The sequence below is a fragment of the Protopterus annectens genome, chromosome 1.part2, assembly GCF_019279795.1.
Source record: "Protopterus annectens isolate FY-2018-M chromosome 1.part2, PAN1.0, whole genome shotgun sequence".
Classification (NCBI taxonomy): domain Eukaryota; kingdom Metazoa; phylum Chordata; order Ceratodontiformes; family Protopteridae; genus Protopterus; species Protopterus annectens.
Genome location: NC_056727.1, coordinates 579,608,307 through 579,752,485, shown reverse-complemented (window position 1 = coordinate 579,752,485; position 144,179 = coordinate 579,608,307).

The following is a 144,179-nucleotide window of genomic DNA, read 5'->3' as shown; positions in this document are numbered from 1 at the left end:
TACATATGTACACATACAGACTACTGCATCTACTGCCCTTTTATACACATTGGCATAGGCCATCTCATTGGTGGTAAGGACTTCCTTAAGTTACTCCAGAATGAGAAAAGACAGCATTTATCTAAAGTTATTTGTAAGCAATTCTATGCACTCTAACATAGGTGCTATGATATATTTCTGTGATACATGAAACTCATCATGCATGATTTGTACAGCCATAATCAACAGCATTCTTGCCAGGATTGTGGAATACACTGGTCTGCACACTCTGTACTGTAGCATTTTACCTGTTAATATGACCTCACCCACGGCTTTCTTTAGCTAGCATTGTAAGTCCACTAAATACTAAACATTAAAGAAAAGGGTGTTGTCACAGACAACACAGCAACTGCCTTCCTGTTTATTTATTTATTTTTCCAAGACTTCACTGTATAATTATTATTATTACTTTGTTTGATTGTTTTGTTTAAAAATAAACTCCAGAAGATAATTATTGTTAATTTTAAATATAGTTTCATAGGTAGTTACTAGGCTTGCAGTTCAGGCGACAGTTGATGAGCCTAGCCCAAATTCCCAGTTGTCTCCAAGCACTGTCTAGTTAAATGCCTTGATCAGTGTCACACAGCAAGCAAATATGGGCTGAGTGAATCAAAGCCTGTACCAGAAGAATGACAGCTGAAAGCCTTAACCCCCTGGACCAGCTGCCAGACATTATATTGGTATTAGAACAGTCGTAGATAATATATGGTCTGCTTAGGTACTGCAGTCTACAAAATTTGTTCCCCTGAATGAAGGTCAGACAAACTTTTATTGACAAATGTCCCATTTGTGAATAGGCCTTTGCTGTCATAAGATTGCTTTAGCAGAAGAAAATACTAGACAATGACTGTTTTTTTTTCTTTTACATGAACAGAAACATGTGTGGTTTGCAGAAGTTATGTTGACTTATAGCATGGACTGGAAATATTTATTTATTTAACATTTGTTGACTGGAAACGTCTGACTAGGACAGGGCCTATTTGCAGTAGAGGGCCAGGGAGAAACACTCCAGATGCATGTCTTTGGAATGTGGGAGGAAACCCATATAAACCCAGGGAGAACACGCAGACTCCACACAAAAGGAACCCCAGGTGAGAATGGAACAGGAGAACCTCTTGATATGAGGTGACAATGTTAACCACTCTACTACTGTGCCACCCAATGGTTTTAGTGACAGAAGATGTGGTTGATACACAGTAAGATATCAAATACTAAACATGTTACTTTAGGTTTTCATTTACAGTTAAGAAGAAAAAAATTAAATGTCTCAACTTTTTGACTGACTTGGTTCCAAGACATGGAGTTGTCCCCCCTCCCATTATACAGCTAACCATCCATGTATTAGAGCATTGTGGCACTGGTCAATCTGAGATTGGCAAGCACTTGACAAGTCAGACAAGTGTGAGTAATTTATTGCTGAACATTAGAATCTGGTAGCAAATGCATATGGTAAATACACTGAGCCAACAATGATAGGTTCATAGGTTCATAGGTTCATAGGTTTATACTAGGCTATCTGCCCTAAGGCATTTATAAGCCTAGCCCAAATTATTGTGGCTTACGCCACCCCTTATATGAAAAAATACTGTGCCCATTAGTTTGTTGTGCCTCTGTCCAGCAGTGACCCAGAGATGATTCCCGGGGTAAACCTAAGATCTCCCATCCACAGGTCTAGATTTCTCTTGAACAGAGTCAGCGAGGTGCTCTGCCTCACATGGACCGGGATTTTATTCCACAGCATAGGGAGTCTCTGAGTGATAAATCTATCCCTCCAGCACGTCCTATTTATATCCGTGCTAAGGTTTAAGTCACTTGCTCTAGTGGTTTTGGTGGATTTGGATCTTCTGAGGTGGAGCATGTCCATTAATTCCGGGTTGGACATGGCCTTGTATGTCAGGCACATGTCACCTCTGAGCAGACGGTATGCGACTGAATAGAGCTGGAGTTTCTTCAATCTGGCAGCATATGACAGATTTTGGAGTCCCTTTATCCTTTGGTGAGGAACTTTTGGGGTCTCTCCAATTGCTGCAGATGTCGGGTGAGATACATCCCGAATGGGGCATTGTACTCGATCATTGGTCTGATAAGTGAAGAGTACAGGGAACAATGACCTCACTAGATCTGGATGTGAATCCCTTCATGATCAGGTGGGCAATGTAGAAGGTCTTTCTAACCACTTTAGCAATGTGAGTGTCAAAAGAAAGGCCACTGTCAACCTGGGTCCCCAGGTCCCTGATAACCTGTTCTGTGCTTAGTGGATTGCCACCTATATGGTAGCTTGGGGTTACCTTGTTTTTCCCGAAGGGTATGACTATACATTTTTGGCGTTTAACTTCAGGCCATGGCTCTGGCACCAGCTATCTGTTTCCGTGAGTCCCTTCTGAAGGATATCAGTGTCCGATGCACTTTCCACTATGGCCCAGTTTGCAGTCATCTGCAAACTTTGTCAGCCAAAGTCCTCCCATGTTGGCCTGTACTTCTGAGAAGTAGATGCCAAACAATAGGGGCCAAGGACCGAGCCCTGTGGGACACCACTTGTGACCGGCTTGGAGTCTGACACAGCGCCAGCAACTCTAACCCTGTGGGTTCTGTCCTTAAGCCAGTTTGCAACCCATCTTGTGACATATGGGTTTACATTTAAGCTGGTAAGTTTTTCTACAATACCCGAGTGGGGTATTGTGTCAAAAGCCTTTGCAAGGTCAAGGTAGGCTGTATGGACTGCCTTTCCCTCATCAATGGCCTTGGTGACTATTTCTAAGAAGTCGACCAAGTTCAAAAGGCATGATCTTCCCTTGACAAAGCCAAACTGGGTCGGGTCCAATGTCTGCAAGTCTCCTATATCTTTGTTTACGAGCTCCATTATGATCCTCTCCATAGCTTTGCAGACTAGACTTGTTAAGCTTATGGGGCGGTAATTACCAGGGTCCGAGAGCGCCACCTTTGTGGAGTGGGACCACAGTTGCCGTACGCCACTCCTTGGGCACGTATCCTGTGGTAAGGCTGAGATTAAACAGCTGCCTTATGTGCGGGTTTAATTCCTCATTTAGCTCGTGTAGCACACAGCCGGGGACACCATCCGGTCCCATTGATGCTGTGTTTTTAGCTTTAGAGAGAGCAGCTTTCACCTGCGCATTTGAGATGTCCGGGAGGCTACACTCGGCTGGGATAGTTATCTCTCCTTTAGGGGTGAGAGGGTGAAGTTTGCACTGAACCTGTCTGCCAGTATGTTGGCAATGTCTGTGGGTTCAGTGATTTTTGTATCATTTTGGACTAATTCTGAGCATATCTGTGAGTTTCCACCCAGGTTCCTAACATAGCTGAAAAAGGCCTTATGATTGTCCTTTGAATCCATGGCAATTTTTCTCTCAAAATTGGCCTTAGTTGATTTTATGAGTGCTCGTATTTTTTACTAATAATAATCAGGGTGACTTCCCTTTTATGGATTTTGTTCTATCATGTAATAGCTTTCTCCTCTTATTGTAAAGTTTGTTAATGGCTGGGGTCCACCAGACTGGACGTTTGCCCTTTGTGGAAAGAGTCTTGGTTTTATTTGGGATTGCCTGATCCATGCAGTCCTGGAGGTGTTCATAGAAGGCATTTGTAAGGGCTTCCGCAGCTTGGGTTGTGGTTTCCTCTGACTCAGGGGCCTTGAAGGATACCACACCAGTCTTGAGTAGTGTGAAGTTTGCTTTAGAGAAGTTCTTCACTATGGTCTTTTTGTTTGGGGTGGGGCGGGATGTGGATTTCCAGTGAGATTAGTTTATGATCAGATCTCACCAATGAGGGATATACTTCGGTGTGGAGCATTTTGTCCCCATGTTTGTGACAATGAGATCTAGTATATTTTCTCCTCTCGTGGGAACAGTGACTAGCTGTTCCATGGCATTTGAATTTATGAACTCCAGGAACCGTTGGGCTAGAAAGTTAGGGCTTGAGTAATGTTCCCAGTCTATATTCGGGTAGTTGAAGTCACCCAATATGATGGTGTTTGGAGATACATTTATACCCTCCAGTGTCTTCAGGAAGGCTGTGTGGGGTTCCTGAGTTTGAGAGGGTGGCCTGTAGCATGCTACAATTTGTAGAGCAGTTTTGCCTATTGTTAGTTGCACCTGGATGGTTTCAAGCTTCATGCGTTGCCACCAACCTGGAGGTGTGAGTATCCTTTATGAATATGGATACACCCTCCTTTTGTGGAGTGGTCCGGGTTTTGGGGCCGGAACGCATGATATGAGGTAAAACCTAATAGTGCCGGGTGCTCTCAGGAGCCTTGAACCAGGTTTCAGTTACAGCACAGACATCGATGTTCTCCATACTGAGAAGGGCCTCGAGTGCGTGCATTTTGAGATTTAGACTTCTGGCATTGAGCAGCATTACCCTCAATTTCTTCCCATTTTTGTTTTCTAGGGTGGTAGGTTTAGAATTTGAGCCTTGCCTAAAAAGGCACTATGGGGTGGCAAGAGCCTTAGCCAATATCCGAATCCCAGGGTGACAGGTGCAAGCCGTCCCTTGAAGCAGCGTGGCTTGTCAAGCATGTCATCCCAGGCAGACAGACACTGGATCCCCTTTGAATGACACCAGACATTAAGCCAATTGTTAAAGCTGATCATCTTGTCTCTATATTGTGGCATCATTCTTGGTGAAGGAAGGATACTGCTCAGGGTTAGGGTCATACCTGCCTGGGCTACATAATCAGAGAGCTCCTCTATGTCTCTTTTCATGCAGTCCAGGGAGGTACGTCTCAGGTCGCTCACACCAGCATGGACAATGACTGTGTCATATTTGTACTTGCTGTGGAGTGACCCGAGTGCTTGTGTTATGTGGCGGATTCTAGCGCCCGATAGGCAGCTTACTGTGACCCTCTCCTTGTTCAGCCTGGTGAGTGGGACGTCAGTGTGTCTGACTATGGAGTCACCTATGACAAGTATGTTTGGTGTTGTATTTGGCCTTAAGGGCTGTGACTGCTTTGCACACTGCTTTTGTGGTTTATGTGTTGCTTGTGGGGTGTCTTGAGGTAGCAGTTGTTTGGGTGTCTGCTTTGGAGGCCTCTGCTGTTTAGGTAAATTTTTACTCAGAGCCTCCGAGTATGTCTTTGTGTGTTTATGTGTTTGATTCAGTGGAGTGGTAGCATTATGTGAGGCTGGTTTTGTGGTGTGTGTAGTTGCCTTCTCCTCCTATAGTGATAGTGAGGATTAAGTGTAAGTCTTATAAAATAAGTATTGCCTGAATGTAATTATTTTGTTTATGAACTATGTTGCACCTTATGCATATCACTTTAAATAATTAATGTGCCCATTTGCATTATCCATTTTTAAGTCTAAACCATATCACCGAAGCTGTGCAGTTACAGACAATGTGGTTAATTAATTTGCTATCACTGGAGAGTTATATATTCTCTTATGAGGTGCCTATAAACTTAAACAACACAGCTGTTTTCTTTAATCTGTGCTAAACAGTAGTTTCACTGTACATTTCTTATAGAATCCCTGCACTCACTGCAGGAGTAATTTAATTAATGTCAATCCTGTTTGATAAAAAAATAATAGATAATATTCTACTTCAGTTTTCTCACTGCAACTGGAACAGGAACAATGCTTTCAAAAATCAGTAAAAATGGCAAACAGACTATGCTGGAAAGATCATTAAAAAAACACTCTAGAAGCCGTCTTTACAGTCATATTAATTAATTAAGTAAATGTACTTTAACATGTAGTTTATAATCCAAGCCAAAGTATATCACAGGAATGATTCCAAGTCACTAAATTAAGAGGCACAGCATTTACTCAAAACATGGGTTTTTGGGCTGCTTTTATCACAAGCTAAGTAGCACAACTGCTGCCAACCATAATGTGGTTCACTGAATGTAGTTTACTTAAAACTGCTGAATGCCTTGTAGAGCACTGCTGTTAGGGATGAGTCTCTTCTTAAGGATACAATGTACTCAGAACTGTCAAATCAAATGGAAGACTGTAGGTGATACAGCCCTCCGCTTGGGGAGTCTGAAACACCTTTTCTCCACTCCCTCACCCCAGGAAAGTACTTCCTCTGTGGACTGAATGAAAGCAGCTTTGCTACTTACCAAGGTTGCTTTTTTTTAAAGAATTGTATTGCTTTACATTTCATGAGCACATGTTCAGCACCATAATGTTCAAGGATGTTACTGCTGTCATTCTGATATGCAATTTAAATTAACAGATAAATAAATTATATGGAAGATTGATTTACTTGCTTCAGCTTTATAGATTTTAAATGCTGGAGGTGCAAGACATTTCTGAATTTAAATCGAAATTTCTCCTCAAGAAAAATCTCAGAAATTATTAGAATTTTGCAGCAAGCACATCATTCATAAAATTAGGATTTTATATGTCCTGCAAAGATATGAAACAAAAATAGTAACTTATTTCTATCAACCATTGTTAACTACCACAATCCTTTCAGTTTTATGTAAGGAAATATATTTTTGCATGCAATTTTACAGAATCAGAAGCAACTGACAGAGTTCAGAAAAAACTAGAAATGCTGAACAGCCCCATTTTGTAAGAAAATATCTCACATTTTCAATCCAGAAAGTGAAATGGCTTTTGGAAAAAGCATTCATCTTGCTTAGCTAGAATATGGTAAGTCAATAATTTAAATGCATTTATGCACATGTTTGTGAGTGTGTGTGTATGTGTGCATTAAAGCTTGTAAGTGCAGACATGGATGAGCACGTCAGGTCTGAAGCAGGATGAACTAATTTACTGCAGATAGAATTCATAATTCTTTTACCTGACTGCAGTTACATAGTGGAGGCATATCTATTAGACACAATGTCCTTAACCTGCTAAGGAAGGGAGATATCCATTTTTAAAACTGCCAGCCTACTGTCAGTAGATCACAATTAAGTAATTATGGAATGGACTGTCATGGGCAGTGACAGTGTATGTGTGTGTGTGTGTGTGTGTGTGTGTGTGTGTGTGTGTGTGTGTGTGTGTGTGTGTGTGTGTGTATCTGTGTAAAATAGCTGAACGGACATACCACACTGATTATATATGTAGATGCATAAGCGATGTGCCTGCTTTCAGTCTCAGCTGGCTCATATATCTGGAATTTATTGCAAAGCTCTGTTTGGTCCTACACAAGCAGCACTTGCATATTCCTCACCCATTCTCAGTGGATATGGAATGTAACAACTCCACACAAATATCAGGAAATGTAACTTATATGTAGATTTAAGAATCCTTCACTACTGTCCCCAAAAGCAACATAGCAAATGCTAGCATCTAGCCATCCCTTCTAATCCATTCTTATAGTAATAAGTTAAATGCTTGCAGCAAGGGTTGTCCACCTTCCACTGCACTTTTAATGACAAACTGAACAAAGGTATCAAGTATGCAGGAAATATTTCCCAAAACCAAGTTGTTTATAGTTGTGAAATTGAATGATAATGTTTATCTCCTCTCCCACTCCCTCTTGTTACAACAAATTGAATGCAAGGGTCTTCCCTTTCCATTCCTCCTTGTAGTAATAAAATAAATAATAGTATCAACTTTGTTCTTTGTTTTCTTACCCACTTGGAATAATAGAGTGAATCCTGGTACCACAGTTCCATGCTAGTGCCACCATTTGTATAACACATCAAAAGCTCCTCCTACTCCCCTTGTACTAATAAAGCAAACACTCGCATTAAGGGTTAGTCTCCTTTCATGCTGCTTTGTTTACAAAAGTTAATTCTGGAATACTGATCCAAGCAGTATGTCAGTATGTATGTATATGTGTATGTATGTATGTATTTATTTATTAGTATTTCTTTACTAGGATTATCCTTCTGAACAGAAGTTGCATCTTTCAACAGAGGCCCAGGGAGAAAAACTCCAATTATAATACATGTGCAAAAGGTACAAACACAGAAAAGCAAAAATAATTACTTTAAGCAGTTTACTAGAATAAATGTAAATGTAAGGCATAGTAAAAGAGAGTTTTATAAAAACAACAATCAATAAAAAGATTTGTAAGGCATGATACCTGAGTACTACAATGGTCCAAAATGAAGAAACTGGAAAGAAAGAAAGAAGAAAGTCATTTGTGAGAGCATGCTTTTAAAAAGCCAGGTTTAATTAAAACACTATTTAAGTAGCATGTCAGTTGGAGTCATAGTTATACAGCAATGTGCTGGAGGAATAAAGTGAAAAGACAAGCTTAAGTGGTAACCCCAGGGAATCAGGTAGAGATGTCATCACAGAAAGTGGTTGGATCATGCACTGGACATGGCAGAGGTTGAAATAGATGATCAGTAGATCAGCAGAATGACAGGAAGTTTGGGTAATGTTAAATAAAAAGATGAGCCCCAGGATTCAGTAAACTCCATTTAGGGTTACTGTAAAGCCTAGATGGAGTGTTAGCATGTACAGGAAGTAGTGCCCATGGTGTCGGTCTGCAATCAGTAACAATGAAGCTCTGCATGCTTAAGCAAGGTTTCACCAGTGCATCTGGCTGCGAAACCCCTTTGTGAATGAGGATAGCACTTCTGCATACCTCAGCTGTACACACTTTCCCAGAATGTTCAGATGTCCACCTCATATTTTTGGTCTGTTACTGATAAAATTGTGGTTTACTGGCAAATCATTCCAATTCTTTGGGAAATTAAGTCAGAAAATAATGACAGACATTTGAGATTCAGACACTTTGGAAAATTTATGCTATTGCTAATACAAAACATGTTATTCTATCAATTTTCTAAGTTTGTAAGAGCTATATTTCAAAATTGTCCCTATTTTTGGGCCTTTGACCACCCATTATGTAAGGCTTTGTGTAACTGTTTAATTGTCTCTCCATTTTTATTTTGTAGTTTTTCTTTTGTTCCAAGGTTTGTGTGATGTGCTGTTTGCTGCAAATGGCTTTGGCTATGCTTACCTTGTTTGCATGACTGGACCGCCCTGTATCAAACATGATCCAGACATCCAAAAATAGAAACCAGATCCATTCAATTAATAATGCTGGGAATCGTGCAATCCCGGTAAGTGAGGCTGAGCTGTGCTAATACTGTGAAGTTAGCAGTGAATACCAGTATAGAGGCCCTTGTCTAACTAATCCTGTGGTGAGAGGTGTGAAGTCTAGGACTGGAGTGCAGATGGTCCTGGGTTCTAGTACAGAGTATGCAAGCTTTTCTTATACTGGTGTGGCATTGTATTTTATACAAATAAAGTGCTACATAGAGAAGTGTTGCCTCAACCTTCTTGTGGCAAGAGCTGGAAGTTTAGGACTACTGTACAGATGGTCCTGGGTTCGAATACTGTGTATTCCATGCATATTTTACTTTAATTACTTTTTTCCCACATTATATTATGTTTACTCTGACAGTTGAATTGAATAACAGAGTTGTACAAGTGACTGTATCTGAAATAACCTTGAGAATGCCCACTGACTAGTTTATGATACATTTGAAAAACCTTTGTTGTGCTTACCACTGTGCAAACAAATGCAGTTGGCTTACCATGTTTACGCAATGGTAAGCAGAGTATAGCTTTTTCAAATGTATTGAAATGCAGACAGTGCACATTCTTAGTAAGAGCAGCACATGCAATTGACTGGAAAACATAATATTTAAAGTGGAATTGGTGGGAAATACACATTAGACATTGAGCCTGATCTTTTGTAGGCATGGCTGGTGTCATTGGAAAGGGTGTGCACTTCTGAGTGCAGTGCTAGGGTATTCAGTAGTCCAAGGTCTTCATTCTGCTCCTGGTTAAGGAACATAACAATCACCTCTTGCAGGGTGACTATACAGGCTCTCAGTACAAGTCCAAGGTCTGGAATAGTGTGGCTAGGATTTTGTCCAGTGTGACAGGTATCCCACACACTACAGAACAATGCTATCATCACTATGACAATGTCCAAAGGAAAAAATGGGATACGCTTGATCTTTGGATCAGGGAATGTCAGTTGGGGAACATCCCACAGATGTGCATGTATAAATTGCATTGAGTAATTGTTAATATTAAAGCTGAATATAGTCAAGACTGGTATTCATGATGGCATTCTTTTCTTTTTCTTTATTTTTCCACAGCTGCAGAAGACAGGGCCCATAATGTGAGGACCCACGCATTGAGACTGACAAGAATGAGAGAAGCATGTTGTATGTCGGTATATATATATATATAGAGAGAGAGAGAGAGAGAGTACTGTTATTGTAGCCTTAAAAGTTAAAGACAGATTAGTTGTTATATCATACAGTTGTATAAGACTGAGCATGCATATCTCAACTGGAAAATCAAGTATGTATGTGTTAGACTGTGGCATAGCTATGACCTGCCCATATTTTCACTGAATATCCAGAGTTTTGACTCACTGATTTGGTCCGTTCTTCATAACATTTATGGTTTTCTGGCAAATAACTGCACTTGAAGTCAGTAAATAGTAGTAAGTGTCAAAATGTAGGTTAACACAAGTCCTTTGCAACTTTCCATGTTAGTAAGAGCAATATTTAAAATCTGTCCCTACTTTTGGGACATTGTATCCCCATTATTTTACGATCTGTCTAGATATCTTGCACTGACAGTTTGACAGGTATGGTCTGTGGCAATCTGATCCATACTATAGTGTGTATGTGTTAGGAACAGGCTAAAATTCAAAGTAATAAAGACATTTCTTAGGAGTTGGTTGTGTTAAAAGTAAAATTTAACAGATCAGAGTACAAATTAATTGTAGAAAGCTTTGTATATTAACTTTGAAGTTACTAATGTTCTCCTATTTGTCTCTCACCATGACCCTTCTCTTCATTTGTTTTTGTATGGTTAATTTTCTTATTTTTTGTGTAACATTTTATTACTTTGTTACATATTTTTTCATATGTTATTATTTATCATTGTGTTTGGTATTAAATTATTTATTATTTTTATAATAACATACTATTTTTTTAAATTTATTATTTCCATTTATTTTGGTTTATGGTTTATTTCAATACTGTATTTTAATTTTTGTTATGTTATTACTATAGCACAGCAGGGTATGACAGTTCCCTTTGATCCACCTACACTTACTCCACCAGCTACAGCACTGAGGCCCAGCACTTCTGGGCTGCAGCCTGGTAGCACTCACTTGCTCTACTTGGATCCACAGGTAATTCTGCACCAGAGGCTAGCCCTGTGGACCCTCTAGTAGCAGAGTTAGAGTGGGTGTATACATCACCTGAGCTGAGTTGCCAGGTATGGTGTGTATGCGTGTGCACCAGACAGTGGGCAAACGCCTATACCAGATGGAGAGCCTGCTTTCCATCCTGGTACAGAATACTCACCATAGGTGAAGACAGCCACTGCAGCCAGCGGTGCAATCATAGAACAGTGGTGACAGATGACAGTCCACTGGGTGAGGACTGGATTCACACTGTTACTGTCCTTGATGTCTGTGGACCTTGATCTCCCCACCCCCACCCCAACTAAGGTGTCCACCCCCCTCTTGTATCCTTCACCAACCCTGTCTCTTGTCTCGTATGTCTTGTCTGTCAGTAAATGCTTCCTCACCTTCCCAACTTGCCTGCCCCAGACATGACTATGTCCTTTCCCCAACATTCCTCTTTATCCTTAAACAAGGGCAACTGTCCCAAAAAAATATATTGTCTTGGCAGTCAGTTCTATGACTCTATTCTGCTCATACCTTTCCACCTTGTAGTGTTAGAAATCTAGACAGACCCCTGACAAAATGCCCAGTTTTTACTGTTACTGTTGAAGAAGTGGATAGCTAGGGTTCTTTCCTACATCCTTCCTGCACATTCCTGCCTTTCCTTCACTTTGTCTTTCCCCTTGCTTGCTCCCAATTTCACCATTTTCCTACCTTTCCCATTTCTTTTCTTTAAAGGATTATTGAGTGATAGTGCACCATCACTAAGCAATGGTAAGTGGCAGTAGTATCAGTGAATGTATGTAAAAGTATCATAGACACTTGTGAAAATTATGCCGACACCCTGATTTGAACCCAGTACCATCTGACTTTATTGACAATGCATTAACCCGTCCATCCACAGAGTCAGCTAATTAGCAGATATATTTTAAAGAATCAATACTAATTGTCACATTTTCTCAATAAAGCATGCAATGCTACACATTGCACAGCATCACTCAGCAAGGCTGATAAAACATTAATTAAATAATACGGACATACCTGTCAACTTGGTAGTCCAATACATCTGGAGAAAGCCATACACAATGGGGAGACAAAGGATCATCACTATAGTGACATGTTATAAATATTTCTCTTACAAACTTAGAAACATAACAGAATAACAGGTGTTTCATTATTATTAATTGATTTACTTAAGTAGCACGTGTATGCAACAGCACTTCATTGTGCAATTATCTCTATAATGTGTAACATATACCTGCTACTCAACTGACTATGTAGCACTATCTTTTAAATGCATTGATAGTATTTTGTTTTGGTTCAGATGGTACTGGGTTCAAATACAGGTGTATCTATGATTTCAAATACTTGTATGTGTACATCATGATTATAACTTGTGATATTTATGAATATGTGTCATTAGCTAGGTATGCAATCAATGCAGAAATGATGAAATGTCTGCTGCTTGATGATGCTGGTACCCAATAAAAGTTAATAAGCTCCTTTTTACCATTGCTGTACAATGCTGTGTATCTTGCACCATTGGGCAATGATTCTTTAAAGAAAAGGAATGGGGGGAATAGGAAAGTGGTGAAATGGGGAGCAAGCAGGGGAAAAAGAAAGTGAATGGAAGGCAGGAATGTGCAGGAAATGTGCAGATAAGAACCATGGTTATCCATTTCTTCAACAGTGAGAACTGAGCACATGTACATGTTATTAGCTGAATTTAGACTGTCACCTCCAATGAGAGAAGAGACAACAACATAATTCTATTGAAGAAACTGTTGCAGAAAAGAGGAAAATCCCAGGATGCAGAAACTCCCTTACCAGCCTCAGTAAAAAGCTGAGATCCTCTCATAAAATCCTCCAAAGCTAGTCATGAAAATCAAATTGCCAAAGATTCCAAAGACAACCACAAGGCATTCTATAGCTATGTCAAGAATCTAAATGGCAATGCTTAGATCTACACTGAGCTACAACAGAATGGCATTAAATATACTGATCCCAAGGATATTGCCAATATTCTGGCAGATCGATTCAGTGCCAACTTCACCCCCTCTCACCCCCTAAAGGGCTGATCTTAATACCAAAAGATTGCCAAATTCCAATAATAATAGCCAGACAGGTAAAAACTGCACTCTCCAAAGCTAAGAATACAGCATCCATGGGACCAGACAACATCCCGGGCTGTGTACTACACAAACTACAAAATGAACTGGCACCTTACCTAAGTGTCATGTTTAATCATAGTCTCACCTTAGGCTTAGTGCCCACTGAGTGGCACACAGCTACAGTAATCCCACTCCACAAGGGGGAATCCACCTTGGATCCTGGGAACTACCACCCCATCAGTCTGACAAGCCTGGTCTGCAAGGCCATGGAACGTATTATCATGGAACTTATAAACAAAGACAATGGCAACCTTCAAATACAGGACCCCACCCAGTTTGGGTTCATGAAGGGCTGATCTTGTCTTCTGAACCTGATTGACTTCTTCAAATCAGTCACCAGAGCTGTGGACGAGGGTAACACAGTCCACACAGCCTATCTGGACCTCGCCAAGGCCTTCAACACCATCCCCCACTCTGGAATCATAGATAACTTACTAAGCTGGGCATTAATCCCTACGTCACTTGATGGGTTGCCAACTGACTTACTGATAGAACCCACACTGTAAAAGTAGCTGACTCCAAAGACACTCCAGACAAGTGACAAGTGGATTACTTCAGTGTTTAGTCCTGGGACCACTTTTGTTTGGCATCTACTTCTCTGAAGTACAGGACAACACTAAGGGACTCTAGCTAACAAAGTTTGCAGATGATGGCAAACTGAGAGCCATTATTGAATCCCAAAATGATGTGGATATTCTACAAAAGGGCCTTACAGAAACAGTTGCTTGGTGCCAGAGGCATGCGCTCAAGCTCGATGCCAAGAAATGTATAGTTATCCCCATTGGGAAAAACATGTACCCGTGAATTACCTCATAGGTGGCAGTACACTAAACACCGAAAGTGTGATAAGAGGCTTAGGGACACAGGTGGACATTGGTCTCACCTTCAATAACCACATCGCCACAACAGTCAGGAAATCCTTCTATGTGGCACACCTCATCACTAAGGGCTTTTCATCCAGAAAAAAGGAGGTCATTGTCCCACTGTACTCATCCCTCATTGACCCATTATAGAATACAATGCCCCATTTGGTATATACCTCTCAAGACATCTGCAACAAATGGAAAGGCCGCAGAAATACCTCACTAAAAGAATCACAGGCCTAAAGCAGATGCCCTATGCTGACCATCTAAAACAATTCCAGCTATACTCTGTCGCATATCGTCTACTCAGAGGTGATCTCTGCTTAAAATACAAGGCCATGTCAAACCCAGAGCTGTTGGACGTGCTACACTTAAAGAAATCCCAATCTCTCAGAGCCACACACTCCAGGGATCAAACCTTGTCATCACAAAGAACAAAACATGCTGGAGGGATAGGTTCCTGACCCAGATACTCCCCAGTCTCTGGTATAGACTGCCCATACATGTCAAGCAGAGCGCCTCTTTGGCCCTCTTCAAAAGGAACCTTGACAATTGGATGGGAGATAGGAAATTCACCCCAGGGATCACATCAGTCACCCTGCTAGACAGGGGTCCAGGGAAGTAAATATTGTGGGAAGAAATAGTCAGGGAATTGCTATGGCTAGTCTTTTATAGGCCCTAGGGCCAGAAGCATAGTACTAACCTATGAACCTATGAACCTATGATGCCAATTTGACAAATTTAAGTGTGTCAAGTGGACACGTGTGAAATGGAGAGCTATGTATGGGATGCAATTTTTTTTTGGGGGGGGGGCAGCTGCTTTTTTTTTCTAAGGAGAGAGCGGAATGTTGGGAAAGGGACATAGGCAAGTCTGAGGTAGGCAAGTTGGGAAGGTGAGGAGGCATTTATAGACAGACAAAACATACAAGACAAGAGACAGCGTTGATGAAGGACACAAGAAAGGGTGAAGACTTTGGTTGGGGTGGGGCTGGGTAGATCACGAACCTATGGACATTACATTTGGTGGCAGTGAGAATCGAGTCCTCACCCACTGGACTGTCATCACTGTTGTCTCATTGCACCAATGGCTGCAATATCTGATGTGTGTCCTTGTGTTATTTAGGATGATGATGGGAGGAGTGCCTCCACTTGGCATAGGTATGCACCAATTGTGTGACATACAATACTACTTACCAAACCTGGAAGTTCAGCTTGGGTAAGAAAATCACCCCTTCTGCCTCTGCTACCAGAGGGAACCACAGGCCTATCCTCTGGGGCAGAACTACCTGATGAGAGGGAGGGAGGGGCTGCCACCAGGCTGCACCCAAGAAGTGCTGGGCCATGGCACTGTAGCCAATGGAGGGAGTGTAATCGGACCACAGGGAACCAGCCTACCCTGGTGTTGTAGTAATAACATAAATACAATTAAAATACCATAATGAAATAAAACATAACACAGAGTAATGGAAAGAATAACATTAAATAAAATGTAAACATATAATAAATTCATATAAAAATAATAAATAATTACAAACACAATGAAAAATAATAAAAAATGAAAATGTATTTAACAGAAAAACAATTGAGAATTATGTATAATAAACAAACAAACCCAGGCAATAAAAATAATTATGATAATAAAAAATATGAGCATATACATAATATAATAACAATATAAATAATAAAAAAATAAGAATTACATAAAACAAATGAAGAGAAGGGGTGGGGTGAGAGAAAAAAAAGAAATAACATTAGTAACCACACAGATAATATACAAAACTTTCTACAAATAATTTACTATGCTCTGTTACATTTTACTTTCAACAATACCAAATGCTAATAAATTCCTTTATTACTTTGAATACTACCCTGTTGCTAACACAGATATAGTGTAGTTCAAAATATATCACATCCAACAATCATTCATGGGGACATTTATTGCACATATGCATGTTCCATGTATACTGATTACATTTGACAGCAGGCAATAAGAGCCACAGATGCAGAGGTTTGCACTTCTAATGCTATCATTATGAATACGTAATACTACTGTACTGTCATTAATGACAACCTAAAATAGTATTCTAAAGAGCTTATTTTAAATATGTGTGTGTGGTTTTCGATCTCACAAGCAGTGATTAATGTACTACTGTACCTTTCCTTTGGAATGCAGCATAATGAGCCACCCTTGACTTTTGCACTTGATAGATACAGGTTCAGTGTTATAATGGCAATTATATATGGCAACAATCTGCAGCATTCTGTTGCTGTCCCTGGTTTATAGGTCATACTTTACATTGCAATATTTATGTCAACTTAAACAATACTTTATACTTTGGACATGTGGTTTTCTAAATTACAACCCCTGTCTACTCTGTAATACTGGACGGTTGTTTTAACTAACATACTAATGCATGCATGGTTTTGCTTTATAATGGACAAATGCATACTCAGTGTGATACAAGTGCTTACCACAATAAGCTGTATTTACTCCTCATGCTAAAATAACAGTACTCTTTGGAAGCCTACATACCATTTGTGTCTTGCATCTTTCTCATTCTTTCCTCATAGTTTCACACATTCAGTGATCAGTCCACCTTTGCTGTCAGAAAAACAGAACACAACATAATACCATTAAGAAAACGAGTAATGAACATATGTAGCTGCTACCTCCTACAAGCAGTGCCTGTAAGTGATATTACACATCTGTGGAGTGCCATCAGTACTGCATTCCTCAATCCAGTGGTCGAGGGTATCCCTTTTCCTCATCCTGAGGCCTTGGTAGTTATTCCTACATTGTGCTCCAGTGCTGGCAGTAAATTCAGGGCCAAACTATTCCCTGCATCTGATTTGTAATCTGAACCATGATAGTGCTCTTGCAACAACCTGGAGCCATATTCATTCACCAGGAGTCCAACAAACACTTTGGAGTCCTGCACATCCCACCTTTGAGACCAAAATCTCATATCCTTTCCCTGAACACCAAACATGTCTAATACAGACGACAACCAATGTATAATGGCTTTTCCCACCAATTTCAGTTATGACAGATATTGCGAATGCACAGAATTGGACTTTGCCACATTTGAAAATGGTGTGCGCTGCTTAGCATCATGCAAACACGTTGCCCGTGTCTGCACAGTGAGAAACAATAAAGTGAAGCTCACTAATAAAGATATTATCATATTATTACATAACTGACAATATTACTGTGTCATCCATCAGAGAAATACTTAGAATAAAGAAATACTAGGTCAACTGCTGTAACTGAGGGTGACAATAATGTGAAGCGGGACACCATTGAAAAAAGACAGATGTCTGCTGTATTAGAACCCTTTACCTTATCCATGGTAGTCCTACACTCACAGGTGTTGCCAGTAGAAGGATTAAAGAATACATGTGTGTGTTTAATTACATTACTATGTAGTGCGAGGACTCATTAGTAAAATACAAGTTGCAATCCTTGTATCAGAATCCATGACTATGTGAACTTCAGGCCAACACTTAACATCTGCAGCCACTGAGGAAGTTACATGAAAATCTACTACATTAATATTGATCCTGAGGTTCTCACTGTTACACACAGAGCAACAGTGCTTAGTGGGTTTGCGCTAAGCAGACTGACATTAAGAGAATGCATCCCAAGTGTATTTTAGATATCTGGGTCCCATCTGCTACCCAGGTAGTCCGATTCTATAGTTTGCACACTGCTTATGTGCGTGCAAACCAGCTGCACTTAGCTGACACTATTTGTGCTATTCACAGGAATGCACAGCAACATGCAAACAGTGGCTCCAAATATTGAAATAAAGACAAGTGATAATAGGCAGAATATAAAATCAATGCATCACCTACAGTATGAGACTATGTTACTACACAGGAAATATCCCCACAGAGTTCTACAGTCCAATTCACCAGCCAATGCAAATGCCAAACAAAGGATGTGTGCCTCAACCCTGTCTTTTAAACATTCACTTTTGCAGCAAGAAGCAACAAGCATCCAGCACCATACCTCTCAACCTTTTAGAGCAAGGAACCTAGACAAAGGCACAAATAATGGGGGTGGGCAAAGGCCTAAAATAGGGACACTTTTTAAATATTGCTCTTGCATACTTATGAAGTGGATAGCATAACTGTTCATGCATTAGCATGACTTTTCTGAAGGATATGAAATCTGAAACTCAAATGTTTGCCATTATTTCCTGACTTCAGTCCTCAATGATTTGCCAGTGGTTTGTCTGAAAACCACAAATGTATAAGAAACAGACCAAATATGAGTCCAACATCTGGACATTCTGCAAGAATCTGTAGAGTTGAGAGGGATGTGCAGCACACAATCAAACTGAAAGTAATGTACAACTGTAATAAAATATTACGCTACCCGTACATTTAGTGAAATGTTTCTATTTTACAATATTGAACTTAGTGATTACACACCCTGTTATGACGTTGGCTTACAAATGTACAGCACTATTTTACATGCCTGTGTTTCTTGGTCATTCATCAGTTATCTGTCCAGTAGTCTGGCACATGCAGTTTGTACACCCTTCAATATCACTGCATTTACAATGTCAAAGGATACTAACTGGGAATAATATGATATGTGGCTGCCAGGGGTGGGGATCAAAGATATGTGCCTGCAATGGCAAGACTGTGTTGGTCTAGTTACCCTACATGTCTGGCATCCTCCCTGTCATATGATTTAGTTATGGTTGAGAATTGTTATCTCTAATGCACCCCTAGTACAGATGCATAGTGATGTTCGAGGATGGTTTTAGACTCCTAGGTGTGGAGTCAGTGTGCTATTGCTTGTCTCATATCCATGCTATGGCTTTCTCATAGCCAATGCAAGGACTTACTGATGAAGACTATGTCTGCCTACAACCACACCTGCTGCTGATTCCACCTCTGAGTCATCATTGGCCTATGGCAGTGGTGACCTTGACATTGTTGGTAGGATATGTTATCCATACCCTTGATGATCCTGCTGCAGCTGTTTTCACTATATTAGTGCTGCAGTAGCATTGTCGCCTCACAGTTAGACGCTATCCGATTCGATTCTCAGCTAGGGCATCTTCTGCGTGGAGACATGCATGAATGGGCGTATCTTCGTTGAAGGTTGTGCGTCAGGGCTGGTAACTCGGCACGTAAAAATCAACTACCAATCATTAGCAGACCGGAGTTCCGCTGTGGCGACCCCTAACCGGGAAAAGCCGAAAGACACAACAACTTTGGTAGCATAGTACATACTATGAACATTGAGGGTCATGTCAGTGGATTTTAATGGTACCCTTGGCCAGGGGTATGTAGGGACTGGCACTGAGTGCAGTAGCTGAAAAACATGATCTGTGGCATTGCAGGTTAGACTGTGTGTCTCATTACAATGTTCTTGTATGTGTGTGTGTGTGTGTGTGTGTGTGTGTGTGTGTGTGTGTGTGTGTGTGTGTGTGTGTGTGTGTGTTTATCTCCTATGGGTTTCCTCAGCCATGACTCCAGTGCATAGCATGCATCCACACCTAAGTATGCCTTGGAGATATCCCCCATACACACATCTGATACAGTTGGGGAATGTGGCAGCATATGGAAGCCATGCTAACTGCACAGGTTGCCAACACACATGTTCCACGTGATTCTATGACATTATACATGACTTGGCAGCTGTTTGAGTGGTAGACCTTACGGTTAATGTAGACCCTACCCTGTTCTCCAGGTGTTGTTCTCTTCTGGACATGATTGTGATGTATGACATGTATTACTTGAGAGTAGTGCACTATATGTTACAATTGTAGCATACCTGTGATCCTTTTCTAAGAACTTATGTTAAAATATATGTGTTCTCTGTTGTAGCATAGCATGCACAAATGTTCTGAACATATTGAATTTTGATGCCTATGACACACCAAGCATGTCCCTTGGTAGTCTATTAAGGGTACCTGTGGCTAACATACTAACTTCAACACATACCTTATATTCCACTGGGATGAGTTCCCTGCATTTGGCGCTGTATCTCACTCAAAGCTGCCAGAGATCTCACAGTTCCTCTACTGTGCTTTTGGCCTGCAAAGTCTTCAGCCTCTGTCTATGGCTATTGGCAGTAGCAGCAGCAGCAGCAGCAGCTTCAGCCTATAGCACACAGAAATGTATGTAGGATGTCACTGCTACTAACAATCTGTCAGTGCTTATGTTGTATCTGTACTCCTCTATTTCCTCACTGCATATATAACAAAGGGCATGGTGTCTACAATGATGCCTTATATCTTGTTGAGTAGCTCCACGGAATTGGTTGATTAGTATGCAATGGAGCAGTGCATACTGCAGTTAGCATCTCTGAAGCACAAACTAGGTCAGATGCAATCAATTACTAATGTGCACCATTATAAAAAGGCAGATGTGTATCTAGATAAACCAATGTGGATGACAGTTGTTTCAGAATTCATACTCAGTTACACATTTATTTTGGAACAGTATATTTCGACAGAGTATTGTACTCCATAAGGTATCTATCCATTTTGTTACCTAAATAATGCATATGTTGGAATGTACTTGGGAATGACATGAAGAAAATCAGTAAACATTTGTTAGAACTGTACTTATGACACTGCCTTATTTTCCAGCTTTTTGAGAGGTACCGAGGATGAAGAGTAGGCCGAAGGTCTAATGCTGTGTGATAACTATGCACACATATTTTATGGATAGGTCCTTTGGGAGCACTTTTAACATTACACTGTTGTTTGGTTAGTACATTTGTCCCTTAGCCTATTATATTGTTTGTTTGTTTTTTTTTTTGGGGGGGGTGAGTTCCTGCTATGGCACAAACTAGAATGGACTGTTGTGTTGGGTGTGTGAGTATAAGTGAATATCAGTTATTGCACAAACAAGGATATGTACTGCATGCTACTCTCCTTTCTTGTAGCCCCTGTGTTATTTGTTGACCACTGTTGAATCTTTAAATTGTAATCAAGTGGTGAATACCGAGAGCCTTCCTATACTGCTTTATCTGTACACAGTTTATTTGTACTTCTGTGATCCTTATATGTGTTATTTTGTCTTTCAGTAAACAATATGCTCACCTGCCGTAGGCCCCAGTTTTTTGAGGCAAAGAATGACCTTATAATTGAAGCATTATGCCAACATCATGCAGTCCTGATGTCCAAAGGTCAGGCCAATATGTCAGAACGTGCACTCCTGTGAGACAAATTAGTCCAAAATGTCAATGCAATTGGGCAACACAATTGCTGCTATGAGCAGGGGCAACACAGAGCCACTGACATGATTCATGTTGCAAGTAGGCATGCTGCTGAAGTAGCACGTGATCATCAGGTCACCGGTGGTGGGCCTGCACAAGAACAACCTCTCACCCCCACCGAGGAATTACTGGCAAACATTGTCACACAGAACAGCTCCCAGCAGTCCATTAGCCAGTATGTTCTGGATGTGGGTGCCAGTTCTGCATCTCAGGAGGAGCTTCCCGGTAGGCTTTGTTAGATCACCAGTAGAATACTGTTGCATTCATTGTGTAATAGTATATATAATTTATATGTATGTCAGTTTGTTTGTTTGGTAGGGGTATTTAAGATAGCTGCAATTTTAAGGTCATTTAGAGGTTGCCAGCCACATTCTTGTTAATTGCAGTTGCTGTAGATATAGATTATTGAAAGTATTACCCCGTTAAACTATTAAATGTGGTGCTGTTGTCATTGCCTCTCCCTTTACCTTTTTCAGGACCATCAAAAATTCATAGATGAAGGTGTCCTGCAGTTGGTAAGCAAAATACATTTATGTCAGTAATGTAGAAATATTCCAACATATCTGCTAATTTGTCATCTCAGGATTGCTGTATGGATTGCTGTACTGTCTGCATGCTTATCAACTATAGAGATATTTGCAGAATGTCCAGATGTGTGACTCATACCTCTGGCCCGTATTTAACATCACACTGATTAAATAGCAAACTATTGACAGGTCAATAAAGATTGGAGACATAAAATAATGATGGGGATCTCACATTCAGACTGCACACCCATCATAAATGTCATGGTGAAGCAATACCTGTTATTCTATCACCTTTATAGGTTTGTAAGTGCAATATGTCTCAGTGGTACCATATTTCACCGAAAATAAGACCGGGTCTTATACTCTTTCCCCAACCAAATATGCAGTAGGGCTTATTATCAAGGGATGCCTTATTTACCCACACAGTACAACAATCTACCTTTATTCATTTATTCATGTACAAAAATCGACATTTATTCATGTACACAAACTGACATTTATTTTGTACTTTTTTGTTATTGGACAACAGTTCTAAGTAACACATTAACAATTGTGTGAGAAATCTACATAAACAGTGCAACAACCATTTCAACTTCAGAATATCTGCACCTTGGCTTTCACAGTTATTCAAATACAGTCATGACATCTTCTTCTGGAACATTGTCATGTGTCCAACCCCAGACTTTCAGCCTGAATTTCTTGCGACTCTATTTCCTGTTGAAACATTGGCCCCAATCTGTCATTCCTAGCAGTAGAGCTCTCCTTAAATGAGCACTGCTTGTCCAAGTAGCCTGCTCATAGTGTATTGGCAATACAGCTGTCAGTGATTTTATCCCATGAATTTTTTAACCAAGTCACGACCTGTTGCAGGCTAAGCTTCACAAAATTTCCATGCTAATTTCTCTCTGTTCTATTTTCAGTGTAGTCATTGAGTTCCATTCGCAAATGATCCTTGAATGGCTTGTTTGTTGCAATATCAAGAGTCTGGAAATAGGCAGTCATTCCTGCTGGAATCATTATTTGATCTATTCTTCTCTATGCAGGGAATTTCTTCATTTCTTTAGTGCGGTGAGTGCTGACTGAATCCCAGACTAACAGTCCTCTTTTGCCACCTTGCAAAACAAGTGGCAGCATTACATCGACCCACTTCCTTATAGCTGCGTGTGTGCACCAGGCTTTTTCAGTTTCAAGAATGTAAATGCATGAAACATGTTCAGTCTTATCTTTCTTGCCCTTACTAATGATTAGAGGTGGGGTATTCTTTCCATCTAGATGAATTGCCAAAATACAGGTAACACATGCACTCTCGTAACCAGTGGAGGGAATGTAGATTGACAATGCACCCCTCTGATCAATTGTTTGAGATTCTTGGCCCATAAACACTGCAGTTTCATCCATAGCAATCATGTTGGAGAGTTGGTATTTAGAAAAGTCAATGCCATCAGCAAAGGACTTGAATGCAAGTGCACATTTAATAACTTCAGTATCTTCCAGCTTGAACAGTGTTGTTGATCTTCTTAGAGACAGTTCATACTGCTGAAGGAAGACATCCAGTCAATGTTGTGATGCTTTGAATTCCTCTGGGGATATTTCTAACTGTGGTGCCATTGCAAGGGCAAATGCTTGAATATCAGCCCTGCGCACAATCAAAGCCTTTGCTCTCCTGTTAGCAATCTACTCACAGATGATGTCTTCCTGCTCAGGAAATAATGTTTGCTGACCTGATCCACACTTGAACTTCTTTCAATTTCCCTCATTGGCCTGTTGACTGAGGTTATCATACGCTGCACGCCATTTTCAGACCATTCTGAGATCTAACTTCTCTTTGCAGAAAGCTGTCAGGTTCTTTCCCCGGGAGTCTTCCATGATTCCCTTCTTGTACTCGACGGAATAACTCTTTCTTTTTGCACTCATCTTGTCTGGAGGGGGGGGGTTAAATGAAGACTTATGAGACTGGAGTGGCAACACAAAATGGCTCAGGTTAAGAAGATAAGGCACAACCACAGCCGTTTGTTATCAAATGCACACGCTTTACACACGTTGTCTGTACTTTGACTGATCAAAGTACACCTGCCAGTGTTTATGGGCCAAGGATCTCAAACATCAAGTGTGAGTGATGATTAGGGTTACAGTAAGAATCATAGAGGACTCCTAGGGAAAGAATATTATGACTTTCTGCAAAAAGAAGAAGTTGGGTGTCTGAGTGGTCCGAAAATGGTGAGCAGAGTACGATAACCTCAGTCAACGGGTGTCAATAATATTATTTTATAATTCAACATATCCGTCATGTGCTGTTGACGATCTTAACTGTGGCTTATTTTTGGGGAAGGGCTTATATCATGATCACCTTGGAAAACCATGCTAGGCTTTATTCTCTGGTTAGGTCTTATTTACAAAGAAATACGGTATGTAACCCAGGAAAAGGGCTCTCTCGCCTGGGTAGAAGTGGGAGCCATGAGAGGGTCCCTCCCGATGGAAGTCCTTAAAATGGCTTCCCCGAAATATTACAAAGTCCCAGGAGGTGCTCTGGATGGGAGAGCAGGGGCACACAGAAGTCTTGATGAGGGTCTGGCTGAGGCCTCATGGCCTAGCAGAGTTCCACAAGGCTGGGAATGATCAGTGGGAAGATCCCCTGAGGGACACTGAGGGCAGGGTTGACACATTATGAATTGGCAGCCTCCAGGAGTTATGTAACCTGGGAAAAGATCTCTCCCACCTCTGTAGAAGTGGAAGTCATGAGGGGGTCCCTCCCAGTGAAAGTCCTTAAGGGAGGGAGAGCCAGAAAATGGCCAGGCTGGGAGAGCAGCCAGCTGGGTGGGGGGGGGGACCATGCCCCCCTCTGTGATGGAAGTCCGGAAGGGCGAGAGAGGTGAAAAGTGGACAGGTATAGAGCGGAAGGTCCAGATCGTCCCCCCAGTGGGATGGAAGTCCACAAGAGAGCATCTGGTGGAAGGCTGCAGGGCCAGGAGTGCTCCTGCCATGCAGGGGGATGGCATCTGACCTCACCCGTACCTGAAGGCATCCCTAAAATGTCACAAAGTCCCCAGAATGGCTCTGGGCAGGAAAGGAGGTGGGGTTCAGAAGCTCTGATGAGAGCGAGCCTGCTCCTCGGTGGCCGAGGGGAGTTTTGCGAGGGTGGCCTGGATCGGAGGGATGCCCCCTGAGAAGCTCAGAGGGCTCGGGATTACAGCATGGCCTGGCAGCCTGCAGGGGATATGTGGGAGTCGAGGACTGTGGTGCTCTGGACCGGAAAGGAGGGGGATCTGGAAGTCCAGATGAGAGTGTTCCTGCCCCACAATGGCCAAGGGAAGCTCCACAAGGGTGGCCTGGATCAAAGGAAGGTCCCCCCTTTGAGGCTACTAGGGCAAGGGGACACAGCACAGCTTGGCAGCCTGCAGGGGATATGGAGGTGGCGGGGTCCCCTGAGGCGAGCCTTGGGCTGAGGCTAGGTAAAGAGGTCTCTCTGCAGGGTCAAAGGGGAGGGCTGCCATGGCAGGCCCTTATGGAAGTCCTTAAGGGAGCTTTGTGTGGAGGCCTGCATGCCCGGAGAGCTCCTGGCTAGGCAGAGGCATCCAACCCCACCCCGTTCTCAAAGACGTTCTCAAAAAATCGCAAATTCCCCAGATTAGCCTGCAGATTCTCTTGGATCTGAAAGGAGGTGGACTTGGAAGTCTGTATGACAGCATACCTGCCCCTCCATGGCCGAGGGGATTTCCGCAAGGATGTTCGCACCCTGCAGGTTCGCTCCCCCGATCGCCCGGCAGGCACACATAATCTGTCATGATTTGACAGCCTCCAGGAGTTACGGGATGATGGGGTGTCTCATCAGAGTCCAAATCCAGGTCCCAGCCCAGGGAGAGAACTTTCTGCTAGGTGTCTGCATGGGATCGAGGCACCCTCTCAGGCCTCTTCCTCCCGGCTGGAAGTCCGTATGAGAGTAGATCTGCCCCTCAGTGGCTGAGGGGAGTTTCGCGGGGCTGGTCGTACCTTGCAGGCTTGCTCCCCTGATCACCTGGTGGGCATGCGTGATCTGGTATGATTTGGCAACCACCAGGAGTTAAAGGCCGATGGGTTGTCTCATCAGAGTGCAAGGCCAGGTCCCAGCCCTGGGGGAGAACGTCTTGCCAGGTGTCTGCGGGGTCAAGGCACCCTCATGGGCCTCTTTCTCCCAGCTGGAAGTCCATATGAGAGCAGATCTGCCACTCAGCAGCTGATGGGAGTTCCATGGGGTCAGTCGCACCCTGCAGGTATGTCCCCTGGTAGGGCTGGTGGGCATACGTGATCTGGCACAATTTGGCAGCCTTTGGGAGCTGAAGGAAAACAGGGCATCCTGTCAAAATGCATGAGTCCAAGTGCCCCAGTCTGGGTCCCAGCCTAGAGAGAGAGGGAAGATAGGGTGTCCTGTCAGAGTCTGTGTCCCCGCCCCGGGTGATGACCCACCAGGTTTTGGCATGGGATCAAGGTGCCCTTACCCACTGTCCATCAATCTATTGGGCCAACCGTCTCCCACTGGTGGAGGGGCCCAGCAGTGTGGCTCTGTGGATCACGGCCTGTGGGTTGAGCTTCTCCACCCTGGGAATGAGGTGCGGGTGGGGATGCGGAGCGCTCAATGCCCCTCAGGGCCAAAGTCTAGGTGAGACTGATGAGCCCAGGCCAAGGCAAATGAGTCCTGTGACACAGCTGCTGTCCTCCGGCATCCATGTGTGGCCAAAGCTTGGGGGGGCTCTCTCACACATTTCTCTGGCTATGAGCAATAACATGCACTGTGCTGGCCCGCGGCCCTACGGGGTCATGGTTGCCGGTCCACGACCAGCACCTGGGGCGCCCCCTCCATGGGGAGAGGGACCCCTCCTGTTGGTGTAGGTTTAAGATCCGGCCCCTCCTCTCCTTCCGCCCAACAAGGTGCTCCTATCTGGTTGATCCTGCCAGTACCATTTGCTTGTCTCAAAGATTAAGCCATCCAAGTCTCGGTGCACACGGATGCTACAGTGAAACTGCAAATGGCTCATTAAATCAGTTATGGTTCCTTTGATCGCTCCACCATTACTTGGGTAACTGTGGTAATTCTAGAGCTAATACATGCTGATGAGTGCTGACCTGTGGGGATGCGTGCATTTATCAGACCAAAACCAATCCAGGTCTTGGCCCGGCAGCTTTGGTGACTCTAGATAAACTCGGGCCGATCACATGCCCTCATGGTAGCGACGCGACATTCAAATATCTGCCCTATCAACTTTCAATGGTACTATCTGTGCCTACTATGATGACCATGGATAATGGGGAATCAGGGTTCGATTCCAGAAAGGGAGCCTGAGAAATGGCTACCACATCCAAGGAAGGCAGCAGGCTCGCAAATTCCCCACTCCTGACTCGGGGAGGTAGTGACAAAAAATAACAATACAGGACTCTTTTGAGGCCCTGTAATTGGAATGAGTACACTTTAAATCCTTTAACGAGGCTCTATTGGTGGGCAAGTCTGGTGCCAGCAGCTGCGGTAATTCCATCTCCAATAGCGTATATTAAAGTTGCTGCAGTTAAAAAGCTCATACTTGGATCTTGGGATCAGGCTGGTAGTCCACCACGAGGTGACCTACCACCTGTCCCAGCCCCTGCCTCTCAACACTACCTCGATGCTATTAACTGAGTGTCCCAGGGGTCCTAAGCATTTACTTTGAAAAAATTAGTGTTCAAAGCAGGCCGGTCGCCTGAATACCTCAGCTAGGAATAATGGAATAGGACTCCGGTTCTATTTTGTTGGTTTTCAGAACTGGGGCCATGATTAAGAGGGACAGCCGGGGGCATTCATATTGTGCTGCTAGAGCTGAAATTCTTGGACTGGCACAAGACGAATGAAAGTGAAAGCATTTGCCAAGAATGTTTTCAGTAATCAAAAACAAAAGTTGGAGGTTTGAAGATGATCAGATACAGTCGTAGTTCCGACCATAAACAATGCCAACTAGCGATCCAGTGGCGCTATTCCTATGGCCTGCTGGGGAGCATCCGGGAAACCAAAGTCTTTGGGTTCTGAGGGAGTATGGTTGCAAAGCTGAACCTTAAAGGAATTGACAGAAGGGCACCACCAGGAGTGGAGCTTGCAGCTTAATTTGACTCAACACAGAAAACTTCACCCGGCCCAGACACAGAAAGGACTGACAGATTGATAGCTCTTTCTCAATTCTGTGGGTTGTGGTGCATGGCCATTCTTAGTTGGGGGAGCGATTTGTCTGGTTAATTCTGATAACGAATGAGACTCTGCCATGCTAACTAATTATGAGGCCCAGTGCGGTTGGTTCCAACTTCTTAGAGGGATAAGTGGCATTCACCCACACAAGATTGAGGAATAACAGGTCTGTGATGCCCTTAGATGCCCTGGGCTGCATGCGTGCTACACTGAATGGATCAGTGTGTGTCTACCCTTGACTGAAAGGTCTGGGTAATCTGCTGAACCCCATTTGTGATAGGGACTGGAGATTGCAATTATTCCCCACCAAGGAGGAATTCCCAGTAAGTGGCGGACATAAGCTTGCGTTGATTAAGTCCCTGCCCTTCGTACACACTGCCCATGGCTACTACTGATTGGATGGTTAAGTGAGGTCCTCGGATCGGCCCCACTGGAGTCAGTCACGGCCCTGGCGGTCCGCCAAGAAGATGATCAAACTTGACTATCCAGAGGAAGTAAAAGTCATTACAAGGTTTCCGTAGATGAACCTGCGGAAGGATCATTAATGCGGAGGGTCTGCGGAAGGATCATTAATGCCCAGGGTCCTGGGATGGCACTGTCCCCGGGTACCATGGCCTCTCCATGCTCCACTGCCCTCACCCTCTATGTCTCTCTCTGTGTCTCTCTCTCTCTGACTCCTAACTCTCCGTGTGCCCTGGTGGAGGTCAGTGGGTCTGAGCCTGTGGCTCCCAGGGGGAAAGATGGAGGGAAGGGAGAGGGAAGGGAGTGAGATGAGGGGTGGTGCCTGTCCCCCTTGCCTCCTGGCAGAGTGGGAGGGAGGGGTCTGTCTGTGCAGTGGGAGGTGTGGATGCTCCTCTGCTGCCATGAGGGGATGGTGGTGGAGAGGGCGCCTGACCCAGTGGTGCAGACAGTTGCGCACCCTGGAGGTGGCCGGCTCCCCATGCAGTGGGGGGAGGGTGCCATCCCGGCAGGGGTTGGTGGCCTCCATTCTGGCTGTGCAGGGCCACCCACCAGGGTGGCACACCGGAGTCCTCTCCCCTCGATGTCGGTCATGGGTACCTGTGGAGGATGCCCCGCTCCACTCAGAGCATCAGTTCAAAGATGCGGAAGGTCAGCGGTGTGGCTGCATGCCAGCCATCATGGGACTCCCTGATGTCCTGCTGCGTGGGGCTAGTAACCCCGGTCTGGGCACCCACGATGATGCCCGTGAAACCTCACGTGCTCAACTTGAGGTCCGATGCTGTGCGGGCAGTGGTGCCCCCAGCAAACAAGAACTATACGACTCTGAGGAGTGGATCACTCGGCTCATACAGAGATGAAGAACACAGCTAGCTGCAAGAACTAATGTGAATTGCAAGACACATTGATCACTGACACACTGATGCACTTTGCGGACCCGGGTTACTCCCGGGGCTGCACCTATCTGAGGGTCGTCATGCCTTCCATCACCACCGGGAGTGTCTGGCCCCCATCAAGGGCATGGCTGGGGTGTCGAGGGAGCCCGCTGTGGACCCATCTGTCCCCCCAGGGAGAGATGCTGATGGAGTAGAAGAGTACCATGCCGCCCTGAGCCAGGAAGCCCATCCAAGGATGGGAGGGGTCAGGTGCACATCTGGCCTGCCCCCTCAGAGGCTGTTGATTGTACCACCACAGGGCTGCCCTCATGGGGTGGAGTCGGATGCCCACCTGCTTCCTGTGTGCTGGGGCCATGTCACCTTTCCTCCTCCATCGCCTGAAGTTCGGCAGTGGGGAGTGGGTGCATTGGGGCCAGGGGAGGACGGGTAGCCTGTCCACACTGAGGTCCCTGCTGTATCCCCTGAGACCACCCTCGGAACGGGACCTCAGATCAGATGTGGCAACCCACTGAATGTAAGCATATTACTAAGCAGAGGAAAAGAAACTAACCAAGATTCCCTCAGTAATGGTGAGTGAAGAGGGAAAAGCCCAGAGCTGAATCCCTGCCTGGGTGATGGGCACAGGGAAATGTGACATACGGAAGTCTGTTTTCCCGGCGCTGCCCAGGGGGCCCAAGTACTTGTGATCGAGGCTCTGCCCGTGGATGGTGTGAGACCGTTGGCAGCCCCAGGTGCATCAAGATCAGGTCTTTCCAGAGTTGGGTTGTTTATGAATGCAGCCCATAGTGGGTGGCAAACTCCATCTAAGGCTACATAAGGCACAAGACCTATAGAGGACAAGTGCCATAAGGGAAAGATAAAAAGAACTTTGAAGAGAGAGTTCAAGAGGGCATGAAACTGCTCAGAGGTAAATGGGTGGGGTCCACATGGCCCGCCCGGAGGATTCAACCCGGAGGCCGCACCAGCCATTTCAGGTGAGGCGGATCCCCCTCTGGAAGGGAGGGGGAACTGTCCCCGGGTGCGGCGTCTGCCATCGGGCACTCTTCCTCTGCGGCGGTGCAACACGAAATGGCTCCGGGTCAGCCGGGATGGCCGTGTGGAAGGTAGCTCCCCTCTCTGGAGGGGAGTATTACTGCCCACAGCATCAGCCCTCTTCGTGCCCTTGGGTCATGGGAGACAATGGCTGCCACACCTACCCCTGGCTCCCGGCAGGACTGTCAACTGGGCTGGACTGCCCTCAATGCAGCCTAACCGTGTCCCACTGCTGAGCCAGTGGGCTCACCTCAGGTGCCCTGCATCTGTGGCGACATTGCTGACCCACCTGTCCCATCTTGAAACATGGACCAAGGTGTCTAACAGATGCACGAGTCCAAGGGTGGGCAAGAGACCCTATGGCGCAATGAAAGTGAGGGCCGGCGCATGCTGGCTGAGGCGGGATCCCCCTGCCCTGCTCGGGGGGGTGCACCATTGGCCCGTCTCACCCGTCCCGTTGGGGAGGTGAAACATGAGTGCACCTGGTGGGACCTGAAAGAGGGTGAACTATGCCTGGGCAGGACGAAGCCAGAAAAAACTCTGGTGGAGGTGCATAGCAGTCATGAAATGCAAGTTGGTCATCCAACCTGGGTATAGGGGCGAAAGACTAATCAAACCATCTAGTAGCTGGTTCCCTCCGAAGTTTCCCTCAGGTTAGCTGGCATTTGGCGGAAACAGTTTTATCTGGTAAAGCAAATGATTAGAGGTCATGGGGCTGAAACGATCTCAACCTATTCTCAAACTTTAAATGGGTAAGAAGCCCGATTCGCTGACTTGAAGCCGGGCGTGGAATGTGAGCACCAAGTGGACCACTTTTGGTAAGCAGAACTGGTGCTGTGTGATGAATCAAATTTTTATTATTTTTATTTATTTATTTATTTTATTTTACATTTGTTGACCGGGGTAGTCTTACTGGACATATATCCGTTTTCAGTAGAGGCCCGGGGAGAAAAGCTCCAAATACACGAAATAATACAATTGTTACAAAAAACCAAAATAAACATAATACAAAAGTACCAGTGTAGACTTATATAGCAATTTACGAAAAACTAACACTGACAAGAGTATGTCAATAGAGAAAAAGTCAGATAAAAGTAAAATACGTGATATAGAATATTCTGAAGTTAGATTAAATAAAAGATAGATAAGCAGTACACAGGTCGGAAAAACATATGTGACAATAAACTAGAATGCTAAGGTAGAGTCAGTATCAAGGATAAAACAGTCAATAATTAAACCTATTATTCGAGGACCCGCAACCGGAGAGGGGAGAACTTGGGAAATAATGAAATCATTTCAGTCAGGGTTAGCACAAGGGCATAACCACTGGGATTTTAGATATTCTTTGATGTGTCTTTTGAAGTGGGATGTAGAGTCAAGGTTAGTTATTTCATAAGGGAGTTGATTCCAGAATTTCCCAACAGAGTTAGAGAATAATGCATCCCCAGCTTTATTATATGATTTATTTAAGGCCACAAGGAGTTTATTAGCAGAGCGTAGTGTGGATAGGTTTTTATATGGTGAAATTAGTTTTTTGAGGCTAGGGGTAGCATCAGGGTAGTAAAGAGACTTATGAGTGATAAGTAGCTGTTGATAGAGTATATGGTTATTTAGCTCTAATCAGTCTAGTTGCTTGAGGTTGTGACAGTGATGAGTTCTGAAGGGGTTAGCAGTAATGAATCTAGTTATACTATTGTAACAGGTGGATAGTTTGGTAAGGTTGGATTTAGATAAGTTTGTATATATAGCAGAGGCATAGAAAAGGGAAGAGATCAGATGGGTCTGGGCCAAGGTTTTTCTGTCTGCAGGGGTAAGAAAGGGTTTAATTCTGTAGAGAAAACCTATCTTTTTGTTAACTGATTTAATGGTATTATTAATATGGTCATCAAAATTAAGATGGTTGTCAATAGTAACACCTAACAGGCGAGTGGTCATATCTGGGTTAATACAGGTTACATTATTTGAGGAGATAGTGAAGAAAGGAGTTGGAGATTTGTGTGTAGGAGTAAAGAGAAGAAGTTTTGTTTTTTTGGCATTGAGAAGGAGGGAGTGTTCCATAAACCATCTCTACGTTATGGAAGACTGCTTGGGTAAGGGACTGGAGGAGGAAACATTATTAGTAGCGCAGATTAGAGTTGAGTCATCAGCATATTGAATACAGATGGCTTGGGGATGTTCAAGTGCAGGTCATTGATAAATAAAGAAAAAGAAGGGGACCTAAGATTGAGCCTTGTGGAACCCCAATGTTTACTGGGAGTAAGGAAGAAAGGTTGTTATCCCATAGCACTGCTTGTTGCCTGTTTTGGAGATAACTCCTAAACCATTGAAGAGCTTGTGAACCAAGAGAATAGTGATGTAGCTTGTCAAGGATAATATTATGATTAACCATATCAAAGGCTTTTGACAGGTCTAGGAATAGTGCTGATGAGAAAAGATTTTTGTTCCTATTATTATTTATAGCGTCAGAGAAGGAAAGAAGGGCAGTTGTGGTGCTGTGAGAAGGTCTAAAGCCATGTTGACAATTAGCTAGAAGATTGTTTTGCAGTAGGTAGTTAAGAAGTTGTTTGTGTATACATCTTTCCATAATCTTAGCTAATGGGGAGAGTAAGGCAATAGGGCGAAAGTTTGAGAGTTCAGTAGAGGAGCCCCCTTTGTGTAGAGGAATTATATGAGATATTTTCCATATGGAAGGAATTTTTCCTTCAGAGATAGTTCTGTTAATAAGTATGGATATGGGATAATCTATGGCTTCAGCGGCAATTTGTAGGTATTCTGATGGAAGTTGGTCAGCAGATGGGGTGCAAGGTTTAAGTTTTTGAGAAGCTTATAAATAAGAGATGTAGCAACAGGTTGAATGTGAAAGGTATCAGTTAAGGCTCTGGAGGTATTAGGGCAGCTAGTAGTAGATGTGGGTAATGAATTCGCTAGGGCTTGAATGGTTTCTGTAAAATACTTGTTAAAGGAATCTGGGATCTGGGAGGAATTGTCGAGGTCAAAGCCAGATGGGGTAGGAGTAGTAGAATGTCCTGGTTTAAGAAGTTTGTTAATACCTGACCAGAATTTTTGAGGGGTGTGTTGACTTGTTTGTTGAAGGTGGAGATAATATTCCTTTTTGTCTTTAAGAGTCTCTTTTTTAGTAGCATTTCTTAACTGTTTGAAGAGTAGGCAAATGCCATGTTAAGGCACCCGATGCTGAATCTCTTCAGACCCCAGAAAAGGTGTTGATTGATATAGACAGCAAGATGGTGGCCATGGAAGTTGGAATCTGCTAAGGAGTGGGCAACAACTCACCTGCCAAATCAACTAGTCCTGAAAAATGGATAGCGCTGGAGCATCGGGCCCATAGTCAGCCATCACCGGTGCTGGGAGCCAAGGGAGCTATGCAGCGTTGAGTAGGAGGGCTGCTACGGTAGCACTGAAGCCCAGGGTGAGGGCCCTGGTGGAGCTTCTGCAGGTGCAGATCTTGGTGCTAGTAGCAAATATTCAAACAAGAGTTTTGAAGGCCAAAGTGCAGAAGGGTTCCATGTGAACAGCAGTTGAACATGGGTCAGTCGGTTCTGAGAGATAGGCAAGTGCCGTTCTGAAGGGACAGGAGATGGCCTCCATCTCCCACAGCCAATCAAAAGGAAGTCAGGTTCAGATCCCCGAATCTGGAGTGGTGGAGACGAGCATCTTGTGGTGTCCAGTGCGGTGATGCAAATGATCTCGGAAAAGCCAGTTGGGGCCACTGGGAGAGTTCTCTTTTCTTTGTAAAGGGCAGGGTGCCCTGGAATGGGTTTGCCCCGAGAGAGGGGCTCACACCCTGGAAAGAGTTGCGGTTCTGGTGGCATCAGGTGAGCTCTTGCAGGCCCTTGAAAATCTGGGGAAGACAGTGTAAGTCTCGCTCCAGGCCGTGCCCATATCTGGAGCAGGTCTCCAAGGTGAACAGCCTCTGGCATGTTAGAACAATGTAGGTAAGGGAAGTCGGCAAGCCAGATCTGTAACTTTGGGATAATGATTGGCTCTAAGGGCTGGATTGGTCGGGCTCGAGCATGAAGCAGAGCTGTGCGCGTGCCTCAGCTGGATGAGGTATCACCCCCTTGCCATGCTCTCCTTTGATGTGGTGGCCGGGAGATGGCAGTGCCGACTCTGGATGCACGACGGGCCCTTCCTGTGGATCACCCCGGCTGTGGCAGGCACCAGTCCTGACCGGCATCCTGTATCATCCAGCAGCCAGCAGATGACTTAGAGTTGATGTGGACCGGGGGAATCCTACTGTTTAATTAAAACAAATTATCGTGAAGGCGCTAGATGGGTGTTGACGCAATGTGATTTCTGCCCAGTGCTCTGAATGTCAAAGTGAAGGAATTCAATGAAGCGTGAGTAAACGGCGGGAGTAACTATGCCTGTAGGGGATATGCCAAAGATGGGGACTGTGGTGCCCTGGCCCAGAAAAGAGGGGGGATCAACAGTCCCGATGAGAGTGTGGCTGCCCCTCGGTGGCCGAGGGGAGTTCCATGAGGGAAGCTGGGATCGGAGGGACGTCCACCTGAGAGGCTCCATGGGCACAGGGACATGGCATGGCTTGGCAGCCTGCAGGGGATATGCGGAAGACAGGGACTGTGGTGCCCTGGACCGGAAAGGAGGGGGGCTCAGAAGTCATGATGTGAGCGTGCCTGCCCCTCGGCGGCCGAGGGGAGTTCCGCGAGGGTGGCCAGGATTAGAGGGAGGTCCCCTTGAGAGCCTCTGAGGGCATGGGAATTCGGCACGGCTTGGCAGCTTGCAGGGGATATCTGGGAGATGGGGACTGTGGTGGCCTGGACCGGAAAAGAGGGGAGCTCAGAAGTCCAGATGAGAGCGTGCCTGCCCCTAGGCAGCTGAGGGCAGTTCTGCAAAGGCTGCCAGGATAGGAGAGAGGTCCCCCTGAGAGGCTTCAAGGGCACAGAGACACAGCATGGTTAGGCAGCCTGCAAGGGATATGCAGGAGACATGGCTGCGGTGCCCTGGACCAGAAAGAAGGGGGACATGTAAGTCCCGATGAGAGCATGCCTACCCCTCAGTGGTGGAGGGGAGTTCCACGAGGGTGGCCGGGATCAGAGGGAGGCCTCCCTGTGAGGTTTCGAGGGCACAGGAACACGGCACAGTTTGGCAGCCTGCAGGGGATATTTGGGAGACGGGGACTATGGTGCCCCAGACCGGAAAGGATGGGGGCTTGGAAGTCATGATGAGTGTTCCTGCCCCTCAGCGGCTGAGGGGAGTTCTGTGAGCATGCCTGGGATCTGAGGGAGTTCCCCATGACAGGCTCTGAGGGCATGGGGTCAAGGCATGGCTGGGCAGCCTGCAGGGGATATGTGGGAGATGGGGACTGTGGTGCCCTGGACCGGAAAGGAGGGTGGCTTGGAAGTCCCAATGAAAGCATGCCTGCCCCACGGTGGCCAAGGGAAGTTTCATGAGGGTCCCTGGGATCAGAGGGAGGTCCCCCTGACAGGCTTTGAGGGCATGGGGACAAGGCAAGGCTTGGCAGCCTCCAGGAGTTAAAGGATGATGAGGTCTCCCATCTGAGTCTGAGTCCCAGCCCCAGGTGATGTCCTGCCGCTCATACCATATTTCCACAAAAATAAAGCCGGGTCTTATACTCTTACCCCTGCTGAAATATGTATTAGGGCTTATTATCAGGGGATGCCTTATTTACCTGCACCATAAATAATCTACCTTTTTTCATTTATTCATGTACAAAAATCAGCATTTATTAATGAACACAAATAGATATTTATTCATGTACAAAAATCGGGATTTATTCATGTACACAAATTGACATTTATTTTGTACTTTTCTGTTATTCGACAACAGTTCTAAGTAATGTGTTAACAGTTGTGTGAGAATTCTACTAAAACAGTGCAAGAAACATCTCAACTTCAGAATATCTGCACCTTGGCTTTCAATTATTCAAATACAGTCATGTTATCTTCTTCTGGAACATTGTCATAAGTGTCCAACACCAGAATTTTGTACTGAATTTCTTGCAACTCCATTTTCTGTAGAACCATTGGCCCCAATCTGTCAAGCCTTGCAATAGAGTTCTCCTTAAATAAGCACTGCTTATCCAAGTAGCCTGTTCATAGTGCACTGGCAACACAGCTGTCAGTGATTTTATCCCATGAAGTTTTTAACTAAGTCACGACCTCTTGCAGGCTAGGCTTCACAAAGTTTCCATGCTGATTGCTCTCCATTCTATTTTCAATGTAGTCATTGAGTTCCATGAGCAAATGGTCCTTGAATGGCTTGTTTATTGCAATATCAAGAGTCTGGAGATAGGCAGTCATTCCTGTGGGAATCATTATTTGATCTATTTTTCTCTGTGCAAGGAATTTCTTCATTTCTTTAGCTCGGTGAGTGCTGGCTGAATCCCAGACTAGCAGACCTCTTTCACCACATTGCAAAACAAGTGGCAGCATTACATCGACTCACTTCCTTATAGCTGCTTGTGTGCACCAGGCTTTTTCAGTTTCAAGAATGTAAATGCCTGAAACACATTCAATCTTATCTTTCTTGCCTTTACTAATGATTAGCACAGGGGTTTTCTTTCCATTTAGATGAATTGCCAAAATATAGGTAACACGTGCACTCTCGTAACCAGTGGAGGGAATGTAGATTGACAAGGCACCCCTCTGATCAATCGTTGTTTGAGATCCTTGGCCCAGAAACACTGCAGTTTCATCCATAACAATCATGTTGGAGAGTTGGTATTTAGAAAAGTCAATGCCATCAACAAAGGATTGAATGCAAGTGCACATTTAATAACTTCAGTATCTTCTAGCTTGAACAGTGTTGTTGATCTTCTTAGACAGTTCATATTGCTGAAGGAAGCATCCAGCCAATGTTGTGATGCTTTGAATTCTTCGGGGGATATTTCTAACTGTGGTGCCATTGCAAGGGCAAATGCTTGAATTTCAGTCCTGTGCACAACCAGAGCCTTTGCTGTCCTGTTAGCAATCCACTCACAGATGATGTCTTCCAGCTCAGAAAATAATGGTTGCCAACCTGATCCACACTTGCACTTCTTAGCATTTCCCTCGTCGGCCTGTTGACTGAGGTTATCGTACACTGCACTCCATTTTAAGACCATTCAGAGATCTAGCTCTCTCTGTTTTCAGGAAGCCGTCAGATTCTTTCCCTGGGAGTCTTCCATGATTCCTTTCTTGTACTCGATGAAATAGCTCTTTCTTTTTGAACTCATCTTGCCTGGGGGGGGTGGGGTTAATTGAAGACTTATGAGACTGAAGTGGCAACACAAAATGGCACCAGTTAAGAAGAGAAGGCACAACCACAGCCGTTCATTATCAAGTGCACGTGCTTTACACATGTTATCTGTACTTTGACTGACCAAAGTACACCTGACAGTGTTTATGGGCCAAGGATCTCAACCGTCAAGTGTAAGTGATGATTAGTGTTACAGTAAGAATCGTAGAGGATTCCCAGGGAAAGAATCTTATGACATTCTGCAAAGAGAAGAAGATGGGTGTCTTAATGGTCCAAAAATGATGAGCAGAGTACAATAACCTCAGTCAACGGGTGTCAATAATATTATTTTATAATTCAACACGTCTGTCATGTGTTGTTGACGATCTTAACTGGGGCTTATTTTTGGGGAAGGTCCTATATCATGACCACCTGGAAAACCATGCTAGGCCTTATTCTCTGGTTAGGTCTTATTTACAAAGAAATATGGTACCTATTCTCGGGCCTTTGTTTACCCATTATTCATAGGTTCATAGGTTCATACTAGGCTATCTGCCCTAGGGCATTTACAAGCCTAGCCAGAGTGTGTTTGGTTGTTGCCACCCTTTGAATTGAGTTTACTGTGCCCTTTTTTTGGGTTAGTTTACTGTGCCTCTGTCTAGTAATGACACAGAAGTAATCCCCAGGGTAAACCTATGATCTCCCATCCACTCGTCAAGATTCCTCTTGAAGAGAAACAATGAGGGGCTCTGCTTAACATGGACTGGGATTCTATTCCAGAGCGAAGGGAGCCTCTGGGTTATGAATCTGTCCCTCCAGCATGTCCTATTTATTTCTGTGCTGAGGTTCAAGTCCTTTAAGCACGTAGCTCTAAGGGATTTGGATTTTCTGAGGTGGAGCATGTCCATTAAGTTCTGGTTTGAAATAGTGTTATACATCAGGCATAGATCGCCTCTAAGTAGGTGGTATGTTACTGAGTAGAGTTGGAGTTTCTTTAACCGAGCAGCATATGGCATCTGTTTGAGTCCCTTGATCCTCTTTGTGAGGTACTTTTGGGGTCTTTCTAGTTGCTGCAGGTGTCGGGTAAGGTACATCCCAAATGGGGCATTGTATTCTATTATGGGCCTTATGAGGGATGAATAAAGGGGCACTATAACCTCCCTTGATCTAGATGTGAATCCTTTCATGATAAGGTGGGCTATATAGAAGGTTTTTCTAACCACTTTGGCAATGTGGTTGTCAAAGGAGAGGCTATTATCAACTTGGGTCCCCAGGTCCCTAATTACTTCTTCTGTACTTAATGGATTACCACCTATGTGGTAATTTGTGGGCACTTTGTTTTTGCCAAAGGGTATGACTATACACTTTTTGGCGTTTAGCTTTAGGCCATGGCTCTGGCACCAGTTATCTGTCTCTGTGAGACCCTTTTGGAGGATGCTTGTGTCAGCTGGAGAGTCCATTATGGAACCCAATTTGTAGTCGTCCGTGAACTTGGTCAGCCACAGTCCTCCCATGTTAGCCTGTACCTCAGAAAAATATATACCGAACAAGAGATGTCCCAGGACTGAGTCTTGTGGGACACCACTTGTAACTGGTTTTGAGTCTGACATGGCTCCAGCAATTCTTACCATGTGGGTTCTGTCTTTGAGCCAGTTTGCAACCCATCTTATGACATAGGGGTTTATATTTAAGCTGGAGAGCTTATCTATGATGCCCAAGTGAGGTATTGTGTCGAAGGCTTTTGCGAGGTCCAGGTAGGCTGTGTGGACTACCTTCCCTTCATCGATGGCCTTGGTGACTGTTTTAAAGAAGTCGACCAGGTTCAAGAGGCAGGATCTGCCCTTAACAAAGCCGAATTGGGTAGGATCCAGTGTCTGTAGGTCCCCAATGTCTTTGTTTATGAGTTCCATGATGATCGTCTCCATAGCTTTGCAGACCAGGCTAGTCAGGCTTATGGGGCGATAGTTTCCAGGGTCCATAGAGGCACCACCTTTGTGGAGTGGGACCACTGTCTCTGTACACCATTCTTTGGGTACATTTCCTTTGGTAAGGCTGAGATTGAACAGCAGCTTTACGTGAGGGTTTAGCTCTTCTTGGAGTTCATGTAGGACACAACTCGGGACACCGTCAGGTCCCATTGATGCTGTGTTTTTTGCTTTGGAGAGGGCGGCTTTCACCTGAGCATCTGAGATGTTAGGGAGGCTGCACTCTGCTGGGATAGTTATTTGCTCTTTGGGGGGGGGGGTTTGCACTGAATCTGTCTGCCAGGATGTTGGCAATGTCTGTGGGTTCAGTGTATTTTTTGTCATTTTGGATCAACTCTGAGCATATCTGGGAGTTGCCACCCAGGTTCCTAACATAACTAAAAAAAGCCTTGTGATTTTCTTTAGAGTCCTATGCAGTTTTTCTCTCAATGCTGGCCTTGGTGGATTTTATGAGGGATCATAGTTGTTTGCTAGTACTGATCAGAGATGCCTTCCCTTTTAGGGATTATCATGTAGTAGCGTCCTCCTTCTGTTGTACAGCTCATTTATGGCTAGGGTCCACCAGACTGGACGCCTGCCTTTGGACGATTGGGTCTTGGTTTTGTTTGGGATAGCATGATCCATGCATTCCTGGAGGTGTCCATAGAATGCATTTATAAAGGATTCTGAAGTTTGGGCCGTAGTTTCCACTGGCTCGGGGGCCTTGAAGGATTCCACCTCGGTTTTGAGGACTGTGAAGTTCGCTTTTGTGAAGTTTTTCACTGTGGTTTTCTGGGCTGGGGGTGGGGTCGGGATGTGGATATCCAGTGTGATTAATTTATGGTCCGATCTTACCAATGAGGGGTATACCTCTGGTATGGAGCATAGAGTCCCCATGTTGGTGATGACCAGGTCCAGTATGTTTTCCCCTCTTGTGGGAGTGGTCACTAGTTGTTCCATAGCATTTGAGTTTATAAATTCTAGGAACCTTTGGGCTAGGGTGCTGGGGCTTGAGTAGTGTTCCCAGTCTATGTTTGGGTAGTTGAAGTCACCCAGTATAATGGTGTTTGGAGAGATCTTCATATTCTCCAGTGATCTCAGGAAAGCCGAGTGGGATTCCTGTTTTTGAGAGGGTGGTCTGTAACATGCTATAAACTGAAAGGCAGTTTTGCCCACTGTTAGTTGCACATGGATGGTCTCTGATGCCTTGTGCAATGCCACTAACCTGGAGGTGTGGGTATCTTTGATGAATATGGATACTCCCCCTCCTTTTATGGTTCGGTCCGAGTTTTGGGGCCGAAAAGCATGATATGAGGTATAACCTGGTAGTGCTGGGATGCTCTCTGGAGCCTTGAACCAGGTTTCTATCACTGCACAGATATTGATGCTCTCCATACTGAGGAGGGCTTCGAGTGCATGCATCTTGAGGTTTAGACTTCTGGGGTTGTGCAGCATTACAATTAGTTTCTTATTCATTGTGTTGTCTATGGAGGTGGGTTTGTCTTTTGAGCCTTGCCTAAAAAAGGCACTATGGGGGTGGCAAGAGCCTTTGCCAATATCCGAAAGCCCAGGGGTGACAGGTGCAAGCCGTCCCTAGTGAAGCAACATGGCTTGTCGAGCATGTCTTCCCAGGCTGACAGACACTGGATCCCCTTTGAATGACACCAAAATTTTAGCCAATTGTTAAAATTGATCATTTTGTTTTGATACTGTGGCATCATTCTGGGTGAGGGTAAGATGCTGCTTAAACTCAGGGTCATACTGGCCTGGGCTACAAGATCAGAGAGCTCCTCTATGTCTCTTTTCATGTAGTCCAGGGAGGTACATCTCAGGTCATTCACACCAGCATGGACTATGACTGAGTCATATTTGTACTTGCTTTGGAGTGACCTGAGTGTTTGTGTTATGTGACGGATCCTAGCGCCTGACATGCAGCTCACTGTGACCTTCTCTTTGTTCAGCCTGGTGAGCGGGACGTCAGTGTGTCTGACTATAGAGTCACCTATTACAAGTGTATCAGGTGTGTTATTTAGCCTTAAGGTCTGTGACTGTTTGGCACACTGACTTTGTGAGCTATGTGTTGCATGTGTTTTGTTTTGGGGTAGCGTTTGCTTGGATGTCTGCTTTGGAGGGCTCTGCTGTTTAGGCAGATTTTTATTTAGAGCCTCCGAGTATGTTTTGTGTGTTTATGTGTTTGGTTTGCTGTTGTGGTAGGACTATGTGAGACTGGATTTGTGGTCTGTGGAGGTTACCTTCTCCTCCTGACTGGGTGCACCATTTCTGAGTTGAGAGAGCTCAGTCTCCAGTTTGGCTATATGGTTGCATCTCTCACATATATTTGAATTTGTTGGGAGGAGGAGAGGGTTGTCTGTGTACATGAAGCAGTTGTAACATTGCCTCAAGATTCCCATATTCACCAACTGGACTGGAGAGGAAGCCATTAACTGACCTTTGGACATGCTAGAATAGTATAGGGAACTCCTTTATCACTGAATCAAAAGGACCAGTAGGGGACAAGGTACTAGAAGGGAGTATATGAGGATGTAGTGTTTTTAGTTTACTAGTGCTAACTTGTAAAATTGCTTATACGAGCAAGTGCAGAGCCTTAGATTGAGAATAGGGTGTTTAGTTTGAGAGATAGAGCAGTTCTAAGGGAAAAAGTAAGAGTAGACGTTATGGAGCCGGGAATGGTTTAAACCTGATTAAGCAGTGCTGCCCGATGCTGCACTATGCGCACAGTCACGCAAAGCCGCGCTAAAGCAGGTTTTTATACAGGGGACTAGAAAGAGCTAGAAATTAGCCCAAAACAGCCAATAAACTACCAGATTCTGTGCTGAGATCACTCCTCCAGGGACAGATAGGCTGCTCAAAGCTCCCCACTCCCACTGGTGAACAAAGAAGCTTCCTTCTATCCAAGTAAGGAAATGGGCAGCACAGGAACTATACTAAAGTCTGGAATACAGCAACGCCTGTATTAGGGACTATTCTAGGTAAGGAAAGGCGGGAAACAAGGATATTTTTTTGTTTTTTTGTTTTTTTAAGAAACAAACAGCAGAAAATTCACAGTAATAGCTTAACACAGGCTAGCGCACTTGAGTGAGCAGCCTCAACAGATAAAATACAACAAAAGACAAATTTTAAAGTGCAATTTAAAAAATAACAGTAAAACAAGCTTAAACAAGTAAAACAGCAGATATAACTCATTTTTCGGCGAGAAAGGACGGTCGCAAAGGTAGTAGCAATAAATTATACTTAAATCAGTTTAGCAGTCACTCTTTTTCACCTCTCTGCTGCTAGCACCCCTCTGCAGGACCACGAGGAGCTTTTGCTGAGTAGGAACAAGCAAAAAACCAAGCCAAAGCGGGTTTTTATACAGGGGACTAGAAAGAGCTCCAAATTAGCCCAAAATGGCCAATAAACTACCAGATTCTGTGCTGAGATCACTCCTCCAGGGACAGATAGGCAGACCACAGCTCCCCACTCCCACTGGTGAAGAAAGAAGCTTCCTTCTATCCAAGTAAGGAAATGGGCAACACAGAAACTATACTAGGGTCTATATTATATCATCGAATGCTTAAAAAAGTGAACGCTGCTTGATCGACCTAATTTAAGCAAAAGCTTACAATCTCGAATTGTCACATCAGCGATTTTTTTCCCATGGAAAAAATTTGCTGATCCAAAACACATACACACAACACAAGCACACCAAACAAACAGAAATCCACACACATACACCTAAAATCTGATACCTAACCCTACACTAAACAATGCACACACCACTAACTACCCACTTACCTTAACCCAAACCCTAACCCTAAGGTCCATCACTATCGCACACTCACCTCACTCGCTCCCTAACCCTAACTCACTTAAATCCACCCTAACCCTCATGTCCACTCAATCGCACACACACCTAACCCGAGCCCTAACATTAACTCACCTAAATCACCCTAACACTCATATCCACACAATCGCACTCTTACCTGAATCCGACCAGTAACTTTCCACCATAACACTGAAAATACCTAAGGAACAGAAACGGACAACCAAATTCTTTCCCTAGGAAAAAAATTGAGTTTCTGCTGCTTCGATATTTTGCAGTTTCGTGAAAATAAGTTCGATCAATCACTGTTCGCTTTTGTAAGCGTTCGAGGATATAATATAGACCCCTATACTAAAGTCCAGAATACAGCAATGCCTGTATTAGGAACTATTCTAGGTAAGGAACAACGGGAAACAAGGATTTTTTTTGTTTTTTTGTTTTTTTAAGAAACAAACAGCAGAAAATTCACATTAATAGCTTAACACAGGCTAGCACATTTGAATGAGCAGCCTCAACAGATAAAATACAACAAAAGACAAACTTTAAAGTGCAATTTAAAAAATAACAGTAAAACAAGCTTAAACAGGTAAAACAGCAGATATAACTCACTTTTCGGCGAGAAAGGATGGTTAGTAGCAATAAATTATACTTAAATCAGTTTAGCAGTTGCTCTTTTTTGCCTCTCTGCTGCTAGCACCACTCTGCAGGACCACGAGAAGCTTTTGCTGAGTAGGAACAAGCAAAAAAATGTGCCAAAGTGGGTTTTTATACAGGGGACTAGAAAGAGCTAGAAATTAGCCCAAAATGGACAATAAACTACCAGATTCTGTGCTGAGATCACTCCTCCAGGGACAGATAGGCTGCTCAAAGCTCCCCACTCCCAATGGTGAACAAAGAAGCTTCCTTCTATCCAAGTAATAAATGGGCAACACAGGAGCTAGACTAAAGTCCAGAATACAGCAATGCCTGTATTAGGGACTATTCTAGGTAAGGAAAGGCAGGAAACAAGGATTTTTTTTGTTTTTTTGTTTTTTCTTTAAGAAACAAACAGCAGAAAATTCACAGTAATAGCTTAACACAGGCTAGCACACTTGAATGAGCAGCCTCAACAGATAAAATACAACAAAAGAGAAAGTTTAAAGTGCAATTTAAAAAATAACAGTAAAACAAGCTTAAACAGGTAAAAGCAGATATAACTCGCTTTTTGGTGAGAAAGGACGGTTGCAAAGGTAGTAGCCATAAATTATACTTAAATCAGTTTAGCAGTCACTCATTTTCGCCTCTCTGATGCTAGCACCACTCTGCAGGACCACGAGGAGCTTTGCCTGAGTAGGAACAAGCAAAAAACCAAGCCAAAGTGGGTTTTCATGAAGGGGACAAGAAAGAGCTAGAAATTAGCCCAAAACGGCCAATAAACTACCAGATTCTGTGCTGAGATCACTCCTCCAGGGACAGATAGGCTGCTCAAAACTCCCCACTCTCACTGGTGAACAAAGAAGCTTCCTTTTATCCAAGTAAGGAAACGGGCAACACAGGAACTATACTAAAGTCCGGAATACAGCAATGCCTGTATTAGGGACTCTTCTAGGTAAGGAAAGGCGGGAAACAAGGATTTTTTTGTTTTTTTTTTAAGAAACAAAGAGCATAAAATTCACAGTAATAGCTTAACACAGGCTAGCGCACTTGAGTGAGCAGCCTCAAGAGATAAAATACAACAAAAGACAAACTTTAAAGTGCAATTTAAAAAATAACAGTAAAGCAAGCTTAAACAGGTAAAACAGCAGATATAATTCGCTTTTCGGCAAGAAAGGACAGTCACAAAGGCAGTAGCAATAAATTATACTTAAATCAGTTTAGCAGTTGCTCTTTTTCACCTCTCTGCTGCTAGCACCACTCTGCAGGACCACGCTCATGGCTTTGTTCACATTCCTTGCTTTAAGCGGTTGAGTGGTATGAATGTCTGTAATATTGATAGCAGTGTACATTGCTTAACATATATTGCAGCATAGTAGTGCAGGTATTAATGTATTCCTGTTTTCCTTCCTTTTATCACAGGGGAATATGGAAGTGGTTCTCTGTCCCCTATACCACCTGATGTCAGTGTCTCATTTGACTCTAATGATGATGGTGGTCAAAGTGAAGCACAGCTAGGGGTTGCAGAGGCTGATTCTGACACAGAGGTTGACATGCAGAGAACCCCACCCCACCCATTATCACCAGACACAGCCAGTATGCCTATACATACCCAGTCCACTGAGGCCATAGATATTGGACAGTTAGATGGTGAGGACATTAAGCAGGGAAGTGTGGCTACTACTGCAGCTTCAATGACTGTTGACACTGGCCATAGCCAAACTGTTGATGAGGTGTCACACAGGAGGATTGATAGGGGTGCTCAGAGGAGGCATGCTGTCCCTCCCCAGCCTGTTACAGGTGTCTGATTACATGTCACCTTTATTTTTAGGGCCATCATGGAGGCACAGGAATGTTTAGAAAGGAACTCCAGGAGAATTCTCAGGGTTATAGATGCAGCATAGTCTGACATCCATGACTGCCTCCACTATTTTGGTTGATTCCCTGGATCGGTTGAATGACACATTGGAATGGGATGTGATTGTGAGGGAGTGTAGTATATCTGTCATGTAAGATACATTGTCTATGATGGAACATCTGTCAGGAGGGGAACATCAGCCTCATGGACGTAGGTCAGCAACTACATCTTCTGAAAGTGAATGTGGCCATGCTTGATCATTTTCTCATAGTGGCAGTACATCCACTAATCCAGCAGGGATTATGCTGTCCACAACACAATGTAGCATGTCATGGGGTCATGGTCCTGACTTTCCTGTAAAGGCAGCACATCCAGCAGACATCAGTCACCTTCACGTAGTAGCACAGCATCTGACCTTGGGTGTGGAGATGCCAGGGCAACTCCTGGCAGAGCCGGTTCTCGTGTTTGGTGATGGAGATGTTGAACTGTCAGCTATACCATGCATGACGCACAGCTGTCCCACATAGAGACACATAAGGCTAGCACTGAGCTTGGCTGTGTTCATGTAGACACTCACACACCAATGTCAGATTGAGGGCATCTACAAGACACACACACAACATTTACATGGTCCATCTTGCCTGCTTCCCTTGCTTTCTCACACACACATAAACACACACACACACACACACACACACACACACACACACACACACACACACACACACACACACACACACACACACACACACCAACCTTTTCTGTCAACCTAGGCCTCCAGCACTCCCACACAACACCCTGTGCAAGTGATGATAACCGTGCCACATCCCTGTTGTCTATTTTTTAGATTCAGGGATACTAAAGCTTTGTGGCTGAAGCACAGGGTGACTATCTGTATTACTATGACTTTATTACCTCCATTTGTGCTGTTGAAATGATAATTGTACCTGTAATTTAGATTGTACATAGCCATTTAGAAGTTTTACTGGAAAGCCTCACCCAGACTGTGCCACAGCTTGTTGTGAGGGAAAGGTTAGTTTGCTTTCTTGTTTCTTGTATTATGCATTACTTTATTGCCTTTTTCTATTTTATATACTGGGATTTGTTTTCTTTATACTGTGTTTTACTTGTATTCTGCTTTTAACTGTGTATTAAATCTTAAAAAGAGATGACAGCTCTGTCTCTTGTGTGTCAGACAGAAATTAGAACAGGTCAATTAAGGAGTCATGCATAAGTTAGAAAAGGTCAGTTAAGGTTAATCATCTGTGAACTGAGGGGGGGTGGAGCTAGGAACTAAACTTTCTATTTAAGGGATAAAATAAAACATTTCAGAGCTTTACAGGAAAGCCTCACCCAGACTCTGCCACAGCTTGCTGTGAGGGAAATGTCCATTTGCTTTTTACTTCTTGCATTTTGTATTACCTTACTGTGTTTTTCTATTTTTGTATACTGTGTTTGTTTATTTATAGCATAGCCTGTTTCCTTATCTACTTCTTCCCTGTAACTCTTCTTTCAACCTACTCTCCCCCCACCTGCTACCTCCTACCTCTCCTGTCATTTTCTTATTCAACCTTCTCTCTACCTTTTCTCACCTCTCTATATTCTACTTTACCTTCCAACTCTAGCTATTTCCAGTCCTTTAATGCTTGAATATCTACACTCACCTTGCTGCTGTTTTTCTAACTCATTTTTTATTATTATTTATTTCAATCACTCCACCTTCTCTACTACTTATTCAGGACTTCTCTACTCACCTGAATACTGTGCAGTGAGAAACAGTCCAGCCACAGCCTAAGAAATACCTACTTTCTCCTGGAACACCCACACTGCGCTTAAGTTACCTGTGCTTCAATGAACGTTGCTTGCAGTGCAATTTAAATCATAGTTTTTACATTTTTATTTTATGTCATTTGTCTACAAAGATAATCATTTTGAAATTATCTTAAACTTGTAGTGGAGTGCACACCTCTGGAATCCCATCAAAGGGCTCCTCCCCCCATTTTTAAGGCTAGTGTCATTGCAACCTTTTATAAGCATCCTCTTAACTCTAATTATTTCCCAAGGAGTAACCAAGCGATATTTTATTTCAATTCTAATACCTAGCAAAAGATATTGCTGACCTTTTTTTATTGTACTATCCCTGAAATTAAGTATTTTCAAGCCTCGCCTAGCTCGTAAGCCAGTCTAATTTTTGTAGTGACCTGCTTAACCTCCTGGCTGATTGTTTTCTTAGACGCCTCCTGTCACCAAGTCCAAACCACTCCATTTACCCTTCCTACACTCAGGCCATCTCCATTCCCCTACCCTACCCCAATTACCACACCCCCCCACTTTCTTTACTCTTATACTCTAGCCAACACACCCCTTCCTAAATTGTGCAATCAACAACCACTTCTTACCTTTACCACTTCCCACACATACACACACACACACACACACACACACACACACACACACACACACACACACACACACACATACACACACACACACAACTATAATTATCCAACACCCCTCCTTTTTTCCCCTATTTCACTCTATCCTCTTTTATACTAAGCTCTTCACACATCACAATGCTCCAGTTCTACAAAATCATCTCATGGCTCATACTTCTCATCCTTCTCACTGCCTCAACCTCTGACCACACTGAACTCTCTCACTCAACTTCATCCCCTACCAGTGCTATCACCAATACTAATAATAACACCATTCACTGATACACAATCTCCCCATCTCTGTATAACCTTAACAACATTTAACTTCACAAGTATAAACTACTTCAGAATACCACTCTCTCCTGCAAACCAAAGATAAAACAGTACATCTATTTCCCAACCATACACCTCTTACTACCCCCACTATTAATTTACTTCTTGCTGGGGACATCCATCCCAACACTGGCTCCTCTTCCCCATCTCCCAACACCAAACTCACTACACCATTCTTCAGTTTCTCCCTCCTTTCTCCAACCCCCCCAAACCTCCCAACCCTACCAACCTTTTGTGTCAACCTAGGCATCCAGCACTCCCACACAACACCCTGGCAAGTGATGATAACTGTGCCACATCCCTGTTGTCTATTTTTTAGATTCAGAGATACTAAAGCTTTGTGTCTGAAGCACAGGGTGACTATCTGTATTAATATGACTTTATTACCTCCATTTGTGCTGTTGAAATGATAATTGTACCTGTAATTTAGATTGTACATAGCCATTTAGAAGTTTTACTGGAAAGCCTCACCCAGACTGTGCCACAGCTTGTTGTGACGGAAAGGTTAGTTTGCTTTTTATTTCTTGTATTATGCATTACTTTATTGCCTTTTTCTATTTTATATACTGTAATTTGTTTTCTTTATACTGTGTTTTACTTGTATTCTGCTTTTAACAGTGTATTAAATCTTAAAAAGAGATGACAGCTCTGTCTCTTGTGTGTCAGACAGAAATTAGAACAGGTCAGTTAAGTAGTCATGCATAAGTTAGAACAGGTCAGTTAAGGTTAATCATCTGTGAACTGAGGGGATGGAGCTAGAAACAAAACTTTCTATTTAAGGGATAAAATAAAACATGTCAGAGCTTTACTGGAAAGCCTCACCCAGACTCTGCCACAGCTTGTTGTGAGGGAAATGTCCATTTGCTTTTTATTTCTTGCATTTTGTATTACCTTACTGCTTTTTTCTATTTTTGTATACTGTGTTTGTTACTTTATAGCATAGCCTGTTTCCTTATCTACTTCTTCCCTCTAACTCTTCTTTCAACCTACTCTCCCCCCACCGGCTACCTCCTACCTCTCCTGTCATTTTCTTATTAAACCTTCTCTCTACCTTTTCTCACCTCTCTATATTCTACTTTACCTTCCAACTCTAGCTATTTCCAGTCCTTTAGTGCTTGAATATCTACACTCACCTTGCTGCTGTTTTTCTAACTCGTTTTTTTATTATTATTAATTATTTCAATCACTCCACCTTCTCTACTACTTATTCAGAAGTTCTCTACTCACCTGAATACTGTGCAGTGAGAAACAGTCCAGCCACAGCCTAAGAAATAACTACTTTCTCCTGGAACACCCACACTGCACTTAAGTTACATGTGCTTCAATGAACATTGCCTGCAGTGCAATTTAACTCTTAGTTTTTACATTTTTATTTTATGTCATTTGTCTACAAAGATAATCATTTTGAAATTATTTTAAACTTGTAGTGGAGTGCACACCCCTGGAATCAATTTAAAGGGCTCCTCCTCCATTTTCCAGGCTAGTGTCATTGCAACCTTTTATAAGCATCCTCTTAACTCTAATTATTTCCCAAGGAGTAACCAAGTGATATTTTATTTCAATTCTAATACCTAGCCAAAGATATTGTTGACCTTTTTATTATTGTACTATCACTGAAATTAAGTCTTTTCAGGCCTCACCTAGCTCTTAAGCCAGTCTATTTTTTGTAGTGACCTGCTTAACCTCCTGGCTGATTGTTTTCTTAGACGCCTCCGGTCACCAGGTCCAATCCACTCTGTTCACCCTTGCTACACTCAGGCTAACTCCGTTCCCCTACCCTACCCCAATTACCACCCACCCCCACTTTCTTTACTCTTATACTCTAGCCACCACACCCCTTCCTAAATTGTGCAATCAACAACCACTTCTTACCTTTACCACTTCCCACTCATACACACACACACACACACACACACACACACACACACACACACACACACACACACACACACACACACACACACACACACACACACACACACACCTATACTTATTCCATACCCCTCCCATTTTTTCCCTACTTCACTCTATCCTTTTTTATACTAAGCTTTTCACACATCACAATGCTCCAGTTCTACAAAATCATCTCATGTCTCATACTTCTCACCCTTCTCACTGCCTCAATCTCTCATTACACTGAACTCTCTCACTCAACTTCATCCCCTACCAGTGCTATCACCAATACTAATAATAACACCATTCACTCATACACAATCTCCCCATCTCTGTATAACCTTGACAACATTTGCCTTCACAAGTATAAAGTACTTCAGAATAACTCTCTTTCCTGCAGACCAAAGATAAAACAGTACATCTATTTCCCAACCATACACCTCTTACTATCCCCACTTTTACTTTACTTCTTGCTGGGGACATCCATCCCAAGCCTGGCCCCTCTTCCCCATCTCCCAACACCAAACTCATTGCATCATTCTTCATTTTCTCCCGCCTTTCCCCAACCCCCCAAACCTTCCAACCCTACCACTTCTTCCCCAAGTCCCTAACTATCTACTCTCTGAACATCCAAACCCTTGTTAATAAATCCACTGAACTCCACACTTGGATAGCCCACACCTCCCCACACATTCTTACCATATCTGAAACTTGGCTAAAACCTCATATCACAAATAATGAAATCTTACCACCTGGTTATAACATCTACCTCTCCGACAGAATCTGAAAAAAAAGTGGAGGTGTTGCCATTCTTTACTCAGATAAAATTAACCTCTCACCTCTGACCATTCCCAATCCTAGTTTCCATCATGTTGAAATACTTATTCTTAACTGCTACTTTAACTCACACAAAAAATTCACCATAGCCTCCATATACATCCCTCCAGGCCACAATATTCCCACCCTTGAGCATATTCTGCCCTGGGTCTCCCACAATATACCCTACAAAATGCTCATCCTTGGAAACATTAATATTGACTAATCCAAATTAATATCTGACTCCCCAAAACTCAGTATTAACCTACATGGATTCCACCAACTTATTACATATCCACACACATGCACATAACCTCTTCTAACAATCCAATCCTAGATTGGATCCTCCCCAAATAATCCCAAACTTTTTCACAACCCAGGTCCATTACCTGACACCTTGAGTGGTCATCTTACCATACACATAAATATACTCTCTTCAACCAACTAAAACACACCTATACAGATACTGCCATAAACTGACAAACTTTAAAGTCAATATATTTAAAGCTACACTATCAAATACCAACTGCTACTTCCTCTGCCATCTCCGCTCAATGAATCTGTACAAAAATTTAACCAAATATTCCTTGATATTGTTAATTCCTATGCCCCCTCTAGGAGAATAAGAGTTACATCAAATTATGCCCCCTGTATCTCCAAAGAAACCTGCTTCTTCATGCACAAAAGAGATAGTATTTGAATAGCTTGCGTTAAAACCAAATCACCACTGCTCCAAAACTACAGAGAACTCAGGAACTTTTCAAAAAACAAATTAACAAAGATAAGAAAAACTCTTAAATATTACCCCAATTCAACAGAAAATCCAACCCAGAAAAATTCTGGTCTACCATGAGCAAAATTCTGGACCCTGGATATCCTTCTACACCCACTTCTTTCCCAAATAATACCCCACTCTAAACTGCAACCCTTCTTAACAATTACTTCATAGAAACTATCCAAAAACGTACTCACACCACCCACAACCTAGACCCCCCCTCCCACCTCCTCTAAGCCACACAACAGAAATTCTTTCTCCTTCAAACCAGTCCCCACCTCTTACCTCAAGTCACTCCTGGTCAAACTTAAACCATGTACTCCCTCTGATGACAAACTTCGTCCCATCTTCCTCAAACTAGCTATTGTCTTATATCTCTGTTAATCAATAGATCCATTCAAGAAGCCACAGTCCCACACATTTGGTGATCCATTTACACTGTTCCACTGCATAAGGATGAGAATTCTGCTTACCCTTCTAATTATAGACACATAGTCATACTTTACCCTTTCTCAAAAATTCTGGAGAAATGCATCCATACTCAGCTACTAAATCACCTTCTGAAAGAAAACCTGCTAATTCCCACCCACCATGGCTTCTGGCCAAACCACAACACTGCCACTGCTCTGTTATATTTTACTCACATTGAAGCTGAGGCCAGAGACAATAACCAACTTGTATCCTGCCTTTTTATTGACATCTCCAAAGCCTTTGATACCATTTCACACTACCTACTGCTATCTAAACTATCTGATCTCAATCTCTCTGGCCTTCTCTCACTTGGTTTCCCAGTTAACTCTACAATATGCAACAATCAGTCAAACGGCACATTTCCTTTTCCTCCTTCCTACCCATCAAATCTGGAGTCCCCCAGGGCCCATCCTTGGCCCCCCTTCTGTTCAATATCTTTACCAGTAACCTCCAGACTTCTTGCAGTCACTCCTCCCTTATTCAATATGCTTATGATTCGACGCTCATCCCCATCTCCAACAATATCTCATCTCCACTCACTCACTCACTCACTCACTCACTCACTCACTCACTCACTCACTCACTCACTCACTCACTCACTCACTCACTCACTCACTCACTCACTCACTCACTCACCCAAGCCTGTTTCCTGTCCATGAAAGTGGCTTTCTGATAATCAGCTCAACTTAAATCCAAAAACAAAAGCTAACCTTCTGGTTTTCCTCCCTCAACCTCTATCTCATCATAAACCAACCTTTGTCATTACATCCCTTGACAAGACCAACATTAAAGGAAAACCCCACACAGAGCTTTTTGGTACCATTATTGATGATGGTTTAAAATTTAATCTGCATATCCAGCAAAGCATTAAAAACCTGCCAAAAATTTGGTCTATTGTACAGAAATAAGAAATATCTCACTTCAGATGCTAAGCTTTCCTTGGCTATGGGTTTACTCCTTCCCTCCTTTCTCTATACAGCTCCAATCTTTACTAACATCCAATCTACTCTTTTATCTAAATTAGAACAAGCCTACCACAAAATACCTAGATTTGCTACTAACTCACCTCACAGCTCTCACCGTTGCCAAGCACTCAACACACTTTAATGGCTTAAACTCCCCCAACAACAGCGGCTGTCACAGTTCCAAATCACATATACCATTCTATACAAACCCACTTCCTGCCCCCCCTTTCCTCCCTTGTATCCTACTAAACCCCTAGTTGTCCTCTCCATTCCTCCACTCAACAGATCCTCAAAATCTACAACCCTCACGAAAACACTGGAAAGCTACTAAAACAATACACTATAGCCCACACCTGGAATAAACTCCCCTCCTTCATAAAAGCCATCTCCCACATTAATCACTTCAAAAAATAACTAAAACAACTTCTACTTAATACAAGGTTCTGTCTCTGTCATGACCATACCTAATCCTCCAATCACCCTTTTTCCTGCATTTTATACACAAATAATACACTCCTCTACTTCTCGATGCTAAACATACTGCTTGCTTTTCTTTTTCCAAGTCAAAGAATAAGACTACAATGAATTCCTGTAAATCTCTATGTACTTAGCTCTACTGTAATATCTTCTCTTATAACATGTAGTATATTAACACAACGTTTTCCTCACTTAATTTCACTATTTACCTACCTAATTACCACCATACATTTTTTGGTAAAACAACTACCATACGTTTTTCAATTTTTTTTTTTATGTACACTTTATGGTTCATTTTCATGTATATACTTTTTGTTTAGTCTGTACAACTCTATAGATTTTCTCTTTGGGTCTCCACTGAAAATGGGCTTCTGGCTAGTTGGACCAAGCCAGTTACCAAATGTCAAATAAAATAAATAAAGCCAAAACTGAGTGCAGACACGCTAACCTTCAAAGAGATTCTCCTACTGTACACTCCTTCCAGAAGTATACAGATGGGGTTTCTCCAAACACAGATGTCATCATCTTCTTCCTATTCTTTTGAATAGTACCATTAGGGCTCACCACAGCAGATCATCTGCTTCCATTTCTACCCATCTTCTGCATCTTGCTCTGTTATGCCAAGCACCTGCATGGCCTCTGTCACCATATCATCCATAAACCTTATATTAGGCCTTCCTATTTTCCTCTTACATGGCAGCTCTGTCCTTAGCATCCCTCTCCCAATATACTCAGCATCACTCCTCAGCAGATGTCCAAACCAACAATATACCAACACTCTCTTTGTCTCTAAATCATACAACTTGAGCTGCCACTCTAATATATGGCTAATACTCCTATCCATCCTAAGGACACACAGTGCAAATTGTAACATCTGGGACTCTGTCAACACCTGTTATAAGTCCTGTCATTTTGTCAGTGGCACCATCTGCAAACCAATATGACATAGCTGGTCTTACTACCATCTTGCAGACATTTCCTTTCATTCGTATTGGTATCCATATGTCAAAAATCACTCCTGACACCCTTCTCCACCATGCATGCTCTCTCTCCCTCACCTGTCTTCCACACTCACCATTACTCTGACTGTTGATCCAAGGTATTTCATATCATATGCCTATGCTAACTGTACTCCCTGCATCTTAACCATTCCTCTACCCTCCCTCTTATTCACACACAAATATTCTGTCTTAGTCCTGCTGACTTTCATTCCTCTCATCTGTAGAGCATATCTCCACCTCCCCAGGGTCTCATAAGCCTGTTCCCCACTCTCAATACAGATCAAAATATCATTCACAAAATCATAGCTCATAAGGACTTCTACTACATCTAATGTGTCAACCTGTCTGTCACCATTGTAAATAGATGTCATGATGTTTGTGCATACAATAACAGGAATGTCACTGTTGTCTGCCTTATATAGGGTGACGTGGCATATTCTCATCTATCAGGCCAGTGTGTGACCATGGCCTGTTGTGATGTATACATATCCAATAATCTGATATTGCTGATGACATCAGCAGTGTCCACTGAAGACAACAGGACAGTGTCACTTAGGCTGTTGTACAATGCTGTGTGTAACATCCAACAACAGTTGACTGCACTGAAACTAGAACCTTCTCTATGTAAGTTTATGAATTACAGATCATAGCACTTAATGCACACATCGCAGCATAAATCTGATTTTAACAGGACTGCAGGTGATCTTATAGTAGATGACATCAACAGGCCATGTGGGGGACAAGAATTTGGAGGCGTGCCTCAACTGGATGTTTGTGCAACCACCAAAACAATGGAAAACCATGCCATTTGTGGAGCCAGATTGGAATACTCACACACACACACACACACACACACACACACACACACACACTTGACTGCAGGGAGATTAGAACGCCTCTCTGTATAAGTTTACAGACTACAGATCACAGTATTTAACACACATGCCACAGCACGTCTTATTTAGTTACGACTGTAGGTGAACTTCTACTAGACGACATACCCAAGCCATATCTTGAACAACAGTTCGGGAAGCCTGCATAGTCACATTGCTTTGTAATGTCATCTGATGGTAGTAGTCTAGCATTTGAATACTGTTTAGTAGCCTAGCTGTGTAACAACAATAACCTTACTGAGCATATTGCAGGAGAAAAGTCTTCAGTAATCCACCACGGCAGTAACCACTGTTAAAACAATTTTATTAAGAGACAAACTAAATGAAGATGGTAGAAAAATAAATAAAAATCAGTCCACTCAATGTCCGATAAGCGCTTTCAGCTATTTAGCCTTCTTTAGATCGTATACCATGGACTGCTTCTTCCATATTTTAAAAAGAGTAAATAACCAATCCAAACAAGCTTTTTATTAATTTGACCAATCTCAAGTTGTTTTAGCCTCTACAATGGGATTTCCACTTTTTATCAGGTAGTTCAGATGCCGGTAATACCTTCGCTTGAACCAATGGCTGTCACTAAAAAGGTGGAAGGCTCTCTTCTTGAACCAGTAATGTTCCTTTTAGCCTTATAGGCGAACCAATGGCAAATATATTCAACCTCTAGAGCGAAGTTTCTGCACTTTTTGTCAGATAGTTCAAACCCAGGTGACGCCTTCATTTTTGAACCAATCACTATCACTATAATGTACCAAGCCTTTTATTTGTACCAGTAATATTCCTTTTAGCCTTAGTATGCATTCTCGCTATTGAGTTCTGAGAACCAATTATCTCATATACCTTAGACTATTTCTTATGTGAAAAATCAAAGACAAATCCTTTCTTAAAAATGCTTTCTTAAAAATACCTTGGTGCTTTTTACTTGTGCCCAATGGTACTCCTTCTTGCCTTTAGTATAGGTTTTAGTGGAACTAAACTATTGAGTCCTGGAGGCCGATTAGCTCTCATGTTCATAATCTAACTAATTTCACGTAATTCCATACGACTGTGAACATCTCCTTCCCTTAGAGTTTGCGGGACAACTTCAACTACTTTAAATACAAAATGATGCAAGGGGTTACAGGCTATAAGCGCTGCCAGTGCATTATTCATATCCTTTTGGTGTATATCCCTCAAGTGCCATAGGATACGATCTTTCATTCGTTGGTCTGTTTTCCCAATATAGAAGGCACTGCACTGGCAGCAGGTAGCTACTTAAATAATATGAGTAATAGTGCAATCTGCATAAACATTAAACATAAATACTTAAAAAATACTGGGATGCAAAAATGTGTTCGAGCTATCGACTAAATCACAAGTCTTGCATCTTCTGCACTTAAAGGTACCTTTCCTATCAGAGACTAGCGCACTTTGTGCAAACCCATCCCTGTTGCACAAAAGTCTTTTTATATTTTTCTTCTTTTTAAAAAGAACCTTCGGAGTGTCCCTTATGACCTTTCTTATTTTATCATCCATAGTTAAGATTGGCCAAAATGTCCTTAAAACATCACATACGTGTATATTATCAGAACTGTATGTTAAGGCACATTTAAGCTGTGATGACCTATTTATGGTATCCAAATTTTCCTGCTGTCTTGAAATGGCGTTACTGGAGTAATAAAGACATCCTTTTCCTTTTCTTATTTCTTGCTGCCCTTCTCTAGGGATAAGGTTTCTGTCTTTATAAGCTCTCTCCTTCAAATTCTGCTGTAACTTCTGTTGTTCTTCAACAAATTCCTCATCTTTCATGCAAAGTCTCGAGACCCTCAGGACTTGATTCTCGAATATGTTAAAAATATATCTTGTATGCATACTCTGTCTATGTAAAAATGGTTTCTCCAAGTTGTTTTCCTTTGAACACCTGTACTTATGCCTTCATTTGGATGCAAGTGAATCTTCACATCCAAGAAGTCTACTACTTCTCTAGAGTAATTAGCTTTAAATTCCAGAAAGTGAGTATTTCCATTGATGTAATCAATAAAGAGATTAAGTTGATCTAAATTCTATTTCCACAAAATGAAGATATCATCCACAAAATGACCATAGTACACCAAGTGTTCTTTCCATACACTATTGCCACTAAAGATTTCCACATGTTCCCATTCAGCCAATACCAAATTAGAGTAACTATTCGCACATGGGGTGCCCATAGCTACACCCCGTGTTTGCAAATAGAAGATGTCATCATAGATAAAGATATTGTTCTCTAGAAAAAGTTCCACAAAGGAGCAAATTGGCTCTGGTTCAAAGTCATTCCTTCGTAAGAAAAACCTAATGGCTTGTAAGCCATATTCATTGGGAATCACTGTAAATAAACTGGTGATATCCATGGTTACAAATACGATATCTTCAAATGTAGTTAAATGACATGTTTCCACATGTAAATCTCTTAAAAAACTGCCTGTGTCCTTCAGGACCATATGTGCAAATGGTAAGGCTTTCTTCAATTCATTTTCTATATAGATGGATAAAGATTCGGAGATTCACTCCCTTCCAGCTACGATAGGATGCAGGGGTGGATCATAAAAGTCTTTATGAATTTTAGGCAGGCCACTAATACTAGGAAACATAGGGAGAGGAGACTCAAAGAAATCATGCAACTCCTTGGTTATTTATTTTTCTATAAATAGATCATATGAAAAACTGCGGAAGCATCCTATTCTTGTGGAAACATTTTTCTTACTCAGTTTCTTACATGTTTTTAGTCTTCCAACATGGTTTTCATTTTACTTCTATACCACTCTGCATCCATAGCTACTATACAACCGCATTTGTCTGCTGGTTTAATTACCAAATTATCCATTTGCCTCAGTTGTTTTAGTGCTTCATTCTCCTTAGCTGTAATGTTATGAAAACAACCTTTTCTGTTGCCTGAATGATTTCTTATTTTTAATACTTCATCCTCACATAACCTGGAAAACAGTTCCACGACAGGGGGATATAGACATTTAAAAGTACTTAATTTCCTATATTGATATTGTTGGTGTACATTTTCCTGACTAAAAATACATTTTAGAAATATATTCCTACAGAATAGCCTAATATATGTCATAAATTCATTCTGAAATGATGGTAAAGCTGGAATAAAGCTTAGGCCTTTACTTAATAAGGAAATTGCTTCTGAACTTAGCACTGTCCATGGTATACTGACCACAAGGTTGGAATGATCGTTAAATATATCATAGGTTTCTTTCATTTCAGTTCCTGACTCTGAGTTCTCAGAGCCCTGTGGATATTCTGCTTCACAAAAAATGGCAAAGGCTAATTTACTGGAGTATGCACTACTCCTTCTTTAGGTCTAGTTACTGTAGTTAAATTGGTTTGTGACTCCCATTCATGGAGATCCTGATTAACTATGGCAGTACTTGTACTCGCTTCCATTAGATCAATGTTAGAGATCGCCATACTTGAGGCCAAGTTCTGTTTATCTGTTACTATCTGTTGTATCTTAGAGGGAGAGGTATGGAGCTCATTATTTATTTTACCAGCACCACATTCATTAGATCCATTAACCGAATCTCTATTCTTCTTTGAAGGCAGTCTATTCCATCCTCTATTGCCAGTCTCTTCCCTAGGCCATTCGAAACTATGACCATTATAGAAGTCCTGATGGTCACAAGCCATCTACTTAGTCTTTTGTTTTTAGTTTGTTGTCATATACATTTAAATTATACTGCAACTGTTCTAATTTATTTAAGTGCTCATCTTGTAAGTTCATATGCTCTAGCTCCTTTTGTTTCATTGAGATAACCGTGGTTAAATTCTCTTCTTCCGGTTTAAAAATTCAGTCAATAACTTCATATATTTCTAACTGGTTTCCAAGTTAATTACTTGCCATTTGGCAAATAATTCAGGATAAGTATTCCCATACGAGAGTAAACACTTAACCCATATCCCTCTAAGTACTATTTGGTGGTGTAGGCACACTTCTAAATGAAAGCATTGCCACTGCAGTCTTTTAAGATGATAAGCAGCATTCTCCACTTCTCAATAGATATTAAGAAAGTCAGTTTCATCTGTTGACAAATCATTATAGTGCGGGTCTTCACTATTCAGATTTAACTGTAATAAAGGGTTCAGCAATTCACTTGCCAACCCTGTCCGACTATATGTTTTCACCTTTTCTTTGGTTTTCAAATGAATATCAGCAATGTGCAGTGTAAGATAGAACACAGATCAGTAAAAAATGAAAACTCTTCTAACACTGTTAAGGATACCGACTGAAACAAGAAAAGCAGTAGAAAAGTCTTCGGTAATCCACCATGCCAGTAGGCACTGTTAAAGCAATTTTATTAAGAGACAAGTTAAAACAAAGATGGTAGAGAAATAAATAAAAATCAGTCCACTCAATGTCCGATAAGTGCTTTTGGCTATTTAGCCTTCTTCAGATCATATACCATGGACTGTCGCTTCCATATTTTAAAAGCATAAATAACCAGGCTAAATAAGCTTTTTATTAATTAGACCAATCTCAGGTAGTTTTAGCCTCTACAATGGGATTTCCACTTTTTATCAGGTAATTCAGATGCTGGTAATACCTTCGCTTGAACTAATGGCTGTCACTAAAAATATGGGGAAGGCTCTCTTCTTGTAGCAATAATGTTCCATTTATCCTTATAGCTGAACCAATCGTGGATATATTCAACCTCTAGAACAAAATTTCAGCTCTTTTTGTCAGATAGTTCAGAACCAGGTGATGCCTTCATTTTTAAACCAATCACTATCGCTATAATGTACCAAACCTTTTATTTGTACCAATAATATTCATTTTAGCCTTTGTATGCATTCTCGCTATTGAGCTCTGAGAACCTATTATCTCATATACCTTAGACTATTTCTTATGTGAAAAATCAAAGACTAATCCTATCTTAAAAATACCTTGGTGCTTTTTACTTGTGCCCAATGGTATTCCTTCTTGCCTTTAGTATAGGTTTTAGCAGAACTAAACTATTGAGTCCTGGAGGCCGTTTAGCTCGCATGTTCGTAATCCAACTAATTTCATGTAATTCCATATGATTGTGAACATCTCCTTCCCTTAGAGTTTGAGGGACAACTTCAACTACTTTAAATACAAAATGATCTAAGGGGTTATTGGCGACATGTGCTGCCAGTGCATTATTCATATCCTTTTGGCATATATCCCTCAAGTGCCGTAGGATATGATCTTTTCTTTGTTGGTCTGTCTTCCCAATATAGAAGGCACTGCACTGGCAGCAGGTAGCTAAGTAAATAATATGAGTAATAGTACAATCTGCATAAACATTAAACATAGTTTATCCATACTGGGATGCAAAAATGTGTTTGAGCTATCGACAAAATCACAAGCCTTGCATCTTCTGCACTTAAAGGTACCTTTCCTATCAGAGACTAGCACACTTCATGCAAACCCATCCTTGTTGCACAAAAGTCTTTTTATATTTTTCTTGTTTTTAAAAAGAATCTTCAGAGTGTCCACTATGACCTTTTTTATTTTATCATCCATAGTTAAGATTGGCCAAAATGCCCTTATGACATTACATACTTGTCTATTATCAGAACTGTATGTTAAGGCACATTTAAGCTGTGATGACCTATTTATGGTATCCAAATTTTTCTGTAGTCTTGAAATAACGTTACTGGAGTTATAAGGACATCCTTTCCTTTTCTTCTTTCTTGCTGCCTTCTCTAGGGATAAGGTTTCTGTGTTTATAAGCTCTCTCTTTCATATTCTGCTGTAACTTCTGTTGTTCTTCTGCAAATTCCTTATCTTTCATGCAAAGTCTCAAGACCCTCAGGACTTGATTCTCGAATATGTTATTAAAAATATTTCCTGGGTGCATACTCTGTCTATGTAAAAAATTGTTTCTCCAAGTTGTTTTCCTGGGAACTCCTGTACTTATGCCTTCATTTGGATGCAAGTGAATCTTCACATCCAAGAAGTCTACTACTTCTCTAGAGTAATTAGCTTTAAATTCCAGAAAGTGAGTATTTCCATTGATGTAATCAATGAAGAGATTAAGTTGATCTAAATTCTATTTCCACAAAATGAAGATATCATCCACAAAATGACCATAATGCACTAAGTGTTGTTTCCATACACTATTGACACTAAAGATTTTCACATGATCCCATTCAGCCAATACCAAATTAGAGTAACTATTCGCACATGGGGTGCCCATAGCTATACCCCATGTTTGCAAATAGAAGGTGGCACCATAGATAAAGATATTGTTCTTTAAAACAAGTTCCAATAAGGAGCAAGTTGGCTCTGGTTCATGTCATTCCTTCGTAAGAAACACTTAATGGCTTGTAAGCCATATTAATTCGGAATCACACTGAGCTAATCGGAGGAAGTCGGAGGAAGGGCCCTGAGCTAATGAATCTGAGATATATAACATTAAGTATCATGTTTTTTGCTTATTTCTGAGTTATTTATAGCACTTTTATTTTACTCACTGAGTGTGAGGCATTAAGTAGAATTTTCTACAATTGTTAAGCATCTGGTTGGGTTTGTTTGTTCTGATTTCCTGCTAGGATTGTATCATATAACTTGTTTGCATTTAAAAGCATTCTCTAGAGTCTCATTCATCCTTTATCTGTTTAAACATTTCTGCAGTTTTCTTCTACCTAAGTAGTGTTGATAGTGTAACATTGTCCATACACAGGCTTGTGTTTTGGGCCTGGTTGCTTGTTAGTAGAGGTTGTGTCTGATCACATCTCCCAGGTCATCATAGCTTAGCCAAAGCCAGTATAGCATTTCAGTGAGAGTGAATTGTTTGTGGTCATTGGTTGACTGGGGTTGCCTGGACTACTCGTTGGAATAAGCACCTCATTGGTTTTCTCAAGCTTTTTTTAAACTTGTTTCAGGTTTTAGCTTTGTTACTTAAGAAGTTAACTTGTGACTGTTTCTGCCATTTCACACTGAGCTAATCAGAGGAAGTCAGAGGAAGGGCTCTGAGCTAACGAATCTGAGACATATAACATTAAGTATACTTTTTTTTTGCTTATTTCTGAGTTATTTATAGCACTTTTATTTTACTCACTGTGTGTGAGGTATTAAGTAGAATTTTCTACAATTGTTATGCATCTGGTTGGGTTTGTTTGTTCTGATTTTTGTTTCCCACTCTCCCTCCCTCTTGGTATCCTGTTTTTATACTTGCTGGCTTTGCAGTTGCCTGCCCCAACTGTAAATTTGATCTGGGACACTCCTCCCAGTCTAGTGTCATTACCTCATTCTACCTATTCCAAGGAGAACATTTGAGGCCAACCCAGTTAGCTTCTGCTCCTCTTTTCACCTTTCCACTTTACAAAAAAAAAAAAAAAAAAAAACATGTAAGCTTGTTTCCTGCCTTTCCTGTAAGTTGTCTAGTCCACATACAGATTTGCTGTATCCAGGACTCTTTGTAAGCTTCTTAGCCCCCAAGCCTTTCTGTGTTGGAGGGAAGCCTTCTAGCTTAATTTTGTTTCTTAGAACTAGCCATTTTTCCTAGTTTCAGCACTCAAATCTGTTTCTTTGAGCTTAGCAGTTGTTCAGAACTCATTGTAGGCACTAAATAAGCTACAAATTACTAAAACATTCAACTTTCCTCATTTGTCTAGAGGAAAAAAGTTTTTAGTACTTAATAAATAAGCACCTATCCGGGCATGTCTAAGGGTCAGCTCCCGATGTTTTCTCCTGCCTACCTGAAGAATCTGGGCATCTTGGGGCAATGCAGCAATTGCCTCATGTACACAGACAACCCTCTCCTCCTACCACCCAACACTGCAACCTGTGAGAGATGCACTCATATAACTAAGCTGGAAGCAAAGCACTCTTCTCCCAAGACTGGACTAGACAGTCAAGAAGAGTAGGTAAACAATTGCACCACACCATACTCATCATATAGTCCCTCAAAACCTACACTACCAAAACACACACATAGAAACACAAAACAGACACCTACATTTGTGGAGGCTCTCAAAAAAATCTACCCAAGCAACAGGGACCTCCAAAGCAGAAACGTTAGCAACCTCCACCCCCCCCCAACACAACCCAAATGACACATAGCCCACAAGCTCAGTGTGCCACTAAACCACAGCCCATAAGGCATAATAACATACCTAACACTCTAGTCATAGGTGACTCTATAGTCAGGCACACTGATGTTCCACTCACCAGGATAAACAAGGAGAAAGTCACTGTCAGCTGCCTGTCAGGTGCCAGGATCCACCACATAACGCATGCACTCAGGTCACTCCACAGCAAGTACAACTATGACTCTGCCATTGTCCATGTTGGTGTGAATGACCTGAGACATACCTCCCTGTACTACATGACAACAGACATGGAGGAGCTTTCTGATCTTGTAGCCCAGGCAGGTATGACCCTAGCCCTAAGTAGAATCCTGCCATCACCCAGAATTATACCACAGTACAAGGACAAAATGATTGACTTCAACAACTGGCTAAGCTTCTGGTGTAATTTTAAGGAGATCCAGTATCTGTCTGCCTGGGATGACATGATCGACAGACTACGATGCTTTGCCAGAGATGGCTTGCACCTGTCGCCCTTGGGATTCCAAATACTGGCATAAGGCTCTTGCCACCCCTATAGTGCCTTTTTTAGGCTAGATTCAAATGGCAAATTCACCACCGTAACAGGTACAAGCAAGCAAAATCTGAGGGTAATGCTACTCAATGCTAGAAGTCTAAACCTCAAAATGCACTCACTGGAGGCACTCCTTAAAATGAAGAACATCGACATCTGTGCAGTGACAGAGACCTGGTTCAAGGCTCCAGAGAGCACCCCTGCATTACCAGGCTATAATTCATGCCACACTTTTCAGCCACGTAACTTGAACCGAAGCAGTAAAGGTGGAGGCATGTCTATATTCATTAAGGATATATACACCTCCAGGCTAGTTGCAAAGCATAATGCATCTGAGATTATCCAAGTGCAACTAACTTTGGGCAAGAATACAATGAAAATTGTAGCTTGATACAGATCCCCCACCATGTCCCAGGATCCCCACTCCTCATTTCTGGATGCACTGAAAAATATTAGGGTACAACCTAACACCCTAATAGTGGGCAATTTCAACTACCCCACCATTAACTGGGAAAACTACCCATGTACCAACTCTTGTGCTCAATGTTTTCTGGGATTCATAAATTCTAATGCCTTGGATCAGCTTATCCACACCCCCACCAGGGGCAGCAATATCCTAGACCTGGTCATTACCAACATGGGCAACTGGTGTTCCACACCAGAGGTCAATTCCTCATTGGTCAGATCCGACTACAAGCAAATCACCATAGACATCCACATCCCAGCCCCACTCCCATTAGGGAAACCGCCATAAAAAATTTCTCCAAAGCCAACTTCACGCTTCTTAAGACAGAAGTGGCAAACTTCCTGACACCCATGCTGATGGACAGTAGAGATACGACTGCTGAATCCTATACAATTTTACTTTATAAGCACTTACACGAGTGCATGGATTGTGCAATCCCCTAACAGAATCAAGATGCTATCCTCCAAGAAAAGGAAATCAATCTGGTGGTCCCCTGCTATAAACAAACTCTACAACAGAAGAAAGAAACTGTTGCAAAAAAGAGTAAAATCTCATGATTGGAGGAACTCCGTGGTCAGCCTCAGTAAGAAGCTGAGATCCCTGATAAAATCCTGCAAAGCTAGTTACGAAAACAAAATCCCAACTGATTCTAAAGACAACCACAAAGCATTCTATAGCTATGTCAAGAATCTCAATGGCAACACTCAGATCTGCTCTGAGTTACAGCACAATGGCACTAAATATACAGAGCCAACGGATATTGCCAACATCCTGGCAGATAGGTTCAGTGCTAACTTTACCCCTCTGTCATTCCCTAAAGGGCCCATCTTTATACCGGAAGAATGCAAAGTTCCTTTAATCACGGCTGCACAGGTAAAAAACACACTCTCCAAAGCAAAGAACACAGCATCCATGGGACCTGACAACATCACATGCTGCGTTCTACATGGACTACAGAATGAACTGGCACCCCACCTAAGTACCATGTTCAATCATAGCCTCACCTCAGGCTTTGTGGCCACTGAATGGCACACAGCAACTGTTATCCCACTCCACAAAGGGGGAGCCACCACGGACCCCGGGAACTACCGCACCATTAGCCTGACAAGCCTTGTCTGCAAGGCTATGGAGCTTATCATCATGGAACTTATAACTAATGACATTGGTAATCTCCAAACTTTGGACTCTACCCAGTTTGGGTTTGTAAAAGGCAGATCATGTCTCCTAAACCTGATAGACTTCTTTGAAGCGGTCACCAAAGCTATAGATGAGGGTAAGGTGGTACACACAGCTTATCTAGATCTCGCCAAGGCTTTTGACACCATCCCCCACTCTGGAATTATAGACAAACTCACTAAACTAGGTATAAATCCCTATGTCACAAGATGGGTTGCCAACTGGCTCACTGATTGAACCCACACTGTGAAAGTAGCAGATTCTAAATCCAACTTCAGACCAGTGACAAGTGGAGTACCACAGGGTTCAGTCCTAGGTCCTCTCCTGTTTGGTATCTACTTCTCTGAAGTACAGGTTAACACAGAAGGTCTTTGGCTAACAAAGTTCTCAGATGACTGGAAACTAGGAGCCATAATCAAATCTCCTAATGATGTGGACATCCTACAAAAGGGCCTCACTGAGACAGGTGCCTGGTGTCAAAGCCATGGCCTCAAGCTCAATGCCAAAAAGTGCATTGTCATCCCATTTCGTAAAAACTTTGTACCCATGAACTACCACATAGGCAGTAGTCTAGTTAACACCAAAAGTGTGATAAGAGACCTTGGGACACAGGTGGACAGTAGTCTCTCCTTTGATAATCACATCGCCACAGTAGAAATCCTTCTACGTGGCACACCTCATCACAAAAGGTTTGTCATCCAGGAAAAAAGAGGTCATTGTTCCGCTCTACTCATCACTCATTAGACCCATTATAGAGTATAACACCCCTTTTGGTATGTACTTCACAAGACATCTACAACAACTGGAAAGGCCACAGAAATACCTCACAAAGAGGATTACTGGCCTCAAATAGATGCCCTACGCAGACTGTCTTAAAAAACTCCAGCTTTACTCTGTCGCATATCGCCTACTCAGAGGCGAACTCTACCTAACATACAAAGCTATGTCAAACCCAGAGCTGTTGGACATGCTTCACATAATGACATCCCAATCCCTCCGACCTACACACTTTAGGGACCTAAATCTTGTCACCACAATAAACAGAACATGCTGGAGGGATAGAATCCTGTCTCAGAAACTTCCCATACTCTGGAACAAACTACCTATCTATATCAAACAAAGCTCCTCATTAGCACTCTTCAAGAAAAATCTTGATGATTGGATGGGAGATAGGAAATTCACCCTGGGGATCACTTCTGTGGCTCTGCTTGATAGGGGCATAGGAAAATAATTTTCTTGGGTGGCAAAAGACAGGGTACCATTTGGCTAGGCTTATATAGGCCCTAGGGCCAATAGTCTAGTACCTACCTATGAACCTATAAACTGGTAATATCCATGGTTACAAGTATGATATCTTCAAATGTAGTTAAATTACTTGTTCCTACATGTAAATCTCTTAAAAAACTGCCTGTGTCCTTCAGGACCATACGTGCCAATGGTAAGGCTTTCTTCAATTCATTTTCTATATAGATGAATAAAGATTCTGTGATCCACTCCCTTCCAGCTATGATAGGATGCAGGGGTGGATAATAAAAATCTTTATGAATTTTAGGCAGGCCACTAATACTAGGAAACATAGGGTGGGGAGACTCAAAGAAATCATACAACTCCTTGGTTATTTATTTTTCTATAAATAGATCATACAAAAAACTAAGGAAGCATCCTATTCTTGTGGTAACATCTTCCTTACTCAGTTTCTTATATGTTTTTCATCTTCCAACATGGTTTGCATTTTACTTCTATACCACTCCGCATCCATAGCTACTATACAACTGCCTTTATCTGCTGGTTTAATTACCAAATTATCCATTCATCTCAGTTGTTTTAGTGCTTAATTCTCCTTAGCTGTAATGTTATGAAAAAAACCTTTTCTGTTGCCCGAATGATTTCTTGTTTTTAATACTTCATCCTCACATAACCTGGAAAACAGTTCCATGACAGGGGGATATGCAGGTGTAAAAGTACTTAATTTCTTATATTGATATTGTTCATGTACATTTTCCTGACCAAAAATACATTTTAGAGATATATTCCTACAGAAGAGCTTAATATCTGTAATAAATTCGTTCAGATCTGATGATAAAGCTGGAATAAAGCTTAGGCCTTTACTTAATAAGGAAATTGCTTCTGAACTTAGCACTGTCCATGATATATTGACCACAAGGTTGGAATGATTGTTACTTATATCATAGGTTTCTTTCATTTCCGTTCCTGACTCTGAGTTCTCAGAGCCCTGTGGATATTCTGCTTCACAAAAAACAGCAAAGGCTAATTTACCGGAGTATATACTACTCCTTCCTTAGGACTAGTTACTGTAGTTAAATTGGTTTGTGGCTCCCCTTCATGGAGATCCTGATTAACTATGGCAGTACTTGTACTCGCTTGCATTAGATCAATGTTAGCAATCGCCATACTTGAGATAGAGTTCTGTTTATCTGTTACTATCCGTTGTATCTTAGAGGGAGAGGGATGGAGTTCATGATTTATTTTACCAGCACCTTGTTCATTAGATCCATTAAATGAATCTCTATTCTTCCTTGAAGGCAGTCTATTCCATCCTCTATTGCCAGTCTCTTCCCTAGGCCATTCGAAAATATGACCATTATAGAAGTCCTGATGGTCACGAGCCAGCTTCTTAGTCTTTTGTTGTTTTAGTTTGTTGTCATATACATTTCAATTATACTGCAACTGTTCTAATTTATTTAAGTGTTCTTCTTGTAAATTCATATGCTCTAGCTCCATTTGTTTTGTTGATATATCCGTAGTTAAATTCTCTTCTTCCAGTTTAAAAAGTTCAATCAATAACTTCATATGCTTCTGACTGGTTCCAAGTTAATAACTTGCCATTTGGCAAGTAATTCAAGATAAGTATTTCCATACGAGAGTAAACACTTAACCCGCATCTCTCTAGGTACTATTAGGTGGTGTAGACACGTTTCTAAATGAAAGCATTGCCACTGCAGTCTTTTAAGATGATAAACAGCATTATCCACTTCCTGATAGATATTAGGAAAGTCAATTTCATCTGTTGACAAATCACTATAGTGCAGGTCTTCACAATTCAGATTTAACTGTAATAAAGGGTTCAGCAATTCACTTGCCAACCCTGGCAGAGTATATGTTTTCACCTTCTCCTTGGTTTTCAGCTGAATATCAGCCATGTGCAGTGTAAGCTAAAACAACAAATAAATAAAAAATGAAAACTCTTCTTACTCTGTTAAGGATACCGAATGAAACAAGAAAAGCAGTAGAAAAGTTTTCGGTAATCCACCATAGCAGTAGGCACTGTTAAAACAATTTTATTAAGAGACAAGTTAAAATGAAGATGGTAGAAAAATAAATAAAAATCAGTCCACTCAATGTCTGATAAGAGCTTTCAGATATTTAGCCTTCTTCAGATCGTATACCTTGGAATCGCTTCCATATTTTAAAAAGAGTAAATAACCAATCCAAATAAGCTTTTTATTAATTAGACCCATCTCGGGTAGTTTTAGCCTCTACATTGGGATTTCCACTTTTTACCAGGTAATTCAGATGCCGGTAATACCTTCGCTTGAACCAATGGCCACTAAAAAAGGAGGAAGGCTCTCTTCTTGTACCAATAATGCTCCTTTTTGCCTTATAGCTGAACCAATCACAAATATATTCAACCTCTAGAGCTAAGTTTCCGCTCTTTTTTCAGATAGTGCAAACCCAGGTGATGCCTTCATTTTTGAACCAATCACTATCACTATAATGTACCAATCCTTTTATTTGTACCAATAATATTCCTTTTAGCCTTAGTATGCATTCTCACTATTGAGCTCTGAGAACCAATTATCTCATATACCTTAGACTATTTCTTATGTGAAAAATCAAAGACAAATCCTTTCTTAAAAATACTTTCTTAAAAATACCTTGTTGCTTTTTACTTGTGCCCAGTGGTATTCCTTTTTGCCTTTAGAATAGGTTTTAACGGAACTAAACTATTGAGTCCTGGAGGCTGATTAGCTTGCATGTTCGTAATCCAACTAATTTCACATAATTCCATATGATTGTGAACATCTCCTTCCCTTAGAGTTTGGGGGACAACTTCAACTACTTTAAATACAAAATGATGCAAGAGGTTACTGGCTATATGCACTGCCAGTGCATTTTTCATATCCTTTTGGCGTATATCCCTCAAGTGCCATAGGATACAATCTTTCATTCATTGGTCTGTCTTCCTAATATAGAAGACACTGCACTGGCAGCAGGTAGCTAAGTAAATAATATGAGCGGTAGTGCAATATGCATAAACATTATACGTAAATACTTTATCTTTAGTGGCAATAGTGTATGGAAACAACACTTAGTGCATTATGGTCATTTTGTGGACGATATCTTCATTTTGTGGAAAGGGAATTCAGATCAACTTAATCTCTTCATTGATTACATCAATGGAAATACTCACTTTCTGGAATTTAAAGCTAATTACTCTAGAGAAGTAGTAGACTTCTTGGATGTGAAGATTCACTTGCATCCAAATGAAGGCATAAGTACAGGAGTTCACAGGAAAACAATTTGGCAAAACCATTTTTTACATAGACAGAGTATGCATCCAGGATATATTTTTAATAATATATTCGAGAATCAAGTCCTGAGGGTCTCGAGACTTTGCACAAAGATGAGGAATTTGTAGAAGAACAACAGAAGTTACAGCAGAATTTGAAGGAGAGAGCTTATAAAGACAGAAACCTTATCTTTAGAGAAGGGCAGCAAGAAATAAGAAAAGGAAAGGATGTCTTTATTACTCCAGTAACGCTATTTCAAGACAGCAGGAAAATTTGGATACCATAAATAGGTCATCACAGCTTAAATGTGCCTTAACATACAGTTCTGATAATAGGCAAGTATGTGATATCATAAGGAAATTTTAGCCAATCTTAACTATGGATGATAAAAATAAAAAAGGTCATAGGGGACACTCCAAAGTTTCTTTTAAAAACAAGAAAAATTTAAAAAGATTTTTGTGCAACAAGGATGGATTTGCATGAAGTGCGCTAGTCTCTGATAGTAAAGGTACCTTTAAGTGCAGAAGATGCAAGGCTTGTGATTTTGTCGATAGCTCGAACCCATTTTTGCATCCCAGTATGTATAAAGTTTTTACATTTAATGTTTATGCAGATTGCACTACCACTCATATTTACTTAGCTACCTGCTGCCAGTGCAGTGACTTCTATATTGGGAAGACAGATCAACAAATGAAAGATCATATCCTATGGCACTTGAGGGATATACACCAAAAGAATATGAATAATGCACTGGCAGCGCATATAGCCAGTACCCCTTGCATCATTTTGTATTTAAAGTAGTTGAAGTTGTCCCCCAAACTCTAAGGGAAGGAGATGCTCACAATTGTATGGAATTACATGAAATTAGTTAGATTATGAATTTGCTAGCTAATCAGCCTCAAGGACTCAATAGTTTAGTTCCACTAAAACCTATACTAAAGGCAAGAAGGAATACCATTGGGCACAAGTAAAAAGCAACAAGGTATTTTTAAGGAAGTATTTTTAAGAAAGGATTTGTCTTTGACTTTTCACATAACAAATAGTCTAAGGTATATGAGATAATTGCTTCTCAGAGCTCAATAGTGAGAATGCATACTAAGGCTAAAAGGAATATTACTGGTACAAATAAAAGGCTTGGTACATTATAGTGATAGTGACTGGTTCAAAAATGAAGGCGTCACCTGGGTTTGAACTATCTGACAAAAAGAGTGGAAACTTCGCTCTAGAGGTTGAATATATTTGCGATTGGTTTAAGCTATAAGGCTAAAAGGAACATTATTGGTACAAGAAACTGCAAACTGGGTGCTATAATAGAGCCTCCAGCCAACATGGAGATCCTCCAGAAGGGCCTAAATGAGATTGATGCATGGTGTCAAAGCCATGGTCTCAAGCTAAATGCAAAAAAATGCGTAGTAATCCCCTTTGGAAAAAACAGAGTAACCGCAAACTACAAGATAGGAGGTAATCCCCTGAAATCTGAAGAAGAAATAAGGGATCTAGGGACCCAAGTAGATAGTCAGCTTTCCTTTGAAAACAATGTTGCCAAAGTGGTTAGAAAATCCTTCTATGTGACCCATCTGATCACGAAAGGGTTCGCATCAAGATCTAAGGATGTAATGGTGCCCCTCTACTCTTCCCTCATCAGACCCATTATTGAGTACAATGCACCAATTGGAATGTGCCTGGCTAGACATCTCCAGCAGCTGGAGAGACCACAAAGGTACCTAACCAAGAGGATTACTGGCCTCAAACAGTTGCCCTATGCAGCACAATTGAAAAAGCTAAGACTGTTCTCTGTTGCATACCGCTTTCTGAGAGGTGATCTTTGTCTAACGTACAGAGCCATGTCCAACCCAGAATTGTTGAACATGCTCCATCTTAGCAAAACCAAATCTACTGAAGCTACACACTCTAGGGATATAAACCTCAACACAACAATGAATAGAACATGCTGGAGGGATAGATTCCCTTTGCAGAGACTTCCCTTACTATGAAACAGGGTACCAATCTACATAAGACAGAGCCGCTCACTATCACTCTTTAAGAGGAACCTTGATGAGTGGATGGGTAACAGAAAGTTCACACCGGGGATCACACCCACAGCACTACTAGATAGGGGCCAAGGGTACAAGATGCTAGTACAAGGGTCTAGGGAACTACTAAAGGGGCGGGAAATACCGCACAATGTGGCTGGGCTAATATATGCCTTCGGGCAGATAGCCCAGTACCGACCTATGAACCTATGAACCTATAAGAAGAGAGCCTTCCCCCTTTTTTAGTGACAGCCATTGGTTCAAGCGAAGGTATTACCGGCATCTGAATTACCCGGTAAAAACAGGAAATTCCATTGTAGAGGCTAAAACTACCTGAGATTGGTCTAATTAATAAAAAGCTTATTTGGATTGGTTATTTACACCTTTTAAAATATGGAAGCGGCAGTCCATGGTATACGATCTGAAGAAGGTTAAATAGCCAAAAGCGCTTATCAGACATTGAGTGGACTGATTTTTATTTATTTTTCTACCATCTTTGTTTTAACTTGTCTCTTAATAAAATTGTTTTAACAGTGCCTACTGCCGTGGTGGATTACCAAATACTTTTCTTCTGCTTTTCTTGTTTCAGTCGGTATCCTTAACAGTGTAAGAAGAGTTTTCATTTTTTTATTTATTTGTTGTTCTATCTTACACTGCACATGGCTGATATTCAGTTGAAAACCAAGGAGAAGGTGAAAACATATACTCTGCCAGGGTTGGCAAGTGAATTGCTGAACCCTTTATTACAGTTAAATCTGAATTGTGAAGACCCACATTATAGTGGTTTGTCAACAGATGAAACTGACTTTCCTAATATCTATTGAGAAGTGGAGAATGCTGCTTATCGTCTTTAAAGACTGCAGTGGCGACACTTTCATTTAGAAGCATGCCTACACCACCAAATATTACCTAGAGGGATGCGGGTTAACTGTTTATCCTCGTATGAGATTACTTATCCTGAATTACTTGCCAAATGGCAAGTTATTAACTTGGAAACCAGTCAGAAGTATATGAAGTTATTGATTGAATTTTTTAAACTGGAAGAAGAGAATTTAACTGCGGTTATCTCAATGAAACAAATGGAGCTAGAGCATATGAATTTACAAGATGAGCACTTAAATTAGAACAGTTGCAGTATAATTGAAATGTATATGACAACAAACTAAAACAACAAAAGACTAAGAAGCTGGCTCGTGGCCATCAGAACTTCAGGAAAGGTCATATTTTCGAATGGCCTAGGGAAAAGACTGACAACAGAGGATGGAATAGACTGTCTTCAAGGAAGAATAGAGATTCGGTTAATGGATCTAATGAACGAGGTGTTGGTAAAATAAATAATGAGCTCCATCCCTCTCCCTCTAAGATACAATGGATAGTAACAGATAAACAGAACTCTGCCACAAGTATGGCGATCTCTAACATTGATCTAATGGTAGCGAGTACAAGTACTGCCATAGTTAATCAGGATCTCCATGAAGGGGAGCTACAAACCAATTTAACTACAGTAACAAGACCTAAAGAAGGAGTAGTGCATACTCCAGTAAATTAGCCTTTGCCATTTTTTTGTGAAGCAGAATATCCACAGGGCTCTGAGAACTCAGAGTCAGGAACTGAAATGAAAGAAACCTACGATATAAGTAACGATCATTCCAACCTTGTGGTCAGTATACCATGGACAGTGCTAAGTTCAGAAGCAATTTCCTTATTAAGTAAAGGCCTAAGCTCTATTCCAACTTTACTGTCAGATCTGAACGTATTTATGACAGATATTACGCTCTTCTGTAGGAATATATCTCTAAAATGTATTTTTGCTCAGGAAAACATACATGAACAATATCTATATAAGAAAATAAGTACTTTTACACCTCCATATCCCCCTGTCATGGAACTGTTTTCCAGGTTTTGTGAGGATGAAGTATTAAAAATAAGAAATCATTCAGGCAACAGAAAAGGTTGTTTTCATAACATTACTGCTAAGGAGAATGAAGCACTAAAACAACTGAGGCAAATGGATAATTTGGTAATTAAACCAGCAGATAAAGGCAGTTGTATAGTAGCTATGGATGTGGAGTGGTATAGAAGTAAAATGCAATCCATGTTGGAAGATAAACAGATGTATAAGAAACTGAGTAAGAAAGATGTTACCACAAGAGTAGGATGCTTCAGCAGTTTTTTGTATGATCTATTTATAGAAAAACAAATAACCAAGGAGTTGTATGATTTCTTTGACTCTCCTCACCCTATGTTTCCTAGTATTAGTGGCCTGCCTAAAATTCATAAATTTTTTATGATCCACCCCTGCGTCTTAAAGTAGCTGGAATGGAGTGGATCACTGAATCTTTTTCCATCTATATAGAAAATGAATTGATGAAAGCCTTACCATTGGCACGTATGGTCCTGAAGGACACAGGCAGTTTTGTAAGAGTGGAAGCAAGTCATTGAACTACACTTGAAGATATCGTACTTGTAACCATGGATATCACCAATTTATTTACAGTGACTCCCAATGAATATGGCTTACAAGCCATTAGGTCTTTCTTATGAAAGAAAGACATTGAACCAGAGCCAATTTGCTCCTTATTGGAACTTGTTCTAGAGAACAATATCTTTATCTATGGTGACACCTTCTATTTGCAAACATGGGATGTAGCTCTGGGCATCCCATGTGCGAATAGTTACTCTAATTTGGTAATGGCTGAATGGGAATGTGGAAATCTTTAGTGGCACTAGTGCATGGAAAGAACACTTGGTGTACTATGGTCATTTTGTGGATGATATTTTCATTTTGTAGAAAGGGAATTTAGATCAACTTATTCTCTTGATTGATTACATCAATGGAAATACTCACTTTCTGGAATTTAAAGCTAATTACACCAGAGACGTAGTAGACATCTTGGATGTAAAGATTCACTTGCATCCAAATGAAGGCATAAGTACAGGAGTTCACAGGAAAACAACTTGGAGAAAACATTTTTTACATAGAGTATACATCCAGGATATATTTTTAATAACATATTCGAGAATCAAGTCCTGAGGGTTTCGAGACTTTGCACGAAAGATGAGGAATTTGTAGAAGAACAACAGAAGTTACAGCAGAATTTGAAGGAGAGAGCTTATAAAGACAGAAACCTTATCTTTAGAGAAGGGCAGCAAGAAATAAGAAAAAGAAAAGGATGTCCTTATTACTCCAGTAACGCTATTTCAAGACAGCAAGAAAATTTGGATACCTTAAATAGGTCATCACAACTTAAATGTGCCTTAACATACAGTTCTGATAATAGACAAATATGTGATGTCATAAGGAAATTTTAGCCAATCTTAACTATGGATGATAAAATAAAAAAAGGTCCTAGGAGACACTCTGACGTTTCTTTTTAAAAACAAGAAAAATATAAAAAGACTTTTGTGCAACAAGGATGGGTTTGCATGAAGTGCACTAGTCTCTGGTAGGAAAGGTACCTTTAAGTGCAGAAGATGCAAGGCTTGTGATTTTGTCGATAGCTCAAACACATTTTTGCATTCCAGTATGGATAAAGTATTTATGTTTAAGGTTTATGCAGATTGCACTACCACTCATATTATTTACTTAGGTACCTGCTGCCAGTGCAATGCCTTCTATATTCGGAAGACAGACCAACGAATGAAAGATCGTATCCTACGGCACTTGAGGGATATACGCTAAAAGGATATGAATAATGCACTGGCAGCACATATAGCCAGTAACCCCTTGTATCATTTTGTATTTAAAGAAGTTGAAGTTGTCCCCCAAACTCTAAGGAAGGAGATGCTCACAATTGTATGGAATTACGTGAAATTAGTTGGATTACGAACATGCAAGCTAATTGGCCTCCAGGACTCAATAGTTTAGTTTTGTTAAAACCTATACTAAAGGCAAGAAGGAATACAATTGGGCACAAGTAAAAAGCACCAAGGTATTTTTAAGAAAGTAATTTTAAGAAAGGATTTGTCTTTGATTTTTCACATAAGAAATAGTCTAAGGTATATGAGATAATTGGTTCTCAGAGCTCAATAGTGAGAATGCATACTAAGGCTAAAAGGAATATTACTGGTACAAATAAAAGGCTTGGTACATTATAGTGATTGGTTCAAAAATGAAGGCGTCACCTGGGTTTGAGCTATCTGACAAAAAGATTGGAAACTTCGCTCTAGAGTTTGAATATATTTGCGATTGGTTCAGCTATAAGGCTAAAAGGAACATTATTAGTACAAGAAGAATGCCTTCCCCCTTTTTTAGTGATAGCCACTGGTTCAAGCAAAAGTAATACCAGCATCTGAATTACCTGGTAAAATGTAGAAATCCCATTGTTGAAGCTAAAACTACATGAGATTGGTTTAATTAATAAAAAGCTTATTCGGATTGGTTATTTACTCTTTTTAAAATAGGGAAGCGGCAGTCCATGGCATATGATCTGAAGAAGGCTTAGCCGAAAGCGTTTAATGGACATTGAGTCGACTGATTTTTATTTATTTTTCTACCATCGTTGTTTTAACTTGTCTCTTAATAAAATTGCTTTAACAGTGCCTACTGGCGTGGTGGATTACCGAAGACCTTTCTACTGCTTTTCTTGTTTCAGTCGGTATCCTTAATAGTGTAAGAAGAGTTTTCGTTTTTTACTGAGCATATTTGTTTGCATTTGTAGGAGCAAGCCTGTGAGCACCACTGATTGGCCCTGTCCATTAGAGAGAACACATTATATATTACAACTTGTAGAGTGCTTGATATATGTGTGGAAAAATCAAGGTGAGCCAGGGCTGTTGTGACTGTTGGTGTTGTTGCTCGTGGCAAACAAATGGATGGTTTGTTGATATATAGTCATATATTTATAGTGTGCCCTCAATTTGCAATGTTTACATATGTAGTCTTAGGGGAGATATGGGGTCTGAGAATGATAGGGCACCATAGATCTCAACTGTCCAGAGTTTCTCATAATGTTCAGATTATTGATGTATGAAACCGTGGAAACTCGAACCTCAGATTTTTATGAGGGTAAGTATATGCTTGGACAAATGGTAATAAAACTGATGCTGAAGTAATTAAATTCACCTATCCCCCCCACACCCCCTAACTATATATACATATATATATATGTATATATATATATATATATATATATATATATATATATATATATATATATATATATATATACCATCTCCAGGATTGCACAACAGTAGAAAAACGGGCCTGTTGGTCAAGTGTATACTCAACATTGTAAAAATCTGATGTTCAAATTTCCATGGTTTTGTGATTTTCATCTCAGAATTTTAAATGTCAATATTCTGGGCATCCGGATTTGGAAGTAGAGCTATGCTCTCTCTCTCTCTATATATATATATATATATATATATATATATATATATATATATATATATATATATATATATATATATATATATATATATATATATATATATATATATATATATATATATATATATATATATACACACACATATATATATATATATATATATATATATATATATATATATATATATATATATATATATACATATACATATATATATATATATATATATATATATATATATATATATATAAATATAGATAGATATAGATATGGATTCACTTTCAAAGCTCAAAATTCTGAAATCTTGAACTTCAAAATCTCGAGCCCATAAAGTGGAAAATCCAAATACCCGAAACAATACAATCACGAAAGCCTAGATCCCGAAACCACAAAACCGCGAAATTCAAACTCCCAATACTTTCAAACAGCAATACTACACACAAGCACACAACTAAACAAGCACACATACCTACCCTTATTATATGCAGGGGGCCAAGCCCCCCTGCACCTCCCACACCCCCTCTACTTAAATATTCTAACTCCAAGGTCGCACTACATACACACATACACAAATCACCACCACACAAAGTACATTCCTCTCACACACACACACACACACACACACATCATAGTAACAACACACACTAACACACACTACAGCCCCTACTCAGCACCCTTAAACATAAACACTTACCTGAATCCACGAGCACAGTGCAACACCAGAACTGCTAATTCAAAATCTCCTGGATTCGAGATTTTGAATTTCGCATTTCTGGAGTTGCAGTCTTCCAATCCTTCCACTTTATGAGCTCGAAATTCTGATATATATATATATATATATATATATATATATATATATATATATAGTGTTATAATGTGAGAAGCATCACATTTGTGCTATAGTTAACTAAGTGTACACACCTATACAGTTGCCTTTTTTTTAATCTGTTTGCATTTAGCTAAGCAGTGTGCAAATGCAAGGTGCATTGCTCACATCTTAGACTTACTATTATGTAATATATGCCTGTTACTGCAGCCCACTCCTATCTCTACTACAGGCCGGGATTTCCCAATTATTAATGGCAATAATTGAATGTATCCAGTGCCTGGGATTGGCGGTCTCACATAAATCCTATTTCCTCTTTCAGTGTTTCTGCACTGCTGCTCTTTGTGCAAACCAACTAAATCTTATCAAAAAGGTTTTATACATATGAGTTACCATGCAAATGTGGAATTAAAACAAGTCAAGGTTGATAACAGTATGGGACACAGAGATACAGTCTGTAAAACACAACCTATTGCTAACAAACATCTAAAACCTCTACTTATATCAGGATTTGAACCATCAACAGCATTACAGCTTCATCGGACAAGATGGCTGCCTTAGTTCTTTTGGCCACAGGAACAGCTTGCCAGACCTGGGGTCATTCATCAGACAGCCACCTGAATAAATATATTGCACAGTGCTCTACATCAGTTACCTAACACATACAATGTATGATCAAATCTGTATTATTGTCCTGAAAATGTGGGGGATAATAACTGTGACAAATACCCATATACTTTAGGTTTGGGGGTAACATAGATGAGTTACTGTTATGGAAGTTGCAAATGGACACTCCTGTTTTGGGTGGCTGGGGGAACAAGCCACATTTACTGTTAGGATACAGACAAGTCTGAAGTCAGACACTGCAATGTGTAGCTTCACAGTGTAATTTCTGCCTTGAGTGATGTACCTGTAATCTGCTGCAGTAGGACTGTAAGAATGTTTCTTGCATGATGCCTACTGATTACAAATAGACACATAAAAGTAAAATAGTGTCTGTAGTTGCATGTTAATTTAATTTCTGCACAAATACAACACTACTTACTTGTATACCATACTACATTCATAGATACAAAAGATATGTTATAATACTCTACAAGAATACAGTGTAGGTTAAGGACCTACCTTGCAAATGGAGTGGTTGACACAACCAAATTTCAGAGTTGACTCTGTCTGATGCAAGCAGTACACAGTCAATACATGGATAGGTACAGGTTGTGTGAGTTGCCTGGCATCATTTTTAATATATGTATGTGGGTAGGAGAAAGGTATTGGTCACTAGGTCCTTAAGTAGTCAGTGAAAGTGCTATGCATTGTCCCTTAGCCAAAGCAAAGGTATACTGAGCATACCTACATCTGCCTATAGGGACAGCAACTGGGAGCTCCTCCTCCAAGTCCTTCTGTGACTGTGTCTATGGTGACCTAGTCATTGGTGGAGGATATGTGTCCCTTCCCCTTGCTGATCCTGATGTACCTGTTTCCACAGGATCTGATTGTGGAGCATAGTACACACTCTGAATATTTGCATACATGTGCGTGGGGTATACCGTAAGGCTCCTCTGGATATATCTAAGCACTAGAGCCATGAATTCAAAAGCCCAAACACATGCTCTATGATTTTCCTAGTTTGTGCCTGTGACTTATTATGGCATTCTTCTGTGGGTGTGTGTGCATTTCTGATGGGAGTCATCATCCACAAATCCAGGTAGTAGCCATCATTCATCAATAAATTGCCCTGTGTGATCTCCCCCATAGCAAACATCTGGTACAGCTGTGATGTGTGTCAGATCTGGGGGTTGTGATAACTGCCAGGGTTGCCAGCACACACATTCAAGATACTCCCCTGGGCATTGCACACAATCTGAATGCCATCTCCATAAACCAAATAAAATCTTGGATTTTGATGATGTCCTATCACATTTCCTTATATCTGTGGCTTTTGTCCAAAATATTGATTGCTCAGAGCCTTTCTACTTCCTTCAGCAATAACAAATTCCTAGCACTTCACTCATAAAATTCTTTCTGTTTTAGTTGTCTTTTCTATAAGAGTTCTGTTGTTTATTTCTTCTCTTTGGTACCAATACAAAAATGATACAGGAAGCATTTTCTTTTAGCTTTCCTCCCATTAATAATGGCTTCACTGGCAGTGATGTTCATTGTTGTTCAGTACGGTTGTACTGTCGGGGATGGGAAGGCCTTCTGGATAGGCAAGCAAGGTAGCTGATATGGAACCTTTCCTTTAGGAATGCCTTCTAAGCCTGCTAATTGCCTCTAGCCCTGGTCAATCCCCATCTCAAATGTCTTTACTCTCTCTTGTTGGATTTTGATAGGACTGGATAAAATGTGATCATGCCAGGTCATCTTCCTTTCCTGGTTTTCTAATAATGTAATTTAACTAGAATACTCCACCCCTTCCCCTCTTTGGTAACAAATTACCTTGATCATAGCCTCTTGTATACTGAAGGACAATGGGTAGAAACTAGAATTAGCAAAATGGTAGAATTCAAGAAACTAAGTTTGGAATTTCTTCCTTCTGACTAAATGCCTTTAATGCTGTCTTAGCTAGACTTTAAGGTAAAGTGAACAAGTTGGACTGATCCAGGTGATAAGACAGAGGTGCAAGAGAGGTTTTTGCAGAATGACTAATATGTCCTGAGGTGGCTTGCTTGCATTCTGGGACTAAGTTTATTTTGCTGCTATCATTGTAGTATATTGTCTTTCTTTTTATTGAATGGATTCTGTTCTATAATTTCCTGAGCATATCTATTGTTGACCTAGAAAATGAAGTTTGTTTAATTTTAAATCATGTTTATTTAGTTCTTCATTTGCAACGTGGGTGGTACTTAACCTATAAATTCAGCTGACATTCTTGAATCAGCAAGCATTTTCAGACTACTGCTGTTCTTCATCAACATTTGTCAGAATACCATGTACAGGAACGTTTGCCTGAAAATGAGGTTCGTTGGAAAGGGAGTGGCATCATAAATGTATAAATATAGTTTGCAGAAAAGCTATATATGTGAAGGGAAATGTATGTACACTTGTACAGTTTGGTGTTGTTTGTGTAAATTAGCTTAGCTGGGAGTATCACTACTGCTGTATTATGAAATTGTAGTGTGACATACAGTTACAATGCCTTAGACAGAGCGTTGCAGCTTCACCTCAGAAGAAGTAATGTTGTTCCATACATGATACCCCAAAACTCATGTGCATGTTGCCAGCTGATTAATGACACCATTGGTAATGCAATTTTCCAACAGGTGATTAGACTGTCTGCCAGCTATGGCCTACCTGTATTAAGATGCTATAGACCCTGAGTACCTTTTATGATTTCAGGAGTAAATTCATATATCCATGCTGTCATTTTATGGAGCCACTCAAAAAATGTCATACATATTTATTCTGTAAGACTTGTTTCCTTATCATATACACTCAGAATCCATAAAAGTAGCCATCATAATGCAGATTTGTTTTAAGTTATATGCAGTCTTGCTTTCAGTATAGATGTTTTCAGGAAACAATCCAGCTGCATTGTTTAACCACATTCATATTCTTCTCCTTCATGGGTGATAACACAGTAGTTAATGTTGATAGCTTATAAACCCAAGTTCACTCCTGCACCTTGGTTACTGTCATTGTAAACTCTGTATGCCTTATCTATATCTGCATTACATTTCTCTATGTCAGTTGTCTGAGTCTAATAGATGTTCTTCTTAGGCTAATTGTCAGCTCTAAGCTGTCCATGCATAACGTTTTTGCAAATATATCAATGGTTATGATTGAAAAGGATCCTAATTACAATTTTATTACATTAAATATTAAACATTTTTGCACTTCCATTTTCTTTGTATTTTGAAATTATTCTGCACTCTGTTGGCTAAAGCTAGCAGCACTTGAGAGCTGATGAAGTCCCTGGTGTTGCAGCAATGTTTACCTGTTAAAAATACTGGGGATCGTTATTATATAGTATATAATTTGAGGATTTCAGAAGAGCAGCAGTCCTTTTGGATATCTATGGACACACAGTGGGAACAATGCAATTCTCAGCTGTTTGGTCTACTGCTGTGTGTTCCATTAGTTTGTCTGCTGATATTGTTTCTGCACTAAATTAAATTACCAAATATAGGAAACTATTTCTTATTTGTAATTTTACCTTTTGTATATTTATATTACAACAGTAAAATCATCTGTAATAATTACTTTCTCTATTACACTGAAATGTTACAGCAACTGTTATAGATTCTAGTATCACTACAAATATGATGTTTTTTGAAACAGGAATGTGTAGCATTAATTGCAATATGTTATTCCATGGTTATTATTTATATTAAGACACTTGCATTTATGTACATTGTACTCTATACCAAACTCTTATTTTGCAGTTTTTGACTCTGTCGTACTTTGACACATTGTGATTAATGCTGAGAGTAAAATGGTATTTTACAAATTATCTCATTATGTGGTATAAGAAATGCACCTCTGCTCTACCTGCAGGTCAGTCTCCAGCATCACTGTCTCATATTCAATACCCTTCTTACCTCCTTTACGCAGATTAATCCCGGGCATCTTTGTTTCTTTGGTAATGCTCCTCCCACTTTCTCTCTTTTACAGTCCAGTATCCACCATCTTGGTCTCTTTCAACTCCTCCCACCCATTTCTCATCGATCCTTTATGCTACACCATGTTTGTGATCTTTCCAGTTCGCTACCTGAAAGAATACAGATTTTATGAGTTATTTACTACTTTTTCATTAAAGTACTCACCAGACAGCCATTTAAGTGTTTAAACTACAAAATACATGTATAACTCTAATTTCAAGCTTAGCTGACAGCCTCAGTTATACCCATTTGAGCTACACTGCAAACTGCGAGTCTTTGTATTTCAATGGCTGTAGAAACTTCCAAAACCATCACTATCCAATGATTACAGAGTAAATCGGGTTAAATGTCTGGCAAAAAACTTAATCACAAAAAAGTCTAAATGGGCACTGTAATTGCAAACCAACAGAAAGAAAGAAGTTATGGGACTCGACTCTAGTGAACGTTACTGTAATATAAATTAATTGTCTTTTGCTACATGAAGATTTTTGAAAATATTGCACACATTGGTTAGCTTTTCCTGCCTTGGCATTACTGAGAAATTCGGGATATAATCTGAAGTGTTCAGCTTATGTTCTAATCTTCTATTTATGCTTTGCCATGAAGCACACAGCTGGTGATGGGTTTTGACTAATATTGCATTCTTTAAACTAGTCTTTTATTTAGACAAACTTTTTTCTAGCAAGGTTGATTCTGATGCAACATGAAAACTGCAACTCAGACCTCTTGACTGTCCCTAATTTTGTAGGAATATCCCTATTTTTAGGCTTGATTTACCCTTCACACAATTCTATGAATAACTTGATTTTTAATCTAATACACAGAAAAAATCGCACCATATGATTAACATGCTAGTGGCACCAATAATTTAAAGAAAGAGAACACACATCTTACAGCTCCTTTTTTCAAAAACAAATATAGATTTAGTAGAATTATGCAATACAGTCCATTAAAGCCTTCAGATTTTACACTGTCTCATTGATTATGTACTTATATTTTCCATCATGTTTGTTACTCACTGTTTTATAAACATATCTCTGAGTAGTATCCCATGTACCAAGAGGAAATGGGAAGAGTTATGTGCTATTTGTTATACAAATTTAATGCTAATTAGATGACCAGATTTTTTGGCTGAATGTATCCACTTTTCTAGGGCCTTTATACTTATTTTTAATGTTTGCAGATTGAACAACTTACAGTTAACTGATGTTCTTAGACTTAGTTGAATCATCTTAAGGTTTGTGATTATTTGTTGGCAGCATATACATGTTTGAAAAAACTCTCCAAGAAATAAAGTAGTGCAATTAGTATGGTAGCTGATGGAATGTGCTGGGTTGAAAAAGGGATAGCAGCTTACCTTATGTAGGAGCATTTCCACGAATTTGCATTAGTGGGTGCATGTAGAAAATTGACTAATGGAGGGCACTAGAATGTATGCCATAAAGGACTTCTCTGAGAGCATGCATTAAAACAAAAAATAGGTCAGAGGATACAACACCTTGAAATAATGATTACAGTAATGTATTTCAAGTTTTCACTCATAGCTCTGTATAGTGGTTCCTAAACAGCCATATTAAATCAATCAACCATTATCATGAATATGCTCTGTGCTTTCTCAGTGAGTATGCCTCCTTACAAATGTGCCAAAAATTATCCAAATTGTATATACATTTGCAGTTTGATTGTGAACAAAATATAACATTTAATGACTGCAGTAATGTTTTTCAACTGGTTGCTCAGACACATATACTGCCCCTGATAATTCATACAAAAGAGATAGCAAAATTTTGCTTGCACATCTGATGTCCATTTGTTAGGAAAGTGAAAGACTTAACAACCTCGGTAATGGATTTCAACTGGTTGCTATTAGACACATACACTGCATGCCTGACAAGATAAATCAAACTGACAGCCAGCCTCATTTTGTGTAAATATGAGGTCTGATTCTGGAGAAAGTGAAAGAATTAATCTGAAGAGTAAGGTATTTCAACTGTTAGTTCATATACACATATATTACACCCTGACAAACCATATTAAACAGACTGTCACATTACTGTACACATGTGAGGTTTTATTTTATTTTTTTAGGAAAAGTAAAAAAATTAATGACCAGATTATTCAATTTTAACTGGTTGCTGTTAAGATGCAGTCCCCTGTAACAAGCCATGTGAAAAAGATGACTGCCACATGTGTGTATGTCTGATGTTGTATTACAAGGAAAATGAAACAACTAATGACCACCTCTGTAATACATATGGCTACTCATAGACACATATGTCCCTTATGACAAGCTGTATCAAATATGCTCTGTGCATTCAGACATTCAGCATGCCTCATTACCCTACCCCCAAATGATAGCCACCCTCTGTGTACACCTCTGAAGTTTGCTTGAGAGGACAATGAATAAATTAATAACCAAACAATGTATTATAGCTAATTTCTCAGAGAACACTTATAATGCCCCCTTCAGTTAATATCAAAAAGACAGCCACCTTCACTTTATGGCCCATTGCACATATACTGCCCTGTGCAATTCCTCATTAAATCAATCAAAACTGGCCCGGTAACAGCATGCCACCTCATCCCATGCCCATAAAAGATCACTTTACTTTGTGTGAGTCCCGTTTGGAAGATCAACTTTTCAGAAAGTTGAACTTCATAGGTTAAGACCATATGACTGACTTTCCAAAAAGTGAAAGCAGTTGTATGGAGATCATGGTATAGTGGGGATCAGGGAATTTGCCCTTTATCCACTGTAGTGTGATCTCAGAGTTACTATATATAATTATTAGGGGGTGTGGGGGTTCAAGTGGGCTTGACCCTTTGCAAAAACACAGAGTTTTCATTTGGACATTCATAAATGACTCATTAGCAGGGACACAATAATGACTTTACCTCTTAAAAAGAGATCTTGAATGGTAGATAATTACTCTCTGAAAGTCCTTCATGGATTTATTATCAGAATATGTTGTTTACCAGTGCCCAGACATCATGACATAATTGTTTCCCACAATAAATGCCTTTGTGCATTATCATTCATCATGGGTGACAGGCCCTGCCATTTCTCAGGTGTAATGGCATTTATTTCAAAACACAGAGAACTTCTGAGTCTTCTTCCAGACTCTCTTCATTTGCTGTTGCTCAGATATTTGGCAGTTGGCACTGAGGATTAAGAAGCTGTTAATGTTTGGATCATAGGATCATAGGATGTTACTAGGTTATTGGCTCTAAAGCCTCTTCAAGCCTAGCCATGGTATACCCTTGTTCCCTTATGGACCAAGATATATAGTCTATGTTTGCTCACAAATCCAAGATCAGCACTGGCTGCTCCTGTCTAAGAGGGACATAGGTGAAACCTCTATGTAAATTTATGGTTTCCCATCCATTTGTCCAGGTTACACTTAAATAGGGTAATTGAAGAGCTCTGTTTTACATGAATTGGGAGTTTGTTCCAGAGGAGTGACAACCTCTGGGTGACATATCTGTCTCTCTAGCATGTTCTGTTAACATCGCAGGCTAGGTTAAGATCTCTAGAGTGAGTGAATCTTGTCCCATTTGATTTGCAGAAGTGCAGCAGCTTCATCTGGGCAGGGGCTGAGACTGTTCTGTAGGCCAGTCACAAGTTGCCTCTAAGCAATATATATATAATACTGAGTAAAATGATAGGGCCTTCAGTCTGTCCGTGTAGGTCGTGTTGTAGGCCCTGAATATTTAGGTGAGAAACCTCTGACGTCTCCAGTTGCTGCAGATGTCTGGTGAGGTATATACAGAAGGGAGCATTGTACTCTATTACTGGCCTGAAGAAAGCTGAGTACAGTAGAGTTATAACCTCCTTAGCTTTGGATTTTATACCCTTGCTTATGAGGTATGCAACATAAAAGGCCTTCCTTACTACTGTGGATACGTGATGACCAAAATTAAGGCTGCTATCAACTTAGATTCCTAAATCTCTCACCAGTAGGTTTGAACTTAGGGGAGATATTATTAATGTTGTAATTAGCAGGGGTTTCTCCTTTGCCAAAGGGTATGATAATTAATTTTTTTTATGTTTAGTTTAAGTCTGAGGCTTTGAGTTAAATCATTTGTCTATGTAATCCCATTTTGTAGTATTGGTTCATAGGTAGGTACTAGGCTATTGGCCCAAGGGCCTAAGTAAGCCTAGCCAACATGGTTCCCTGGCTTACACCACCCAAGAATGTTAATTTCCTGTGCCCCTGTCGAGCAGAGCCACAGAAGTGATCCCTGGGGTATATTTCCTATTTCTCATCCACTCATCAAGATTTTTCTTGAAGAGTGCTAATGAGGAACTTTGCTTGACATAGATGGGTAGCTTGTTCCAGAGTATAGGAAGTCTTTGGGATAGGAATCTATCCCTCAGGCATGTCCTGTTTATTGTGGTGACAAGGTTTAGGTTCCTAGAGCATGTAGCTTGGAAGGATTGGGATTTCTTTAGGTGTAGCATGTCCAACACCTCTGGGTTTAACATAGCTTTATATGTTAGGCAGAGATCTCCTCGGAGTAGGCGATGTGCTACAGAGTAAAGCTGGCGTTTTTTGAGATGGTCAGTGTAGGGCATCTGTTTGAGGCCAGTAATCCTCTTTGTGAGGTACTTCTGTGGCCTTTCCAGCTGCTGCAGATGTCTTGTGAGGTACATTCCAAAAGGGGCATTGTACTCTATAATGGGTCTAATGAGTGCCGAGTAGAGGGAAACAATGACTTCTTTTTTCCTGGATGAGAACCCTTTTGTGATGAGGTGTGCCACATAGAAGGATTTCCTCACTACTGTGGTGATGCAATTATCAAAGGAGAGACTACTGTCCACCTGGGTCCCAAGGTCTCTTATCACACATTCGGCATTAAGTAAACTGCCATTTATGTGGTAGTTCATGGGTACAGAGTTTTTACCAAAGGGAATGACAATACACTTTTTGGCATTGAGCTTGAGGCTATGCCTCTGACACCAGGCATCTGTCTTAATGAGGCCCTTTTGTAGGATGTCCACATCATTTGGGGACTTGACTATGCCTCCTAGTTTGCAGTTATCTGTGAACTTCATTAGCCAGAGGCCTTCTGTGTTAGCCTGTACTTCAGAGAAGTAGATACCAAACAGGAGAGGTCCCAGGACTGAACCCAGTGGTACTCCACTTGTCACTGGTTTGAAGTCAGATTTGGAGTCTGCAACTTTTACAGTATGGGTTCTGTCAGTGAGCCAGCTGGCAACCCATCTTGTGATGTAGGGATTTATACCTAGTTTAGTGAGTTTAACTATAATTCCAGAATGGGGGATGGTGTTGAAAGCCTTGACGAGGTCAAGACAGGCTATGTGAACCACCTTACCCTCATCTCTGGCTTTGGTGACTGCCTCAAAGAAGTCAATTAGGTTCAGAAGGCATGATCTGCCTTTCACAAACCCGAACTGGCTGGGGTCCAGAGTTTGGAGGTTACCAATGTCTTTGTTTATGAGTTCTATGATGATATGTTCCATGGCCTTGCAGTCCAGGCTTGTCAGGCTAATAGGGCAATAGTTCCCAGGATCAGTAGTGGCTCCCCCTTTGTGGAGTGGGATAACTGTTGCTATGCGCCATTCAGTGGGCAGAAAGCCTGATGTGAGACTATGATTGAACATGGTGCTTAGGTGGGGAGCCAGTTCGTTCTGAAGTTTGTGTAAAGCGCAGCCTGGGATGTTGTCTGGTCCCATGGATGCTGTGTTTTTGGGTTTAGAGAGTGCAGCTTTTACCTGCATAGATGTGATTACAGGGACTCTGGATTCTTCCTGAATAGATATGAGCCCTTTAGGGGGTGAGTGGGGGGGTAAAGTTAACACTGAACCTATTTGCCAGGATGTTGGCAATATCAGTTGGTTCTGTAATTTCGTGCTGTTGTGCTGTAACTCAGAGCAGATCTGGGTGTTGCCATTGAGATTCTTGACATAGCTATAGAATGCTTTGTGGTTGCCCTTAGAATCAGTGGTGATTTTGTTTTCGTAGCTAGCTTTGGAGGATCTTATAAGGGATCTCAGCTTCTTACTGAGGCTGACCAGGGAGCTCCTCCAATCATGGGATTTTACTCTCTTTTGCAACAGTTTCTTCCTGCTGTTGTAGAGTTTGTTTATGGCAGGGGACCACCAGATTGGCTTCCTTTCTTTGGAGGATAACATCTTGGCTCTGTTTGGGATAGCACGATCCATGCACTCGTGTAAGTGCTTATAGAGTGCATTTGTGTAGGATTCAGCAGTCGAACTGTATTGTCCATCTGCATGGGTGTCATGAAGTTCACCACTTCTGTCTTAAGAAGCATGAAGTTGGCTTTGGAGAAATTGCCTTCCGTGGTTTCCTTAATGGTGGGTGGAGGTGGGATACAGATATCTAGGGTGATTAGCTTATGGTCGGATCTGACCAACGAGGAGTTGACTTCAGGTGTGGAACACGGGTCACTCATGTTGGTAATGACTAGGTCTAGGATATTGATGACCCTGGTGGGGGTATGGATGAGTTGATCCAGGGCATTGGAATTTATGAATTCCAGAAAGCGTTGATTGAAGGAGTTGGTACATGAGTAGTTTTACCAGATAACTGTGGGGTAGTTGAAATAACCCATTATTAGCGTATTTGGTTGAACCCTACTATTTTCCAGTATATCAAGAAAAGAGTAGTGGGAATCCTGTGGCATGGTGGGTGATATGTTTGGATTGCAGTTTTTCCCAGAGTTAGTTGCACTTGGATAACCTCAAATGTATTATGCTGTGCAACTAGCCTGGAGGTGTGGATATCCTTAATGAATATAGACACACCTCCGCATTTGGTGTTCTGATCCAGGTTAGATGGCCAAAAAGTGTGGTATGAGTTATAGCCTGGTAATGCAGGGGTGCTCCCTAGAGCCTTGAACCAGGTCTCAGTCACTGCATAGATATCGATGTTCTCCATTTTAAGTAGTGCCTTGCGTGAGTGCATTTTGAGATTAGTGGAATCATCAAATCATCCAAAGATGTCAACATACTGTCTCTGCTGTAAGTGGGGGCTATTGTGTTTCACTTCATTGATATTCAGTGTTAAACTCTTAGCCTAGAGGGTTTCTCTGTATTTATAAGTGTTAGTCACATATCTTTGAATTTATTACTGCTCAAAATCTAAGTTGTTTGGCTTCTGCTACATACCTACAATCAACTGCATTACTAGCTGAGTTAAGTACATTGAGTAGAATTACCCTCAGTTTTTGCTTGCCTGTTCTTTTTATGGTGGTGAATTTGTCATTTGAACCTTGCCTAAAAAGGCACTATAGGGGTGGCAGGACCCCTAGCCAGTATCCAGAATCCCAGGGGTGATAGGTGCAGGCCATTTCTGGCAAAGCATCATGGTCTGTCGACCATGTTGCCCCAGGCAGACAGATACTGGATTCCTTAGAATAACACAAGAAGATTAGCTAATTGTTAAATTCAATCATTTTCTCCTTGTACTGCAGTATCATTCTGGGCGATGGCAGGAGGCTTCTCATGGCTAGGGTCATACCTGCCTGAGCTACAAGATCGAAGAGCTCTTCCATGTCTCCTTGTACTGCAGTATCATTCTGGGCGATGGCAGGAGGCTTCTCATGGCTAGGGTCATACCTGCCTGAGCTACAAGATCGAAGAGCTCTTCCATGTCTCTTTTCATGTAGTCCAGGGAGGTATCTCTCAGGTCGTTCACACCAATATGGGCAATGACAGAGTCATATTCGTACTTGTTGTGGAGTGACATGAGTGCATGGGTTATGTGGCAGATCCTGGCACCCGACAGGCAGCTGACAGTAACCTTCTCCTTGTTTAGCCTGGTGAGTAGGACATCAGTCGGACTATAGAGTCACCTATGACTAGTGTGTTGGGTACGTTGTTTTGCCTTATGGGTTGTGGTTTATTGGCACATTGAGTCTGTGGGCTATGTGTCATTTGGGTTGTGTTGGGGGGGTGGAGATTGCTAGCATTTCTGCTTTGCAGGTCTCTGTTGCTTGAGCAGATTATTATTGAGAGCCTCTGTGAATGTTTTTGTGTTTGTATGTGTGGATTTTGGTGGTGTAGGTTTAGTGGGACTATGTGATTAGTGTGGTGTGGTGCAAGTGTTTTCCTTCTCCTCTTGACTGTCAAGTTCAGTCTTGGTTGGAGAGGGCTTTTCCTCCAGTTTGGATAGATAAGTGCATCTCTCACAGGTTGTGGTGTTGGGTAGTAGGAGGAGAGGGTTGTCTGTGTACATAAGGCAATTTCTACATTGCCCCAAGATGCCCAGATTCATCAGATAGACAGAGGAGAACACTGGGAGCTGACCCTTGGACATGGCTGATTAAAAAACTACTTTCCTCTAGACAAGTGAGGAAAGTGAGTATAAGAGCTGAGAAGATTGAGTGCTGTAAAATTTGAAGCTTATTTAGTGCTAATAGTAAGTTCTGAACAAGTGCTGAGCATGAATAAGCAAATTGAAGTGCTAAAACTAAGAATCTGTACCTGGATCTTGTAGTAGATAGGCTACCTAGTGCTTACCACTACCTCTGATAAGCTAGAATGCTTCCATAGCTTATCAGTGGGAGTGGTAAGCACTAGGTAGCCTATCTACCACAAGATCCAGGTTCAGATTCTTAATTTTAGAAAATCTGTATCTGGACTAGACTAGTTACAGAAAAGATGGGAAACAAGTGCAAACATGGGCTTTTAAATCAGCAAGTTGAAAGATATGGAAAAACTGCCAAACGGCCAATAAACTACAATTTCTGGGCCAGTGCTTACCACTCCCACTGATAAGCTAGAAGACTTCCCTCTAGCACAGAAAGGCTTTAGGGGCTCAGAAGCTTACAAACAGTCCTGGTTACAGCAAATCTGTATCTGGACTAGACTAGTTACAGGAAAGGCAGGAAACAAGCCTAGAAAAATTTTTTTTTTGAAAAGTGGAAAGGGAGAAAGGAGAAACAGAAGCTATTTCAAAGTTAAGGACCTAAGTGGCTAAGGATCTAAGTGGCTTGCTTGTTACACATGTTCTCTCTGTATTAGGTAGAATGAGCTAGTGACACTAGACTGGAATAGAGCTGGGATAGACCTGAACAGATGGGACTGGTAGGATTGTCTGAGGTCAAAATACGATCTCACTGTACTCGGTTGAGTGAGCAAATGAGATAGACCCAGGAGGAGTGTTCAAACACAAATTTGTAGGGGGGGGGGCAATTCCAAAGCCACCAAGATTAAACCAGAACAAGAACAGGAAGGGTGGGTGAGAAACTAACTGCAGAGACAGAGAGAGACCACAGTATTCTATGAAACAATTAACTAGAAAAATAAATAACTACAGAGAGACACAGACCACAATATTCAATGAAACAATTAAATAGACAGAAAAATAAAATGCAGTACAATCTTTAACACTGCAAGTTTGTACTTAACTCAGCTAGTAATGCAGTTGATTGTAAGTATGTAGCATAAGCCAAACAACTCAGATATTGAGCAGTAATAAATTTAAAGATATGTGACTAACACTTATAGATACAGAGAATCCCTCTAGGCTAAGAGTTTAATACTGAATACCAATTAAGTGAAACACAATAGCCCCCACTTACTGCAGAAACAGAGAGAGACCACAGTATTCTATGAAACAATTAAATAGAAAAAGAAATAACTACAGAGAGACCACAGTAATCAATGAAGCAATTAAATAGAAAAATAAAATGCAGTACAATCTTTAACACTGCAAGTTTGTACTTAACTCAGCTAGTAATGCAGTTGATTGTAGGTATGTAGCAGAAGCCAAACAACTTAGATTTTGAGCAGTAATAAATTCAAAGATATGTGACTAACACTTATAAATACAGAGAAACCCTCTAGGCTAAGAGTTTAACACTGAATATCAATGAAGTGAAACACAATAGCCCCCACTTACAGCAGAGACAGTATGTTGACATCTTTGGATGATTTGATGATTCCACTAATCTCAAAATGCACTCATGCAAGGCACTACTTAAAATGGAGAACATCGATATCTGTGCAGTGACTGAGACCTGGTTCAAGGCTCTAGAGAGCACCCCTGCATTACCAGGCTATAACTCATAGTCATTAGCAAACCTGGCAAGCCATAAACCATCTATTTTTACCCAGACGTCTGAAAAATAAATGCCAAACACTAAGGGGCCTAGCACAGATCCCTGTAGAACATTACTGGTAACAGGTCTACTAGTAGACTTGGCATTCCCAGTTTTGACTGTATGTGTTTTGTTTGTAAGCCAGCTGGCAACTGATCTAGAGACATAAGGGTTAATCCCAAGCTGAATGAGTTCCTCAATGATGGCTGAGTGAGGGATTGTGTCGAAAGCCTTGGCTAGGTCAAGATTTGTCTCGGTCAAGATAGGCAGTGTGAACTGTTTTGCCTTCATCCCGGACCTAGTTGACATTCCTGAAGAAGTCCACCAGGTTTATCAGACAAGATCTGCCCTTAATGAAGACAAAATGGATAGGGTCAAGAATGTGAAGGTCACCTATATCCTTATTTATAAAATCTATGATGATTCTCTCAATGGCCGTGCAGTTAAGGTGGGTTAGGCATATGGGTCGATAGTTCCCAGGGTCAGTTGAGGGGAAACCCTTTGAACAAGGGTATTACAGTTGCTGCTTTCCACTCAACTGGGACAAAGCCAGTGCTTAGACTGAGATTGAAGAGCATGCTCAGCAGTTCTGCTAACTCCTGTTTTAGACCATTTAATAGGCAGCCTGGGATGTTGTCCGGTCCCATAGAGACTGTGCTTTTGGCCTTCAAGATTGCAGCTATGACCTGCTGTCTGGAGATACTAGGCAGAGCTAGTATACTGTTTTCTGTAGTCCAGTGGTGCAGGGTTTGATTTCCCCAGCCTCCATTGCCTAACTGTATGACTCTGAGCAAGTCACTTAACCAATCAGTGCTCCTAGGCTGAGTCTGAAAAATGTCCAAGAATATCAGTGCTCCATCCTGGTAAACAAACAAACACTAACTAACTAACTAACTAACTAACTAACTAACTAACTAACTAACTTACTAACTTACTAACTAACTAAATACATAAATATGATGTAAATGTATCAACAATATAGTTTGCATCATACTTCTGTAGGGTTAATACTACTTTTTGTAATCTAGCTGGAGCTTTTGCAAACATTTATTGAAAATATTCTGTAAGAATGTCTGTTCTATGTCAACTTTAATGTCAGACTCCTGAGAAATATAAACTGCTTCAAAGATGCACTGAAAGATCACCTGGTGAAAAGCAAACTACAGTATGTTGCTATACTTTACCCACAGACTGGTTTCCACTTTTTCTTTCACTTTCTTTTACCCATCTCCCCAGTACTGCTAATGGGCTTCTCCCCTTATTTTCTTTCCCTTACCCTTAACTCTCTGCTGTTACTCTTTCTCCTCAGGTTGTTTTCCAATACATTACCTTCTACTAATCATCTCTACCTCTGAATCCCCTACTACCCATTGATCATCTCTCCGCTCTCTGTGCTTTCACAATCATTTGAACTAAGCTACTTTGCACATCCAGTCCTTTGTCCTTAGGCACTAACCCTAATTACGCAAACACAAAACCAAAGTACCAGTTTGCAAACGTATCCAAAATTTTTCAACTTGATGACATTTTTTTGAACACTCTGCATTTCTCTGATTATCCAGATTTACCTGCTTAAAACACTTTGTAAAAATATTTGAACTTTGTATCAGTATGTAAATATTTCTATTTTTGTACCTTATTAATTTGCCTATGCTACTGGAGCTTTCCTCAATGTGTTTCCATTGAAAAGGAGCATATAATACAAGCTGACTTTCCAGGTAAACAAAAGCAAATAAATACATTAATTAATTAGATTAATTAATTTCCCTTGCTTATAGTCATGAAATTTCTGGAAGCCAAATATATGGTTAGAAACTCTTTCTTTTTCTGTACAAAACTGGTCTGTTCATTTGTCAATGCTCTAAGTGATTAAGCAGCATATTTGCTTTCTTCTATTTTGCAGTTGCGTTGATATGCTCTCTTTCTTGCCTGAATCTACTTGCAATGCAGTTAGTAAGTCACTTTATTGCACTAAGTATGGATGTAGTAGTAAATGACCTTTTCAATAGTTTTATGTTTATAGTCTGAGCATCTAACTAATTCTAGACTGTATCCTCATAAAGCAGATCTGTTAACAGTAAAGGGAGAGCTGTCATCCTCAGCAATTGTTTTTATGAAAGTTTGTAAAAGTTTGCATATTTTCTGTATTGTACATATTTCATAGGCATAACTTTGAGCAGTTGTTTCATCCTCAGGAATTATTTTAATGAGAGATTATATGAGTTGGTGTATTTTCTATATTTCATATTTTTATGTGCCTCAAGAATTTTCATTTATGCTGCTAGTTTAAGCTAGTTAAGAATTTTCATATTTTTTTTATTTCAAAAGTCTGATATCTGCTTTGGCTGTTTTCATTTCTTGTTATTTTTATTAGTTTATATCTGTTTTAGCTTATTTGAAATCATAATTAAGGTATTTTAATCTGAGCTTTCATGATAAATCCCAGAAGCATCTTATAGTTTCATAGGTTGTTACTAATCAAATGACCATTAGGGTCCTTACAATTCTACTGCTGGTTTGAAATAGTTCCAGAAGAATTTTCATATTTTTTATTTCAAGGGTGTGGTATCTGCTTTAGCTGTTTTTATTTCTTGCTATTAGTTTTAAGTTACTTTTATTAGTTTATATCTATTTTAGCGTATTTGAAATCATAATTAAGCCATTTTAATCAGAGTTTTCATGATTATAAATCTACACCTTATAGGTCCATAGGTTGTTACTAGGCTAATGACCATCTGGGCTCTTACAAGCCTAACCACACACCCCAAGCCACTTAGGTCCTAAGTATCATGAGGAGGCATGTTAGCAGGCAGTAGCTAAAGATTTGTAGAAAGGGACAGGAAGCTTAATACTTTTCTTATTGACAGCATCTGTCCATAAGGGACATGGGGGCCAGACTGGAGGTAAATTTATGATTTGCCGTCTAATTTTCAAGGTGTTGTTTGAACAGGATCTGGAATGATCTCTATTGTACCTGGATGGGAAACCTATTCCATACTGTGGGAATCCTTTGGTATTTGCATCTGTCTTTCCAGCAGACTGATTATGTCACAAGTGAAGTTTAAATCTCTGGATCTAGTGTTTTTGGTGCTGTTTGTTTTGTGCATGTGTAATAGATCCATCAAGGCTGGGTCTAAGGAAGCCTTTTAAGCCAGGCAAAAATTCTCTCAGCAGTCTGTAGGAGACTGAAACAGTAACAGAGCCTTTAGCTGATCAATGTAGGACAGGGTATTCATGTTGTAAATTCTTCTGATGAGAAACCTTTGTGGGCGTTCAAACTGTTGCAAGTGTCCAGTTAGATACATGCCAAAGTGGGCACTGTATTCAATGACGGGTCTGATAAGGGCTGAGTATAGTGGTACTAAAGCTTCCTTTGACTGGGATGCCATGCCTTTACCTATAAGATGGGTGACATATAATAATTTCCTTAGTATCTTAGCTACATGTTGGTAAAAGGCACGGTTGCTATCTACATATGTTCCTAGTTCCCTTCTTACTACCACATCTGAGAAAAGTACTTTAATATATTGAGTGATTTCAATAAATAGCTGCACTAATATTGCCATTTATGTGGTTTAATTACAAATTTGTCTTTACCTACATCACGAAGTTATGAAATAACACCCAACATTGTTCTGAACTCAGTCAGAATGGTGCTACCTATTCTCATCCACTGGATACTGCAAATATATTGGCAAATGAATTTAGCACTAGCTTCATCTCAGAGACAACTAAGCAAAACCCACTTAAACTTAAAGACCTAAAACCCCCAATCATCACCAAAGGACACTTGTTAAAACTACTTTACAAAACAAAACATGCATTCTTTATGTGGCCTGATAACATACAAGGCTGCTTGCTGGACAGCACTAAGCATGGTCTGGTGGACACACTCCTGTGATTATTCAGCTTGAGCTTATCCATTGCCTTTCAGCTCAAGGACTGGTTTGTAGTAGTTGTAATACCTCTTTACAGGGATGGCCCAACTACAAACCACAGGATTTAAATACCCTTCAGCATGGCAATCCTTATTTACAAGGTCATAACAAACTTGAAAAACTATGATCTTATTAAGACTTGACCCTCAACCATCTGGCTTTGTTAGGGATAGATCCTGTTTATTGAAACTGGTAAATTTTAATGAAAGAATAAAGTAAGTTGTCGAGAGTGGTCACTCTGGACGTACAGCATACCTTGACCTTGGCAAAGCATTTGATTCTATAGCACATGGCAACATTATCAAAAAACTAAATGCACTCTAAATCAGTTTCTGTATAGTTGGATGGATAGATAATTGGCTGACTGACAGAACCCAGACCATGAGGGTGGCAGGCTCAGACTCTAAGAACATACCGGTAACCAGTGCCACAAGTTCCATGCTATTACCTATGCGGTTTGGCATACATTTCTCCAATATCCAAATCAAAAAATAGGAACTCTGGTTAAAGAAATTTGCCAGTGATTGTAAACTGGGTGTTACACTTGAATCTCCTGATATGCAGAAGCTACACAATAAACTTACACTGACTAAAACTTAATGCTAACAAATGCAATTTTTTGTTGCATTTGGAAAAAAAAGACCTCCACCCAGGTTATAGTATAGAACATACACCATTCCAGAGTGTGCTAGAGGATGTCCATGAGTGTGGATACATTAACTGTCAGTCTGCACTAGCATGAGAATTTAATTATTTTATTACCTAAATGAGCTTTGTGACTCCCTAGACTTTTGTGGGAAATAGTCCACATTGTGGTAATGCTTGAGGATGTGTGATTAACAAGTGACAGATTTCTATACACTAACTTCTTTTTGGTTTAGGCCTTTGCGACCACATGACAAACAAGTTCAGTTGGAGATAAAAACAGAAATGCAAATTGCCTGGTAGTGGGAAATATAATACAAATGTGGGCAAGCTACAAAACTCCCTAACATCCTTAACTGCATTATTACAGGAGGTAAAAAAAAATACTTATTACATCTTTGTTTAACAGATGATAAAACTAACTGGAGAGCCATCACTGAGATATCTTAGAACACAGATACATTTTAAACATCCACACAAGGCAAACAGATGATCTCATGGATTGATGTCAAGGATGGAGCTAAACATGGATGACATAGAAAATAGATCATGCAGGAATAACTTATGTTTGATATGGCTGTCAGAAGGGATAGAAGGAAATAACCTAGTGGACTTCATGCAGCACAAGGTCACTACACTGCTAAGAAGGGAAACCCCCTTAATAAGGGAGTGGATGCATTGCATCAGTAGCAGAGCCCCTTATAATCTACCCGGGCATTTTATCATGTATTTACTTAATTTTTTTTTACTGAAAAGAAGTCCTAAATGCTACCACAGAATGTGGACATAAATGGCAGATTTGGAGAGCAGTGGTATGTTTTGTCCCTCATTATAATACAGCTCAGTTTGCCCAAAGGAAGGCCTTTATTCTGTCCTTAAAATGTTTCAGGGAACTGGGTTTTCAAGTCCAACTTCACTTCACTCCTTGCACATGTACAGAAGCTTTCATAATCCTGTATTTCCTTCTTTCTGTCTGCAGCTGAAGCTTACTTAAACAGGGGACATGGCACACCTCAAAGCAGCCAGTTTGGCTTGCGAAATCAGATGGCAATTTAAAAGAAACGTATACACTCACCTGAGGATAGTGGTGATTCCCGAGCCAAGAAGAAAAATAAGACTACCGTAATGTGTTCACTTTCAGATACATGGCAAGCCACTAATACTAAACAGTCACTTCACCAGCTTTCCATAGCACTTGATCAGTGCAACACGTACCTGCCTTTAGCTGCTCTTTCAGATGAACATCAAGAATCTGCCATGGATTAGTTATATTCATCACATAAGGCCATAAAGTAAAGGTGAACTACAGTTTCAAGACATCTAAACCTTTATTCTGGATTCTGTTTTTTGAAGTGATCATACCTTGATTAGATGTCTTGTTTAAGGCAAACAGGAAAGATCTGCATTAAGTATGAATGAATGAAATAAACTAAAAATGATAGAATATACTGCAACAATTACAGATAACAAATGTTGGATAATTTTATCTAATTTCTTACAGTATAATATTCATAATCCTGCAGAAGTTTCCTATCTTAATAGTATTAAGTATTTCAGAAAATATATATTTAAATATTTAGACATTAAATGGATATATCTTTTATTTCCCTTTTGCAAATCTAAAGGTCTAACTGAGGGAGTAATAGGCTCAAAATGAATAACTGGAAGAACAAAAGATTTATTAGTGAATAAAACTTATTTAGAGACTCTCAACTTATGTCAGTTGATTCTATTCTAGATTAATTCAGTTTAATGAAGAACAATGACTTATTACAAGGTCAAAGAGTTTGACAATATCTACAACTGAAATTAAAGACTATGGTACATTCCTAGTCAACAGAGCAACCTAAAGTAACACTGTACTTATGCAGAATTGTATAAAAATTGAAATCAGTAATTTATCCGATTTTATTACCTTCTTTTAGAATTTCAGCTTGATTTAAATATGACATATTGGAAATTTCTACATTAACACAATTATGATTTATTTATTAGTTCTGATAGAAATCTGACTCCTTCCACAGTGGCTAGAACTACAAGATCTTTCTTCTGAAAAAAAAATTAGACTTGAAGCGTCATTCATAGAGCATTTTTACACCAAGTAAGTTGGACATAATTACTAAGGACAATATATTTAAATGGTGGATATTCACCTCAAATGACAAATCTGGTTGGAAACCTATCTTATACAGGTTCCAAAAATTCATAGTTATTGTAAAGAGGTTGAATATTTTATCCGAATCATCTAGTCTAGCAATGTTCACTTTTCTAGAGATCTGATTCTTTAAAATAATCATTTCCCTGCAATAGTTAAGAAATGTCAGCATTTATTATTGATTAAACTAGCCAGTGCTACAAAAGTCATTACTTGACATTAGATGAGCAGTGTTCTTCCATAATTTTCTAACAATCTTAAGATGAATTATTGATAAAGAAATTAAATCTGAATCAGTTGAGAAATAGCCAAGACTTGAGTTTTAGCCCAAGGTTTCTGAAACTCTAACATAATTAAGCTTGAATAACTTTTATTTTTGTATCTCAGCTTGGTCTTTAAGTTTACTATCATTTTTCTGCTTGATCTCTTAATAATTTTCAGACTCTCCAAATATATTAGTTTTGACCATTAGTACATTAAGTATCATCAGGCACTGTATATAGTGTATATATTTGTTCTCTATTATGTATTTGTGTTACAAGTTTTTCTTCAAAAAAGGAAGAAATATGGTTATATATAGGGAAAATATTTTAATAATTCATTTGCATTGTTGAGTATTTCTGTTTGACTGTTAAAAATTATTTGGGCAGCTGCGGTGGTGCAGCGGTTAGCTTTGCCTCCTCACAGCAAGAGGTTTTCTGGTTTGATTCTTGGCTGGGGTGCCTTTTGTGTGAAGTCTGCATGTCCTCCCTGTGGTCATGTGGGTTTCCTCTGAGTGCTCCGGTTTCCTCCTAAAGACATGCAGTAGGTGGATTAGATACTCTACATTGGCCATAGGTGTGAGTGTGTGCATGTGTGTGCCTTCTGTGGAAGGTTGGGCACCGGGCTGGCAACTCGACACTGTAAATCTCCACTGCCATTCATGAGCAGACAGATGATCCACTGTGGTGACCCCTAACCGGGAAAAGCCGAAAGAAGAAGAAGAAGGCTGTTAAAAATGATTTACTTTTATTGTATTTGAAATATAATCAATAAAATTCTTTTGGAAAAAAAAGTCTTGACTATAGATTTTATAGGTCTAGCTCCCTCACACAAAGAATTTGAACTTCTATAAAAAAGGCACCAAAAAGCAGCACTTGTCCAGAATGTAGTGACAGTAACAGTGGGGAAACCAATATCATGAAAGGGATGTTTTAACCATGTCAACTGCTGTCCTTCAAAGAGGAAATGCACCCACATTGGATGTACTTATTGTGTGACACTTTACCTTCGATGATGTTTTTACGAGTTGGTACTATTTCACAGATTATTTCCAAGTACTGCTCTTTTGCGTATCGACACATTCAGGGCTATTACTATGGTCATTCAAGAGTACATAAAGTTTATTCTGTGTGAGTTTTATTCATTATTCTTAGGTAGCTGTGGTAGAAATGGGGAAGAATACCTCATGGATAATACCATAAAAAGCATTGCTTGATCCACCCTCATCCTTACACTACTTTTTGCCATTCCTGTTTTGATTAACCCAAAATCCACTCAACTCTCACTCTTGGAACAGTGCTATAACAAGGTGGTGAAATTTGTCACCAATCATCATTATAAGACAGAGATCTTTCTGGCTTTAAAAAAAATCAGTGGTTATAGCTAAGGCATTACCTTATACTTTCCCAACTAGTCACTTCCTACAAACTCAACTACTATCCATAAAAATGCCCTACTTTAAAAAACATTCTCCACCTTTATAACCCAGTAGACAACTGAGATTCTCTAACAAAATTTTATTAACTGTTACAAAAGCTAACAATGCAGCAGGTGGCTCTTTGTATTCCTCTTTCGTGGCCAAACTTTGGAAATCCCTTTGTCTCACTCTAAGAAACATATTAAGCAACTTTTTAAAACACAAACAGCAGAATACTTAAAAGATACCTAGCGCTGTGCATGTACATCTCCTGGGTGATACATGTCCCACCCCTTCCTTTCTACTATTCTTGTCAATCACTATTCTTTCAAAGCACTACATCCTCAGTTATTGATCCAAATTTTCCTCCTTGTCCTCCAACTATCATAAAAGTATCTCTTTTACTCTTAATACCAATCCTCAATTTCCTCTTTTTCTCACCTTTACCAAATTAATTTCCAAATATGTTTCATAACTCTACATGATTCTGCTGTTATTTAATGATAACCTGTTTAAATATATTTATACTTCTACAATTGTTGATTACTTATATTCCTCTGTTTACTATGTTCTTTATGTGATGTTGCAATTTTTCTGGAGCTTTTCTCCCTGAGCCTCCTAAGAATAGGGGTAGCTCTCTGTCCAGTCAGAATACCCCATTAAACAAATGCAATAAATAAATAGATGGGCTGTAGGGAGCTTATGACACATAAGGATGTTAAATACAAGTGTCAGAATGTTACCTTCACCTACAGAAACAGATGGTGCAACATCCACCATCCAAATACAATAAGGTTCAATGAAATGTAATAAATTTAGCTAAAGATGCAATATGCAAATGGACCACATCATACATTTCATTAATGGCTAGAACAATGTCCTCAGAGAGGGGAGCAGGCCTGCAGTTGAACACCAGTATTTTATTTTGTGAGACATGAATTTCCATGGGCCAGCACCACAGACTACTAATTTAATTGCAATACTTATTGTCACACCATGGAAAGAATATATTAGGATGCACCTTTCCTCTTACCATCAACCTGGGTGTTACATCAACATGGGCATAATCAAGATTATGAGTCTCACCAGTTAATTAGAAATGTTAAAAGTTACAAGTTAAATTCTTGGGCTAGGCAGTCTAGTTTTATGATGAATATCCTTCAGTACAGAAAAGATTAAAGGAGCTATGTTTAGACAAACTAAGTACTTTACTAAAACAGCTTATTCACTTAAACATATCCAGACTTTGGATGTTGGGGTAATGTATTTATAGGTAACTAAACTGTCTTAACAAAAAGCATTAGGTGGACATGCTAAGCAGAAGAGCTGCTTTGTGATATCATGTTGCATGAAGCCTTCTAAGGGAGCTTTAATGCACTTTGGATGCAAAGTAATTTGTCCAGAGATGCCTGCAGGATTGTGGGCAGGGGGTGGGGGTAATATGGGAGGATACAGGAGTTTAAGAAATAAAGGGAGTAAGTGTTGTTGCAGGGTTGCAGATGAGGAAGGGTTAAGGTTAAGGAGGAGGGACAGCTGGAGAGGAAGTGAAGTAATGATGAAGAGGAGGGACGGCTGGAGAGGAAGTGAAGTAATGATGAAGAGGAGGGACGGCTGGAGAGGAAGTGAAGTAATGATGAAGAGGAGGGACGGCTGGAGAGGAAGTGAAGTAATGATGAAGAGGAGGGACGGCTGGAGAGGAAGTGAAGTAATGATGAAGAGGAGTTATCTTGGTTTTGTGCAGCAGTTGTGGGGTGGGGATATCAGATTTAGGTGTGAACTTATGGTTGCAAGTATTACATCCAAAACCATTGGGTACACAAGAGACCAGGTAGGCCTCAGGTTACTACTCGTGGGTGGAGAGGAGTTGTGCCTCTGTGGGTGTACAGTTTTTTTCCTCCTCTCCCATATGCATAATTGAGAGTTTTGCAAGAGAAAGGTTGTTTCCAAGATTTGTACTTATATTTATTTATAACAATTTCTGTTGATTTTTTTGCTGGGTTTCTTAAAACTGGTTTGAAAAGGGTAGTAGGATTTAGATGGGGTGCTTCAGTTTAAGGCTTGTGGAGTGTATGATTAATTTGGTGCTGGGTTTGCATTAATTGGCCCTGCACTGTTGTTCTGTATAAGTTTGGTAGCTAGGAAGGTTTGTATATTGTTTGGAGTTGGAACAGTCATTGGTGGTGTGAGGCAGCCTTTCAGAAGTCATTGATAGGCTGTTGTGAGCCTGATTTATGGCCAGTCCTTTGATCCGGCTCTTTTTCCACAGCTCATTGGTGGTTTTGTGTGGCACCACCTTTGTTTCAGTCTTGTCAGTTTGGGACAGGTTAGTGAGATGTACCACAGTTTGTTCATTGGGTCACTTTGTTCATCGGGTCTCTTCTTTTGAGAACAGACCATGGTTGTAAGTGCAGCAGACTGGTGGTTTTGTCTGTGGGTTGTGAAGCACCCATGAGTGACAGTTACTCAATAAGTATGTGCAGTTGTGGCTACAACCATTTGTGGGGGGGGAGTTGGGTGCGAGTGGCAAGCTTTTCACTTGGCCATTCTGAATGACAGTGGTAAGATATATGCAGTGTTTGCAGAAATACTGCAAGAATATATATATTAGAAGGGGGTAAGGCATAATTAAAAAAAAAGAAAAAGAAAGAGAAAAAAGAAAAAGCTAATTTACTTGTGAACGTTCCTCCCTGCAATTCATGAGTTGCAAGAGTATCGGCAGTCACAGTATATAGCAACAGACTTCCTTTTCACAGGAATGTTTAAAGATAAAATAAATAAACAAACAAATAAAGAACACTGATGCTGCTGTTATGGGCACTGGTGGAAGGCAAGCAATGCCCTGCACTGAGCAAACATTCTCCACAAACCCCTAGTTTGAACTTTATGGCTATGAAAGACACTTATGGCAGTTTAGTGGGATGTTTGGAGAACAATGCTTTTCAAATGTGGCTAGATCTTTTAAGTCCTGTTGCTCTGACCAGCCTGCTGATACAGTCGCAGGAAGACATATGTAGGTATGTCATGTTATTTGGTACAATGATCGACATCCACTACATAATGACAAGCAGGAGAGTTGTAGACTTCATATGGCTAAGTTGCTATAGCAGATGTATCCTAACATGCATTTAGTAGGTGTATAATTTTTGTTAGCTTTATAAGGGCACCAGTTTGAATCATATCTTGCTATCAATGTAATGGTATTGGTCATGTGCCATATTGTGCTCTGGGATTTTTTTTCTTTCTCCCTACTTATGTTTTCCCTTCTTATATAGATGGCAGGGCCTCGCAACCTGAATAACAGATGGACAACTATCGTGGCTCAAGTGGAAGAGCTGTTTTGGCAAGTGTCAGTTGTGGAATCCTTGATGTCCAGAGGAGCCAATATGGCAGGGAAGAAAAGATGAGTGCAGTCAGTGTGAAAGACTCTTGTTGTTAAGAGGGAAGCAAAGCGGGAATTCCACAGCTGGTTCAGAAATGAATGAGCTGGCTCAAGAAACAAGTTTGGATGCAGTTACAGGTAATGACGATATGTCAGGTAGGTGCAATATGAGGTTGGTGACTTCAGGGGGAGGGGATTTGTCATGGTCAGGTATGGCTGAAGTAGTTTGACACATTGAGTAGTTAGATAGATTAAATAATCAGGCTCCCTTGGGAGAGGTTGAGCAAGCCCAGTGCACAGTGTTGAATGGGGATGATGTAGAGGGCTCATTGTTGGGGAGTGCAAGATCATGTCTGGATCAGAGCCATTCAGTGCTGCAAGACATGGATTCTGAGTTTGTGTTTCAACCAGGAGATTGGTTGGTGACACAATTGATGACTAACAAAGAAGGAGGTTTTTTTTCTTACCCCACATATCCCTATGTCAGTTAAAGAGTAGATTTGGAAAGTTGAGTATTTCAACATATTTGAATTAATTGACATGGACGGAGTACAGTGTTTGGTGGAGGCTGAGACATCAAATAATAAGGACCTATTGGCTGCATTAGCTGCACTGAGTTAGAGGAGAGTCAGAAGATTCAAAGCCAAGATGTGGGAGAGCTGGGTACTGGGTTTTGTGTATTATATGGCAGTTTGCTTAGAGAAGGATAATTCTCAGGCTTTACCACTTTTAGTTTATTTTCTTACAATTCACAAAGATCACCGGTTTCATGTAGAGAATATGTGGATGTGGTGATCAGCAGTTCCGGAAATGAAAAGCAATAGATCAGTCGTTGAAGTGGGAAGTGAAACACCCTCTTACCTATTTGGCTATGATGATGGATAGTTGGGGTTGATTTTTCCCAGATGGGTAAACAAGGTGGGCAGAGTGTGTTGGGCATTTAATGTGGATTGGTGTACATAGGCTGCATATAGATTTTTACATACATGTTCAATTTGTTCGGGTGTGCACCTGGTGTCACAGTGTGGCTGCCAGGAGGCATATCCAATACAACAGAGCTTGGCATTAACTGATATTTGATCCTTTCTCATCCTGCCACAAGTACTACAGTGGTATAGAGGGAAGGATACTTTTTGAGGGCATAGGAGAAGTATGTCCTTTTGAGGACAGAGAAAACAAACAGCTTTTCCATTCACCCATTAAGGTGCAAGTTTTGCACCAGATGTTGAGACATTTTCTGAGATTGCAACAGAGTTGATTTTGGGGGTTTCTATTAAATCAAGGGCTTGTGGGAATGGTTTGGTTTGTAAGAATTTGCGTTCAGTACGTGTGATTGAGGTTGTAGCAAAGGGATTGATGGAGAAGGAATTGCATGTGGGCAAGTTATTAGGCACCCTTCAGTATCCTCCTTTGGATAACTTTAAAGTTTAACAGTTGAAGTTGGTCCCTAAGAAGACTCCTGATGAATTTTGGATGATTCATCATTTGTCTTTTCTGGAAGGAAAGTTGGTCAATGACTTTATTTGCAGGGAAGATGTGAAGGTTAGGTATGCATAGTCAGTTGATGTAGTGACAATGATTAAAGAGTTTAAGGACCCGTGGTTGGTAAAGGTTGATACTAAGTCTGAGTTCAATCTGCTGCCAGTCCGTACTGAGTGGCCATTATTGAGTATGATATTTGAGGATCAGTTTTATTTTCACAAGGCCATGCCCATGGGTTACGCAGTGGCTTGTGCCACATTTGAGAAATTTAGTTCATACTTCACTGGATTTAGCAGCAAAAGGTGATCACTCAGAAGGCCACACATTTTCTGGATGACATTTTATTAGTGGGTGAGGATTTTGAGTGGGCGATGAAAGGTATGCAGGCATTCTGTGTTCTGTGTTAAGAGCTAGGCATCCCACTGGTGAAGTAAAAGTTGGAAGGCCCTGATAAGGTTTTATCTTTTTTGGGTTTGACAGAAGATGCAGGACAGTGCTTATTCTGTCTTCTTTCCGAGAAGATACATCAGTTGAAAGGAAAGATTCTAGTGGTCCAATTAGCAGGTAAGGGCTTAGGGTTTATCCCAGAATGGTAGTTAGTGTTTAAGGTGTTGAGGGACATGGCAAGTTTAAGTAGTAGGTTTCCCTCCCTGTTTATCATGAGGCCAGAAATTATACCATGGTTGGTTTAGAGAAATGTGGGCAACTATATGGATAGTAAGTGGGCTTGAGATTTTGTTAACCTTAGGCTTTCTAGGCACTTGAGACATTGGGGTATTAGGACTATTGACCATACAGACTTTGATGACAGGGATTCAGTGTGGTTTGGGAAGGATGGAGTAAATTTGAGTGAGTTGGGTTTGGATCTGTTCAATTTGCATCTGTCAGTGTTCTTGGGAAGTTTGGTGGAAGCTTTGTACTAGTTTTGAGGGGGAACAGCTTGTGTCAGGCTGGTCGGCAGAGAAGATGGGCTGGGATGTCCCTCTTCTGTTCCCTCTATGGTGTTTATGTTTTGGCTCTTACAAGGTGGTTGGTCAGTTATCGAAGTGAGTGGTGTCATGCTGCTTCTGGTGGAAAGTTTGAGTAAGTGAGTGGTTAAGTAATGCTGCTTACATCACGGTGGGATGTATGCAAGAATGTGATGACACCTACTGTAGTTTGTTATGTGTTATGTTATGTATTAACTCGGTGATTAATTTATTCTTTGATTAATAATTTCTGTGATTACAAAGTTTGTGATTATTAATTTGTGATTAATAAAAATTGATTATTAAAGGTCATCTTATGCCAGGATGGTGATTTGGTTTCTTTGGGGGGCATATGGGCAAATATTGTATAAGAGTAATGGGAAGGGCCACGACAAACCTAGGATAGATGACAGTGGGAAACCTTTATTTATTGATTGATTGATTGGTTGATTAATTGATTGATTACATTTGTTGACTGAGAATTAACCTCTTTTCAGCAATGGCCTGGGGAAAATGCTCCAAAGCAGTAAAAAAAAAATTATGAAAAGTGTGAGGTAAAATATAATGCAATACAAAAGTATAAAAGAAAATGCATAAGAACAACACAATGTTATCTAATGCAGTCAGAAACAGTACAATAAACAGAAAAAACTAAGCCCAATACACTTGGGTTAAGGACATTAGAAATCACATCATGAGAGTACTGCATACTGGAATGATTTAGTTTAGTGTAGGGTGGGCTGTTATTAACCTAGAGTGTCACAGGGACACAGCCACATATTTTTAAAATCTAGCTTTAGTTTGGTTTTGAAAGAACCTAAGTTGTCGATGTATTTCAAATAAATTGGAATACAGTTTTATGCTCTTGAGGCATAGTTGGAAAATAGATTATCTCCTGCCTTGTTATAAGATTTAGACATGGCAAGTAACAGTTTATCACCACAATGTAAATTTGCTGAGTATGGGAGTATGAGAGATGCAATGATTGGATTATAGCAATGATGAAGTTTTGAGGTAGTGAAATTGGAAAGACATGTAGAAGGGTTATGGAGAAAAAATTGAAAGAACAACGCTTGTCCTGGTAGGATATATGAAGAAATGTCTAGGTCTATATAGGCTGCCGATTTCGTGTGTTTTCTTTTTTTTTTTATAGGTTCATAGGAAATTACTAAGCTAGTACCCTAGAGCCTTTACAAGCCTAGCCATATTAATCCCAGGTATCTCCATTTGTTCTTTTTAGGTAGTTTGCACAACAAATTTATGCACATCGAGCGTTTGTGATTAACACAGGCTACCTCTGTCCATGAGGTACTTGGGTACCCCAGGGGTGAATTTGTGGTCGCCCATCCAATTATCTACATTGCGTCTGAATAGTGTCAGTGAAGAGGTCTGTTTTACATGAATAGGAAGTCTATTCCAGAGAAGTTGGAGTTTGTCATTATTTACAATACAGGACGATCAAATTTCATTTATTTTATTTAGTTTTATTTGATTTAACATTTGTTTACTGGGATTGTCTGACTTGGAACAAAGCCAATTTTCAGCAGAGGCCAGGGGAGAAATGCTCCACATGCATGTCTTTATAATGTGGGAGGAAACTGGAGCACTCTGAACAAACCCACATGAATGCAACGAGGACATGCAGACTCTGCACAAAAAGCACCCCAGCCAAGCATCGAACTGCAGAACCTCTTGCTGTGAGGTGACAACATAACTGCTCCACCGCAGTGTCATCCAACTATATACATTTAGTTATCTGTTGTGATCCCAAACAGCTTACTTTGTTTTACCATTTCAGTTTTAGTATTGTTCCTAGAGTTTACTAAGAAATAAACTTTTTGGGTGTTAAACTATTTTGGGGTGAGCAACATTAATTAGTTTAGAGGGATTTAGAAAGAGCTGGGAGTTGGTGAGCCAAGTTTTGATTGAGGCAAAAGATTCTTAGTTGTACCATTGTAGGACTTTGGCTGTGCAGATGACCAGCTGACTATTTTACTGATAGTTCTGTCCTCTGCAAGAAAAGTACTGGTGTTGCAAGTTTTTATAATGAGTCAACCCTATCTCATTTTTCTCTGAGTCAGAGTTTATTTTAGAAGTAATTCTTCTTTTATGCCTAAATGGTATCCAGGTTTACTTTAAGCCAAACTAACTATCTCCCCATTTTCTTTCCTGAACCTAAAAAAGATAGGTGAAATAATTATTTGCACCTTGGATATCCACAGACAACTCAGGTACTATCTTGACAGAACAACATATTTTACTTATGTGGATCAGTTGTTCATTGCTTGTGAAGGAAAGAAGAATGGACAACCTGTCAAAACAGACTCTTTCCTAATGGTTATCTCTAGTTGTTACCTTTTGTTATTCTCACCACAACAAAACTATTAAAGGTAGGGTCAATACCCACCCTAGCAGACCATTGGTTTGAAATAGTTTTGAAAGGAATGGATTCTAGAAGTATTCTAGAAAATGCATCTTTGTCCTTTGTAATACTTTTACAAAGCACCTCAAGCTAGATTCCTTCTTTAGGTCTAGATTGTGCTTTGCTAGAAACATTTGCTGGGACTCCTGGACCCTTCTCATCCACCTCCCAAATGTTATAAGCTACTACAACAGTGATCAATATGATGAACGTAGTACAGTAGTGTAAGTAAACTTATCATAGCAGTAGATGTTTGAATGATCAATTCTGCAGCAGCCACTCTCTCCTTCCATTCCACCTTTTTATTTTTTGACTTTGCCAGTGTGTGTGTGTGTGTGTGTGTGTGTGCGTGTGTGTGTGTGTGTGTGCGTGTGTGTGTGTGTGTGTGTGTGTGTGTGTGTGTGTGTGTGTGTGTGTGTGTGTGTTTGTATTATTTTTATTCCTAGCAATGTTCTCTCAGGGCTCAGCCTCACAATCTCAGTTGACATGAAAGCTCTGAAGACCTTGGTGCTCAACCCTCTGTTTTTATGCAACTCAACTCAAGCTTCCTAATGGTTTGAGGAAGTGGAAAATGCTCTGAAACTTTTTAAACTGGCCAGCTGTTACATCCTTGGCAGGATATAAGTCATATATATTTTTTAAGAGAAAACGTTTGGAGTTAGGAGAGAACACACCTCTCCAAGATTTTTGATAATGGTGACAGTATATCACTGGGCTTCTAGTTTGATAAGTCAGTAGAACAGCATCCTTAATTTCCATGTGTGGTATAACATTAATGTACATGTGGGGTATAACATTAACATACATGCGTGGTATAACATTAACGTACATGTGTGGTATAAAATTAACATACATGTATGGTATAACATTAATGTACATGTGTGGTATAACATTAACTTACGTGTGTGGTATAACATGCTCAGTAAGGCTTGCATTGTTGAGACTGTCCATATCCCTTACACAAATAACAGAATGGTTATATCCAGATATAGGGATATCACCTAGCCTCACACTCTTTTAAAGAAAGAAAAATGGATCCATTAATGTTAAGAGACATTAGGTTAAAAGCATAACTCTAGACACTGTCCCAACAGTTTAGGCAAGAATCCATATATTACAGTCAGGATGTAATGAGCATATGGGCAATATTTAAGCCAAACTTATTAGCCTCTGTCAGCCATCTGTGAAAAGGAACAGAAGGAGTAAGTAAGTGACTTTGGATAAATGCAAGGAGCAAATAGTCAACATTACTAAATTTTACACACAATCCAAATACACAGATATACAGAGATATGAGAGCAGGGTCAGATAGTCCTGAGTTTAAGAAGGGAGACCAGTAACTTTAGGTGTGCCATACAACAGCAAAAGTGGAAACAAGCTAGAGAAATGCACTGAGCTAGAGGAATTCAGTCTCCAAAGCCTTTGGTTTTCATGGCTGCAGGACTGGAGACAACACATGCTATTTTGGAGCTGAGAGCCAGCCAGGGGGTCAGACAGCTGTCTGCTTCTGGGATGAATGAGGCCATGACTCATTTCTACAGTGATCTTTATCATTCTGACAAGGATTTTCCCTAGAATCAGTCAGCTGAATTTTGTGACTGTACATCAAGGCCAAAACTCGTTGCTGAAACCCAGTGTATGCTGGATGCTCCAATAAACCCTGAGGATAATAACTGGACTCTCACAGCACTGAAAACAGGTAGAACGCCATACTCTAATTATCTAAATGCTGAATTATACAAGCACCTGGGTGATAAACTAATCCTCGCTCTGTTGGAATTATTTAATTACATTAAAATGGCTGGCAACAAACCAGAAAAGTGAATATAATCACTTTTCCCCATGTAGGGAAAAACTCTTGTAGTGCCACAAAATTATAGTCCAGTCTCTGCCTGATGTTTATGAAAGCTAAAGTTTTCTTAAAAGTACTGGCCTTATCACAAGGTAAAGTTATACATAGACTAGTAGGGGACACACAGCACAGGTTTATTCCACTGAGGCGGGGGATACAAGGGCTACTAAGGATATTCTTAAATATGCAAAAAATTGGTAAGCTGAGGTATAGACGTATGGCTGTACTTTTTTATTGATATCTTGAAATGGGATGTTATGTGGTCAGTCCTTGAATATTATGGGATTCCTATCAATTTTATGTGATTGTGTGAACTTCTTTATTCACAACCACTGGCCCAGTTCTTAACCAATAATACATGATCGTAGCCATTTCAGAGGAGCTAGGAAAGAGTGCCCCCATCCCCATACCTTTTTATTCTGCTGTTGAAGCATTAAGGCCACATGTTAAACAAAAGTACTCACATTAAAATGTATCTTTATGGTGGGGTGGGAGGGTGCTAGTGCTTACCCTTACACTGCTGTATGCTTTGCCGATTATTGCATGGTGTGGCTGATCAACTCACAAATGTATTTACCAGAAATATTGGAGGTGCTTGAAACATTCAGTGTGCGATCAGGTCTTTTATTAATTGGAATAAAACCGTTCATTATTTACTAAATGACAGCTGCCAGAAGTGTACATAAATTGGGTATCTAGGGTTTAAATATACATGAATGCATACATATCTTGGGATTACACTTTCACATCATTTCCTTGATACCAAGCTATAAAACTCAACATGAGATTGCAGGTTTTCCAGCAAAATAATAGCTATTAGGTTAGACTAAGGCTTCCCCTTATGGCTAAAATTGTTTCAGTGTCCATATGCCATCTGCCAGAATTTCTTTTTGTGGCAGAATGTATTCCATCCTTAGCTAACCACCCAATCACTGCCAAACTTCAGAAAGCACTGATGGCATATATCTGGGACAATAAACATCCAAAGTTAGCAAGAAATTATCTGATGTTATAAGATAAATATGGAGGGCTGGGGTTATCTGATCTTCTGAGATACTCCCATGTTGTGAACCTGATGCACTTCGGAAAAGGGAGGTCCAGACCCAAACCAGTTTGTGTACTTCCTAAGTGTAACCTTATATGGCTCCAGCTTGATAAGTCCCAACAGACTAAATGGAGGAAAGTCTGGGATCTGGACAAATAACAAATTATTTAGACTGTTCAAAATGGTGTAGGATATGGACAAACATTACGATGTGAATTGAGGTGAGGCTGATATTTTGAGATAAATGGATGAACAATAAATAAATGGAGAAATGGATAATGTGTCTGAAATTCTCCAGGTGCAACTAACACTACGTAAGACTGCAATCCAAACTGTAGCTTGCTACAGATCCCCCACCATGCCCCAAGATTCTCACTACACCTTTCTAAACATACTGGAAAATATTAATATACAACCAAACACCCTGATACTGGGTGATTTCAACTACCCTGCCCTTAACTGGGAAAGCTACTCGTGCACCAACACCTTTGCCCAACGATTCTTGGAATTCATAAATTCCAATGCCCTGTGTCAACTAATCCATAGTCCCACCAGGGGCTCCAATATCCTAGACCTGGTCATTACAAACATGGGAAATCGATGCTCCACACCTATGGTCACCCCCTCGTTGGTCAGGACAGACCATAAGCTAATCACCCTCAACATCCACATCCCACCCCCACCCCCCCAGTAAGGAAACCTCCATAAAAACTTCTCCAAGGCCAACTTCATGCTACTCAAGTCAGAAGTTACAAACTTCATGACACCCATGCAGAAGGGAACTGAAAGTTTGACTGCTGAGTCCTACACCAAGGCACTGTGTGAGCACATCCACTCATGCATGAATCGTGTCATCCCAAATAGAACCAAGATGCTCTCCTCCAAAAAAAGGAAGCCAATCTGGTGGTCCCCTGCCATAAACAAACTTTACAACAAAAGGAAAAAACTGTTGCAGAAAAGAGGAAAATCCCAGGATGCAAAAAACTCTCTTACCAGCCTCAGTAAGAAGCTGAGATCCCTCATAAAATCCTCCAAAGCTAGTTACAAAAATAAAATTGCCAAGGATTCCAAAGACAATCACAAGGCATTCTATAACTATGTCAATAATCTAAATGGCAATGCTCAGATCTGCTCTAAGCTACAACAGAATGGCATTAAATATACTGATCCCAAGGATATTGCCAATATCCTGGCAGATCGATTCAGTGCCAACTTCACCCCCCTTCTCACCCCCTAAATGGCCCATCTCAATACTGGAAGATTGCCAAATTCTGATAATAACGGCCACACAGGTAAAAAATGCACTCTCCAAAACTAAGAATACAGCATCCATGGGACCAGATGACATCCCAGGCAGTGTACTACATGAACTACAAAATTAACTGGCACCTCACCTAAGTGTCATGTTTAATCATACCCTCACCTCAGACTTCATGCCCACTGAGTGGCGCACAACTACAGTTATCCCACTCCACAAGGGGGGATCCACCTTGGATGCCGGGAACTACTGCCCCATCAGTCTGACAAGCCTGATCTGCAAGGCCATGGAACGTATTATCATGGAACTGATAAACAAAGACATTGGCAACCTTAAAACACTAGACCCCACCCAGTTTGGGTTCATGAAGGGCCAATCTTGTCTCCTGAACCTTATTGACTTCTTTGAATCAGTCTCCAGAGCCATGGACGAGGGTCAGGCAGTCCACACCGCCTATCTGGACCTCGCCAAGGCCTTTGACACCATCCCCTACTCTGGAATCATAGATAAACTTACAAAGCTGGGCATTAATCCCTACATCACCTGATGGGTTGCCAACTGGCTTACTGACAGAACCCACACTGTAAATGTAGCTGACTCCAAATCCATCTCCTGACAAGTGACAAGTGGAGTACCTCAAGGTTCAGTCCTGGGACCTCTCAGTCAGGAAATCCTTCTATGTGGCACACCTCATCACTAAGGGCTTTTCATCCAGAAAAAAGGAGGTCATTGTCCCACTGTACTCATCCCTCATTAGACCCATTATAGAATACAACGCCCCATTTGGTATGTACCTCTCAAGACATCTGCAACAACTAGAACGGCCACAGAAACACCTCACTAAAAGAATCACAAGCCTAAAGCAGATGCCCTATGCTGACCACCTTAAAAAACTCCAGCTATACTCTGTTGCATATCGTCTACTCCAAGGCGATCTCTGCTTAACATGCAAGGCCATGTCAAACCCAGAGCTGTTGGACATGCTACACTTAAAGAAATCCCAATCCCTCAGAGCCACACGCTCCAGGGATCTAAATCTTGTCATCACAATAAACAAAACATGCTGGATGCATAGGTTCCTGACACAGAGACTCCCCAGACTCTGGAACAGACTGCCCATACATGTCAAGCAGAGTGCCTCTTTGGCCCTTTTCAAAAGGAACCTTGATAATTGGATGGGAGAAAGGAAATTCACCCTGGGGATCATGTCAGTCACCCTGCTAGACAGGGGTCCAGGGAAGTAAATAGTGTGGGAAGAAATAGCCAGGGAATTGTTATAGCTAGGCTTGTATAGGCCCTAGGGCCGATAGCCTAGTACCAGCCTATGAATCTATGAACCTATGAACAGGGACATCTTCCACTAGTTAGAGCTATAATCTGCCAGTGACGGTGTACATATACCATTTACTGAACATATGCAGAGATGCCAGGATGCATATATCCATTGGTGGAACTACTTACAGTTACTTATCTAAGCTCAGTGAGTAACAAATAAGCCAAATACACTGACTAGACTACTTGGTAGAGATCCAGGACAGTGGGCATCAAACCATGGTTATTGTCTATGCTAAATAAAATGTTAGGCAAGTACAGCCCAGCAGTGTTCAAAGGTGACAGACTGCACTGGAATCTACATTACATGCTCAAATCAAACCCAAGAACTGATCCAGAGCTGTAATAATGAGTGGGGAATGGTGTAAAAAACTAAACTAAAAAAAAAATCATCCACTCCACAGTCCACTGAAAACAAAATCTGCTGATTCATTTCCAATTCTCCCCTCAGGAGCATTACTGCTCATCCTCTGTAAGGCCAAAAGGTTGTTAGCCTCTATCAAGGTTGAGCTACTCCTAGGGTCTTTTGTTTTCAAACTACTTCAACCAGGTGCTTTTCCACCTCTTTCAGCAATAGTATATAATAAAACCACCCCCTATAACCACTCCAAATTAACTCCCTCGCCCCAAACATCCCAAACTAAACTGCACTGTACTGACCATTCCTTCTCCGTTCTTGTACTCAAACTCTGGCCATCCCATCCCCATCACCTTAAAGACATCTCTTCTTTCCCCACCTTCAGAGCTCAACTCAAAAGGCACCTTTATCAAAAATGTGACTGCAAGTGCTTTTCCACTGGACACATGACCTAACTCCCTCCTTACTTGCATCGCTTCTACTTTGATCTTCTGTTCTGCTTCTTCCCTCTCATATTTACTACTAAAATGAATTCATATTGATTTTTTTCTATTCTGCTATTATTGTTTATATATTGTATCACTTGCCTATGGGAGTATTTACTTTCTGTGATTGCTCTGTATTTGCAAATTTGTTTTGTTTTCTTTTTTTTTTGAATCTCTTCACCTAGGCTTTGCCTGCAAATGGTTTATACTGATCGGTGTACTACCCAGTAAATAAAATAAAATAAATAGATAAGCAGGAAAATGGTCCTTCTATCTGGCACAGATGACTATAATGGATATTTCTTCTAGGTTTAAAGAAGTCCGGCCCCCCTTCTATATTTTGCATATCATACTAAAGATATCAAACAGAGCAGTTAAAGAGACCCCAAAAGTTCCTGACAAAAATGATCATGGAACTAAAGGATGTGAGCTATCAAGAGAGGATGGCGGTCTTGTCCCTGTCTTCAGCCTCATGCAAACTCCTTAGAGACAAGCTGTGTATTGCCTTCTGGGTGTTCATGGATCCTGCAGTGCAAGAACTCTTATTAAACCACAAGTCAAAAAGTGCTTTGAACACTAGAACCAGATATCCAAAACTGCTTTAGCAAATAAACAAATCATAGTGGAGACGGAGATGTATCAGACAATGAATACCCCTTCTCAGGAACAGACTTCCTCTCCAGATCAAGCACTATGTCTCACTATATTCCTTATAGGCGGAATTAGACAATTAGATGGGTATTCATAAATGAACCCCAGGAATTGTTTCCCTATTGCTCCTTGAAAAAGTAGGCAAGTCTAAAGGTGGGTACTTTATGGGTTAAACGGCCAGATGGCTCAGTTGCCTTGCACGTTTGATGATTTTATGATTCTCTGATTAATTGTCAGAACTAAATCTTGGTTTATTACTTGTGAGAAGAAAAAGAGCCAGGTTAGTTCAGTAGTTTTGATGGATTTGAGACAGATTGGGAAGTATGTTTATCATTCCTTGTTGAATTCTAAGATTTTTTCAAACCTTTGCACTGCTGTTGATAGGTCTAGTCTGTCCAGCAACAGAGGTAAGTGTCTGAAGTTCCACTTTTGTTATCCACACCTTGTGTTAATTTGACCATATAGTTCCTTACGTCTCCCTCATTGGCTGTTGTCATTAAGCACAAAAAGTATATTTTTTGTTAAATTACCCCACTTAAGTTATTTAAATACATTTGCCCTCCCACAGTATTCCATTGATCCGGACTTTCTGTGCTGCTCTTTTAAACTCAGTGGTTCTAGACCTGACTGCCCTAGTTATAAGTTTGCCTTTAGAATCTCCTCCCAATCCTGTCTCATGTGCTTATACTAGTGAGCACTAGAAGATCAAATGAAAGTTCTTCCCCTTAGAATGTTAAAGCCTAAATTACCTTATGTTTTATATCTTCCTACCTGCTTAGAGCAGAGTGCAATAACGGGAAGTATTAACCCCTTTTTTCCATCTTACTTTTAAAAGACTGCCGGTCATTAGAGAGCCTTCTATATATTTTGTCTATTCTTTTCTGCCATAATTACATATACTCTCTGCTACATTCATTGTACCCATCCAAACACCTAAGCACTGGACAAAATAGATGGTCAGTCTGCTAGTTTTATTTCTGCTGTCTGCCTTTTACCAATGTTTTCCAAAGACAGTAGACTGACTGCATTACACTCACAGATAATAAACGTATTGTACCCACTAGTAATTCCATATGTGAGAGGTGTAAATACCTAACTAATCAAGTGCCTTTCCTCTCACCTAACAACATGATCTCTGAGTATTGTTTACCACCAGCACATCCCTACACTAATCATAACAAATTGTCTATGCTGTATCTGTAAATAACTCTCAATGCCTCTTTGAAATAAGAAGATTAAATCTTGGCAAAAAACAGGCAACTCACTCACCTCATGCATACCTACCATAAAGAGTCACCCTAACCAAAAGTACTACAGCTCTACCACTCTGAACCAAAGCAGCAACAGAAATGTTTTAGTGATACATGATTTTATTGTCGACCATACTGACTCATCACAAGGCTGGACAACTGGACAAGGGGATGGTTGTCTTTCAGGTACCAGGATCTCTGACATTACATTGACCTTCAAGACCCTAATTCACAGCACATATGACTATGAGATGGTAGTGGTACATGTGGGAGTCAATACTTGAGACATAAAACCCTAAGGGACATGTTAAGAAATATATCAGAACTTTCCATGCATGTTACAAATGCAGGTAAGACATTGGCCCTGAGTGGAATCCTTCCTTCACTTTGAATGATGCCTAGATACAAACAAAAGGTGATTCCCTTCACTGGAGTCATTCCAAGGGGATCCAGTAGGTGCCAGAATGGGATGAGACCTTCGACAGTCCAGCTTTCTTCAATAAGGATGGCCTGGGCCTCTTGTTCTAAAGTGTCGATATACTGGATAATGTCTTTGCTGCCACCCCCCAGTGCTTTTTTTAGTCAGTGTTCAGTTGAAGGACATTTCACCATAACTAGCAACAATCTGGAGGCACTTCTGCATTTGGAAAACATTCATGACTATTTAGTTAGTGAGACCTAGTTATAAAGTGAAGAAAACAGTCTCTCTGTGTCTGTGTTTTATGCTTTAAACATCCTCAGAATCCAATGACCACTAAGGTGGAGCCTCTTTATTTGTCAAAGAACATATTTCCTCCAGGCAGATCCCCAGCCACCCCAAAACCAAACTCATTAAAATACAGATCACTTTAGATAGGATTCATTGTTCTGGTCCCCTTCAGTAAACACACATCACACTTGACAACCTTTATTAAACTTCATTAACATAACTTATTAGCCAATATTATTTATTAATTACAATGTAAACATCCATATAATTGATATTAATTACAGTCAAACATCCATATAACTGTTAACTAGGGCAGCATGACCTTGTTCACCCTGACCCAATAAGCAGTGTCCTTAACTCCGCTCACTTATTTTACTTATGAAACAGTCCTATTGCTCACTTCTTTTATCACTGATTGAATTAAACATCCAACCAAATAAGCAGCATCCTTACCTCTACTCGCTTATTTTACATAGCAAGTTCACACCAAAATGTGATTCCTTACCCAGTTACACTTGCATTAAACCTATTAAGTCCCTCCATACCCTTACCTCATTTTCTCCCAATCATCCTACATTCCCAATTAACTCTTTCATCCCCCCCCCCACTACTCTACTTCCCCTGCCCTCTTAATTCCCACTACTATTTCTACCTAACCCGCCTCTGAAGATGTCCCTGGACAAATTGGTTTGTTACCAAACCTCATTTATCATCTGGTAGATTGTCAGTGAATACCTTCTTCATCAACTGTTGACCACATAAGATTCCTTTATTTCTAAATGGTCTTCCTTTTAGTGAAAACTCCATTATTTTGGATGACATCAACTACCCTTCAATAAACTGGGAAATCTATACCTCCAATATAAGATATGCCCTTAATTCCTAGATATAGTAGTCCAAAACTCCCACAAGGAATGGTTAAGCAAACCTTCTAGAGGACACAACATTCTTGACCTGAATCTTACAACTATGACAGCCTCTTACCCAGTAAAGTCTAACCACAAAGTTGAGACCTTCACTTTTAAACTCCCTAAAGCCTCTAAAGCAAAGCCCAAGACTACAAATATACCACCATCAACCCACTCTATGATGAAATATCAAACTTTGCTTATGACTGCACCACACCTGACCCTGATGCAGCAGCAGCAGCAAAGTTCAGTAAGGAATTCTATACCCACCTAGATATATGCATACAACTGACACCAGTCCTATAAAAGAACTCTACAGCAAAAGACATTCTAAATTATATAAGAGATCCAAAGTATCTCTTCTCAAGGAAAATATCAAACACAGTACAAAATAAATGAAAAACTCTTTCAGGTCCACTAAAAAAATCCCATGAACTTAGGCTGGCTTCTAAAGCCATTAAGCAAATGATAATAATAAATCCTTCTTTAGCTATGTTAGAAAACTAAAACAATAATACAATATATTGCTCTGAATGCACTCATAATATTTTGACCACATAGACAGTGCCAGTATCTTTGCAAACAAATCTAGTATCAACTTTACCCCCAAAACGTCTTTCCATAGCGCCGAAAAGGCAGAATCCCTTACTTTCCAAATGATCTATAAGGATCATTTACTGCTAATGCTAACCAAGACCAGAAATACTTCCTCTGTGGGACCTTACAGTATACCTGGTTGCTTAGTTAATAGTACTAAATGTGCCTTTGCAGACACACTCCTTAAACTGTTCAACCTAAGTTTAGCTACTGGTTTTGTCTGTGTTGAGTGATTTACTGCATTGTTCATGTGTCCCATAAGGGTGGCTTTGCAACCTATCCATCAGCCTGACAAGCATCATGTGCAAAGCCCTGGAATGCACTACAACTGACTTCATAAACTATGGTGTAAAAATGTCATTAGATTTACTTCAACTGCTTGGTTTTGTGATGGGTAGATCCTGTCTACTGAATATGATAGACTAGTTTGAAAGGGTTACAGAGGCTGTAGACTGGCCATGTAGTACACATGCTGTATCTTAGCCTGGCCAAGGTATTTGAAACCATTCCACAGGCTGGCATCATACAGAAGTTAAATTCTTTAGAAATTGCCCCATATGTGGTAAGATGGATTTTGAGTGGTTGAAAAAAACTCATACACTTTTTTTCATTTTTACTAAGTTGTTGTGATAGCTCTGCACTTATTTTTGTCATTTATTGTAGTCTGAGTTAGAATTGCTTTGGCTTAAACACAGTCATCTCTATAGACAGTGTGGTTGAATGGGGATCTTGAGGCAATATGGCAATTGCCTCATATTTACTAAAAACACCTATTACATCAACAATCTGACATAGCGTGTGAGAGATGTAGCTATATAATGCCAGTGGAGGCAAAGTTCTGACAGGAAACCAGTACAATTAACAAGCAGGTTGTCAGTACCACTTAACACCATACTACACCTATCACACTGCTCAGATGAAACAAATATATATTCTGAGGCTATTAAAAGTAACATACCTAAACCACAAAGGCCTCCTAAATGTAAACTAAGGTACCTTCTGCAACCTAACAAACACACAACACAGACAACACTCACTATGAAACATAAATCTAAGAGTCATATTGTCTCAAGTAAAAAGTTCATAAGGAAAACCACTGCACAATCCAATATCCTTGTTATAGGTGACACCATAGTGAGATACACTAATGGTTCTCTCATCAGGCTGTGCAAGGACAGTGTCAACAGTCAGTTGCCTGTCATGTGCCAGGATTCACTACATCATGCATGCACTCAAGTCATTGTACCACAGGAATACATATGATACAGTCATTGTACATGTGGGTGTAAATGACTTGTGACATACCTCCCTGGACTATATGAAGAGAAACATGATGTATCTCTTGGGATATGTGTCTGAGGCAGGTATGAATCTTATCCTGAGCAGTATTGTACAATCACCAAGAATGCCACAATGTGAACAAAAGATAATTGACTTCAGCAATTGGATTACCTTCTATTGTCATTAAAAACCAATACAGTATATCAGTATATATATATATATATATATATATATATATATATATATATATATATATATATATATATATATATATACGTGTATGTATATATACAGGAAAGCAGAAGACAATCTAGTAAAGAAAATTTGTGATAGACAGGAAGAAGGCAAGTGGAAATGAAGGTGTTTAGCAAAGAGATGGATAGATTGTGTGAGAGAAGACCTGAGATGGTCAGGCATGACTATCTAAGAAGGTAGGAGAGTAACACTGGATAGAGAGAAAGAGGTGGTAGCAGTTGACAAGATAACCTGACTGCATGTTGAAAATGGGGAAAAAAGGGCCAGTGATGATGATAAAGATTAGTTTATGGTAAATAGTCCAAACTGCTTTACGAGGGATGGCCTGCACCTCTCCCCCAAAGACATCTGTATATTGGCTAAAACCATGTCCAGGCCCATAATGCCTTTTATGCAGTCTCCTAAAGCTTCCAACAAAAATATACAGAATTTGGACAACATTAAGGTATTGTTGCTCAATACTAACAACCTTACCAAAAAACTCCATACCCTACATGCACTACTTACTCTGAAAAACGTTGATGTATGCATTGTAACAGAAACCTGGTTTAAGATCAATGAAACCACTCTATCAAAGCAGTGTTTCAACACCAATCACTAATAAATGTCTATCACATTAGATAAAGACACTAAATAATGACAGTTGGCATAATGGTTAAAGGTTTTGCCTTATAGACACAAGGTGCGTGGATTGATCCTCACCTTGGGTTATTGGCTAAGCTTAAATATTCCTTTAGCACAGTTATCTCAGTATTCATCTATGAGCTCACCCACAGGTACAGGTGTCTCTATTTCCCTAAAAAATCTCACCTCCCCATTTGTTTCACAATATAACAACTTGGAACTCCTGCTTGTCCAACTTTGTGTAAACAAAACTTCTTATCACATGATAACTAACTACAGGACCCCCTGTATGTCTCCCTCAGCCCATAACTCCTACATAACTAGTATGGACTCCCTATGTATTAAATCAAACACTATTCTCCTAGTAGACTTCAACTACTCCTTAATAACCTGGGAGAGTTATATGTCCCCAAACATGTATGCCAAGATATTTCTAGATTTTATCCATATGAACTCCCTGGGGAAGTTAGTCTGCACATCAACCAGGGGTGATACAATCACTGACTTGGTGTTTACCAGCATGGCATCTGCCCCCACCAATTTCAACCACCTTTCTGGTCAAATTACTCATGTCTCACTCACATTCACTATAAGAATGAAGCCTGCAACATCTTCCAGTGCCTCAGTATTTATAAACTACGCTAAGGCTAATCTAATAAAAATGAGTCATGACCTGGTTAAACTCAAAAGCCTCTTCTGACTTGAAAATCCCACTGCCTAGGCAGAATCCTTTACTACCAAATGCAGTGCATATGTAAATAGCAATATCAATGAATCTGTCTCCCTTCAAAGTAAATAAAACATCAAATTTAAAAATAAACCCCTAAAGTGGAACACAAATATAAACAGGCTCTGTAACAAAAGAAAGAAAAAAATAATTGCACACAAAAATAAGTTTAACTATCAAGATGCCAAAAACACTCTTGCTAGCCCTAATTAATATCTCCAAACCCTAATTAAATTAGCCAAAGGCAGATATGAGCAAAAATAGCCATGTAGGTGAAGCATAACCACAAGCCTTCCTTAACTATGTTAGAAACATCAGAAGCAACGTCTATCACTATACAGAGCTGATAGTAAATTTTGTCACATTCCTGGACCCAGAGAAGATAGCCAATATATGAACAGACAAATTTAACTCAAACCTTACCCCTTTCTCCCCATTCTACATTCCCAGATCACATACCATTATCTACACTCCCTCCGAATCTCCCAAAACCAACTTCTCAAGACACTATCTAAGGCCAAGAATACTACTTCTTTGGGGCTGAGTAACACACCAGGCTGACTGCTAGTTAGCCTGAAACATGACATGTCAGACCCCCCACAGAGGCTGTTCAATAGTAGCCTCAAAACAGACTACACCCTGGATGAATAAAGGATAGTTACAGTCATTCCCTTGTACAAAGATGAGATTTCAGACCAGCTTAATCTGTAAGGCTATGGGAGGGATCATTATAGAATTAAAAGTAAGGATATAGGTGAGCTGCAAACTCTAAATCCAAGCAAGTTTGAATTCATCAAGGGCTGATCATGTCTACTTAAACTAGATGATTTCTTCAAGAAGGTTGCTTAAGTAATGGATGAGGGCAAATCTACATTTTTCATATCTAGACCTCACAAATGCATTCAGCACCATCCCATGCTCAGGTATCATAGATAATCTCTTCCAGCTAAATGTAAGTTTTTATGTTACTAATTGGTTAGCAAATTGCTACGCAAACAGAATACAGAAAATTACAGTGGCCAGATAATGACCTGTTACTTATGCTGTGCCATTGGGTTCAGTCATTGGGCCACTCCTGTTTGACATTTACTTCTTGGAGGTCAAAGCAAATGATTAGAGTTTATGGCTGACCACATTTGCAGAACACTGGAAACTTGGTGTCATCATAAACTTCGCAAGAGGACATTCCCCAAACAAACAGCTGGTGTCAAAATCAAGGACTAAAACTAAATGCCAGTAAAAAAGCTGATGTTATAATCAGGGATCTGGGATGCTATGCAGACAATGAACTATCCTTTGATCACTATATATCCACTAGGTTTCACTTCATAATCTCGAAATGCTGAAATACCGAATTTCAGCATTCTGAGACAATGAAGCCGAAAATTTAGAATGCCGAAAGTGCATAAGAGCAAATTCAAATATCTCAAGTCCGCGCTTATGCATTTCCGGTACATTGTGTGTAGTGTTATGGCGCCTGAAATTGCAGGTGAGTGAGTGTTTGTGTGTGTTTTTGTATGTTGCATGTGTGGGTAAGGGTAGGGAGATGTAAGTATGAGTGTGAGTGTTGGATTTGTTGTTGTTTGTGTATGTGTGATGTGTATTTGTGTGCAAGCGAGTGGAGAATGCCATGTTGTCAGGTTTTTTTTTTATGTTATGTGCGATCTTAGAGTTAGTATATACAAGTAGGGGGGTGTGGGGGGTGCAGGGGGGCTTGCCTCCCAGCTTATATGTAGTGTAGGGGTGTGTGGTTTGTGTGCTGTGGGTTGAATGGTGTGTGTGTGTTATGTGGTGTATGGAGTATGTATGTTCATGACTGTATGATTCATGATTGTGGGTTTCGTTATTGTGAATGGTTCGCCTTCATGGTCTCGGAATGCTGAAATTCGGTATTTCAGCATTTCGAGATTATGAAATGAAACCATGCAATAGTGTAAATAAGGAAGTCCTTTTTCATGTAAAAGCTTATATCTAAAAGTATGATATCCAGGTCCAGAGATGTAATCATTCCTTTTTTCTTAGATCTCGTTAGGCTATGTAATAGACTCTAACATGCAAGGACTCAAGCTGAGGCAAGCCAAAATGTTTAAACCTCCTGTGGTACTGTAAAAGCTATTCTGACTGAATCTGCCAAAATATTCTATGTTTTGCAAAGTTTTTGTGTGTTGTGAACTTTTCTCAGGGCTAGTGAACTTATTTCCAAACATTTCTGATATTGCATCAATCTTACTTCTGTTGTAAAACATTTGTTACTGCACTTGAGCTCAAAGCCAGTTTGTTTTACATTTGAAGGGTTCTTTTGCACTCTGCTGGGAGCAGAGAGCTAAATTCAACCCATCCAAGGTGAAAAGTACTGGTCAATAGCGTACTGTACTATTATCTGATTGGCCTGTGCGGTTAACTTTATAGAAGTCTTTCATCCTGCTCATATAAAAGCCTTGTTCTAATGCAGTTCCCCTCCTTGAATATAAGCAAATCTCTCCAGTTTAAAATCTTCTTTAGGAAATGCTCTCCATAGTCTCCCACTGTTCACAACTGCTTGAAGAGCTACCAGCTTGTGCAGAGGGTTGTACCACTGTAGGTCATCTGATAATATACTAAAAAATACTCTGACCTTTAAGTGACTACCCCTTACTCCTTCCCATTTAGAAATAGTGTTTCCTTGCCTTACATAGCATAGGTTAGATTTAGACCTGCTGAATCTAGACTGGTATCACTGTGCTCTTAGACCAGCCATCTTACATTAAAAAGGCCTTTCTGTACCTTGTGGCAGAAGTGTGTATCTCAGGACCTATTTGAGTTGGGGATTGTTGGAAAAAAGACTCAGTTTGTAGCCTTCCCATTGGTAGTTGTGTTAAAACTATGTAAATGTGTCTGTACATAAGCCTCGTATTTGAGCAGGTTTGCACTCAGTTTACCAGAGCTGCTCAACATTAAGCAAATTTAGCCAGAGATCTGGAGTGCATCCACTGAAAAAAATTGAAAAAGAAGTTTATTTTAAGTGAGCACTGCATTTTTTTCACTGTTTTTAATTGAATTGCTTCTTCATTTTGCTGTTTGTGAACAAGTCCATCTAGCCCACTTCCTTCTCAAATACCACATTCAGAAAAACCCTGCCACAGTGGAAGGGCAGTTTCCTATCATTGCTTCTGCCAATTGATATGGGCATCTTGAGGCAATATAGCAACTACTTCATGTTTACTGACAACCATTTATTCCTAAAGCAGACTAACACCATATGTGAGAGATGCAAATACACTGTGGAATTGGAGTCAATTATCTCACATAAGAACAAACTAGACATCAAACCGGTTGTCAGCACACATGCTTCACCTCTCATGCAAACCTCACCTCTCACACAAAATAAGGTCATGACACATAAACCCACATATGCAGAGATACTCACTAAAAGGCTACCAAAAGAACAAAGACCTCCCAAATGCACACCACCCACACTCACCACTAAGTATAAAGAAATCACTACATATTTATTTATTTATTGACATTTGGTAACTGGGAAAATCCACTGGGTCAGGAACCCATTTTCAGTAGAGGACCAGGGAGAAAAGCTCCACACAATAACATTAACATCCAAGTAACATATTATAGAACATTACAAGTAGATATATCACAGTAAAATACATACTGTATAATCCATACAGAAAAATTCATGCTAAGGGAGAAGCAATTATGTACAAACAATAGACACACAGAGAATTGCACAATCAACTTTGATTGTACATATGAATTATACATGTGGTGACTGATAATAGACCAATGTACCTGATTACAAGATTAGATGTGGTTAAGGTGGCTTGTTGATAGAATTACTGAGGCAAGAGGGCATTTTAAGGAAGTGGCTTTTTAGTGCAAGCTTAAAGGTTTTGAGACAGTCAATTTTAGTTATATTGGGGGGTAAATTATTCCATAATTTTGCAATGCTATGGAAGTATAGACTTTAACCAGCTCTTTTATTGGGTTTTGTAACATTTAGAAGCTGTTTGCTGGAGGATCTAAGAGTCTGTGTTGGAATATAAGTGTGAAGGATGGAGTTGAGTGCAGGGGGGTTCTTAGATTAAAAAATTAGTTTGTGAGCAAGAGTCAGTTGGGTATAACTGAGGTAGTGATAAAAGTCTAACCAATTTGAATCTGAGATTGCAAGGCAGTGATGTGTATAGTTAGGCTTGCCAGAGGCAAATTTTGCTATTTTGTAATACCACGATTGGAGTTTGTTGCTGAGAGATGAGTGCAGGTTAGTGAAAATGGCACTACCATATAGGAGAGATGGAATAAATAAGGTATTGGACAGTTTTATCTTAGTATGGCTGTCTAGGTAAAGTTTATGTTGTTAAAGTTTTCCACATTTAAAGTGGGTTTTCTTTATAGTATTGAGTATATGCGTTTTGAAAGTGAGTTTGTCGTCAATAGTGATGCCAAGTAATTTTGCAGTCTTTATGATTTCAATTTCTGTATTGTCTAAAGAAAAGATTTTAAAGTTGATTGGAGGGAGTTTTGTGGAGAAAAGTAATAATTTGTTTTTTGGAGGATTAAGAGTAGCTGAGAATTTTTTAACCAGGTTTCTGTTGTTGGGAATGTAGTTTGAGTGGTTGAGAGGAGGTCTTGGAAGTTATCAGCGGTGGAAATAATGGCTGAATCATCTGCGTATTGGATGAGTTTGCTTTGTTGAGTTGTTTTGTGGAGATCATTAATGAAAATATTAAAGAGAAGGGGTCCTAAGATGGATCCTTGTGGGACTTCTGTGTTATTTAACTGGTACAGAGAATTTGCAGTTTGCCACTTGACTGACTGTTCTCTGTTGTTAATGTAGGAGAGGAACCATGTAAGAGAGCTGAGGGAGCAACCTAGCTAACCTACTTGGTGTGTGAGCTTAGTGTGTGAAACTGTATCAATAGCCTTTGATAGATCAGTAGTAGGGAGACCAGTATTAATGGCTTTGTTCACAGTATCAGTAAAAGAGAGAAGAGCTGTGATGGTGCTATGATCAGGGCGGAAACCATGTTGGGTGGGGGCAAGAAGGCCATTGTCTAAGAGGTGTTTCAGTAGTTCAGTCTGCACATATTTTTCTAAGATTTTTGATAATGGAGAGAGCATAGAGATAGGGCAATAGTTTGAGAGGTCATGGGAATTTCCTCCTTTATGTAAGAGAGTTATGATGCATTTTTTCCACAGCTGGGGAAACATAACATTCAGAAATGAAGTGATGTATGAGTATGCTAACTGGGAATGCAATAGCTTTTGCTACAAGTTGATGGTATTCAGGAGGTAGATTATCAGCGGAGGGAGAGCAGGGTTTTAGTTTGGTTAGGAGTTTGTGTATGAGAGAGGTGGGTATAGGTTGGATTATAAAGGTAGGTGTTGTTAAGGTATCAGAAAAGGATATGGTGGTACAATCATGTGTGGATGTAATAGAGTCCTAAGAGTTGGTTGGTGAGAGTTTAACTAGGTTGTGAATGCTAGTGATAAAATGGATGTTAGAGTCATGGGTAATTTGCTGTGGGTTCTTATCAGGTGAGGGAGATTGGTTTTGTAGGGTGCCAGGATTGAGAAGAGAGGAGACTGATCTCCAGAACTCTTTTGGGTTGCTAGATTGGGTAGTTACCTTATGAGAAATGTAATTTTTTTTGTCTTGTATGACTAGTTTTTTAGCTTTATTTCTGAGTGTTTTGTAGTTAGTTTCATTTAGTTGTGATCTGTTCCTTAGCCATTGTCTCCATGCACGATTTCTGTGAATGAGAAGTTATTTGGTCTATTTTTTTAACCATGGGGCATGATTGAAGTTAGAACATTTGCTTTGAAGAGGGGCTAGGCTGTTTAGGGTTTCAAGAAAGATTTTGTTAAAGTAGTTTACGGCATTGTCTAGAGGGAGAGTTGTTAGTGGGGCCCAGTTTTGTGCTTTCAATATGTTTATGAATGTGGACTGGTCAAAGTGGGTGAGATTTCTGGATGTTTTATAGAAGTGAGTTTTAGATATTTGGGACTGAGCTCTATGGGTGTATGCAGGAAGATGATCACTTAATGTATTTGAGAGGGTGCTTGAGTTCAAGTAATTATGAGAGTGTGACACTAGTATCCAATCTAAAGTGGATTCTGAGGGAGTGGACAGACCATGGGATGGAGTTGTAATAAGTTGTTTGAAGTTATGTAGGTTTATACTGTTGAGTGGTGAGTTGGAAATTAGGTTTAGCCAGTTGATGTTGTTATCTCCCATAAAGATGGTTTCTTGTGAAATGTTGTGGTTTATCCAGGATAGGAAATCATCATGAATGGGAATGTTGTGGCCTGGGGGAATGCAAAGTACAGCAATACATAGGTGTCTGTTGTAATTCATGTGCATGGATGCAAGGAAAATTTAAAGATTACTGAAAATGGGCAATGGTGTAGGGTATGTAGTAATAGATAATGAAGTTTGACAGATTAGTGCTATGAATTCACCCTGTTTATGAAGTCTGTCAGAACGAATGATGTTATACCCTGGAGGAAGAATTTTGGTGTTGGATATGTGTGGTTTTAAACTATGTCTCTGTTATTGCTATGATGTCAGGAGTGTGAGTTTATAACCAGGTATGAAAGTCAGTAATTTATTACAAATACCACATATATTAATTGTTATTAAGTGAAGATGTTGATCTTTTGGAGTTATGGTGGGTAGTTGAGGGCTGTTTGGACCTGGGTTGGGGTGAATATCTCAGCATTTTGTTAAAGCAATAAGAAGGAGATAAATATGGGTTTGGTTACTTTTAGTAATAGGCTTGTGAGTGTGTGATAAGAGTAATTTGAAATGACAGCTAGTCAGCTGTACCTTTAATTTGGCTATATGTAAGGTACAGTTTATGAATAGAGAGGCTGAGATGTTAGACTAGCTGGCTGTACTAACTTCTGTTGGTAAGGTTAGGGTGGAGAAGTTTGTTGGGGTTATGACTAGGGTGATATGTACGGTGGTTGTATGAGTTAGCAAGATTAGGACAGCTAATTGGATAATTAGGCATTGGAGGGATGTTAGGTTGTGTAAATTAATGGTATGGGGGGACAAGCTGTATGGATGATATAGGGTGTTGGGAGAAGATGGAGGGGTGTGATGTGTGCTAGAGGACAGGTCGGTGATCTTATAGGTGTGGGATAATTAGTGGGAAGGGTTAGAGGCAGTATAAATGTAATGAGTGTGGGGGTGGGTGGGAATGTGGTAGGGTAGGGAGCAGAGTGAGTGGAGCAAATGGAAAGGGCTAGAGCAGATGTGGAGGAATGGCCAGTGGAAAACAATCAGTGAACTGTAATTACAATGTAGGTAAAGACTGTCCCTTTTCTAACTGAATGTAAGCGATATCGCAATGGTCAATTTACTTGCTTAATACAAAGTGGCGCTAGTCAGAGCATTGATATCTTGCCAACTGAACAGTAATTTAGAGATAGGTAATAGTAGACTAAGGTGGACCTTTAAACAAAACCTTCTATGGAGTTCCTAGGGAATATCATAAAAGGATCTAATCTGCCTGGGGGTGGGGTGGGCCCTTGGCTTGCATGCTCACTGGTGGGCAAATCTGAACTGCAAAAATGAAATTATTAGGTAATATAAAAATGTTATGTTGTTAGGGACTGTTTCACTATGAAGCAGAGCAAGATAGCGTCTGGAGGTTTCCATTTAGGACTGCCATGCAACTGTTAAATTTTTAGTGTAGTTTTGTTCTTCAGGGGAAATATTGGACTAGCAAGCTGTAAAAGAAAAATAAATAGTTATGAGGCTAGGTATGGTAAAGAACTTATAAGTATACAAAGAGGTCACTTAGGAGAAAGTGTTTGGAAGGGTAGTAAGCTAGGCAAAAGCAGTGCAAGCACAGAGGGGGGAAGGGTACCAAGAAAGAAAGAAAGAGATACAAACAGGACAAGCCACAATGAGGTATGCTGTGACTATAAGAATAATACCAATTAGAGGCAAAATACTTCTAGCTAACAAGAGAAAACATAGTGCAAGTAGCTCTCTAGCTGAAATGTTCGTGCCACTATACATGTAACAAAAGTATAACAGACAAGTATAGCAGAATGCTTTATATGAGTTTAAGCTACAGTACATATGCAATCTGTCATAGTGCTTTGGCAGACTTCAGAAAGCCTCAAACCAAAACCTAGCCTTGAATGAAAACCTACAAGCGACAGTTGCCTCTATGAAGGGACCATCTAAAACAGTAGATTATCCAAAATGAATGTATTAGCAAATAGACATTGTTATGCATACAACTCTCATGTAAGTGTGGCAATTACAGTTAAAGCACAGTATATAAAGGGGTAAAATACAAGTCCTGACTTTAAAAACCCTGTTTTAACAGCAGTTGGTAAGATATTACATAAATAACGCAAGGCTAACAAATGTACAACCATATGCAAAATCATACATGAAGCACAGTGTAACTCTCAGTGCAGTGGCAGCAAATTCCACCACTAGGTACAGCTTATAACATAGAATACAGTATTAAAAAATGCAGCATAGACCATCAAGCTAAGGAAAATGTATCAACAAAGTGTAGCCCTAGAGTTGAGCACTACACAAAAAGCGAGCTGGATATACATTGTAAAAACCCGGAAACTAGAATAAGCAAATGCTACAGATGTCACTCAAAAGTATAACACAAATATGCAAAAAAGGGACAATGATTCCACATATCAACACACACATCTGTGTCTCAACAAATAATCTCCTAAGGCAAAATGCATCAAATTTCTTGGTTATAGGTGACTCCATAGTGAGACACACAGACATCCCCATTACCAGACTGGACAAGGAGAAGGTCACGGTCAGCTGTCTATCAGGTACAAGGATCCAACAAATCATGTATGCACTCAAGTCACTCAACAACAAGTACCTTTATGACTCTGTCATAGTCCATGTTGGAGTGAATGATTTGAGATGTACCCCCATGGACTATATGAAGAGAGACATGACAGAACGTTTTTAATTACATGTCCCAGACAGGTATGTTTCTAGCCTTAAGCAGTATCCTATCCCTACCCAGGATAATGCCACAGTATAAACAAAAAATGATTGACTTCAACAATTGGCTCAGCTTCTGGTGTCAGTTCAAGGGGATCCAGTATCTGTCAGCCTGGGAGTATATGTAGACAGACCTCACTGCTTTGCTAGAGATGGTCTGCATCTGTCTCCCTAGGCTTTCAGATACTGGCAAAGGCCCTTGCTTCCCTCATAGTGCCTGTTTTAGGCAATGTCAAAACAAAAATAATTTACAACATAAAATCTAATTGAGACAAGCTCAGGGTTGTGCTGCTTAATGCTAGGAGGTTAAACATGAAACTGCTCCCCTTGGAAGCACTCCTCACCTTACAGGATACTGATGTCTGTGCATTTACCAAGGCATTTTTCAAGGCTGCTAAGAGCACCCCAGTCGTGCAAGGCTACAATGCCTTCCATATGTTCAGACCTCAAAATGAGTATGAAGGAACTAAAGGCAGACGTTTATTCACCTTCGTTGAAACCAAATACACTTTGAGGCAGGTCATATAGCATATCTCTCACAAACTTCTCCATGTCCAATTAACTATGGGAAAAGTACCATACCACATCATTGCTAGCTATAGATCCCCCACCAATAACCAGGATAAGCACACCACCCACCTCGAGTTACTAGAATCCCTCACCATACAGACCAACAGTTTAGTCATGGGAGATTTCATCTATCCTTCTATAGACTAGGGGACCTACATGAGCAAAAACACACTTGCCCAGAGGTTTCTGGGCTTAGCTTATTCATATGGTCTAGAACAGATAGTCTGTATCCCCACTAGGGGCTCTAATTTTCTAGCCATAATGCTCACCAACATGGGGGCTCACTGAACTTCTCCATGCATGATGCCCTCCCTGGTTAGGTCAAACCACAAATCAGTTTTGTTTGAAGTAACTGCTGGAACTGACACCTTTTCAGAAACAAAAATGATAAAAAAAAAACTTCACCAAAGCTTACTACAGCATACTACGTAATGGTATAAAATGCTTTATACCACCGACAATCACAGACAACAATGATCACTATGCAGAAGTGTATGCAAACACCCTGTAGAGACACTTAAGCAACTACATAAACTCTGCTGTACCTGACTGGATCAAAACTAGGTCTTCCTGTAAAAACAAGCTACCGTGGTGGACTTCAAGTATAAACAAATTATTTAAAAAGAGGAAGAAACTGTTGTCCAAAAGTAAGAGGTATATCACTCTGCAGAGGAAGAGTTCCCTCCCGAGCCTAAACAGGAAAATGAGAAATCATATAAAGTGTTCTAAAGCAAATTGTAAAACTAAAATCACATCCCTAAGCCAAAAATAATAAGGCATTCTTTAACTATGTCCAAAGTCCAAAAGGGAATGCCCAGCTATGTGCTGAACTAGTTATAGGTGGGATGACTCATACTTTACTGGAAGATGTCACCAATCTGCTATCTGACAGATTCAGTGCAAACGTCACCTGCCTGTCCCCATCTATCATATCCCAAAGCATACTTGACACCAGCCCTCTGCCTAGTATCTCTACAGAACAAGTAATCTTTGCACTTGCCAAGGCTAAAACATGGCCTCAGTGGGACCAGATAATATCCCAGGTTGTTTACTAAACAATCCAAAGCAAGACCTAACAGACCAACTTGTCATTCTCTTTAATCATAGCTCGAGAACTGACTATGTTCCTGCAGAATGGATAACAGCAACAGTAATTACCCTGCACAAAGGGGGGCCATCAACCAACCCAGGGAAATACAAAGCCATAAGTCTAACCAGCCTCATCTGCAAGGCCACAAAAAGAATTGTCAGAGACCTTATCAGCAAGGACATAGGCGACCTCCAAATGCTGGACCAACCCAGTTTGACTTCATTAAGGGTAGGTCATGCTTATTAAACCTGGTAGACTTCTTTGAGAATGTCACCAAAGCCATGGATAAAGGTAAGACAGTGCGTACAGCCTATCACGACCTTGCCAAGGCTTTTTACACATTTCTGCACTCTTGCATCCTTGAGAAGCTCTCCCAGATAGGGATTAATCCTTATGTTACTAGATGGGTAGTCAATTGGCTCACTGACAGACCACACTTTGTCAGAATTGGTGACTCTTCTGACATTAACAGATCATGCTGGAGAGACAGATCTGTCTCCCAGAGACTGCTGCTTCTCTGGTATAGACTATATTGATGTAAACCAGAGCTCCTCACTGACCCTATTTAAATGCAGCCTAGATAATTGGATGGGAGACTGCAAATTCACCCTTGGGGCTGCTCCCATGTCACTCATGAACAAGGGTAGCCAGTGTTGATCACAGACCTGCTCTGTTCATAAATTTGTTCTGCAAACTTCCCCAAAAAGAACAAATGGGGATAGTTGGGATTAAGAAGGCTAGGCTTGTAAAGGTTCTAGGGCCGCTAGGCTAGTAACCTCCTATGAACCAATGAACATCACTGCCTTCATCTAAGTAAACAGCAGCATTATCGTCAGTGCTTAGTATAATGACTTAGAAAGGACAGGGCATTCATTGAGTCAAACCATAGTGTATATTTCTTTACTATGACTTCATATCTGTAAGCTGAAAGTATATGTCTTGAAAATGCACTGTTCCTTTTAACATCACTAATAACATTTTTTGTTTGTCCGTCAGGTCAACCAACTAGGAACAGTAACATGAAAGCTGAGAGACCCAAACCCAAGACAATGGGATGAAGTTAGCATCTCAGGGTCTTAATCTTCTACACTAAACTGCCAGACAAACGACAGTCTATGCTTGTGCCTTACACCTAAGAAAAATATATTTCATTAGTTTCCTTAGCAGTGCTGAAAACTATTTGCATAAAAAGACAATATACCATTTGCCCCAGAAAGCTTCCATTTTTTACACTTCTCAGTATGAAGGCATTAAGCTTGCCTAGATACTTTTTTCAGAACATATGCAGAGTATCCACGTATTAGGCACCAACTGGTACTACATAGATATGCTTGCGATAAACGTGTTCTGTTTTAGTGACAGTATAGCAGTTTCATTATCAGAACTGTTTAGATTTGCATCTTAAAATGGGATCATACAGACATTGCCAGATGACTGGCAGTGTAGCAAATTATTGCAGATATTATAATGATATAACGGAATTTATAACATTAATGTATATATCTCTATATGTTTATATCTAGATATAAAGATACAGATATTTACATATGGGTGCTCTACATTACATTGTAGTGTTACTTCATTGAATTTATGTGTATGTGGCATGTTATATCACATCAACATGTGATTGAGAGATGGACTTGTTGATTCCTGTCTGATCAATGACTGTAAGGAAAAATTGCATTTGTAAAGACATTAGGTAGGATTCATAGGAAGCAGTGTGTTGTCTTTAAAATGCAGTGTTAAAGCTATGTGGTTTGTAGCTATGGCTGCCTCAGGTGATGACTCTACATGTGCTGTCCTGCTATAATTAGACCTGTGCACAGGAGGGTAAAGTCTCAAAGTATGAAATATATGTTAAGTTTAGATGGCTACTTGTGCATATATAGAACAATAATGGTAAAAATATTGTGCTTATAATCAAAGACTGAGAGATGAGTGTAAGGGCTGTGCAGGTAGAATGCTCATTTTGGGACTGAAGAATTGGAGACTGTACTCCCCATCAGCATTCACCCGATTCCGTTCAGGTTGGTACATGTGCTGTTATACAAGATTTGAAGGTGGGGGGCTGAAAAATCAATGGCCTATCCTGCATCAGTTGTTGAAAGTGCTGTAAGTGAAGTTTCTAGGGAAGTTGCTGTCGATTTACCACCATAAAAGTCTGTGCTACAGGTTGTGAACATTTACAGCAGTAAATTGCATACTTGTACCGCATTTATGTAATGCTTAGCCAAAGTGGATATGTTAGTACGGCAACTGAAAAGTGGTGAGTTTCTTTAAAAATTCACTACTGGTGAAACCAGCAAGTGCACTAACTTATTTATGACTGCCAAACAGAATTTGTCAGATGTAATCTGAGACTATATGATTACTGAATGTACCTAACTTGACTAGTTTATATGGGTGACAGCAATTTTACTCTTTCCATGGATTTATTGCTTTCACTGGTGGATATAAGGCTTTGCATTTGTTTATGTGTTGATGAACATAAAGTCATTTAAAGCATATAATATGATGTAATTATTCTTTGAATGCTGCAAAATTGTACCCTGAGGTGTAGTTTATACTGGGTGATTTTTAATTGGCTGCCTTGTGAAGTATTCAAGGAAATGTAGCAAACATAGTGGTAAAAGGCTATTTTTTCCATTTTCCACGCAATATCTGGAGATAAATCAAGGTGTGGGTTTAGTTCCTTTGTGCAGCTCCTCCATGATGTTGCAATATTTAAGTAAACAATTTGTTGCATTATGTTTTCTACCACCAGAGGAGATCTCCTTCGCATATGAGGTAATAAAAAAATAACTTTCCAGTAGACATTTGGTGCTGTTATGATACTTCATGGAATGCAACCTAGATGGAAGATGTAGGAACATGGCAACCAGTGGGGGTTATGCAACCTGTTTGCTCTCTCTGTTCCCTCCCTTTGGAGTATTGCAGTCTTAAATCAGTACAGCTTACCCCAGACTCAGAATGCTGTTGATGAACAGCATAGGCAGGTGAGGTTTATGGCCACCATGTGAGTGATCTTAGAAATATTTCATATGTCATTGTGAAAGAGCAAAACAAAGCAGAAGATCTGGGATATCATACTACAGTGGGCATTCACAGCAGTCCATGGGGTTCTGAGAATTAAAAGAAAGACAGGGCACTCTGGTCAGAGTTAAGCTACGAAGCTATGTTTTTGATAACTTACTGCATACTGCAGGGTAAATTCTGCAGTGGTACAGTGTAGCATTGTTGCCTCACAGCAAGAGGTTCTCCCATTCGATTCTCGACTGAAGTGCGGGGAGTGCCTTCTGTGTGGAGTCTGCATGTCCTCCCCGCAGTTGGATGGGCATTCGAAAGACATGCATAAATGGGCGTGCCTTCATTGAAGGTTGGATGTCGAGCTGGCACCTCAGCGTTAGTGAAAATCTACTTCCAATCATTAGCGGACCAGAGTTCCGCTGTGGTGACTCCTAACCGGGAAAAGCCGAAAGACAAACAACTGCATACTGCATGCTAATCCAGCTGTGTTATACATTGTTACTTCTCCTAAGTTTGCATGACTCTTGCTTTTGCAACTATATGATACTTGCTAGGTGTTAGGGTACTGCATATAGCAGTTTTTCAACTTTTCAAAATTTTTAATACTTTTGTATATATTTATCTGCATGTTTCACTTACTACTGTTTTTGCAGTTTGCCTCTAGACTGCTATGGATGTTTTCTGGCACACATAATTTTGTTTCAGCAGGACCATGATGTTTGTGTCAATGAGTCACTGACATTCCCTTCAATAAAATGTGGCATGTATGATATTTAAGTGCTTTAATTGTGTTTCTGCAGTCCCTCACACAGTACAACTCATCTTGCCATACACACACACACACACACACACACACACACACACACACACACACACACACACACACACACACATACTGACTGAATATAGAGCAAGGAAATTGCATACATCATTTTACTTAGCAAAAAAGCATTATGACTTGCCCAGTTCTGTGGTGTAGTGAGGACTGATGGCTGGCAGGAGAGAAGACAAAATGCATATACAAATGTAAACAAGGGTGATATCCATATAGGGTGTGTGCATGTCTGTACAAGTGTGTGCACTTAAAATGTCTAGGGAATATATAAAATCTGAAATTGTGTGTATGTGTGCACATGCATCTATACATGTTATGTGTATAAGTGAGCAAGACAATGTACTCACAATCAATGTTTGATGTCTACTGCAATTTTTAGAACCAAATAAAAAAAAAACTTTGATATCACTCAGGTAACATAATCAGAATCCAAATAAATCCAACCAAGAGGTCTATCACATTTTGTAATCTTTGGTTTAGAGTTATTTGCATTGTAATCTAAAAAATGATTAATGCAAACGTTTTATGAGCCATTTTAGTTAACAGTATATTCTTTGGCACAATGTCCTGCAGTGATAAACACAGCTTAAATGAAATAACCCAGTCTTGTGATGACAGCCCTTAATTTCCTTTTTTATAGCTGAGTTTGCTAAAACATGGGAACATATGGTAGCTAACCATGGAGTTCAGAAGATCTTCTCAACAGGGTAATACAGACTAATAATAGATACCAATACTATAACAGCTGCTGCAGTGCAATTAACGGTTTATACATTCCGGACTTGTTCTCAGAAAAATGCTTACATTTCCCTTCAGATTTCCAGAAAACACTTTACTGAAGTAGTAGAGATTTTCACTTTATCCTGCTAAAGAAGTTTAATGACATTAAAGATCAACTGGATCAGCTGTGGTGACATACATCTGGAAGTGTTATCCTCACTATTAAGGCATGGCTCACAACAGTTCTATGTTCATTCTCATATGCTTATGTTGAGCTTCTTTACATTACTGTTACATTGCCATGTTTCTTTTCCTTGTCTCCGGGAAAATCAGTAATAATAAGTGTAGGGTGACAGCGTATATTAAGTAAGCATGTCTATTTAATGTGTGTTATTATTATTGATAAATAAAAAAGCTACATAATTTTGAAGTGTAATTTAGTTTGTTTTATTTTGTTTGTTTTATGTCTTTGCAAGCTATATATTGATGCCTCATTTCATACACTGCTCCAAGTTTGGACTGTTTGTATTTCTTCTAGCAAGGAAAAGTAAAAAGGAAGGAGAACATTTTCTTGTACTAAGTTATGCAAAATTGATGCTCTTTTCAGATTAGCGATGGACTGTAACTGATATCGTCAGGATCAACTGGCTGGGCTAATAATAACTGATGGAAATAGCAACATTATAGCAATAGTATAAAATGTTAGGGTTGACACCTTTTCAAATGCCCAAAGTGGGACATTTTTTCTACAAACGTCAGATTTTGCAAGGCAAAACATACCCGCGGCCAGTACAAAGGACAGAACTTCACTTTTTTGCCTAAATAAATGCTTATTCTTGTGCATTTTAGTTGCTTATTCTGTTTCTTATAACATTTAGGTGTTTCAGAAACAGAATAACTTTTTTATGTAACTATTATATAAAATATAGGAAATATGTTTGTCCTAAAATCTCAGGACATTTGCCATTTTTTTCAATTTTTTTGCAGGACACAACTGCCCAAACAGGGACTATCCCTCGCAAAGTGGGACAGGTGGTAACCCTATAAAATGTGTGAAGTAGGAGCGCCACATAATGTGGTTGTGCATGTCTATTACATGCTAAAATCTACAATCAAAGGAATAGGTTATTTACAAGGCAATGCTGGAAAGAGAGTTTCAAACTTGATTAAGTATTTGCTATTGATAAGTATGTATATGTGTATTCATGTACTTAAATTTTTAGTGTGTGTGTGTGTGCGTGTGTGTGTGCGTGTGTGTGTGTGTGTGTGTGTGTGTGTGTGTGTGTGTGTGTGTGTGTGTGTGTGTGTGTGTGTGTGTGTGTGTGTGTGTGTGTGTGTGTGTGTGTGTGTGTTTGTGTGTGTGTGTATGTGGTGGGGCTGTGTGTTTGTGTATTTATCTCATAGCTCCTTCTGCACGCTTCAGATACTATGAACACACATTAACACACATTAACCCACATTAACACATACCAGTGCCAATCATTACTTGGTACAAATAGCGCTGCAAGAAAAGCACAATAAGGATTTGTACATATTAAATAAATATTTGCCAAACTATAACATGCACTACTCAATATTATTCAGACTAGTAATATCCAAGCAAAACAAATGGACTATTCTGGAAGCATGGTTGTTAACACAACAGTCACACATTATAGCCATACCTGAAACTTGGCTTAATGACAATTTCTACACAGCATACTTTGTGATTTCATTTTAGCCAAGTATTCCATGATCCTGACAAAAGACAAGATCTAAGATTAGGTAGGAGTACACTTCCACTAATTTAAAGACACCTCTGTCCTTCAAATAAAAACACTACAAAATATTCAAAACAGCAATGATACAGGTCAAACCTGGGCGCATGCTGTTATCATTATTACATGAATGAATGACTTATTTTGCTAGGAACATTCATAAGTATGACTGGGACATTGAAACAATCAACCCACTCTCTGCTACTGAAAAAAAATAATAAATTTGGTCTGAATAATATCCAATGGTATTATAGTTATCTGAAAAGCAGGATCTTCCAGATGTTCAATTGCAATTCTTACTCAACTTCAGGTACGCTGAATATCAGTGTACATCAAGTTTCTATTCAAGAGCCACTACTTTTCTCAGTTTTCACAAATGGCCTTGTCTATAAACTACCCAAACTTGTTTTTGTATTATATTGCAGTATTACAATCTAGTAAATCTACTCCACCCTACAGAAAACATTGCAAGCCATTTCATCTCCCCCCACAATTGGTCTACAAATAATAGTGCAATAATTAACTCAAATAAATTAAATGCAATGTTTTTTCGATCTCTGCATAAACTCAGAAAACTTCCATCAGTTAATTGGGAGTTCTGCCAATAACATCACTGTTCCAAACGTCACCCAATAAAATACCTTGGAGAACTTCTCAACCCCACTTTAGCTTCTTCAATACATACATACACCATTTGCATGTTATTTATAATGGACACTATTGTGTACTTGCCATCGTGTTCTTTAAAATCTTTAGGAATTTTTTGACTGCAAACTTGAGTGGTCACTTGCCATCACAGAGTAACTATAAAGAGGAGAGGTTTGCTTGTATAAAATATTTTCTAATATTTAAGTAAAAAGGAGCAGCTTGATCAATTCTGCATAGTAGACTAAATTGAAAGATTTTTTTTTTAAAAAAGCAAAGTCTGCCAAAATGTAGTTGAATTGGGACAGTATGATTAAAGACGTATGCTCTGTAAAAAATGCAAATATTTAATCAAGTCTTTAGGGGCAAAAGGATACAGCAAGACTACTGTGATAAGGACGTATAGACTGAAAATCTAGGTTTGAGCTTACAACGCATATATGTCCCAACAATCCCAGCTAATGAAATAGAAATTCAATTGTAGGTAAGACTAGTAATCACAAGAAATGCATGAACTATGGATAGTCATGATGGTGACAGTGGTAATGGTGAGCTGGAGGAAAGTAACAAAGCCCCTCAAGGATTAACCCTCTACTTATAAGGAAAGAATAAGAACAACAGGAGGAAGCCAAAACCCACCTCTCTCTTTAAATGAACTAGAGACTGATTCCCTGAAAGACCTGGTAACAAGTGTCAGAGAACCAAATGTACTGATAAACTCTGGATATAATGACACTAACAGTAATTACTTATCATAATTTGCAAACTCAGAATAATAGCAAGCAAGGTGAAAACATGAAAGCAAGGAGGAATTCAATTTTGTTAGGGGAAAATGACTCCTGCTCAAAGAATGGTACAACAGGAAAATATTAATTAACATGATTCTGTATTAAGTAGTTTAAACATTATATTCTGAAAAAGATAAGCACACAATTGTTATGTCTCTCATGCCTGAGGGTAAGATACAAGATATAAGTAAAACAATTTTAGAATAATAAAACATGATACCTCTTATTCAGGTATAATAATCTGTGGAGGAGTAACTTGGAACATATAAAAGATGTTAGAATAATTATAGACCATTTTTCAGAATTTGACATTAAAGCGTTTATCGTGGATATCTTTATTTATTTTTATTTTATTTATTTTACATTTGTTGACCGGGCTAGTCTAACTGGATACATGTCCATTTTCAGTAGTGGCCCAGTGAGATAAGCTCCGTGGGAAAAAAAAAAAAAACAAATAAAAACATTTATATTTACAATGACCATTACAGGTTAACACAGAATTATCAAAGAGGGCAGAATACTTCACAGTGCAAAATGCAGGTACAATACAAATTGCAGGTAGAATACATAATATAACACAAAAGGCAGCTTATTGTATAATTATATTAATAAAGAGTTATCACACTATAAGTAAGCACAGAGGATGAAAAATGGTATGTATAAGAAATGGTATTGTGGTTAATAAGGAAAGTAGAACTTGTTATTGAGAAGTAAAGGGTAGACAGTGCCTAGTTTGAAGAGAAAGATGATTAGTCAGGTTTAGTACAGGAGCATAACCAGTGTGTTCTCAGGAAAAGTTTCAGTCTGTTTTTGAAAAGTGATATAGAGGAAACTGAGAAAAGTTCATTGGGAAGAAGGTTCCAGGATTTTCCAACAGTATTAGAGAAAAGAGAATCCCCAGCCCTGTTATTAGATTTAAAGGTATTTACAAGAAGTTTATGTGATGAATGCAAAGATTTCAGATTATTATAGGGGATTATGAGGGTAGATAGTATAGGAGTACTGGGAGGTTGGTAAATAGTCTTATGGGCAATGGTTAATTGGTGGAATTTAAGCAGATTCTGAAGTTCAAGCCAACCTAGCTGTTTTAGATTATAACAATGGTGGGTTCTAAATGGGTTGCATGTAGCAAATCTGGCAATGTTATTGTATAAGATTTCCATTTTGGTTAGGTTATTTTTAGATAGATTAGTATATGGGTGAGGCATAAAGGAGTGTAGATATTAGTTGAGTGTGAGCAATAGTTGTTCTGGCTGTTGGTGAAAGGAAGGGTTTGATCCTGTAGAGAGAGCCTAGTTTTTTGTTAACAGTTTTTATAGTATTGTTGATATGGATGTCAAAGTTAAGGTTGTTGTCTATGGTGATATCAAGTAGTTTGGTTGTTGGGTCTGGTGATATAAGAGTACCATTAGTGGATGTAACTGAGAAATCTATTGGGGAGGACTTACAAGTAGGATTAAAAAGGAGGAGTTTAGTTTTTTGGGGGTTCAAGAAGAGGCAATGCTATCTAAACCATTGTTCTACTGTATTAAATACCTTTTGGGTAAGGGAGTGAAATTTGGAAGTGGATGTGGCTGTGCATATAAGTGTGGAATCATCTGTGTGTTGCATGCATGTAGCTTGGGGGATTGCTAGATGAAGGTCATTGATAAATATGGAGAAAAGAAGGGGTCCTAATATGGACCCTTGAGGGACACCAAGGTTAACGGGCAGGTGAGTAGATAGAATGTTGTGCCAAAGCACCGCCTGTTGTCTGTTATCTAAGTAGGACTGGAACCATTTTATAGTGAGTACATCTAGTGACAAGGATTTGAGGATATTTATAAGTATTTGGTGATTAACCATATCAAATGCCTTGGACAGATCGATAAACAGTGCAGAGGAAAGCATACTGTAGTTAAATTTTTTGTTAATACAGTCAGTAAAGGAAACGGTCATTAAGTACAGAGAGTTATTAAAATCTTTTGTGAGTTCAGTAAATATCATGATAAGTTTAATGACTGAATACAACATTATACATATTTTTCTGGGA